Below are 119,091 nucleotides of genomic sequence, written 5' to 3'. Positions count from 1 at the left end.
GGAAAAGGAACAAAAGGGAAAAGTGAACAAATGAAAGAATAAATGAACTGCAAGTTATTTTTAAACTTAGGAATATGAATATCTCAATTTTATACCCCAAAGATTAAAATATGAAAGAATAATGAATGGAAGACCCTTAAGGAACATCATCTGAGGACAGGTTACAGGAGGGGATTCAAGGATGGGTATATAAAGTTACATGCTTAATATACCAGATTTATGGGAGATTTGGGGAATTTTCGGCTTTATCTTTCTTAGTATAACAAATTGACTTTAGATCCACACAGAAGTCCCTCAGCACCACAAAATAAGAGGCTACTCCATGGTTAACACACATAAGTCATTCAGAACAGTGTCTGACACATCATTAAATATGTTAGTTAAAATATAACAGGATAATAAAAGACATATTTCTGCTTTAATTTTAATTTTTATCCAAGTAGTACACATGGTATAGTTTAAGAACTCAAAAGTACAAGGTTTATTAAAACAACAAAAATCAGTCCTGGTCCACCCTACCCGCATCTTAGATTCTCATTTTCAAGGGGCAACCCACTCTTTTTTGTTACTTTTCTTGAAAATTTCCTCAAATCTTTAAGATGGCATTCTGTTTTTCTATTTATGCTGTTGTAGTTTTTTCTATTGTTCATTAATATTGTATTAAAGAAGAGAAAGGTGTTGGTCTCTTATATCGCTTCTCTTACACGTTTCCCCTTCTCTCAGCTTCTCAGTATAGTTTTAACCCATATTTTGGTTATGTCCATTCAGAGTGCTTTATTTTTAAATGACTTTAAAAACTGTTGTTGACTGTTGAGTCAAGTAGGGATGCCCTTTCCTCTCTGTAACATTTTTCTCCTGAGCTCCATCACCTCCTGTTATTAATTTACCTGGCATAGGACCCAGTTGCTCCATGCCTTCCATCTCCTTAATCCATTTTGCGGGTCACACTTTCATTGGCCACAATTGCCATCCTGGGATCCCCTCCTCTTCCTTTCTGTGTTGAGAAAGGAGGCATGGGAGATCCACATCTAAGAACTTCTGCTGTAACAATTAGTGCTTTTCACCAAATATTTCTGGCTGTGTTGTCCAAGGTAGGGTAACATGATCCTTCCATGACCCTTCCTGAGTAGATGGTATGTCACTTTCATGACAGAGCACTTCATTTCCAGTAGGTCACCCTCCAGAACACTTTTTTCTAATGTAATGATAGTTAATGTTCAGGACAGTGACTATGTTGTAAACCTGGATTATGCAAAAGGGAAACAAACTGCAGAATAAAATTTCCCCCTCTTACAAAAGTAAAAAGGATGTAGTATGAGCATGGAATAAACCTTTGTTGTTATAGGCCACAGAGATTTGGAGGTTTCTTGTTACTGCAGCATAACTTAACCTACCCTGCTGAATATGTACTTTATGTCTTTACTTTTATGATTGATGGATAGTTTCCATAATGACAGAATTCCTTTTGGAAATCATTTCCTTCACATGTTGGAAAGCATTGGCTCCATCCTCTGGTTGCTGTTACTGCTGGCTCCTCTTCCTCTTCTTCCTCTTTTTCCCCTCCTCCTCCTCATCCTCCTCATCCTCCTGTCTCTCCCTCCTCCTCCTTCTTTCTTTACACCTTCTCTCTCCTCTTCCTCCTCCTTCTTTCTTTACATCATCTGGCTTCCAGAAGTGCTAATGAGAAGTGTGACCCTATCCATATAACTATCCTTTTTACATGACCTTTCCTTTTTCCTCCCTTTGGAAATCTCTAGAAACTATCTTTATTCTCGTTATTATTTAGCTTTATTATGGTGTTACTAGTTGTAGAGTTCTTTATAATCACTGTATAGGTCACTTGATGGGATCTCTGAATCTAGAAATTCATATCCTTCTGAGAATTTTCTCATATAATTTCTTAAATAACTTATTCCTGACATTTTCCTGTGTGCTCTGCTTCTGGAACTTTGAGCATTTGAATCTTGCAGTTCATAAACTGGTCCTTCATTTTTATGTATTTCATCCATGAGTTAGCAGGTTTTGTTGCTGTGACAAAATACCTGAGAAAAACTACTTAAAAGAGAAAAGGTTTATTTTGGTTCACAGTTTCAGAGGTTTCAGTCCATGGTCTGTAGGCTTCAGGACTACGAGCCTGTGCTGATGGGGAGCATCATGGTGGAGAGGGTGTGGTAGAACAAAGCTACTCACCTCATGATGACCAGGAAGAAGAGAAAGAGGAGAAGGAGCCAAGGACACAATATACTATTCCAGAGCACATACTCCCACAGTGACCCAGTTCCTCAAACTAGGCCTCACATCACAGTTCTTACCACCTCCCCAAAATGTCATCAAATATGAATCCATCAATGGGTTAATCCACTGATGAGTTTAGGGTCCATGACCCAGTCATTTCCTAAATCTGCACCTCTGAGCATTGTTGTGTTGGGGGAAAACCTGCAACATATGAGCTTTCGGGCACATTCCAGATCCAAACCATAATACTCCCTCTTTTTAATGTTTTTTAGGGTTTGAATTCATAAGATATTTCTTTAATGTTACTTCATAAAGCTTCTAATATAGTCCTTCTTTCGTTTCTGATTACATATTTTTAATTCCCAAGAGCGCTTTCTGTCTAGATGTTCCTTTATACAATACATGGTTCCACTCATGGGAGCAATTATATACTTCTTCCCCCTGAAAATAAGAGTTATATATATTTTCTTTTGCTGAGGATTAAACTTGGTTCCCCATGTTCCCCCCTTTTATTGCTTGGGGGCACCAGGGATTGAACTCAGGGACACTCAACCACTGATCCACATCCCCAGCCTATTTTATATTTTATTTAGAGACAGGGTCTCACTGAGTTGCTTAGCACCTCACTTTTGCTGAGGCTAGCTTTGAACTCGAAATCTTCCTGCCTCAGCCTCCTGAGCCCAGATTACAGGCATGCATACGCTTTACATTTCAATATAAATTTATATATATTAAGCTTTAGATTTACCAAAAATATGTGAAAATAGTGCAGCGAGTTCCCATATACCCCACACTCAGTTTCTCCTAAAATTAACATCTTACATTCCTACAGCATATTTATTACAACAGACAAGCCAATACTTCCACATTTTTTATTCTTTATTTTGGTGTTGGTCTTTCATTTTAGATGCTTTCTCTCAACTCTGTGATGACTCTTAGATGACCATTTGTATTAAGAGCTAAGAAAAGACAGATATATAAAAGGGTTGAACTGTAATAAAATCTTTGTAGAGATTATAGTAAACTGTAACACTATGTGCAGATGACACAATTGGCATATTCAGTCTCTCTTAGTGAACAAGAGTCCAAGATGAGAACAAAATTCGAAAATTTAGAACTTAGAATGTTTTTTTACAAAAATATAACTAGAAAATGATATCTAACATGATCAACTAGAAATAATACCTGAAAAAATGTAATTCAGAGAGAAAGAAGACAATTTTAAAGTAAATATAAATAACATACCTAGAAAAGAGTACTCTGAGGTAGAATCTTTATCCCTCCTCTCTCCTGTACTTAGACCTTTGTAGACCATGAACTTATATCTCTATTCCCAACCTCTCCTCTGAACAGATGCAAACCCCCAGGTGCCTTTGGGATATCTCCACTGGGGTATCTAAGACTCACTCCTAAGCCTGCTCCTCATGTGGTCTTCCCATGTTAGTAGATTTTCATGCCATCTACTCAGGGGTGCAGGCCAAAGACCTTGGAGACATCATTGACGCCCCTTTTTCTCCCATTCTGAGGCAGCCAACCCAATATTCCCATGATGCCTCAGGTGTGATGGCTTCTGCCAGCACCCATCACTACCACCTGGGGTTGTCAGATCTGTGTAGAAATTTCACTCACCTGCCTCTAGCCACACTCACATCTTTGGTGTGTCCTGAACTTTGAAAGCATTTCCTCATATCGAAACATCTGCACCTCGTCTTTCTTCCAGATCACTCTTTCACTCAACATTCATAAACTTTATTCCCTTACTTTATCAATTGCTTTGTTCTCACAGTATCTCAAGAGGCCTTCCCTCTTGTGCTAATTCTTTATTCTCTTATGTTCTTTCCTTTTCTTCACAGCATCCCATGACATTAGATAATACGGTTAGTTCTTTATGTGTTTATTGTCTGTCTACCCACTAGAATGTAAGCTCCCAGGAAGACAGGCACTTTTGGGGGCATTTTTGTATCTCCAGTGCCTGAGGATGTAGGGGCTCTATAACACTGAATGAATGAATTAAGTGACATTAAGTACTAACTCAATCAACTCATAGGGTGAATAGACACAACTAAAAATTAAATTAGTGAACCAGAATATTGACATCAGGAACTCTGCCAAGATGAAACACAGGGGGTTAAAAACTGGAACATTTAGAAAGAATTTATATAAAAGGTAAATATACCAGATATGATATATATATATTAAGAAAATGGACTTTTTATTGCAAAATATATACATAACATGAAATTTACCATTTTGTCTGCTTTAAGTATATATCAAGCATATTTTCATTTCCTTTTTTGTAGTGTTTAAGGAAACGTCTACTCAAGTCCTTTGCTCACTTTTCAGCCGAATGACTTATTGTGGTGGTAACTGTTACTGTTACTTTCCATACATACTCTGGATGTCTATGCACTCTGGATATTTATTTCCATATACTCCTTAATAGATATAGGCTTTGCAAATAATTTCTCTCAGAAATAGTTTTCAAAAGAGAGATCAAAAATAATGAGAAATTATTCAAAGAAACACTTGACAACCCTGTTCTAGAACTGAGGAAAGATGCAGTCCTTCAGTTGGAAAGACCCTAACTAGTACTCAAGAAGAATGAATAAGAAATGTTTAACTTTGTTCCATATAATGCCTATGTGCATACAGTATATATATAGGTGCATGCCATAATGCTTTATAGGTTATATGCACTTAACATTTTTATGTAAATATATTTCATAAACATACCATGAATATATTCTGATAATATGCTTTTTCTATAAACACAGTGTCTCTGAGATTTATCCATGTTGATACATGTAAATAGTGGTTAAAATAAATGTTATGTATACTTTTCATATTATTGTAAAGTTTCAAGGGAGTGGACAATCCAACAAAAGGAAGTGCAGAGCTATAAACATCAAATAAACTAGAATCCAAGATCAGAACATTAAATAAAACAAGAGGGTTACTTAATTCTCATAAATTCTCATTTGGGGCGATGTCTGAGATAAAATATACAGCACTTGAAGAAAAATAAATAGGGAATCTGAAACATGATTAAGAACATATCTCCTCCAAAAGCAGCCTGAGGTGATCCATGAAGATGGTTGGCTATCTACTCGACTCAGAAAAGCTCCACAAAATTACACACATCAGGAGTCCAAGTAGGGCTGGACCCACGGGTTGATGGCCCACAGAGCTCTGAGCTTTTGTTATACAGGTCGAACTTAAGGGGTTTTTAAGAAATTATTATCTTTCTAATTGTACTTACTTAGGCAGTGCAGTGTGGTAATGTGATACCTGTACACAATGTGTGATGCTCTGATACAAGGGGTTAGGTGCAGATTCTCTGGTCATTGAGAACACCCAGGTGAACAAAGCTGGGTGTTCTGCTGACTACAGAACTCATGGTCAGATTAACCCCTGCATGAGCTCCCCCGCCACCTGGAGAGATGGCCCTTACTGAAGAGGGAAAATTGCCCTAACCCAGAATAGGAGGCTGTAGAGAAGAAAAAGATATCCACAAAGCAACTGAAGGAACAAAACTCATGGCATGGAATGAATTCAGCACAAAATAAATGAACATAAAGTTTTTTAAAGAAGATCCCATAACCCAAAATTATCAAGCATATGAGGAAAATCAACACCTACAAGGAATCTATTGCTTCCGTGAACAGTTAATAAGTCAAATACTTATAAACACTGACCTAAGTATAGTTGGTCCGTGTATCTGTGGACTCCCATGTCTGTGGATTCAGCCAATCTCAGATCACAAATAATTGTGAAAAAAATTTGCAAAGTTCTTCCTGTCACTGTTCTCTAAATAATACAGAATAACAGCTATTTATATTGTGTATAAATCAGTTTTCTGTCACTGTGACAAAATACTAAAGAGGAGGAAAGATTTATTCTGGCTCATGGTTTCAAAGGTTTCAGTCCATGGTCAGTTGGTCTCATTGCTATGGCCCTGTGGTGAGGCAGAACATCATGGTGGGCAGCACCTGGTAAGGAAGAGTTGTTGGGGTTGGGGATTTAGCTCAGTGGCAGAGTGCTTGCCTAGCACATGCAAGGCCCTGAGTTCGGTCCTCAGCCCTGAAAAAAAAAAAAAAAAAGAAGAGTTGTTCACCTCATGGTGGCCAGGAAGCAAAAAAAGAGAGAGAAGGGCCAGGGACAAGGTATCCCCTTCAAGGACACACCCCCAGTAACCTACTCCTTCGGCTAGGTTCCCCCTACTAAAGTTTCCATCACCTCTTTAGCACCAGCAGCTGAGAAACCAAGCCTTCACCACATGAAGCTTTTGGACATTCCAGGTCCAAACTATAACACATAGCATTTATGTCATATTAGGCAGAAGTAATCTAGAGATGATTTAATACCTATGAGTGGATGTGCATAGTTTAAATACAAATATTGTACCATTTTATGCAACAGGTTTGAGCATCTGTGGATTTTAGTATCTACAGGGGGATCTGGAACCAATGTCCAATGACACCAAGGGAAAGCGTTTGATTATATCCTCAAAGGGAGAGTGAAGCTGTTCAGACATACTACCTCCTGTTTTTCTGCAACCAACTCTGATCAACTTGCCTCCTATACCACTGCACTGGTCAAGATCATCAGCGATGGCTTCATTGGTAAAGTCAAGGTCACTTCTGGGCCTTTCAGCAGCATTCACCTAGACAGTCACTCTCACATTGGAAGCACTCTGGTTTTCCTCTGACCTTCCTGAGGCTCCAATTTCATCCCTTTTGCCAGCCTTGCCCTGGGTCTTGGACCTCTAGCTTCTTCTCTCCTCCATTCCTTAGGTGATGTTGGGAACCAGTTTACCCAGTGAGGTCCTCAATATCTCTCCTTGCAGGCTGCTGGATGAGCACCTGATGTGTCCTCCTCCTCCTGCTACCTTCCTCTCTGGTCATTGGCAAAACCATTCTTCCAGTTCTCAGGACACAACCTTGATGCCTCTGTCTTCTTCATACTCTTCATTTAATCCATCAGCAAATCAAAGTAAGTGCTTCAGGATGCCATCAATTCTCTATAGCCCCCTCTGCCTGTGTCTTGTGCCTAGGTTATTCAAATGGTATAAGTGTGACGCTTTAGGGTGCTGCCCACAAAGACAGCTCTCACACTCAGGACACAGAGGGCTGGTCCTTGCAGGTCTCATTTCCCTCCCTGTCTCTCCTCTTGGCTGGCTCTCAGGCACCCACCCAGAAGAGATTGAAAAGAGACAGGAGGTAACCTGGAAAACTCATGCTCACCACTGCCTTAAGCAAGGTCCCCAGCAGCAGTTTACTCAATTCAAGACTGCTTGCCCTCCAGAGTGGCCACCATCTGCAAGGCAGTTCAGGAAGACTCCTCTCCTCTGTGTCCTTCAAGTGGAAGACCAGCAAAGTCCTCCTGCTGATGTCTGGGTTGCCTCGCCATTCCTGAATCCCTTGTTGCTTCTGCCATTGCCTCTGCTAAAATCCCTCTGGCACCAGTTCTCTATAGTGTCCATCAATGGATGAATGGATTCAACAAAATATGGTCTGTATGCACAATGGAATATTATTCAGCCCTAAAGAAGAATAAAATCCTATCATTTGCAGTAACATGAGTGCATGAACCTAGAAAACATTAGGTTAAGTGAGATAAGACAGATACAGGAAGACATGTACCACATGATCTCATTGATGCGTGCAATCTATAATAACTGATCTCATGGACATTGAGAGTAAAATAATCAGAGGCTCAAGTTTGCGGGGAGAAGGGATTTGGGAAGTGTTGGATAGTGGGTACAAAATGACAGTTAGGAGGAATAAGTTCTGGTGTTTTATCCCACAGCAGTGTGACTACAGTTAACACCAACATATTGTATATTTCATAATAACAAAAGAGAGGATTTTGAAAGTTCTCACCACAAAGAAATGATAAATGGTGGAGGTGATGGATAAGCTAATTACCCTGATTTGGTCATTATACAATGAATACATGAAAGAAAATGTCACATTGTACCATCACTAGAAACGAACACTCTGAAATACCATTATTTAAAATACTGCAATTGTATAAGTATAGATGTCAGAACTGGCTCTCAGAATAAAAGAGACAGCATCACATATTGCAGAAAATCAATGGAAAGTTTACAGTCAATTTATTCATCAATCTCTGGTAGAAAAGTAGTTTGCTCATATGATGATTATATCTGTGATGGTCATGAACTCAGAAATAAAAGTGGGTTTCCTTCAGAGAGTGGAACCTATGATAAATAGGCCCAAAGCCCTAGACTTGATCAATCTGTAAAAACTGGAGACGGCTCGATTTAAGAGACAAGGTATTCCTGATTTTTATTTGCTTGTTTTGCAGTTTCTCCAGAAATGCAAGGCTTTTCTTGACTGAACAGTCTGTCCCACAGAAAGCAACACCTCCAAAAGGATTGTGCACTCAGACAGGTGGTTCTGGAATAAGCTCCCAGCGGAGAGAAGTGGAGGACAGGCTGAGTGAAAGAGGAAAGGAAGGGAAGTCAATACTTGAGTTTTGGTTTTCATTTTTTCAAGTTGAAAAGGGAGCAGGCAGTCCACCGGGTACCATTCTCTTGGGTGTCCTGGTTGCAGATGGACAAGCACCAGATGAGTACCAGCCCCATCCATCGCTGGCATTGGAGAGCCCCTGAGTCAGAAATGCAGGGGTGCCGTCACGATGCTGTCAGGGTGCCGGAGCAGAGCTGCTTGCTCAGGCTACTACTAGCATTCAAAGTGCCTAAAAATCTTGGGCAGCACCCCAGAGGGGCCCAGTGCCAACCTGACGTGCAGCAGGGCTGGGCTCATAGAAAAGTGCCAGTTTTGCTTTCTCAATACTCAAGTGGTTTTTATTTTCCTGGTTGGACCCTGGCTGATCCACTTTTAGAAGCGTTCCCATCAGGGAAATTTTCAACACAGCAGGCAGATCAATCCTAGAAAAATGCACATCAGACTGGCTTTGTGAAAGAAGAATGTCATTCCTCTGTTCAGAGACCCCAAGAGCCCTCACACCATTTGGGGAAAAGCAGGATCCTCAGGGTCACCCACAAGCCCGCAAAATGTGGTTTCCTGCTCACTCCTAACCTTACCCCCAACTCCACTCCCTCTAGTCCATTCTCACCCAGCACTGCTGAGCCTCCTCACTCTGCCTTACACATTTTGGGAATGTGCCAACCTCAGGGTCTTTGCATCACTATTCCTTCTACCTCGCAAAACCCATAAAAGATGAGAAATTCTTGTAGTATGCAGTACAAAAGGACAAAGAAAAGCAATAGATACCTGCAAAGCTAACTTAATCATTTCTATCCTGTCTTCAAATAAAGATCCAGCTTCTCAGAAAGCCTCCCCCATTTGTCCCATCCACAATCCCACACCCCTGCAATCCCACATCACTGCTTTATTTTCTCCCCTCTCTAGCATTTATCATGATCTAAAATACTCTACATTTTACTTATTTGTCTTCTTTCTGTCCAGTTGTTCCTCTAGTAGATCCATGAAGAAATATGTTTTTGATTGTGGTGTTCATTTATTTGTCCTGTAGACAAACTTACTCAGGAAATATTGGTTGGATGAGTGAATGAAGAGAAGTGGCCTTTGAAGGAAGAACTGGCTCTTACAAATAAGAGACACCAAGACATTTTCATAACAAAAATATAATACTCCAATAAAAAATTAGATAGTTAAATAACAGATTAAACATGACTAAAAAGTAAATTGTGGATGTTCTTGGAGTATTATGAATATTGGTGTTATGAACATTCTTGCAGGGTGTGGTGCAAAACAAGACAAGAAGAAGGGGAATGAGAGATGTGTAAGAGATTTGGAAGATCTGAAATTCACTAAACAGCAACAAAAGAAGAGATGAGAGGAAATATTCAAAGATAGCCCTCAGAGTAATTCAATGGAGGTGAAAGTTACATAAAAACTCCCACTGAAAGTACAAATCAGACACATTACAATAAAAAATAAATAACATAACTTAAAACTGAGGAAAGGATCTAAATAGACATTTCTTCAGAGAAAATATACAAATGGCCCACAAACACATGAAGATGCTCAACATCATCAGTTACAAGGGAAATGCAAATCAAAACCACAGGATGCCACCTCACACCCACCAGGATGGCTATGACCAATTAGACAGACATAAAAGATGTGATGAGGATGTACTTATGGACACAGGTAGGTTTATGTCATTCACACGCCCTGCAAAGATTATTCTAGGAAGTTACTTTAGAGATTGTTAACTGTGCTAACTCGATAAAGCTAAGTGTTTAACAAACTGTCAACTATTTAACAAAACGTTTAACTTACTGTGCTCAAGATCTTTCATACCATGGGGGTTGAAGGCTTGGTTGTGAAGAGCATTATTTCAATGCATGGCCCTAATGTATTGACTGAGGTGAAACACATGATATGTTCACCTTACATACACTGATGGGAATGTAAAATGGCCCAGCAGCTTTGAAAAATAGTTTGGCATTCCTCAAAATGCTAAATATAGAGTTACCATATAATCCAGAAATTCCACTCTTAGGTATAGAGCCAAGAGAAATAAAAACAGATGTCCACACAAAAACTTGTACATGAATGTTCGTAACATTAGTCATAATACTCCAAAAGTGGAAACAACCCAAATGTCTCAATAAATCATGACTATAATTACTTCTGGAAGATGGCCAAGAAATCTAAATATTTAGCTTTCCTTCCTTTATCGTAAAGGAAGACAAAGGAAATGGTGATTGAGAATGTGTTGAATGAGCCAAATGAATTGTTGAACTGCTGTATCCACAAAACTGAAGTGTATTAAAACAATATGGTGCATGATAGCCAAGGGGAGGAAGTAACCTAGATGTCCATCAACAGATGAATGAATAAAGAAAATGTGGTATATGCATCTAATGGAATTCAGCCTTAAAAAAGAAGGAAATCTTGTCATATGCTATGACATATTTGAGACTTGAGGACATTATGCTAAGTGAAATAAGTCAATTTTAAAAGATAGATACAACGTGATTCCACTTGTATGAGGTGTTTAAAATAGTCAAACTTCTAAAAACAATGTAGAATGGTGGTCACCAGAGATTGGGAGGAGGTGTTAAAGGGGATGTGTCCAATGGTTAGAGAGTTTAGTTTGCAAGATCAAAACGTTCTAGAGACCTGCTGCATGATAATGTATTACTACTACTGAACTTTCACTCAAAAATTATAAAGATACTGAATTTTATGTCATGCATTCAATGATTATGGTAAAAAAAAACATAAACCAGTACATTGAAAACTACTCATCTAAGATTGTTCAAAAAATACCATATACTGATAGATTATAAACAATAAAAATTTATTTCTCAAAGCTCTGGAGACTGGACAGTTCAAGATCAAAGCACCAGCACATTTGGTGCCTGGCGAGAACCCACTTCCAGGTTCATAGACAGCACCTTCTTGCTGTTATTGTATGGTAGAAGAGGTGCAGGAGCTCATGGGACTTTTTTATAGAAGTATTAATCCATTCATGAGGGCTCCACTCTCATGATCTCATGACCTCCCAAAGTCACGACATCCCAATCCCTAACAATACCTATCACAGTCCATTTTCTGCTGATACAGCAGAATACCACAAACTGGGTAATTTATTTAAAAAGAAAGAAAGAAAAAAGAACTTTATTTCTCATAGTTCTGAAGGTTGGGAAGTCCAATAACAAGGTGCCAGGAAATGGTGAGGACTCTCTTCGTGCATGATAACATGGTGGAGGGCATCACATGGTGAGAGAGCACACAAGAAAGAGCTGGCCTGTATAACGAAGCCCCTCCCATGACAACTAACCCACTCCCACCACGACCCATTCATAAGGATGGTGCCCTCATGGCCTAATCATTTCTTAAAAGTCCCACCTCTTGACATTAATCACAATGGCAATTAAACTTCAACAGGAGTTTTGGAGGGGATATTCAAACCACAGTGTCATCACATTCAAACCATAGCAGATGATTTTTTTAACACATGAATTTCAGGGGACACAAACATTTAATCCATGGCACCTCTTATCCCACAAAGGACTAGTATCTAGAATGTGGAAGGAACTTTCAAAACTGAAAAGTAAAGTGCAAATAATCCAATTGGAAAGTGGGCAAAAAGTCACATATAGACAATTTACCAAAGGAGATACATAGATATTTATCATGTTTATTTGGTGACAAATAAGCATATGGAAAGGTTTTAGCATTACTAACCAAGAAAAAATTAATATCAAAATTTCAATGAGATATAATTACACACCTATCAGAATAGCCAAAGTAAAAAAAAAAATCTTGATAAACCCTGGTGAGGATGCAGAAAAACGAGATCACATCTGTTGCTGGAGTGAATGAAAATGATACAACTACTCTGGAAACAAGTTTGGTCATTTTTTAGTAAAACTGCCACATGACTGTGAGCAAGTATCTCAAATAAATGCAAATTCATGTTCACACAAAAAATCTATACACAAATGTTCAGAGCGACTTTATTCATAATAGCCTAGAGGTGGAAATATACAAATGTCCTTCAACATGTGAACAGCTAAACAAATTGTGGTATAGCCATCCTACAGAACACTCCTCATCAGTAAAAAGGCACAAACTACCCATACATGCAACCTCCTGATCAATCTCCAGGGAGTTTGAGTCAATCTCAAAAGGTCTCCTATTGTATGATTCCATTTTATAATATTCTAGAACCCCAGTATTATAGAAATGAGTAACATATTAACAGGTGTCAGGCACAGGTCTAGGGAGTGGGAGAGGAAGATAAGTAGGTATAGCTATTTTAAAAAGCAATATGAGATCCTTGAGGAATTTGATTTGTATCTTGATTGTATCTATATCCTGGTTTTAATATTGCCTTTAGTTTTGCAAGATGTTAACACTGGGGAAAACTGGACACTGACAATATTGATGGCAAAGAGTATACGGGATACTTCTTTATTCTTACTTTGGTATAGGTAGAAACAAACAGATTAATGCAATCACACAGCAACTCCTAATATAAACCCTAAGATTTGTTTTCCCAGAAGCAGAACATGAAATAAGAATTTCTATGAAAGGGATTTATTAGTGAACACTGTAGGAAAAAATGAGAGAAGAGTAAGGAAAGAAGATCATAGTGGGCCGAGAGATGGACTCCAAAAAGACATGTGCACATCCTAATCCCTGTGTGATGATTAATTTTATATGTAAACTTGATTGGGATAAGGCATGCCCAGACAGCTGGTAAGACATTATTTGTAAGTGTGACTCTGAGGATGTTTCCAGAAGAAATTTGTATTTGAATCGAGAGACTGAATAAAGCAGATAATCCTCACCAATGTAGGTGGGTATTGTCTAATCTGTTGAAGGATTTTCAAGTTTTCCACCTTGCAGATGGTAATTATGAAATTTGTTGGCTTATAAAATCATGTGAGCCAAATCTGGCAATAAATCTTCTATGTGTCAACTATCTATCATCTATCTATCTATTCGTCCATCCCTCCATCATATTGATTGTTTCTCTGACGAACCCTGACCAACAAATCCTAGATCATGTGAATGTGACCTTATTTGGAAAAAAGGTTGTAACGAATGTAATTAATGATCTCAAGATGAAATAATTCTGGATTATCAAGGTGAGCCTTAAATCCAATGAGAAATGTCCTTATAAGAGACACAGAGAGAAGACACAAAGAAAGATAAAACCATGTAAAGATTAATGTACATGTTGGCATGGTGTAGCCACAATCCCAGGAAAGCCTGGAGCCACCAAAATCTGAAAGATCCAAGGAAAGATTCTCCTCTAGAGCCTTCACAGGGAGTATGACTTTGCCAACACCTTGAAGGTGGATTCTGCTCTCCAAAACTATGAGAAAATACATTTATCCTGTTTTAAGCCACCCAATTTATGGTTATTTGATATAGCATCTCTAGAAAACTACCTAAAGAATTGGAATTGGGTAATTGGTAGAGATTTGGAAGAATTCTGAAGGGCTTGGAAGAAAACTTCACAGACTTTTGTGAAGATATTATGAGTAGAAATATGGATTTTAAAGGTGATTTGCGGGGCTGAGCATATGGTTCAGTGGTAGAGCTCTTGTCTAGCATGTGTGAGGCCCTGGGTTCAATACTCTATACTATACACACCACACAAAAATGGTGATTCTGGTGAGGGCACAGAAGAAAGTGTAGATTTTGGTTGAGAAAGTTTCTTTCATCTTAGATAATGTACATTGTACCATGTGTAAAATATTAGTAGAAATATGGAGATTATGGTGTTCCTGTTGAAAATTCAGAAGTAAATGTGGAAAATGTTATTGAAAGAAGAGACTTGTGAAATAGTGGCAAAGAATATGTGTCCTGTACTATGTGGAAAGCAGAACTTTGAAGCAATGAATTCGATATTTAGCTGAGATTTCTAAGCGAAGTGTTGAAAGCGTGGCCTGGTTTCTTCTTGCTGCAAGGAGATGTTAAACACAAAAGAACAGCACTTGATGATTTGGGAATTTTGTGGCTGAGCCACATTGTAGAGTACTAAAATTAGTAAAACTGCTGCTGGAAAAGTCTGATATGGAGAAAGGGCTGAGGTGTGCTTAGATGATTTTTTTTCCCCTATGGAGATCTGGTAGGTGACAGATGGATCCACTAAATCATCTCAGAAGAGTCAGAAAATATATATATTATTATCAGGAAAAGATATGTAGGGAACACTTTTATCTAATAACATGGGTCTTCTGACATACATGGAGGACCTACAAGGTTTTTGAGATGGTCGTATCAGTAGAAACTGTCAGATTGACCTGAAGGGTCTGAGATAGGACAAAGTGAAAGAGGGCTGTCAGATTCCTAAAATTCTATAAGCCAAAAGTGAACTGATAGAGCTACTCAGCTATAAACATTTGATGTCCTTCAAATGAAAGGAAGAATGACTATGGGTAAAGTCATGGGCCTGAGGGGAAAGGCAGGAAGTGCAGGAGCAGAGACCTACTGAGCTGTTCTGGGCACTGAAGCCACTGGCCCATGTGCTGTTAGGGTTTGGATGTGAGGTGTCCTCCAAAAGCCCACATGTGAGACAATGCAAGGAGGTTCAGAGGAGAAATGATTGGATTGTAAAAGTCTTAACCCAATTAGTGATTTAATCCCCTGATAGGGATTGACTGAGTAGTAACTGAAGTGGTAGGGTGTGGCTGGAGGAGGTGGGAATCGGGGCATGGCTTTGGGTATAAATTTTATATTTGGAGAGTGGAGACTCTCTCTCTGCTTCCTGATGATGGGAGCTGCTTCCCTCTGCCACATGCTTCTGCCATGATGTTCAGTCTCACCACAAGCCCTAAGGAATGGAGCCAGCTGTGTGGATTGAGACCTCTGAAACCGTGAGCCCTCAAATAAACTCTTCCTTCTCTAAAATTGTGTTGGTCAGATTCTTTTAGTCACAACAGTGAAAAAGCTGACTAAAACAGACACTAAGGTTTGTTCTCAGGCTTTGAACCAAAGTGAAATTTGCCTTGCTGTATTTCTAACTTGCTTGGGACTGAATCTATTTTTTCCATTTTCTCCCCTTTGGAATTGGAATGTCTATCATACACCTGTTCCATCACTGTATCTGGAAAGCAGATAAATTGTTCTCTAGTTTCACAGGTAAATAGATGAAAAAAAGTTTTGCCCTGTAAGGATCATACCCTCTATCTGATTTCAATTACGTAGATGAGAGTTGAGTTTTTTGGGCTGTTAGGTTATTACATATAAGATAGACATGAATTTGGAAGGTCACGGGTTGAATGGTGGCAAAAGACGTGTCTATGTCTTAGTCCTAGGAACCTGCAGTAGTGGCTCTATTCAGAAAGAGGTTCTTTGCAGAGATAATTAAGTTAAGGTTCTGACTGGAAGAGTCAAGGAAAATTCTTCCCCAGAAACTCTGGTAGGAGCGCAGCCTTGTTAATACCCTGATTTTTGATATCTGGCCTCTAGAAACGTGAGAGAATACCCTGATTTTTGATATCTGGCCTCTAGAAACGTGAGAGAATAAATATCTATTGTGCCAAGGCGCCCAGTTTATGATCATTTGTCATGGCAACCCTAAGAAATCTAATGAAGAGGCCAAGAAAGTGTAAAAAGTCAAGCAAAGTCCCATGGGTATCTGCTCCATTTATCTACAATAGCAAAACAATTCCAAAACAATGGCTGAAGACAATAGCAATGATTTATTTTGCTCACAAATTGGGGTGTTGTCTGAATTTAGCAGGACATACTTCACTCAGGCTCCCTCTTCTGATTGTAATCAAATACCTGCCTGGCACCTGGACTGGTAAGACCCCCCTACCCCCAGCACCAAAGGACTGGAAGAGCTACACCCCTTGTGTGTTTCTTTCTCCCTCTATGTGTGTTCACATGATCTCTTTACATGGCAGGTGAATTCTATTTTAGAAGTCTTCCAGAACATAGGCCCAGCCACAAGGGATGGGCAGCACAGAGACTCCCCCTCTTAATGACTAATATGAAAGAACTTGACAACAATACCATTGACTCAGAACTTCACCGGAGTTGATGAAGTTTGCCCCAGATCATGATATTTACCTCATAGAAACAATCTCTATCTGTCCTCCATACTGTTAAGTACTGCCCAAAAGAAAATAAGATCTCAGATATTTCCAATTCCCCAATGAAACTAAATATAGAAATGCAAGAGAGGCCTGTTGGAACAAAAGTAGCTGGGGGAGGTAGGATATCAGGAGATGTGGGCAGAGCACTGATATTATGGGCTGCAAAGTGCCAAATGAGTGTGAAAGTATAATTCACCGACTGGTTCACTTCAAAGCACTGGGGAAAGTTGGGATTACACAAATAAGTGGAACTGGCATATCTATTATTCCTTCAGGGAAAAAAAAAAAACTAAGACCCAAACCTCTCATAAAACAGAAATATAATTTTCAGTGTAAAGAGATAACTGTAAACAACATCAAACTAGACAAAGCACAGCTGTGATGAAGGCCTTTCCAAACAAGATACAAACCCAGAGGCAATAAAGGAACAGACTGACACATTATATAAGATTTAAATGTAGGTATAATAAAAGACAACAAGAACAACTAGATAGAAAGAGGGCAGGGCTGGGGTTGTAGCTCAGTGGTAGAGCACTTGCCTAGCACATGTGAGGCACTAGGTTGGATCCTCAGCACCACATTAAAAAAAATAATAAATGTATTGTGTCCATCTACAACTAAAAAAAATTAAAGATACAAGCAAAATAATTCCCACATAGGAAATTGAAAAATAGGATATTCAGAACTTTTGTTCCTTCAAACCCACAAAAAAATTAAAAAATAACCAAGTAGGAAAATGCACAAAGAATTTGAAATATTGGTTTACAGAAGGTCTACTAATTCCAATAAATGTCAAGAGTTGCTCAACCTCAAGAGTAACAACAAATGGAAAATAAAGCTCATGGAGGTATCATTGAAGCTCCATTAAATTGGCCAAAAATATATTTTTAAAGATAGATAATACCCATCATGAGCTTGAGCATGAATACATTTCAAACAATTCTGGAGAGAGTATGGCAGCACTTACCAAAATCAGTAGCATTTTCTGACTAAATTTTCACCTTAAGGAAGCTAGTCAGAAATACTCTGCAATGCACACAAAGATAAATGCACATGGAATATTGCTATTTATGGCAGCATTGTTTGTAATAGGGGAAAAACTGGAAACAACTTAAGAATTCACCAATAGGGAAATGTTTGAATAAACTGGACCAAGGAATATGCATAAGAAATTATTCCAATAAATCATTTACCGCAATTAAAAATAACAGGAGTTAGATGAAATCTTAAGGTGGTTTTAAATTGCATTTCTCTAATTACTAAAGATTATGAGCACTTTTTCATATATTTGTTGATCACCTATATATCTTCTTCTGTGAAGTATCTGCCCAGTTCCTTAGTCCATTTATTGATTGGGTTCTTTGTATTTTTGGTGTAAAGTTTTGTAAGTTCTTTATAAATTTTGCAGAGTAGTGCTCTGTCTGAAGTGTGTGTGGAAAAGATTTTCTTCCACTCTATAGGCTCTCTTTTCACATTATTGATTGTTTCCTTTGCTGAGAAAAAGCTTTTTAGTTTGAATCCATCCCATTTACTGATTCTTGCTTTGATTTCTTACACTCTGGGTGTCTTTTTAAGGAAGTCAGGTCCTCAGCCAACATGATGAAGATTCGAGCCTACTTTTTCCTCTATTTGGTGAAGGGTCTCAGGTCTAATTCCTAGATCCTTGATACATTTTGAGTTGAGTTTTGTACAGAGTGAAAGATAGGATTTAATTTAATTTTATTGCATATGGATTTCAAGTTTTGCCAGCACCATTTGTTGAAGAGGCTATCTTTTCTCCATTGCATGTTTTTTGGCACCTTTGTCTAGTATGAGATAACCCTAAGATTTCATCTAACTCCAATTAGAATGGCTATTATCAAAAACACAAGCAATAATAAGTGTTGGTGTGAATGTGGTGAAAAAGGTACACTCATAGGTTGCAAATTGGTGCAGCCATTCCGGAAAGCAGTATGGAAATTCCTCAAAAAACTTGGAATGGACCCACCATTTGACCCAGCTATCCCACTCCTCCCCTTACACCCAACAGACTTAAAATCAGCATACTTCAGTGATTCAGCCACATCAATGTTCATAGCTGCTCAATCACAATAGGTAGATTGTGGAAACAACCTAGATCCCTTCAACTGATGAATGGATACAGAAACTGTGGTATATCTACACAATGGAATATTATTTAGTCATAAAAGATGAATAAAATTATGGCATTTGCAGGTAAACAGATGGAGTTGGAGAATATCATGTTAAGTGAAATAAACCAAGTCCAAAAAACCAAAGGCTGAATTTTTCTCTGATAAGTGGATGATGATACATAATGGGGGCCGGGGCAAGAGAAGATTGGAGAAACTTTGGATGGTGTAGAGGAAAATGGGGCGGGGAGGGGTGGGGGAAGGAATGATAGTAGACTGAGACATACAGTATTACCCTATGTATATGTATGATTACAAGATGTTGTGAATCTACATTGTGTACAACCATAGAAATGAAAAGTTGTATCCCATTTGTGTATAATAAATCAAAATGCAGTCTGTAAAAATAAAAATTAAAAAAAATCAAAAAAAAGCAGGAGAAAAGTAAACTGTAGGAAGATATTGTCCTATGAGCAGAATTACATTTAAGAAATCCAATCCATTATGTGCACGTGCATGCTCTTGGCATTCATTCAAAGAATCTGAAAGTCCCATATCAAACTCGTTTGGGAATTAATACCCTCAAAACGTTAGACCATGAGTGAAAGTTTTTGTATAGATTTCTGGGGTTTTTAAAAAATGATGACGCATTCCCGAAAACTTACGTAATTTAAAACTAAAGAGAATGCTGCGATCTCTCTCTGACTGTCAAGGGCAAGGGTGGTTCATTATTATTTTCTGGGCAGTGAATCCACTGCTGCTCCCACTCCAAGCTCAAGGTTTGGGAGGAACTTACCCGCCGCTTCGCCCCGCCCTCACCCATCCAAACCCCTCCCTCCTCCTCAGGCTCCTCCCCCTCCCGCCGGAGGCCCCTCTTCCTCCGCCCGCACCCCATCCTTTCGCTCCCCGCAGGCCTCCCTCGGCTCTGTGCGCAGCGCCAGGCGGTGCGGGGCGCAAGGACGTCACTAGGCCGCGACGCGCACTGTTTGACATACTTGTGACCCGCCTTCCGGAAGGAAGCTCAGCGGCTGACCATGGCGACCGCCGCGGAGCAGTGGGTCCTGGTGGAGATGGTACAGGCTCTCTATGAGGTGGGCTCCGCGGCCCGGGAGGCCCACGAACACCCCGGCCTTGGGGAGGGTGAGACGGCGCGTGTGGATCTGTGGTCGGAGGCCTCGACTGGGCTGACCCACGTCCCGACTTGGCGTTCCTGGCTGAAAGGGCTCCCGGAGTTCCCAGTCCCAGCTGCCGCGCGTAGGGTGTGGGGAGGGACCCGCCAGGGCGCGGACCCAAGGTCTGGATTTGAGCCGCACCTTTCCGGGTCCTTGGGGGCGCGGGAAAGGAGAACGCGCGAGGCGGCCCAAGGGAAACAAGGGGAGAGTTAGGACTAATGGATGAACCGAGTTGGTGAAAGTAAGAGTGGAAAATCACTGTCCGTGGGGGTCCGAGGGAAATGAAGTGCTTGAAAGTGTGGAGCACTTAACAGCAGAAAGCATTGTAAAAATTGGAGCCTGTTTTTGTCAGGGCCGGGAGGATGGATTAGAAAATAAGCATTATTTATGCATTGACTTGAAAGTTTATATATGAATTTCTCAGCAGTTTTCCAGTCTCCAAATTCTGGTGTATTTGTTCTTTAAATTATGTTGAATCATTGTCACTTTCTGTCTAATGCTTGAAGATAATTTGCTTAAATTTCTAAATGCCTTTTTTGAAATGATTTTTTCCAGTAACAACCCACTAAAGTATAGAACCCCATAACTAACTGATTGAGGGTTTAGTTAATATCTGGAATGTTCCACAGGAAAGTCAGCCTGGCCTGAAAATATACAGTGAAACAGAAGAACTGAGATAGATTATGGCAACTGGTTTCCACATAACTATTAGTTTCTCTTGGGGTAGATAGATGGAGGTGATAAAAGGCTTATTAAGCTGTGAAATGTTTTGTTAGTCATTTCCTACCAGTAAAAATTTAAATTAACCTGAAGGGTCTGATAGTTTGTAGTGTTTTTAATATTGGGGTTATGTGTCAGATTTTTAAAGTTTCATTTTTATTCGTAAAGAGATTTGAAAAATTGAAGCATTAGAGGTTTTTCATGGGGAGGAGAAATTGTCTACTGTTAGAAATTCGAAAAGGAAATTGATAGATGTTAAAAGACCTTTGAATTATGTTTTAAGAAGAAATAGATTAAAGTTCAAGAGAGGCAGTATGCTAAATGTTATGTACAGACTGTTGAAGTGTACATTGTATTTATTTTGTTTTTATTTTATACTCCTAGGCCCCTGCTTATCATCTCATTTTGGAAGGAATTCTAATACTCTGGATAATCAGACTTCTTTTCTCCAAAACTTACAAATTACAAGAACGATCTGATCTTACAATCAAGGTAAGAAATTAAATCTCTGGGGTATGATTGTAATTGGTACATCTGTCTAAAAAGGAATTGTGGTGATTCATCTACACAGGATATGTTAAAATGTTCTCTGAAATGTAAGGAAGTTAAGATGATTGAAAGATCATCATAGGCAAAATATTGGGAAAGCTTGGAATAAAGTCAGATTCCAATGGAATGTCACGTTGTAGTCCTGTATTTCCTGGGAGAAGGCAGTAGTCTGAAAACTATTGGATTTTAAGCTGAACTATTTCTGAACCCTGGGAGAAAGTTCTGCCTGTGATCTTCACAAAGAAGAGTCAGAGTTAAAATCCTACCTACCCCAATCTTGATGTGTTGTGTATGTTAAAGGAGAAAAAAAATCCTGATCATAGAAATGAAATTTTCTTAAATGTCAGTCATACATAGGAAGGAGTTAGGGCAAATACACAAAACTCAAAAATGATTCTGTTTTCATTCTATAGATAGGTAGGGTATTTCTAATAGGGTGTTCTTTATGATTTCCATTAAACCCATAGTTTGGTGGGGGAGGGTTTGTTTGTTGATATTGGTGATTGTACCAATGGGTTTTTAACCATTGAGCCACATCCCTAGCTCTTTTTACTTTTTCATTTTGAGGCAGCCTTGCCAAATTGCTCAGGGCCTCACTAGGTTGCTAAGGCTGGTCTCAAACTTGTAATCCTCCTGCTCAGCCTCCAGAATCACTGCAAAGAACAGCTGTGGTCTCCAGAGCCTGGCTACAACCCATAGTTTAGAGATTGCTGAAGACTATGAAATGGCTAGCACTGTGCTGTGTTGTAACCCATTTTCTCCTGTAGGAAAAGGAAGAATTGATTGAAGAGTGGCAACCAGAACCTCTTGTTTCTCCTGTTTCAAAAGACCATCCTGCCCTCAACTACAACATTGTTTCAGGGTAAATTGGTTTTGAAGAACTTGAATTTGGTTTCTCTAGTTACATTTGCTGAAGTGCATACTCTTAAATGTATGACTGAATAAAACATTAGAAATTTCTGGAGTAAATAACTGCTTTAGTTTCTGTAGAAAATTTCTGATTTTAGATCTATCATAGGTTACCCTCACAACTCTAGATATTAATAGTATTCAGACACTTTTGTTTCTTTTGATTCATTAACTATAGATTTCAGCTATTTTCCCCAGAATATGAAGTAGGAAACTTTAGCTATTTATGCCACTCCCCTCTCCTAGCTTCCAGTGTCTGATCTATTTTTATTTAGTTCTACTATTGCTTATCTTTATTGTATTTTTTTTTTTAATCAGGAAATATTTTCAGGCTGGGGATATAGCTCAGTGGTAAAGTACTTGCCTAGCATGTCGAGGTCCTGGATTTAATCCCTAGTATCACAAGAAAAAAGAGAGAAAACAGGGAAAGAGGGAGGAAAAGAAAAGAAAGAAGAAAAGAAGTACTTTAATATACAGAAAATATCAGATACCTATATACCCACCATTAATATTTTCTATCTTTATTTCAAATATATTTTTAGAAAGAAAGAAAACATTACAAATTCAGCTTGGGGAAATCCCATCTTGAGACCACTGTCTCAAAGGTGGTGGACATGCTTTGTTGCATTTTTACAATTTTACCATCTATGCTTGTGACCATGTAAAAGTTTAGCATTCTATTCAAAAATGTTATGCAAGGTATTCTCCTGAGTGAGTTTTGCTTCTGATCTAATCTAGGAGAGGCTTTTAGTTTTTACTTCTGTGGATTCTAGTTTAGTTCAGTTTGTTTTTAGTCTAGTTTAGTTCAGTTTGTTTATTTCCTGTTTTTGAGATGCATCGTACTCTGTTGGTCCTTAAACTGATGAGTTCAGCATCCTCATGCCTCAGCCTCCCAGATAGCTAGGACTAAAGGCATGTGCCACCTTGCCTGGCTTGTTCTTTAGTCTTATAAAAGCTTTACATATTCTAAAACCACACTTACCAATCTTATCTCATAGCTTGGTCTTTTAAAGTCCTAAAGAAACGCTGTTCTAACTCTAAAGGTCTAATTTGTTTTTCATGTGATAGTGGTCCCAGCATTATTAGTTGAATAGTCCATTCTTTACCTACGGATTATAAATTTTACTTCCTTGTATATGAAGTTCCCTTATTAGGGATCTTAGTTTTATTTCTATTTTTCAGTATATTTGTCTTTTTGGTGCCAGAGCCTCATTCAGAAATACCAATCACTGAGCTACATCCCCAACCTTTTTTTCATTTGAGACAGGGTCTTGATTAAATTACCCAAGCTGGCCTCTAGGTTGTAATCCTCCTGCCTTAGCCTCCTGAGTAGCTGGAATTACTAACTTGTACTATCACGTCTGGCTGTCAAGGGTTTTCTTTCATCTTTTATTCTTCACTGGAGTTTAAGTTTAGCTGATTGAATTTGATTTTTAAAAATGTATTTGAGGTGTTTTATTAGAAATTCTTGAATTATGGGTTGATTTGATATCTTGCTGATAGTAAATCTCACCACCCATGTGCATGATTTGTCATTTATATACTATGATTTTCTTCATAAAGACTTTCTTTGTCTTTCTTTGCTTCTACTTTTACTTTCAGATATTTGTAGTTCACATGCAATAAGAAAAAATATAGAGAGATCCTTGTGTTAGTAAGTTTTTCATTACCGTGACAGAATTTCTCTGATAAATACTTTAAAAGGAGGAAAAATTTATTTTGATTCATGTTTCATAGACTATGTCCGTGGTTACTTGGCCACCTTGCCTTGGTCCTGTGATGAGTATATTGTAGTAGAGAGCTCATGGTGGAGAAGGCTGCTCACCAGTGGGGCTCGGAAACAGAAGAGAGAAAGAAACCAGTGTCCCAGTTTCTTTCAAGGGTACATACGCAGTGACCTAACTTCTTCCACTAAGCCCTGCTTTCTAAAGGTTCTGTCACTTAGTGTGGGACCACATGCTGACAACCAAGCCTTTAGCATATGTGCTTTTGAGGTGCATTTAAGATCCAAACTACCTCACCCTTGTACCCTTTGCCCAGTTTCCCTCAATAGTGATGTCTTGCATAACTGCAGTAGAATACCACACCCAGGAACTGACATTGCATGTTACTCAGTAGATTCATCTCTAGGTACCCAGGAGTTTTCCTTTGTATCATGAGTAGCATCTTTTTCCTGTTTCTTTCTTAATGCATTAGCTAAGACTCTTAATAGTCATGCTGAATAGGAGTGGTGACAGTAGTATTCTTGTCCTGTGCCTGATGCTAAAACATAATCTATATCAAGTTATATATATTCCTTTCTTTTCCTAGTTTGCTAGGGAAGTTTATTAACTCATTAAATTTTATCAGCTATTTTCTTGCTATCTATTCAGATGAGCATGACTTCTCCTCTCATGAGCTATTAAGTTTACTGTTAAGTTCTCTTAACTTGTCATGCATATCCATTATTTAAACTTTTTTTAAAGAGGAAAACGGCAGTCTACCATTCTGCTTCACACCCCAGATTCCTACTTCTAGAAGGAATCACTTTCTATTTCTTCAGCTTTTTCTTGTATTTACCTCATTTTTCTAAGGAATTTGCTCATGCTGTTATTTCATGTTCTGTTTTTTTCTTTTATACCCATATTTATTATGTCCATTAACTGTGGGAGAGAAAGACTGGTTGTATAAAAACAGATTACTCTCCCCAGGCCTTTGTGTGGAAGAGAAAAAGGCAGCCTTCCTCTAGCAAGTACAGCAGTGGCCTTGGTTGTGGCGCAGTTCCCTGGGCGCCCTCAGCAGGTCGCCTGTTGCTCAGCTATACCCAGCAGCCACACACCCGACTTTTCCCTGGCAGAGTTCAGTTTTTAGTGTTTACATTTTTTTAATTTGTTCTAATTAGTTGTACATGACAGCAGAATGCATTTATACATTTTGATAGATCATACATAGAGTGTAATCTTCATTTTTCTGATTATACATATTGCAGGATCACATCGGTCATGCAATTGTGTTTATATTTTTATGACTACAGTAATATCATTCATTAGTAGGCCATTGTTATGTGACTGCATTTTTCTTTTTGTATACTTTGTTTTCCTTGTGTCAATCATTTCCTTGCTCACTTGTCTGGTTTTTTTATTATCTCTTAATTCATCTTCATTTTCCTCTAGTTGTCTAAATCTCCATTCAGAATGTTCACACACATTAGTTATCTCTTGGTTCGTTTTCTTTTTTCTTCCCAGAATACTCTTATCCTGCTCCAGTCCTGATTGTTTGTCCCGGGAACCTCAGGTCTCTGTTATCCCAGACTTTCTTCCTTTCTCCTGCATTGGCTGTTTGCTCTGTCTTCGGTTTTCACTCTTACATTAGTAGAATGTAGATAGATTCCTGGAAGGGTCTATGGAATATGAATTTTATACATTTTAAAATTGTTTTTTATTTTGCCTTTTTATACAATACAGATGGTTTTATCAGTTTTCAATGATTGTTAAAACACCTCAATTTCTGTGTTCCTTAGCATCCTTTCTTTTTAGTATGCAGAATATTTTGTAATCATAGTTATTATGTGAATTATTTGCAAAAACTACAAGAAAAAAATTGAAGGTTTTTTTGTTTATTGGTAAATCATGTCTTGCTTTTCAATTTTTGTGATAACTACATTCAATACTGACTTGACACAAAAATAAGTAAATTTTCTTTTCTTGAATTATTTTCTTTAGATAACAGCCTTATTGAGATAACCACATACCATAAAATTCTTATTTGGAGTATATGATTAAGTGGTTTGGGAGGATAGTTGGTCTTTTTGTTTGGCTGGTTGGTTGTATGGTACTGGGAATTGAACCAGGGTCACTCTGCCATTGAGCTGCATCCCCAGCCCTTTTGATTTTTTTGCTTTGAGACAGAATCTTGCTAAGTTGCCCATGCTGGCCTCAAACTTGTGATCCTCCTACCTCACCCTCCTGGGAGTAGGTGGAATTACCCAGCTCAGTTAGATGTTTTTTAATATATTCACAGAGTTATGTAACTCTCATCACTTCTAATTCCAGAACATTTTCATCACTTCCACAGAAATCCACAAACTACTAACAGTCACTCTCCAATCCTTCCTATCCTTCCCTCCATACCCAATCCTGGCAATCTTTCTGTATTATTTATTCTGGATATTCATATGAAAGGAATCATACATATGTGACATTTTCTGTCTAGCTCATTTTACTTATGTTTTCAAAGTTTATACTGTTTTGTAGCATGTATCAGGCTTCATTCATTTTATGACTAATGTTCTGTCATGTAGATCTAACCCTTTCTTTATACATTCATCGTCGATGGCATTTGGGTGGTTTCCCCTTGAGAGTTAACGAAAGGAGAAAAAATATATATATGTATATAAATAACCCTATGAATTTGTATACACATTTTAGTAAGTATAAAGGTTTTAATTCTTTTGGATATATATCTGGGTCATATGATAACTCCATTTAACATCTGAGTAACCACCAAACTGTTTTCCAAAGTGAATGTAGACGTGTTTCCAGTTTCTCTACTCTTTGCCAACACTTCTTATTATCTGTCTTTTTTCATTATAGCCTTGCTAGTAAGTGCAGATTTAATTGCATTCCATGATAACTAAATGATGTTGAGAATCTTTTCGTTTGCTGTTTGGCCATTTGTATATCTTTGGAGAAATATCTCTTTAAATTACTTGCCCATTTCTTAATGGGCTGTCTTTCTATCATTAAGTTATATATATTTTGGTTACCAGTGTCTTACAAGATACATAATTTACAATTACTTTTTCCCATTCTGTGAGGGTTTTATTTCACTTCTTTGATAGTGTTCTTTGAAGCACAAAATTTTTTAATTTTAATAAAGTCCATTTTTTGCCTTCTGTTGCTTATGCTTTTGGTCATATCTAAATAAGAAAACTTCTGTGTTTATATTTCATAATCCAAGTTTATGAAGATTGACTCCTTACTTTCCTTCTAAGAATATATAGCTTCCCCCTTACTTTAGAGTCATTTTGAGTTAATTTTTACATACTGTGTGGGCTTAGGTTCTAACTTCATTCTTTTATAGATGGACATGGCAGTTATCCTAGTGCTATTTGTTGAAAAGACAATTCTTTCCCCTATTGAATTAGCTTGTTGAAAATCAATTGGCCATTAATGTAAGGATTATGTGTTTTCAGGACTTAGACACTGAAATGCTCATTGGAAATCCTGTGTAAATGGTCCAGCCCTCTTTAATTTTTTTCAGTATAATTGGCATTTAATTGACCAAAAAAAAAGGTGTATATTCAAGATGTACAGTGTGATAAGTCGATATACATATACCTTTGAAATGATCACCACAATTAATTGACGCATCCATCACCACACTTAGTTTCCGTTTGCCTGTGCTCCTGGGCCTGTGTGTGTGGTAAGGGCTTCTTGAGTCAACTTCACTGCAGGCTGATCAGACAAGGACCTGTCTATTGAGAAGATCCCAAACTTAGTATTTATGGTTTTTATTCCGTTGGCTGTAAGTTTCCCAACAGGGGACTACTCCTGTGTGCTGCTTTGAGGTTATAAAGTAGTTTCCAACATTTGGGAGCTGAATAGGAGGAAGGAGGCTCACTGTTCATTGTGTAACTTTTACACTTCACTTTGGCCCTCACTTGTCCTTAGAACTTTTCGTACAGTCCAAGGCCAGTCTTTCTTCGGGGTGGAAGAGAGGACCTAAGGAAATGACTGCTCCATTGAAGAATCCCATTTAGTTTGGCACCCAAGCTCAGAACTGTTTTTCACAATTGCGTCTTTGGTTTTCACTGCCAGCCTCAGCTTAGCTTTCTCTTGCTTCTGGTTGACTTATCAAATACAACATGTCAGTTTGCTTTCCAGTTTCCAACATTTTGTCATCTCTTGTCCTGGTCTGGATAAGTTTTAGACCTCTTAAACTCTGGGCATTAAAGGTATCAGAGATTGAAGTGGTTTTTGTGTACCTGGTGTTAAGTGTAGGAAGAAACATAAAAGCAAGGTAAACAGAAAGAGAGACTTGCATGGTTGTGTGCTTTTTGTGTTCCTTTCCTCTGACTTCTGCTGTGTACCTCTACCATATTTTACTTAGCCCTTTGCCCTGTGGTGGATACCTAAGCTGCTTCTTACTGCTATTAGAAATCCTGTGATTGATAGTCCCTGTAGACCTATGTTAAAGTTTCTCTGGGGCTAGAGTCCAGGATGAAGAACAGAGAAATGCCTACCTAATGTCCTCATAGGACTTTTCTGCATCATTATCTTCCCCTGAGGTAGGGATTTTTTCATTCACATCCCTCTTCAGCAATATTGTATTTTTTATGTTGCTCTTAACAGTTTGAGCCTGTGAGCATCATTCATCAACATATTAGCTTGCTTGAGTTTTCCTTTTCTGTGAATGCCTCTTCATATCCTTATCTTTTTGTCATTGTTGTTGTTCTTTTTAGATCTACTGACAGAATGTATTTACATATTATGCATACATGGAGTATAACTTACTCTACTTAGGATCCCATTCTTGTGGTGTACATGATGTGGAGTTTCACTTGTCTTATATTCATATGTGAACAAAGGAAAGTTACGTCTTATTTATTTTATTATCTTTCCTAATCCCCTTTACTCTCTCTTCCCTTCATTCCCTTTTTATCTAATCCAATGAACTTTTGTTCTTCCCTCCCTCTCCCCTTATTGTGCGTTAGTATTGCATATCAGAGAGAACATCTGGCATTGGTTTTTGGCATTGGCTTATTTCACTTAGCATGATAGTCTCCAGTTGCATCCATTTACCAGCAAATGCCATAATTTCATTCTTCATGGCTAAGTAATGTTCTGTGTTGTGTATACATTCCACATTTCTTGATCCATTCATCTGTTGAACAGTACCTAGAATGGTACCATAGCTTAACTATAGTGAATTGAGCTCCTACAAACATTGATGTTACCACATCCCTATAGTAGGGTGATTTTTAAGCCCTTGAATATACACCGAGGAGTAGGATAACTGAGTCAAATGGTGGTTCCATTCCAAGTTTTCTGAAGAATCTCCATACTGCTTTCCAGAGTAGTTGCACCAGTTTGCAGTCACACAGTAGTGTATGAGTGTACCATTTCCTCCACATCTTCGCCAACATTTATTGTTACTTGTATTCTTTAATTGCCCTTCTGACTGGAGTGAGGTAGAATCTCAGTATAGTTTTAATTTGCATTTCTCTAATTGCTAGAGATGTTGAACTTTTCATATCTTTGTTGACCATTCACATTTCTTCTTTGGTGAAGTGCTGTTCAGTTCCTTTGTCCATTTATTGATTGGGTTATGTTTTTTTTTTGAGTTCTTTGGTATCCTGGAGATTAATGCTCTATCTGAGGTACATGTGGCAACGATTTTCTCCAGTTTGGAGGCTCTCTCTTCACACTCTTGTTTCCTTTGCTGTGAAGAAGCTTTTTAGTTTGATGCCATCCATTGATTAATTATTGATTTTACTTCTTTGCTTTAGGAGTCTGGTTGAAGAATTCAATTCCTAAGCTGACATGATGGAAAGTTGGACCTACATTTTCTTCTAGTAGGTGCAGGGTCTCAAATCTAATGTCTTCACCCACTTTGAGTTGAATTTTGTGCAGGGTGAGAGAGGGGTTCAGTTTCATTCTGCTACATATGGATTTCCAGTTTTTCCAGCACCATTTGTTGAAGAGGCTATCCTTTCTCTAATGTATAATTTTGGCACCTTTGTCCAGTATGAGATAACTATATTTATATGGGTTTGTCTCTCTGTCTTCTACTCAGTTCCACTGGTCTTCATGTCTGTTTTTTGGTGCCAATACCATGCTGATTTGTTCCTATAGCTCTGTAGTATAATTTAAGGTTTGATATGATGCCTCTTGCTTTGCTTTTCTCATTAAGGGTTGCTTCAGCTATTCTGGGCCTCTTGTTTTTCCAGATGCGTGTCATGAAGAACGTATTGGAATTTTAATGGTAATTGTATTAAATCTGTATAGTGCTTTTGGTAGTATGGCCATTTTGACGATATTAATTCTGCCTGTCCAAGAACATGAGCAATGTTTCCATCTTCTAAGGTCTTCTTCAACTTCTTTCTTTAGCGTCTGTAGTTTTCATTGTGAAAGTCTTTCACCTCTTTTCTTAGATTGATTCCCTTGATTAAGATCCTTTATACCTATTTCTCCTTCAGTTAATTCATCTCTGGTATACAGGAACACAGTTGATTTGTGCATTTTAATTTATATCCTGCTACTTTGCTGAATTTATTATGAGTTCTAGAAATTTTCTGGTGGAGCTTTTTGGGTCTTCTAAATATAGGATTATGTCGTTGGCAAATAGGGATAGTTTCAGCTCTTTTCCTAATCATATCCCTTTTATTTCATTCTTTTACCTAATTGCTCTGGCTAGAGATTAGAGGACTATTTGAAGAGGGAGTGGTAAAAGAGGGTATCCTTGTCTCGTTCCAGTTTTTAGAGGGAATGCTTTCAGTTTTCTCCATTTAGATTGTTGACCTTGGGCTTATCATATGTAGCTTTTACAATGTTGAGGTATGATTCTTTTGTTCCTATTTTTTCTAGTGTTTTAATCATGAATGGATCTAGAGATCCATCTACAGATAGAATCTGCATCTACAGATAATCATGTGAGTCTTTAAGTCTGTTGATGTGATGAATTTCATTTATTGATTTCCATATGTTGAACAACCTTGCCCACTGGGTCATGGAATTGTTTTAATATGTTTTCATATGTGATTTGCCAGTATTTTATTAAGAATTTTTGCATCTATGTTCATCAGGAATATATGTCTGAAGTTTTTCTTTCCTTGATGTGTCTTTGTCTGGTTTAATGTCAGGGAGGTACCATCTTCGTAGAATGAGGTTAGAAGGCTTCCTCCTTTTCTATTTCATGGAATAATTTGAGGAGGATTGGGTTAGTTCTTCTTTAAAGGTCAGGTAGAATTTGGTTGAGAATCTATTTGGTTCTGGTCCTTTCTTTGTTGGTAGGCTTTTGAGGGTGTCTTCAATTTCATTGCTTGAAATTCATCTGTTTAAATTTTCTATATCCTCCTGATTTAGTTTGGGTAGCACATATGTCTCTAGAATTTATTGATGTCTTCAAGATTTTCTTTTTATTGGAGTATAAATTTTCAAAATAGTTTCAGATTATCATCTCATTTTAGTAGTATCTATCATGATACTCCTTTTTCATCATGAATTTTAGTAATTTGAGTTTTCTGTCTTCACTAGCTTGACTAAGGGTTTATTTATTTTTCAAAGAACCAACTTTTTGTTTCATTGATTATTTGAATTGTTTTTGTTTGTTTCAATTTCATTGATTTTTGGCTCTCATTTTAATTATTTCCTGTCTTGGCTGCTTTTGGTGTTGATTTGTTCTTCTTTTCCTAGGGCTTTGAGGTATAATGCTAGTGGGGTTTTTTTTTTTGTTTGTTTGTTTGTTTTTGTGACTTTCTGTTCTTTTAATGAGTGAAACTTAATGCAATTTACTTTCCTCCTAGCACTGCCTTCATAGTGTCCCAGAGATTTTGATAAGTTGTGTCACTATCTCTTAACCTCTAAGAATTTTTTATTTCATCCTTGATCTTTTTTGCTCTCCATTATCATTCAGTAGCTTATTATTTAGTCTCCAGGTGTTAAAGTACCTTTTATTTTTTATTGTTGATTTCTAATTTCTTTCCATTATGATCTGCAAGGTACTATCTTTACTTTTTGTATTTGCTAAGAGTTGCTTTGTGGCCTAAGATATGGTCTATTTTAGAGAAGGACCCTTGTGCTACTGAGGATAGTGTTTTCAGTCATTGATGGATGAAATATTCTATATGTGTCTGTTGAGTCTAAATGATTAATTGTATTTTTTAGTTCCAAAACTTCTCTATCCAGTGATGAGAGAGTCATGTTAAGTCACCCAGTCTTATTGTGTGGTAGTCTGCTTGATACTTGAAAATTGAGAAGGATTTGTTTGATGTATGTAGATACTCCACTGTTCAGGGTATAAATATTTACAATCGTTATATCTTGTTGATGTATAATTCCCTTAAGCAGTTTGAAATGACATTCTTGGTCCCTTCTGATTAACTTTGGCTTGTAGTCTACTTTTCTGATGTGAGGATAGAAACCCCTGCTTGTTTATGAGACCTGTGTGAATGATACGTTTTTTCCCATTCTTTTACCTTCAGTCTGTGCATTTCTTTGCCTAAGAGATCAGTCTCTTGGAGACAGTATATTGTTGGGTCTTGGTTTTTAATCCACTTTGCCAGTCTGTCTTGCTTGGTGAGTTTACACCATTTACGTTCAGTGTTATTACTGAGAAATTATTTTTGTTCCTTGTCATTTTGATTATTTCTGGTTTTTATTTTGAACTACTTTCTCCTTTGATTGACTCTTCTTTTAGTGTAGTTCCTCCCTTTGCTGGTTTTCACTTTCCTTTTTCATTTCTTCTTCTTGAACTATCTTATTGAGTATTTTTGTTGTATAGGCTTTCTTGTGAGTTCTTTTAACTTTTGTTAATTGTGGAAGGTTTTTAATTTATCATCAATTCTGAAGCTTAATTTTGCTGGGTATAGTGTTCTTGGTTGGCATCCATTTTCTTTCAGAGCTTGGTATATTATTCTAAGACTCCTAGCTTTGAGGGTAATGGTTGTAAAATAAACTGAGATCTGGATTTCTTTCCCTCTAAATTTGACTTGTCATTTTTCTCTGGCAGCCCTTAAAATTCTATCCTTATTCTGTATATTGGGCATTTTCATAATAATGTGCCATGTAATGTGCCTGTTGTAATTTTGTGTATTTGTAGTCCTGTAACCTCCTGTATTAGATTTTCCATTTCATTCTTAAGGTTTGAAATTTTCTGATTTTATTTCATTGAAAAGATGGTACATTCTTTTGGTTTGTATCTCCGAGCCTTCATCTGTCCTAATAAATCTTAAATTTGGTCTTTTTACGTCATCCCATATTTCTCAGATGTTCTGTTCATTGTCTCTTAACATCTTTTCTCCATTGTCAACTTATTTCAATACTATATATTTTTTCTTCATTGCCTCAAACTGTCTTCCAAGTGGTCTAGTGTGTTGGTGATGCTTTCCATTGAATTTTTAATTTGGTTTAATTATTCCTATATTTGAGGATTTCTGACTGATTTTTCTCCAGATTTCTGTTTCCTTATTGATAAGATCTTTCGCTTCTTATATCTTGTCTCCATTTTCACTCCTTACGTCATCCTTTACCTCGCAGATCAGTTTAACCATGAATATTCTAAACTCCTTCTCTGACATTTCCTCCACTATGGTATCAGTGGATTCTGCTATTGAACTATCTTGGTTTGTTTGGGGCAGTTTGTTCCCTAACTTTTTCATGTTGTTTGTCTGTCTATTCATCTGACGGTATGAGTCTAAGGCTGTAGAGTTTCTACCCTTTGGACTTATAGTGTTCCTTGAAGGCTTTCAGTACCTCACTGTTTATGGGGAGACAAATAATAACAATTACCAAAACAGATAATATACAACATTAAACCAAATAATTCCTGCTATGACATATACAGTGCTTATTGTCACAATAACAAAATGATTTGGTCACTTATTGCCCACAGTAATAGCAGTAAGTTTGCAAAAGGGTTACAATTTCAAATGGTGGACAGGGAGAGAATAGAAATGATGTAGGATGTGATGATTATGGGGGAGAAGGAGGAAAGAAAATAGAAGTAAAAAATTCAAGAAAGAGTGAAAAGGATAACTATAGAATTTGGTTCTTAGCAGAAGAAAAGAGGAGAAACAGGTAATTGAGAAATATAAAGTAAAAATTTTTTTAATTAAAAATAAAAAGAATTCAAAACAAATATCCTAGTCAAACATCATAGTCCTCAAGTACTGAACAATGAAAAATAACTGGCTTTTAAAATACTAGAATAAGAATGAAAAACAAATATGAATATGTATAAGTGTCCATGAACCATTCAGGTCACAATTAAACAGAGAAAAGAAAAATTAAAATTGAAAAAAAAAGATCTTGATCAAAAGTTAAAATGTTGTTTCCTTTGGAATTCAGATGATTCTCATCTTCTCTTCTCAGCAGTGTTAGGTGGTTTGGCCTCTAGTGTGATGCTTGCTCCACCCTCAGGGTGGGGTTGCTAGAGTTTAAGAGGAAATCCCATAGGTGGAACTCCTGGAGGCAGGGTTTAGGCTTAGGTAGTCTACCTTTATGTTGAATGACGATTGGTCTGAAGATTTTAAATCTGTGTACCTCCAGGGCCTAGCAGTTGCTGTCCACACTGGAAGACTTTACTCTAGGAATCTTCCCTGGGTTCTACTAGTGCAGTGGAGGCACTAATTATTAATCCACTCCATCACCTGCAGACCCCACGTTTCCTAGTCTCTTGGGTTCAGTCTCCAAACTCAATCTCTCCTACCCCTGCCCTTTGAATTCCTGGCCAGGTGCTGGTTTCCACAATCAGTATTCCCCTGTGTAAACCCCTCTTCACATTTGATCACTTAGGCACTCTGTGTTGTGCAGTGTGGGTTTGCCAGGCCTCTATTTCCGACCAAACTTGGGTTTGCCAGGAATTGGTTCCCCCAACTGCCAGACCCTAAGCTGCAAAATGGTTCCTTCCCCTGTCCTGCACAGGCAACCCAGAGAGATTCAGTTTCTTTCTGAAACAAGGAAAGTTGTGTAGCACACCTTTCAGTTTAGTCGGGCAGTACCCAGACATACCTCAGCCCTCCTAAAAATGTGGGTTCCTTTAATTCCCTTTTCTCTCCACTTTGCTCATGGAGGAATCACTCTGTCTGGTGCCTCTAGCTGCAGCAGCAGTAGATATCCAACCTCCTGAGTCCCCAATCTGCTTTCCCAGTAAAATCCCCCTTTTTATATTTTTTTTCATCCACTTTGCTGAGAAGCTGCCTGTCTGCTTTCTTGGTTTCGCACCGTGGAGCAGCCAGGATAGTGACTTTCTCTATTCTGCCACCTTGAAAAACGGATTTGCCTCTTCATCTTTTACCTATTTTTTCTGCCGGTTTCCCCAGTTGGTTAGCAGACATTCCATATGTATATAGATTTTATTAGTTTTTGATGTAGTACTCTTTATTACATTGGTTCTAAGATGTTTTGATTTTTCCCCTTATTTTGAGCTCTCAGTTGCTGAGAGTCATTGATGAGTCATTGTCAGTCAGAGACATTTGTGATGAGGTTGTCATTGCATGTGTCTTGGCTGTCCTTACTGTCAGTGCTACAATGAAGTCACATGAACTGCCAGTCAGTAAGGCAACCTATGGCAGGAGAAATGGCCTGACAACACTAAGCAGATGAAGAGAAGATGCTGTGACTAAAACATGGCTTAAACATCAGTTTGTCAGACTACCTGTTGCCTTTGGACAGTAGTAACTATCTTTCTAGAAACATGTGATTTGATTGGGGGAAAGATGACACTATGAGATGATTCCAGTAGAAAAATTTTAGCATCAGAACTTGAGAATGAGGAACAATAACATTTTAGGTAGTTTCAGAGATGCTTTAAAAATGCTGAATTACTCCTGATAACATGGAGAAGAACACGGATACCTGTGATTGAACAGAAGAGAAGGACCCCTGGGTAAAGAGGTTTAGTGATGTTTTGATGAATCTTTTATTCTTTGTATTTTCCTTTCCATAAATACAAAAGCATTATGATAAAAGTCTGTGTCTAAGAATGACTAGTAGACCTTTTCATTAAAAATAAACTAAAAAGTTCTGTATGACAAGAATATATTCTTATATTTTAATTGGCACTGTTTACTTCCATAATGATAGTTAAAAAGCAATTAATTGATGACCTGTTAGATTCAGGGGAAGACAGTCTCTGTCACCCATCTATTAATTTTGGTAGCAAGAAAACAAATTCCTTAATTTTGACGTAGAACGTAGTCAAATGTATCCATTTTGGCATTGTTTGTTATTTGGAGGCTTACATGCTTAAGAAATCATTTCCTGTTCCAAAGTCACAAAATAGTCTTATACTTTTCTCCTGTTATCTTTTAAAAAATATATTTCAGATTCTTTAGAGTCCAGAGTTCATCTTTGTACATGGTTGCTCAACTTCCTTCATAGAGATAAATTTTTGTGTAACCTCGTAATTTGTGGGGCACCTGCTCTCATTTTCAAGCATTATATATACACAGTTCCCTGCATTCCATGTTCTTACTGGTCTCTTTGCCTACCTGCTCCAGTGCCAACCTAACTCTAGCAGGGTCCGAAATATTTGCTGCTTCTTTCTATGAAATACTTTCTTCAGCTTTTTTTTTTTTTTTTTTTTTTCTTTCCTCCTTCTTTGGACAGTACTAGGAATTCTAACCAGGTTATTATACATGATAGGCAAGCACTCTACCTCTGAAGTACATTCTGGACTCTTTTTAAATTTTATATTGAGGCAGGATTCTGTTTAGGATCTTGTCTTTTATTTTAAGACAGGATCCTGCATGGCCTCAAACTTGCAATCCTTCTGCCTCTCTTCAGAGGCATTTGGGATTACTAGTACACGCCACCTTCTTCCCTCTAAATTCAGTTAGCTGTTTGTGTATCTTTATCCTTACATGTTATTTTGAAGTTGTTGAGCTACTATTTGGAGCCTTACGTACTGGTATGGCCTTTAATAATATAATGAGCAGTAAAAAGATACCAACCATTCTTGTTTTGTTCCTTTTGTTATAGGACATTTCTCCATTAGTTCCCACTTAATATTATAGATTTGGGGTATATATTGTCTTCTCAGTTTGAGAACAAATCTTTCTGATCTTAGTTTTCTAAAAATTTTAATTTATAAATAGATGTTGGACTTTATCAATTGTCATTTCTGTATCTATCAAGATCCTTCTGGATTTTCTTATTTTGTTATATCTCATGTATTTTTTCAAATTGAATGATGCTTCCTGGTATTTACTTTCTTCTACATCTTTTAGATTCACTCTGTTCTTTTTCTAATGTAGTTGAACACTCAATATATATTTTTAACTTTTTCTAGTACTAATTCAGTCTCTTTTCCAAAATCTTTAGAGTGAAGAATTCAGAATTATTTAGGTATTGAAATATAATGAAGTACTTATTCCTTATTACAGAACCCACTTTTCATGAAGCCTAGGGCAGCATCCTTTGTGAATATTTCCACACAGTGGGATAAGTAAAAGCAATAAAATAATTCATCATCAGTTTAGGACAGGTTTTACTGCCAAATGAATTTTGCAAATTTTAAAACTCTTCTATCTGTGTTGAGGGCTGTAAGTTCCCTTCCAAATACTATTCCAGAGATAACCTGTACTTTTAATATGTGTTATTCAGATCTAAGTATTTTCTAATTTTCCTTTTGATTTTTTTCCTTTAACCAAAGCATAATGTTTTCCTTGAACTTTGTTCTTCTCAGTGATTTAAAATTTATGACATATGATCATAATCATGTTCTGGGTAGTATCCTTTCTAAATGATACTAGTGCTTTTGTTGAGATTAACTTTGTCTTTATTGAGAGTTTTTGCAAATGTTACATTTATGTTGTATGTTATATGCAGATCTTTACTTACAAGTTTGCTTTATTCAGGGTGTCATGGGTCCATTGCCTCAGGCATTTAATTATTGTTCAGATTGTTCACAGTCTCAACTGTTTTTCTCTCTTCTTGATATCCAAATGAGAAAGACAATAGACTGCTCAGTATTATCATGTGGAATCATTCTCTGTTTAAATTATTTAGTTTGAAAGTATGTTGCTAGGTGTATTGGGACAATACCTTTTAAAGTCTGTGTGATAGCACTTTAGCTATACCCCCTTTCATTTAGTTAGTAAGTAATTAATAATTATTCTTTCTCTTCTGTTTTCAACTTTATTCTGTTTACCTTGTACATAATTGGATTTTAAAAGCTCAATCAGTATCTTCATCTTTTAACTGAGGGGTTTGTTTACATTTATTGTGATTACTAACTTATTTGTATAATAAACATTAATACTGCTGAAGTATGAGGTAATTCATAATTTTCCTAGGAAAATTTAAGGCAGTTTTTGGCCACTTTGATATGTAAAACTAAATGGATATATAAGAAATAGCCAAAAGTAATCTGTTTAACTTAATCACACATATATTAAATCTCATCGTGCAAATAATATTATTTAAAAATAATATTACCCCTTACCTCATGCAATAATTTTATTCTAATTCTTTACAGACATCTTGGATACCATATTTATCATTTGAATCACTTCAAATATTATTTTTCAAGGTGTCACTTTCACATCTTTGTTAATACTTGAGATACATAATTGCTTAAATCTGTGTATTTTGCCCAAGTCTCAAATACCTATTCACCTGTGATTCCTACACTTGACCCCTGTGTTAAAGCTTTTTGTTACTGTCTTTTTTAAAAAGCTTTATTTACTTGATTGTTTAGTACTTTCAATTTGAAGTCTCATTTCCTAGGAATATGTGATTCAGCTGGGAATATACACTATATTTTTGTCAAATTATTTTACCTCTCTGTAAGAAGGGAAGAGGGAGAGAGAAGGAAAGAGGTAGTAGAAAGAAGAAATTATTTCTTTAGACTACCCAAAGGTAGAACTGATAGAGATCATTTCTGACAGTAGTTAGGATTAGGCTCTCCTCCATATAATAGGAAACCCAGACTTCCATGGTTTAAGCAAGGTAGCTGTTAATTTCCCCTCACCTATAGGCGAAAGAGGGACAGCTACACAAATATTCAGAGACCCAGGTTCCCATCCTGCTCTTCTACCCTTGAGGTATGTGACTTCTATTGATAAGTCACCTTAAGACAAGGTGGTAGGCCAATCTGATCACGTTATGCACATGTACAAATATGGTGTACCAAATCCCACTGTTGTATATAATTATAAGGCACCAATGAAATCTTTAAAAAATAAAAAGAACCCAAGAATTTTTTGAACTGGAAACTAGTTAATATAGTATCTGGGGGAAAAAGCCCAGAAGAACAAGAACAACCATTCTTGTTATTCTATTTTAATTAAAAATCCTAAAAATAATAATTATTATTTAAAAAACAAAGAGGTCCTTTTCTGCTTTGTCAGCTTGGCAGCACTGATCACACCTAGTTGCAGAACAACTGGAAAATGCCTCTCTTATTCCAGGTGGCAGGGAAGGAACAAGAGAATACATGTTGGGCTGGCTTCTGCTGCTCCTGTTGCACAAATACCTGATGTAATTGCAGGAGTGCCCAGTGATGTGAGAGATTGAGGGCTCACCTGTGTGGCTACTCCCTGTTACCGCAGGATAAAACCAGGAGGAAATGACTTGTAGACTCTTCGAGCATCATCTTTTCTAAATGCCATGCTTTTATTGGTTTCCTTTCTCTTTTCCCTTGCATTCTGTCTTCCTGATCTCATTTTCTCAATTAAGTTTTCTTCATTTCTTTCTTGACCCTCATGTTTAACATAAGCATCTCCTATCTAACTTTCAATCAGTATTTCTCTTCTCCTTACTGAGCAGGACTGGGATGTTCTCTGCTCTCTACTTCAGTTATTCCCCACTCCCACCTGCCTCAGTTCCCCCCATTTTACACCCCCTCAGATTATCATTTATAAGAATCACCACTGTTTACCAGTTTCTTTGCTGATCTTTGAGTATTTATTGCTTTATCCATCCTACTTCTTTGAACTTAAAATTTTTTTTTTCCTAAAACATTGTTAGATCCTTCAGTAGGGATTTGTAGAAGATAATCTCTATCTCTTATTGAAAAATGTTTTCATTTTACCTTTTTGAGTGACTGTGGGAAATGAGTTCTGGGTGGGTATTTTCCCTGCAGCCCTTGGAAAATTCTCTCATCATATTCTGGTCACTGTTTTGATGAGGCTAATATCAGTGTAATTGGTGCCCATCTTTTGTTTTACCTAGAGACTTTAACAATTGTTCTCTTTATTGGTAGAATTTTGCAGTTTGACTATATTTTTTTTTATTTTATTTTTATTTTTACAGAATGCATTTTGATTCATTGTACACAAATGTGGTACAACTTTTCACACCATTAATGTGATCATACATGTACATAGGGTAACTATATTTGTCTCATTCCACTCTCTTTCCTTTCCCCTCACCCTCCCCTTTGCCTTACCCTCTACATAATCCAGTGCTCCTCCATTCTTTCCTTACTCCTCCCCACCCCACTCTCCATTGTATATCATCATCCACTTATCAGAGAAAACATTTGGTCTTTGGTTTTTTGGGGTTGGCTTATCTCACTTAGTATGATATTCTCTAATCCATTTACCTGCAAATGCCATAATTTTATTTTTTATGGCTGAGTAATATTCCATTGTGCATATATAATCACAGTTTCTTTATTCGTTCATTTATTGAAGGGCACCTAGGTTGGTTCCACAATCTAGCAGTTGTCAGTTGAGCTACATTGATGTGGCTACCTTATTTTGTAGTATGCTGACTTTAAGTCCTTTGGATATAAACTGAGAAGTGAGATAACTGGGTCGAATGGTGGGTCCATTCCAGGTTTTCTGAGAAATCACCCTTTTGCTTTCCAGAGTGGCTACACCAGTTTGCAACTCCACCAGCAATGTATGAGTGTGCCTTTTTCTCCACATCCTCGTCAACACTTATTATTGCTTGTATTCTTGATACTAGCCATTCTAATTGGAGTGAGATGAAATCTTGGGGTGGTTTTGATTTTCATTTCTCTAATTACTAGAGATGTTAAACACCTTTTCATATATTTGTTGATTGCTTGTATATCTTCTGTGAAGTGTCTCCCCAGTTTCTTAGCCCATTTATTGATTGGGTTCTTTGTATTTTTGGTGTAAAGTTTTGTAAGTTGTATAAATTTTGCAGAGTAGTGCTCTGTCTGAAGTGTGTGTGGAAAAGATTTTCTTCCACTCTATAGGCTCTCTTTTCACGTTATTGTTTGTTTCCTTTGCTGAGAAAAAGCTTTTTAGTTTGAATCCATCCCTTTTATTGATTCTTGCTTTCATTTCTTGCACTCTAGGAGTCTCATTAAGGAAGTCAGGTCCTAAGCCAACATGATGAAGATTCAGGCCTACTTTTTCTTTTATTTGGTGCAGTCTCTGGTCTAATTCCTAGATCCTTGATCCATTTTGAGTTGAGTTTTGTACAGGGGAGAGATAGGGGTTTAATTTCATTTTACTGCATATGGATTTCCATTTTTGCCAGCACCATTTTTTGAAGAAGCTATCTTTTCTCCATTGTGTTTTTGGCACCTTTGTCTAGTATGAGATAAAACTGTATTTATGTGGGTTTGTCTCTGTGTCCTCTGTTCTGTACCATTGGTCTACCTGTCTATTTTGGTACCAATACCACGCTGTTTTTGTTACTCTTGTTCTGTAGTATAGTTTAAGGTCTGGTATCATGATACTTCTTGCATCACTCTTCCTAAGGATTGCTTTGTCTATCATGGGTCTCCTATTCTTCCAAATGAATTTTATGATTTCTTTCTCTATTTCTATGAGGTACATCATTCGGATTTTGATTGGAATTGTGTTGAATCTGTATAGCACTTTTGGTAGTATGGCCATTTTGACAATATTCTGCCTATCCAAGAATATGTGAGGTCTTTCCATCTTCTAAGGTTTTCTTTAACTTCTTTCTTTAGTGTTCTGTAGTTTTCATTGTAGAGGTCTTTCCCCTTTTTTGTTAGATTGATTCCCAAGTGTTTTATTTTCTTTGAGGCTATTGTGAATGGAATAGTTTTCCTAATTTCTCTTTCAGAGAATTCATCACTTATGAATAGAAATGCATTAGATTTATGCATGTTGATTTTGTATCCTGCTACTTTGCTAAATTCATTTATGAGTTCTAGAAGTTTTCTGGTGGAGTTTTTTGGATCCTCTAAGTATAGAATCAGATCACTGGCAAATAGTGATAGTTTGAGTTCTTCTTTTCGTATTCATATTCCTTTAATTTTTTTCGTCTAATTGCTCTGACTAGTGTTTCAAGGACAGTGTTGAAAAAAAGTGGTGTAGAGGGCATCCCTGTCTTGTTCCAGTTTTTAGAGGGAATGCTTTCAGTTTTTCTCCATTTAGAATGATGTTGGTCATGGTGTTTTGTTTGTCATAGATAGCCTTTCCAATGTTGAGGTATGTTCTTACTATTCCTATTTTTCCCAGTGTTTTGAGAATGAAGGGGTGCTATATTTTATCAAATGCTTTTTCTGCATCTATTGAAATGATCATATGATTCTTAACTTTAAGTATATTGATGTGACGAATTACATTTATTAATTTCCAGATGTTGAACCTACCTTGCATCCCTGTGATGAACCCCACTTGAAATGGTGCACTATCTTTTATCTTTAATATGTTTTTTGTATGCAGTTTGCCAGAATTTTGTTAAGGAATTTTGCATCTAGGTTCACCAGGGATATTGGTCTGAAGTTTACTTTCCTGGATGTGTCTTTGTCTCGTTTTGGTATCAGGTTGATACTGGCTTCATAGAATGAGTTTGGAAGGGTTCCCTCCTTTTCTATTTCATGGAATACTTTGAGGAGTATTGGTATTAGTTCTTCTTTGAATGTCTTGTAGAACTCGGCTGAGAATCCATCTGGTCCTGGGCTTTTCTTGGTTGGTAGACTTTTTTTTCCCCCCAACTTTTAAAGTATTTTTTAGATGTTGATTAATGTTTATTTTATTCATTTATTTTCATGTGGTGCTGAGAATCAAACCCAGTGCCTCACACATGCTAGGCAAATGCTCTACCACTGAGCCACAGCCCTGGCCCATGGTTGATAGGTTTTTGATGGCTTCTTCTATTTCTTTGCTTGAAATTGATCCTGATTCAGTTTGGGAGGATCATCTGTCTCTAGAAATTTGTCAGTTTCTTCAAGATTTTCAAAATAGTTTTGTCTTTCATGCAGTTTGACTATAATGTGTCTTTCTGTAATTTATTCTTATCCTATTGAGATGTATTTTTCCTTTTCAGTCTGATTCCAGTCTTACATGACTTCTGACAACTTTTAGTTGTTATCTATTTAAATGTTATTTCTTGTCCTTTTTTCTCCATTGTTCCCTTCTGGAACTTCTTTCCTTCATGTTCAGTATGTGCTCATTCATATTTTTTAGATTTCTTTATATTTTCTCGACTTTATCTTTCATTTTTCCACGGTGTCTGGGTATTTAATCTGTATCTTAGATTTCTAATTTTATTGACACTTAGTTTTTATTTCTGGAAGTAACATATGCTTATTTTACATCTGCCCATCCTTTTATTCACAGTGCCTCAACCTTTGCTTCTGTTTAGGCTTTTGGTCCTTAACATCTTGTTCTGGCACCTCAAGTTCCCAGGTAATGGTCCCTCTGTATCTCTTTTGCCTGCTGACTCTCACTCATGGGAGGGTTGTGGTTGTCTTTGGGAAGGGTTTTCTCTTCCCTCCTTTGAGTCTTCTGAAATCTGGATTGTGAAGTCATCTTTGGTTTGATTTGCTTCTGCAAGGTACCCTGTAGTGTTTTAGACCCCAGGATCTAGTTTTAGACCCAGTATTTAGTACCTTGTATGACACTTTTTCCTGGTAGCCTGTGTAGAAGACGCAGTAGGTAGGAGACTTCATTTTGCACTGGATGCTGATTTCCTTCCCTGCTCCAAGTGCTGGACCAAAATACCATCCTTATATCATGTCAGTCTGTCCTCTGGCAGCTTAGGGTTGTGGTCTGGAGCTGTGGATGTACTTATTTTTGAAAGTTTATTTTCTTTTTGTTTTACTGTTTTCATAGAATGGTCTCAATTCTCAGAGCAGCAACCTCTAGTTCAGGTTTGTCTACCCAGGTGTTTTGTTTGTCTTTTTGTGATTGCCAGCACCTCCATGATCAGAGACTATTTGGGGATACTCAAAGAAACCCTGATGAATAGGAAAGTAAATAACACTGTGATTCTGAATCACAGCGTTTGAGGAGGTAGGTGACACTAGATTTGAAAGAAGCTCTCAAAGGCCCAAGGAAGAATGGAGATGTTTAGAGAATTGTCTTTTATGGACCATGCACTTTTATAATGACAGTTACCCTGAGAGATTCTTCCCCCACTTTACAGATGACGATACTGATCATGGAACCCAGGTGACATCCCCAAAGCATCCAATAATGTCAGTAGCCAAATACAGATGGTGTCTATCTCTACAGTCCATTTTCTTTTCACCGAGTCGTCTTGCCTTTGCATGAGTCAGTCTGCTTTTGTGAATTTACTTCAAACTGTCTTTTCCTTCCCTGGTTTTCCAGTATTTTTGTGTTGCTTTTCTCATGAAATTACCAATTCTGTTTAAAAGTATCCACAAGAGCCACAGTTCTCAGTCTTTTGTAGCTGCATTGCATTTTATAGAGTGACCCAGTTCACAAGCTAACACAGAAACAAAACTGAAATCAGAGTCCGGTGGCATGGTCCTTTCCCTCACCCTGTGCTATGGCTTGTGTATCTTCTTTTCTTATTGTTTCCTTTAGTCAAAATAGGCTGGTTGTAACTAACATGGTCTCACAGCCTTTGAATAAATGATTCATGACCCATAGTTTGACCCCATATTTTTGAAGCATGGTTTATACTTCAGTGTATGTCAGCAGAGGGCTTAGCAGGGTGTCCTCAAGAACCCATCCTTCTGTCTGAGCCATGCTCAGATCAGTTTCCTACATAGCTGGTCACCCTAATTTGGGTGTAGATGGTGGGGAGATGGAGGGGAATCCCAGTTAGATAATGTTGATTTTTAAACCACTTAACTATGTAAGATCATAATCACTCTGCCTGTTCTTGCTTTTGATCTTGATCATTTTAGGTTTCCTGCCTGTTTGTGTAATTCTAGATTTTTGTGAGAAAATTTATTTAGCTACTTCTTTCTTAAACAAGGTTTAAAACGAAGCAAAAGATTTGCCATTAATCCTTCTTGGAATTCTAGCTCATTCTCCTTTTTTTTATTTAAGTAGTACATGGTAGCTTACTAAGAATAGAATTTGTGGAAAGGTATCTGGTTTTCACTTTAATTTTACTTCTTAAAAATAAAAGAGAAGATTGGTGTGCAAGTAAGGCAGAATGACCACACTATTGTGTTGTGCCTACCACCAGGGTAATATGTGACATGAATGTGTGTTGAAGTGTATCACTTTCCATTTCTTTTTCCTAGCCCTCCAAGCCACAACATTGTGGTGAATGGAAAAGAATGTGTAAACTTTGCCTCCTTTAATTTTCTTGGATTGCTGGATAATCCTAGGGTTAAGGTGAGTAGCACATAATGCTGAAGTGGACAGATAACATTACTGACTTAAGAAACAGAACATAAAATAAAAGATAAATGTAGACCTCTGAAGGGATTGTGTAAGCATTTCCCATTACACTTCATCCGACAGACTCATAACTTGGATTTAGACAAAGGGAACCAAGAATGTCTAATAGAGTTTAATGTGGGTGGCAGCCAAGAACCAAGTGAGCCAGACCTGAGTTAGTCAGAAAAAAGTGCTAGGTATTTGCTCCATTTACTTCTGGGATTGTGAACTAGCAAACATTTTTCAGGATGGACTTAGGCCCACAAATGCAAAAAGTATAAAGGCATTCAGTTAACCAGGTTTTGAAAGTCAAGCTAATGTAACTTTCATGTTTTAAGTCACGTACCTCAATCTTTACACCTGTGGTTTTCTTATGTCCTAGAATTGTCTTAGCTCTGGGCGAGGATTGTGGCTCCATGGTAGAGTGCTTGCCTAGCATGTGTTCAATTCTTAGCATTGCATATAAATAAATAAAATAAAGGTCCATCAACAACTTAAAAAAATTTTTAAAAGAATTGTTTTAGTTCTAAGAAAGGAAGAAAAGTAGATGTGTGGGTTAAAGAACAGAAAGTTTGAAAGTGTTGGTTTTATACTCTTTCAGATAAATTATTAAAATAGAAATTTTTGCTAAAATACAGGCAGCAGCTTTAGCTTCTCTAAAGAAGTATGGAGTGGGAACCTGTGGCCCTAGAGGATTTTATGGCACATTTGGTAAGTTGTTGGACTCTTTTTTACACTGCTACTTTTAACAGTTAAATTTGATTGATTTCAGAGCTCACTGGAATATATGATCAGTTTGGGTGTTAAGCTGGTATGTGTAATATCTTACCTAATTCTCATTTTGTGGTTTGGAACCATTGTTGGAAAGTGCACTGATCTGGGATTGAAAGTACCCTGTGGAGAAGAGAGCTGTAGGTACCTTAGAACGTGCTGTGTCAGGCTGGTGTTCCTAAATGCCCCAGGACACAGCGGTGTGGAGAATACTGTTTGCATCGTGCGTGCCAGCTGTTAGGTGAAAGGCCCAGTTGCAGGTGGTGCTGTTCTTCATAGCTGTGCAAGAAACCAGGTCTTCCCCATCTCATTACTCTAGTGTCTGAAGATACTGGCCTGCTCTGTGTGGTGGACACAGGTCAGTGTGCGGCAACAGAAGTGTAGGACAGCTCTTCAGGAGAGGTGGCCTTGCACATCATTTCTACCCACTGTCCTCTGGTAAGCACTAACTGCAGGCCATGCCTCACCACAGAGGGAGCTGAGAAAGAACTCTAGCTGATCACCATGCTCCAGGGAGAAAGGCAACAACAGGTTTGCTGGGGGTGGAGTTAAAAACTTTTTTCTTTTTGGAATGAAGATGAAGGATCTTTGACTTCCTTGTGTGAGTATGACCCTGGGACAGGCTAACTAAATTTTCCGGTGAGTATATATCAAATGTCATAAGCTTCCTAACTCAGTCTTCAAAGAAGATCTTGGCATTTTATGGCTGTTTTTATTTAAGTGTACATTGATTTTCTTGTGAAAATGTCATTAACAGTTCAAATGACATATTGCTGAAAATAGCATTCTGGTTTACCCAGTGTCCAAATGTGGGGAAAGCAGACCAAGGGAGATATCGTCTATCTCCTATCCTCATTTGCATATCTGAATCTTTTGGGTTTTTTTGTTTTGTTTTTAATTTTTTTTATTGCTTATTCTATTTAGATGTACATGACAGCAGAATGCATTTTGATTCATTGTAGGCGAATGGAGTACAACTTTTCTATACATGATGTAGAGTCACACCATTCGTGTAATCATACATGCACATAGGCTAATGATGTTTGTCTCATTCCATTGTCTTTCCTTCCCCCCGCCCCTTTTCTCCCCTCATTTCCCTCTACACAATTCAACATTCCTCCATTCTTTCCTTTTCTGCAACCTCCTTATGAATCAGCATCCACGTATCAGAGAAAACATTCAGACTTTGGTTTTTGGGGATTGGCTTATTTTACTTAGCATGATATTCTCAAACTCCATCCATTTACCTGCAAATGTTTTGTTTTTAATTTTAACAGTTAATGTGATTTTATGTATGAACATCTTTCTTTATTCTGTAGTTTGGTAGTTACATTATTTATGTTGGAAACAGAGAATTAGTGTTCAAGAATCCAGCAACATAATGAATCTCTAAAAATCTTGATTCTATCATCCCAACTACTTAGAAGAGGAAGAGAAAGCCCAGCAAAGTTAAGCATCTTCCTTATAGTCACACAGCTCATTAATTTCAATCCTAAAATTAGACCCAGTGTCCTGACTTCCAGTCTTAATGGCAGATCAAAGGACTGAGTTTAGATCAGAGCCTCCCACTTTCCTCTAGTCTTAAGACAAACATGGGTTGTCTGCTTGGTTTTTATTGGTAGGGAATTATTTCCTTAACAATGTACTAGAAAAGGCATTTTTTTATGAGGTTGTTGGTTGTCATCTGATTAACGAGGCTTTCTTTCTGTGACTGTTGGCTGGGATAAAGAAATTGCTTTCTTAAAAGCTTCTCTTTATAGTGGATTTTATTTGCATGTGTAGCCTTGACCCCTGCTTAGAAGATAATGTGGGAAGACAGATGAGAAATTTATTGCCAAATCAAATTGTGAGAAAAAGAAGTTTCAAATCTTTAAAACCAGTTTTCTCAAAGCTATCAAATACATTGTTAAAATAGTCCAGTTAACTTTCCATTTGGATCACCTGCATGAGAGTATCCTGGGGCCTTTCAAACATGGAGTTGTTAGATTAATGGCCGTTAAATTAATTTTCTTGACTGGGTAATTCAGTACAGGATGTAAACATCAAAACACATGACAGAAATAGACATTAGAAGTCTTTTAACCTCTGCCCTGTCTTCTCCACCACCATTCCATCTCCCACCAAAAACAAGCTTCCATTAGTAGTTTCTTTTTAATTTTTCTAGAGTTTTTCTTTTTTTTTTTTTTCTCCAAAGTATGTTTTGGAGAGTATGCAAACTTCTTCCATACATATGTTTTTGCCCACTTTTGGAAAAATAGTTATATACAATATTTATTGTTCTGTACCCTAGTATTTAAATGAATGTATTTGCTTATTTGTTTTTTTGTGGTGCTGGAAATGGAACTAGGGCCTCTCACAGTTATGCAAGCTCTGTACCACTGGGATCCAGTCCCCAAATTAATGAGTTTTAAATTAAATTGGATTTGCTCTTTCAGGTATCTGAATGAGCCACCCCAGGCAGTATAGTGAATACATAGTTGTGTATTGAGTCCTCTGTAAGCTACTTTATTGGTCACTGATTTATCCTTATCCTGAAACTGTAGTTGAAAGTTCAAAAAGACTTTGGGATCTGGACCAAAGTTGCAAGTTAATTTGCAGTGGGATAGTTTTATAATGAGACACAGGTGGAAATAATCTGTCCTGTTTTTTGTATTGTCCTTCATCTTAACAGTTGCACATGTTCTTATGTCATGTTTATTCCTTCCTTTATATATAAAATGCCCATATTTATACTTTTTTTGGTTTTCCAGCAGGACTTTTTGTTTTTCCTTACCCTGGAAGTAATCATTTGAATATTTCTAGTTATATTAGCTCACCTTGAAATTTTTAACATTCAGCAATATCACTAACTGTTTGAGGTCATCACAATCTAAATTTTAAATCTCTGAAATGCACTGAATAATTAAGTTATTCTAAATATTTAGGGCACATTTTCCCTTTGCACTAAGCGCAGAAACAGTTATGAGAACTCGTTTCCTCTTGTGTATAGACTTGTGTTCCTAAAGAGTTTAGGTCAAGGCTTAGGATCTCTTTTATCCTTGGGTACCAAAAAGATAGCTTTAATTTTGTCTTCCTTTTGTTCTTTCCTGGAGTTATCACATTCAGGCATCTGTTCTCAAAACCCATTCCCTCTTAGTTCTTTTTTTTTTTTTTTCAACTTTTCAGATGCTGAACATAAATCACATGTGGTACAAGTAAATTTCCTTAATGAAATATTCCCTTTATACTGTTTTACAATAACATATAAGTTAGATGATTAATACAGAAAAAGGAAATATAGCAATGACTGGGTTCAAATTTCATCTATGTTTTTAGGCTAAATGTTCTCCTGCCTCCTAGAGGCACAGCAGGTAGAGCTCAACAAGTTCTTACAGAGGTGACCAGAATGTCTCCTTACCTTCTGAGGGAGTTTTGTAATGAGCCTTTTCTTCCTCCAAGGCCATCCAGTCCCTGTGCACCCGAAGGGTGTCTGCCGATGAACTCCTTTGTTTCTTTTGTTTTGTTCTTCTTTGTTTTGTTTTTAATATACTTAAACCTGTATTTACCTGTGATTTTTCTCCCTAGTACCCTGGGATCTGTTTTCCATATGTAATTCCTGCTTGACTCTTTGGCCGCACCAAATGGAAAAACAGTTGTGTGGTAGGGGTTGATGGCATTTTATTCTGTTTTAGAGCCAGTAGTAAACAGTTGTTCATTTGGGTGTTTTTTTAAAAACAAACAAACAAAACACAACTTTGTTTTAGTCCACTGAACCATGATTGCATATTCTAGTGGGAAGAACATTAGTCATTAAATTCCTAGATGTGCCACTTTTTTCCTGCCAATCATGTTGATTGTGGTTGGCTCAGGTGGGAATAGTTCCTGCTTGCACAGCTTTTAAAAGTTTGCTAAGAGTCTTATCATGTGACAATATTTTGAAAAACATCTTGCACTACAATTTTTACTTTTAGGAAAAATTGTTTGTCTTGGGTCTTTTTAAAGAGTAGTATATATGCAAAAATATGAAGCTCTTAAGAGAAAACATAGTAGGTGAAATGTTTCTAAAGTGTGATATAGTTGACTATTTTTTGGTCTTTCCTCCAGAAAGTAGCCAAGAAGGCTGTAACATAATCTCATTTAAGTAAGAAGCTAAACAAGTAGCTCTTAATAGAAGATTTTTTAATTATTGGAAATTCAGATAATTATTAAGATAGCAAACTGTAACTGGCCTTTCCCTTTTAAAAGAAAACCTTTTCTTCTCCAGGTACAGGATTAATTGAGCAAAGTTTTACATAGCATACTGCTTGTTCCATGCCAGATACTATTCTGGGTGTTCACTGGCATTAACCCATAGGATTCTGACAACCCTTTGAGGAAGGGCTAGGTATTATCCCCATATGGCAGAGGAGGCCCTGAGAGGGACAGAGCAGTTTTAGGCTTTTCCAGCTGCACACCAGGTGATGGGGGACCCCAGATCTCAACCCCTGAGGCCTGTCTGTAGTCCGAGCTTCATGGTGACCTTGGTTAGCAGACCCTCCTGTCTCAGCTTCTGATGAGGGAGGCAGACCTGAAGATAAGCAAGTGTGAGAAAGTGCCCCCAGTGCTTTGAGGCTTGGAGAGACTCTAAAGCACCTTCTGCAGTGGCCTCTGCTGCTGTGACTTTGAGAATGCTGTGCTTGAGTTTTGTTCCATGCAGAGCTGCAGTACCAGTTACTGAAATGTATTTGCACACAAAAGGTGTGAATATCAGAAGTCAAAGAACAGCACCCTGCCAGTTTTCCTCCTTCCTGTCTCCCCTCCCTTGGGTTGAGAGTTTCCTCATTGCACCAAGTAGCATCAAGAGAAACCAGTTCTGCAGTCACCCTGTCACAGAACCTGCTTTGCAAGGCCGATATCTGCTAAACCCAGGATCTTTAGATAAAAGGAAAGCCCAGTCTTTCTGAAACTTTCATACTAAGCATTGATTTCTAGTTTGAAGGTTTTTTTTGCTACTGTACAGCAACTGTGTGTAAACAGTTGAGTGCTCATAATGATGGGGTAGTCCTAACATGCCGGTTTTCATCAACTTACTCACGCTGAAGCCCTGAAACAAAACGATGTTCAGTTTTACAGCCTCATCACTCATCAGTCAGGAGTCATTTAGAGCTAAGAAGTCTATAGAATGGTTTAAATCCCTTTTATAATTAGCAAAAATAGGGTGTCTGTGTTCATAGCATGATTTTCTTTTTGAAATCGGTATGTCAAATGAAAGCAGTTCACTGTGGTCCAGGCAGTCCATTTACTGGCTACTTGGGAAGGTTTGTGGTAGATTCTCCCAGTCAGAGACAGTACTGTAATTGAAGGCGGCCTCCTACCTGGGGCCTGCTTGGTGGCAAAGTGAGAAATGGCTGGGTGATGGTCCTCAGGTAACACGAGAGGACGGGAAGGATGACCTGCCTGATACTAACCCATGCTCAGCTGCTTGGACTCATAAGTCCTCCACTGCTCTTTGCTCTCTAGCCAGGTTTTGCCTGAAACCTTTTACTAATAACATCTCTCCTTAGAAGGTGCTTGGTCAGATGCCCTGGGCTTGATGTGGTGTTAATGTCACATATCCAGTACTTGGCTCAACCGGGATTCAGTCCTCTAAACTTAGTGTTGTTGTAAAATCCCGCATTTATTTAATGTTGACATAAGGAAAAGTATCCAGTCTGAAAAAATAACTATATTGGTAAAAAATAATAATAATAATAACTATATTGGTAATGGAAATTGAATATTTCATGTGTCTATGTGTTGAAACTAAGAAATGGGGAGAAGCATGCTTTATGTTTAATCACTACTTAATTGGAGTGGGATAAATCCTTTATAATTTTGTAACATTGTTTTAAGAAGTCTATAAGTAGAATGGGCTCTGCCAACTATCAGCACTCTCCACCACTTGGAAATGTCTCTTATGTGGAAATGTCCTGACCTCTGCCATTGCCCCTAGTTAGGAGTTCCCCTCAGTGAACATACCACAGCTTCCTCTTCCACCACCTCAAAATCTATCTCTGAGACCTCTGATTGCCCCCTCCGTTCTCCCTCAGAGCTGGCGGGACCTGACTTCTTCCTTTCTGTATCAGAATTGCTCCTTGCACAGAGCAGATGGGAAAACTGTGATCTAGAGCTCCAGATGTGGGTCCTGCTACAGTTAAAAGGGCTAAAGGAATGTTTAAAAATTCATTTCTCTCCTTGATAATCTCTCATTGTAAAACTGCTTTGAAGTTCTAAGGATCAAAGGCAGTTGGTAGACTGTTCACTCTGAGCATTGCTGCCCTTCATCCCAGGGCATGAAGCCTCCTGGCGCAGCCTAAAGGTGAAAGGCTGTAAGGCACAATGATTTAAGAGGGAAATAAAAACATGTCATTTTAATAATTATAAATTATCTCATCATTACATCAACATTCTTCATAAGCTGCTTCTATAAAAGTATCCTGTTTCTTTTGGTGCAATAAATTTGAATTTCCCAGTATACTCTTTAAGAAATTCAGGTAGAAGCCCAGTCCTACCAAGGAATGGCAGGTGCCATGGAGTACTAACACAGACTGTTAAAGAGGTCACTGGATACACGTTACATCTTCATAGAGAGTTTACAGGTCGTTTCTCTAAAATGCAAACAGTCAGTACATTAAGGTAGCCTCAGCAATTTTGGTCAAGGAAGTTAAAGCCAGGTAGTCAGAAGATCTGGAATTCCTATAGTAGAGTGGTATCAAAGCAAAAATGCTTCTGTAACTCATTTTACAGATAGGAGGGTAGTTGATATTAAATTTATTTATTTCAGAAGTGCTTCTGGCCTAGAATTATTTTAATGTCTTTTATGGTTTATTATTTAAAAAATAGGTACATTTTACCCATAAGGTGAAAGTGTTAATAATCAAGTCATTATGTTCCTTTCCTTATTCTTTAGTGTAAAGGAAGAATCATAAGACAATTTTAACTATTTAGCTTTTTTGTTGAAATAGATGTTCATTTGGATTTGGAAGAGCGCCTGGCAAAATTTATGAAGACCGAAGAAGCCATTATATACTCATATGGATTTTCCACCATAGCCAGTGCGATCCCTGCTTATTCTAAGAGAGGAGACATTGTATTTGTGTAAGTTTTACTTGTACTTCCAGTGAGAATTTGTTCTGTCTTAGAGAATTCTTCCATTGGAAGTTTTCCACATATAATAATGTAAAGTTTTCTTTTTGTTTGTAAAGAAAGGTACAGAGGGTATGAGACCTTTACTCAAGGATGCTTAAAGGTTTCAGTTGTTGCTTATCTGCTATTATGATTTTATTTATTTACATTCAGATGAGGCTTCCCATCTGCCTTCCCTGTTCAGTTCTGTGGTCTTGTGGTATCCTCCTGAGTCCTTGGTTACGGTCTCACATTGCTCACTTTGCCTGGCAGTCACTCATCATCACCTGTCCATCCCAAACTCAGATCTCTGCTCATTTTGGTTCATAGTTTATTTAAGGACATAGGAGCCATAAATTGAAAACGTCTTTACTGCTCATAGCAGATCCTGGATGCGTGGTACTGCTATCATTGGAAATGCAAGGGCTGGCAAGGAGAAGATCTAAACTACCTTTTTGGGTTCTCTTTTTTTTTTTTTTTTCTTTCTTTTACCATTCCCCCCCAGGCATTTGAGCTGTGGCCTCACTAGCCTTATATACTAGTTTCCTCTCACCTCAGGGCCTTTGTACATGCAGTCCCAATCTATGCCTAGAATACTGTTCCCTCCTTTTGTCCCCTACTTATTTCCTGCTCATTATACTCATAATATCACCTCTGCTGGGAAGCCTTGCTCAACCTTTCAGAGCAGGTCAAGACTCCTGCTGGAAAGAATTTGATATCCTCATGAATGAGTTCATGCCCACACTGACATTCCCACTGCCTGTCCTTCCTGCCTCTCAAGCATGAAGAGACCCTCTGTCTCCACTCTACTCTCTTGCCTCAGACTCATTATATACTCTTCTTTTATAGTACTTGTAACAGTTGATAATTTTATATCTGTGAACATTTGCTTCTATTCCTTGCTAAAAGCCCTTTGCTTAGGATCACAGGTATCATTTAGTAGTATTCATTAAATATTAGTTCAGTAAATGAATGAACAGAAGCTGAGACTCAAAAGAGGGGCCCTGCTCTGTCCTATTACCTACCACTCCCCATTGGAGGTTCTGCTTGTGCAGTGACAGAACCTTCCATAGCACCCACTGCAGAGCTGACAGACACTACCTGGAGGTTTTCAAGGCACATGTGACCCACTCCTCACCAAAACCCTTCAACCTGGCAGCACCAAGGAAGGCTTGGACCTTTTAATTAGAATTAAATACTATGAAAGACTCATCACCAATTTGAAAGCCATTGATTTAAATAGTGTTTGTTTTCCATAAAAGCAAAATTAGAAATAACTGCAGTGTCATCTACTTACCACTTATACAGGAACCCACTATTAATTCCTTTTTGTTTAAGTTCAGAAAAAGTGAACGCGTACCTGCCTTTATCAGATTTAATAAATACTGTGTTTTGAGTTTTAACTGGTGGGAAACCTAAGCTAAATCTACTTCCATTCACTATACCTAGTGTCATTTTTTTGTTTCCAGGGAGTCATTAGATAATTTATTTTCTTCTACATAATTTTAGTTTATTTAAATTTATTTTTAAATAGAAATATAAATAGTACATATCGATGGGATATTGTGATATCTCAATATATGTATACATTGTGTAATGTATAAATCAATTTAAACTTTTCTGTTCCCTCAAGCACCTATCATTTCTTTATGGCAGAGACTTAATATGCTTTCTTCTTGCTGTTGTTTTGAAATATACTGTGCATAATTACTATCTATAATCACCCTTCTGTATGTTAGCATGCCAGAACTTCTTGCTTCTGTCCAACTGTAACTTAGTATTCATTGATTAAACATCCCCCCTCTCCCTCCCTACTGTTCTTCCTAGCCTCTTGTAGTTGCCATTCTACCCTGAACTTCTATGACTCCCAACAGTTTTAGAGTCCACATGTGAGTAAGATCATACAGTATTTGTCTTTCTCTGCCTGGCTCATTTCATCTAAAATAATTATCTCCATTTCTATCTAGATTGTCAAAAATGACAGGATTTCTTTTTTTTTTTTTTTAATAACTGAATAGTATCCTGTTTTCTGTGTGTCACATTTTCTTTTCTTTTCTTTCCTTATTGTAGTACTAAGGAGCAAACCCTGGGCCCCACACATACCAGGCAAGTACTTTGCCACTGAGCTACACCACCAACCCTTTTTAATTTTTTTTTCAGATAGTTGCCCAGACTTACTTTAAACTTGGAATCTTCCTTCCTCAGCCTGCCAGGTAGCTGGAATCAACCATGCCCAGCTTTACCACATTTTAAAAATCCATTTATCAGCTGTTGGACAGCTATTGTTGTTGTTTTTGTTTCTCTTTCTTAGCTGTTACGAATTGTGCTGCAAGTGGACATGGGAGGGCAGGTGTCTCTTCGACGTACTGATTTCCTTTCATACCCAGGAGCAGGATTGCTAGAGCAGGTCTGTTTTTAGGTTTCTGAGGAAACCCTCAAGCAACTGCTTTCTGTAATAGCTGTACTAATTTGCATTCCCACCAGTAGTGTACAGGGCTTCCCTTTTCTCCACATGCTCACCAACTTGCTGTTTTTATTCTTTTTGATAATAATTGTGTTGAGGTGAGGTGTTATCTCATTGTGGTTTTGATTTACATTTCCCTAATTATTAGTGATATCAAACATTTTATTATGTACCTGTTAGCCATTTGTATATCTTCTTTTAAGAAATGTTCATTTAGGTCTAGTGACCATTTTTTCATCAGGTTATTTGGGTTTTGTTATTAAGTATTTGAAGTTCCTTATATATTCTAGATACCAACTCCTTGTCAGATATTAGTTCACATATATTTTCTCCCATTCTGTAGGTTGTCTCTTTACTTTCTTATTTTCCTTTGCTGTGCAGAAGCTTTTAGTTTGATGTGATCTTGTTTATCCATTCTTGCTTATGTTTTCTGTGCTTTTGAGGCCTTATCCAAAAAGTGTTTAACCATTCAACTATCCTAAAGCATATTCCCTGTTTTGTTCTAATAGTTTCACAATCTCAGGTGTTTAAATCCTTAATCCATTTTGACTTGGCTTTTGTAACTGGTGAGAGATGGGGTTCATCTGCATGTGGATATCCACTTTTCCTAGCACCATTCATTGAAAAGACTGTCCTTTCTCTGATGTGTGTTCTTAGCACCTTTGTCAAATCATTTGGCCCTAGAAGCATGGGTTTACCTATAGGGTCTTCATTATGTTCCACTGGTCTAATATATCTGCTTATATGCCAAATACAGTGCTATTTTAGTTCCTATAGCTTTGTAGTATTATTTTGAAGTTAAATAGTATGCCTTGTTCTTTTTGCTCAAGATGGTTTTGTCCATTCAGGAATTTTTGTGGTTCCATATAAATATTTTTTCTTGTCTTTGAAGAATGTCTTTGTATTTTGATAGGGATTGCAATGAATCTAAAGATGATTTTGGATGGCAGGCCATTTTAACAATATTGATTTTTTTTTTTTTTCCAGTCCTTGAAAATGGGATGTCTTTCTACTTTCTTGTGTCCCCTTTAATTTCAGTCACCGTTGTTTTATAGTAGAGATCTTTTACCTCTTTGGTTGTTTTGGTTTGTAGCTATTATAAATGTGATGACTTCCTTGATTGCTATTTCAGATAATCTGTTACTGGCATATAGTATAATGCTATAGAGTTTTGTATGTCAACTTTGTTGAATTTATTTAGTAGTTCTAATAGTTTTTGGTGTAGTTTTTGGAGTTTCCTAAATATAATATTTCATCATTGACAAACAGTGATGATTGTTCCCTTTCTCAGCTTGGATACCCTTTCTTTCTTTCTCTTGACTGGTTGCTCTGGCTAGAGCTTCCAGCATTGTATTGAATAAAAGTGATGAAAAAGTACATCGTTGTGTTGTTTCAGATCTTAGAAAACTTTCAGCTTTTCCCCATTTAGTATGGTGTTAGCTGTTGGATTATTATAAATGGACTTTGTTATGTTGAGGTATGATCCTTCTGTACCTAATTTGTTCACTTTTATCATGAAGAGACATTGAATTTTATCAAATGCCTTTTCTGCACCTATTGCTAAGATCATATGTCTCTTGTCCATTCTATTTATGTGGTGTGTCATGTTTATTTCCATGGGATGAATCCTACTTGATTATGATAAATAGTCTTTTTTAATGTTTTAATGTGCTGTTGAATTACGTTTACTGGCCCCAGGGGGTTTTTTAATGGGAAATTTTTTTTTATTATCATTATGGATTCAGTTTCATTACTTGTTATTGTTCTATATAGGTTTTCTAAATTTTTATGATACAGTCTTGTCAAAGTGTATATGGTCAGAAATTTGTTCATTTCTTCTTGGTTATCAAATTGATTTATATAACTTATTCATAATATAATCTCTCATGATTTTTTGTATTTCTGTGATGTTGGTTTTGCTATCTCCCTTTTTGTCTGTTATTTTTATTTGAGTCTTTTTGTAGCTAAGGGTTTGTCTACTTATCGTTTCAAAGAGCCACCTATGTGTTAAATTGGTTGTATTTGTGTGTGTGTGTGTGTGTGTGTTGTGTGTGTGCACGCGTGCGTGCATGTACACATGTGTGTTTGAGCCATAAGGACCTACACAGTCTTAAGGACATACCAGGACTTCAGTGTGTCTTTTCATTCATACAAGTCTATATGACCAGGACGTCCTTCTGTGCCTGGTGCCTGGGCAGATCTGGAGTGCCGTCTGTGAGCACTAGCCTAGCAATAGCTATACTACCCAAAATTGAAGAAGGGGTGGTAAGGTAGTTCTTTAGACGCCAAGGCTGATACTGAGCTGAATCACACCAAAGTCTCACAGCTGCAGGGACCTACATAATCTGGGAGTGAGGATAATGTGCCCCAAGCCCACTTCAAGACTGGTGATGATGCAGGCCAAAACTTTAGCCCATCCTACTAGCACATGGATCTCCACCTGAGGCAGAAGCGGGTCTCAGTTTTTCATCTGCAAGCTCTGGCCTATGAATGGAGTCTTTGGTTTCTACCCAGTATCAAGTCTCATCATGGCAGGCGTGGCACTCCAGCTCCTAGACAGTTCCATGCCAGCTTTCATACCCTACTCCTCAGGGGGCAGAGTCTTGCTGCAAGCCCTGCTACCCCAGCTTGGAGGAGAGGTGGTGGAGGTAGGCTCTTTGCTACCGGACTAACGCAGTATCATTGGTTCAGTTCAAGGGTTTTGCTCCTGTGGTAACAGTCATCGGGCTCTTTCTGGCACCGGGTTTCATCATGGTGGGTCCTGGTAACTGGGTTTCAAGTCTAAGGCCTAAACTTAATTCCCTCTCTCTCCTGCAAGCAGGAAGTGTCTCTCTGATTGGAGCTGGGGAAGGGGGTGATTATAACTCCTTCCTTCTTGCTTTCTTCAGTGTCTTCATTTTGTCATACTAAAAGTAAGCACTGTTGTCTCTCACCTGGCTTCCTTAGTTCCTAGTTCTTGGTGATAGTAGTTTAGTATAGGAAGAGCTGTTAAATTCAAAATCTGTGGGGACTCAATCACTGGAAGATCTTACTTAGAGGATCTTGCCATGTTGCTCTACCTCCTGTTCGGCATAATTTTAAATATAATACTTTTGCCTGAAATTCAACTGAGTGCAGGAATACTAAAGGTAAAAATGGTGTTTGGGAATTTGGTCTTGACAAATCAATCAGGCGTGGTACTTCAGTGGATAGTGATGTTTTACACATCGTAGATTTCAGCACAATGGTTGTTCGTGAGCCTAAGTCTGTCCCTTCACTCTACTGTGTTGGCTTATTTATTTCTTATTTCTGTTTTTAGATACACTTCCTTATATTGAGGTCATTGCAGGTTTATAAGCACTGAAGAGAAATACAGAGGTTCTATGCACTCTACCAAGTCTGTTTTCTCTGGCTGCTTTCAGATTTTTTTCTTGATCATTTGTTTTCAGAAATTGGACTGTGATGTGTTTTGACATCTAGTTATTTGGGTTTACTGTTTGAGCTTTGCTCAGCTTCTTTAGTCTGTAGGTTTAAGCCATTTGTCTAGTTTGGGGAGTTTTGAGCCATTATTTCTTTGAGCATTATTTTTAGTCCCACCCCTTTTCTTTTTTCCTTCTACAACTCCAATGACACAAATGTTCCATTGTTTATTAAACTCCCACAGATCCCTAAGCTCTGCTCGTTTCTTTCTAGCCTATTTTCTTTCTGTTGTATACAGTGAATCATTTCTATTATTATGTATTCCCATTCACTGAATCTTTCCTTTCCTGCCCATTCAATAAAGACTCTCATTTTGTTTTTAGTACTAATATCTTCTTAGGATTCTTCACTGTGGCTTCTCTTTCTTTACTGAGTCTTCCTATTATTTCACTTGTTGCGGTCTTGTAAATAATTGCTCATTGAAACATTTTTATCATGGATTTTCTGAGGTAATTGTCAGATTATCTTGGTAACTCTGTCACCTCAGTATTGACATTTGTTTTCCTTCATTCTGTGTGAGCACTTCTGATTCTTAGTGTAAGTAATATTTAAATGGAACCTGAGCATGTCATATTATGCTACTGTAGTGTGTACCTTCTTTAAACCAACTCTTTCAGTTGGCTTTCTCTGACACTATTCTTACAACTGAAGGAGTGGAGGACTGCCTCCTGATTACTGCTGGTAGGGTGTTCCATTTCAGGTTCCTACTTGGCTTCCATTAACATGTGAGGTGAAAGTTTCTTCATTGCTGCTGGGCGAGATGAGAGTACTAATTTTTCCTTAGATGATCTCTGGCACCCCCCAAGCAGAAACCAGGAGGATGTCCCAATACTGGGATGGAATTTTATGTACCCCATGTGATCTCTGCCAATACCACAGTGGGGAAGATAGGGTCCTCTTGTTACCAGCTAACAGGGATGAATGTCCCTACTCACTTCTTGGCCTTCTCTGCATCACCCTGGGAGGGGTGTGGGATACTTTGTTATAGTCTTTCCAAGGGTTAAGTCTAGATTCCCTTTTCAGCTTCTTCTGTGGGTGTGGTTGAGGGTGTGGGTGAGGTTGGAGCTATGGTTTTTTTCTATAATGTTTGTCCATAGTTAAGTAGTTATTGTCCAGAATCCTCTGTCCAGCTGGGATGCCACTATTCCTTCTCATGAAAAATTATAGCAGAATAACAGTCAAACCAGAGATGCCACTGATGGTCAGTTGCACCAACATGTTGTATTTCTTAGAAAAAGCAAGTATGTGAGTCATTTGATATGCTGTCCATAGTAAGATGCATCCTGATCTCAGAGAGGTTAGAATTTGGCATGCATGTGCTGCTTGGAGTAGATTAAATCTGGTAATTGTGTGAAAAGGACTTGCAGAGTGAAGAGCAAACAGTGACGTATAAATGCTTAAACATGTTTTATTTGCTGTGTTCCCGTTAACAATTGGAGATTGGTTAACTCACAAAAGCAAGCATTCCTTTCCTGAGAATGTTGACAAGGCCCTTTAACCCCAATTTAGTGCGCCTCTCTCCCTTGCAGAGATAGAGCTGCCTGCTTTGCTATTCAGAAAGGATTACAGGCATCACGTAGTGACATTAAGTTATTTAAGCATAATGATGTGGCTGACCTAGAGCGACTACTAAAAGAACAAGAGATCGAAGATCAAAAGGTATGATTCTTTTGAAGAAAATTATACAGTTCTTTTGTACTTTCTAACCAGCTAAATTATATATGAAATGGTAATTTGTCATTGAAAACTTGCCTGCGGATCACATTTGGATATTAAGTGTTTTCCTGCTTATTAAATACATTTCGTGTTGGAGAGCCAAAACTGATTCTAATTGCTTTGTCAATGCCAAAATTATATGTAGCAAAATTGGGGAGTTGATGGGCAGTGTGCACTGAGTGAGTGAGATTCACACTCCCAACTCTGTATAGTACCATCAAAACTCATTAGGGCTTTACCAAATGTATCTAGTGAATTCAAATAGGCTTATTATATTAGAATAAATCACGTGCCATTTATGGAGGAAAGAATGCCAGCAGATCTTAGTTTATTAATGAACCAAGTAAGACCCGTTCTCCCTACCCTGCCCTTATCCTGGAGCGCTGAGCAGCTGCTCCCTATGGGAAAGAACTGCCCTGCACATGGTCTGCCTATATCCTGCAGCCCTGTTTTCAGTCCTTTGTCCCAGGAACATGAATAGCCCCTGGTGGTGGTAGTTTGAATTTGCCCCTTTGGTTTCTAATTAGAGAATGGCACAGAGGAAGTAAGTTCAAAGCATTAAGATTATCATTTCTTTTTCCCCTGATGACAAGATTGGAAAAGGTAGTTCTGGCCTGTGGAAAAGGGTTTCATTGCATTTTGGTATATGAGGGAAATCAGTTTGTAATTTTTTTTTTTTTATAACTTTTGATTATGGAAAAATTGCCCATGCACACAAAAGGAAACACAGCAGTGCAGCTCCCATTCCTTCTCCCAACATTGTTACCTACAGTCTGCCATTCTTATAACATCTATACCTCCCCCTACATCATGATGATGCTATTCATCATCATCTTCATTACAGTTCTTTTCCTTATAGGCAAAAATTAAAGACACTGAAATGCACAAATCCTAGCCATATGATTTGATCAGAAGTTTTTAACCCATGTAGCCCAGGAATTAGTGCTTCATCATGATATAAAACATTCTCAGATTTCCCCAGAGAGTTTCCTTGAGTCCTATCCCAGTCACTCTGGATTTGGAGGGTTTCCTTTATGCTTTAACATAGTCCAAGTGCTTTAAGTGTATGTAAGGTCACCTGGTCTGTCCTGCGAATGAAAAACATGTCTGAGAGAAGAGACTGTTGGTTTTTCCCACTGTTATTCATCTGAAAATAACAGGATCTCAGACATTGAGCTATAAATTCATTCAGACCATTTTTATTTTATGAATAAATTTTGTGAGGTGAAATTTCTAGGGAGTATTTAACAGATTTTTATTTGGAGTTACTGAAATATAAGATGTCTGGTTCTTTTTATTTTTTTAAGAATCCTCGTAAGGCTCGTGTAACTCGACGTTTCATTGTAGTGGAAGGATTATATATGAATACTGGAACTATTTGTCCTCTTCCAGAATTGGTAAGTAACCATTTTTATTCATTCTTTTAGTATGAACTATGTGGCAAATACGCCTTTTGCTTATGACCACATTCAATGTGTGACGTCTGCAACTGCTTTGCACAGTAGGTATTATAGGGATATTTTGATCATATCAGGAGAGCAGATTAACATTAAATGCTAACACTGGCCTTTAAAGAGTAATCAAAATTTAACTTTTATATAGCAAATATATTGCCAGTTGCAATGTTGCACACCTGTAATCCCAGCTATTCATGTGACTGAGGCAGGAGGATCACAAGTTCCAGGCCAGCAACTTAGTGAGGCCAAGTCTCAAAATAAAATTTTAAAAGGACTGGGGATGTAACCCAGTGGACTAGAGCATGTGTCTAACATGAACAAGGTATCAGGTTCAGTCCATAGTACCATAGCAACAATTTAAAAAAAAAAAAAAAAGGAGATTGTTCTTTCTTTAAACAATGTTATTGAGGCACAGTTGATACGTAAAATACACCAACTCTAAGTCTATAGTGTGATGTTTTGACAGATTTATATACCTCATCGCCACCACAGTCAAGATACAGAACATTTCTGTCATTCCAGAAAGTTCTGTCATGCCTCTTTGTAGTCAGTATCTGTTTCTGGCCCCATACAACCATTGATGTGCTTTTCATTCCTATAAATTAGTTTGATCTTTATTGAATTTCATACAGATTAAATAATATGTATGTTGTAAGTCTCAACTTTATAATCCTGAAAGGAGTGTACTGTTGTTAGAAACGATGATCATTGAGATTTTCTGTATCGAAGTAAAATTCACATAACACAAAACTGGCTTTTTAAAGTATACAGGTCCAGCTTGGAATGTGACTCAGTGGTAGAGCTCTTGCCTGACATGCATGAGGCCCTTGGTTTGACCACCAGCACCACAATTTAAATTAATAAATAAATAAGCAAGACTGCAAGTCAGTGTACTCACCTTGTTATGCAACCATCAACTTCATCTAGTTTCAAAACAAATCCATTCCTATCAAGCAGTCTCTCCATTCCTCTCCCCTTAACTCCTGGCAACCATCAATCTGCTTTCTGTCACTATGGATTTTCCTATTCAGGGTACTTCTATAAGTGGCATCATACAATGTGAGACCTTTTGTATCTGACTGACTTCATTCACTACTGTAATGTTTTCAAGGTTCATGTACATTTTACTACTATGTTTCAACCCTTCATTCCTTTATAATGCTAATCTGTCTGTTCATCTTTGATGACTGTAGGGGTTTTTTTCCATCTTTTGTCTATTGTGAGTAGGATCTTATGATAAACTGTGTTTAACTCACCGAGGAACTGTCACACCATTTTTCACAGTGACTGCACCATTTTACATTCCCATCAGCAGTGTTCTAATTTCTCCACATTTTTACCACCGCTTAGTTTCTGTTTCTCTTTTTAGAAGAAATGTCTGTGTAAGGGCTTTGCCCATTTTTTTGTTTGGGTTGTATTTTTGTTAGTAAGTTATAAGAGCTCTTTTATGTTCTGGATACTAGCCCTTATCATATATATTATTAACAAATATCTTCTCCCATTATACAGGGTTTTGTTTCACTTTTTTTATGTTGTCTTTGATGCACAAGATTTTTAATTTTGATGTGGTCCAAGTTATCCATTTTGTTGTTGGTTGTACTTTTGTTATATCTAAAAATTTTTGTCTAATCAAAAGCCATGAAGGTTTATTCCTTTTTTCCTTTTAAGCATTTATAGTTTTCACTTTTATATTTAGACCTGTGATTTATTTTGTTAATTTTTTATAGGCTATGCATAGTGATTCAGCATCATTTCTTTGCATGTGGTCATCAGTTATTTGCATTTTTGTTGAAGACTGTAGTTGTTTCCCCATGAAATAGTCTTGGCATTTTTGTAAAAATCAGTAGTTACATGGGTTTTTTTATACACCGTCAATTTTATTACTTTCATCAGTATGTCTTATTCTTATACCAGTACCACACTATCTCAGCTATTGTAGATTTATAATAAGTTTTGAAAGATTGTTTTAGCTATTCAGTGCCCCTTGAAATTCCATTTGAACTTTAGGATAAGCTTTTCCGTTTCTGTACAGTGATGCCATTGGGATTTTGATAGGGATTGCATGAATTTCCATTTATTTAGATCTTTTATAATTTGATTAATGTTTTGTAGTTTTCAGTGTGTAAGCCTTGCACAACTCTTTCATTAATTTTTTTTTTTGGTATGGGGGATTGAACCTCAGGGATGCTCAACCACTGAACCACATCCCTAGTCCTATTTTGTATTTTATTTAGAGATGGAGCCTCACAGAGTTGCTTGGCACTTTGCTTTTGCTAAGAATGGCTTTCAACTCAAGATCCTCCTGCCTTAGCCTGTGATTACAGGTGTGCACCAACACACCCGGCTCCTTCATTAAATTTATCATTGAGTATTTGATTCTTTTTGATTCTATTATAAATGTGACGTTTTGGGTTACTTACTGCTGGTTTGTGGAAATACAACTGATTTTTATGTATTTGTTATGAATTTAATTGATAAAAATTGTAAAATATTTCAGTACATGTGTGCATTGCATGTTTTTGTTTTGTGGATCTTATTCTATCTGTAAGATGTCATCTTTGAGGAGAGAGAGTTTTATTTCTTCAGTTTGTATGCCCCTGCTTTTTTTCCCTTGTGGATTGCTCTGGCTGGAATTGCCACCACGACATTGACCGCAAGTGTTAAAAGTGGCACCCTTGTTTTGTTCCTAATCTTGAAGGAGAGGCTTTCACTCTTTGAGTCTGATGTTAGCTGTTTTTCATAAGTACCCTTCATCAGGTTGAGGGAGTTCCTTTCTTTTCCTAATTTGTTGAGTGTGTTTATCATGAGAAGTTGTTGGATTTTGTCAAATGCTTTTTCTGCATTGTCACCTGGTTTTTTCCTGAATTCTGATATTGTGGTGTATTACATTGATTAATTTCCACTCTTACATTTGAACTCAAAATAAAGGTTTTATGTTTTATTTATATATTATTTTTATTACTTCTGAGACTATAGCTCACTGCTGTGCTGCAGAGCACAAGAAATGCATTTTTCTTCTTCTCCCATTTTGTAAGAATGTCAAAGACTGATAGAATAATGTGGGGGAGGTGATAGACCAAAAGGTACTAAAGCTATGTTATATGGGCACAATCATAAAGTATTGCTGATGAACAAATAGTGAAACAAAAATGTGGGAACAGACCAAGTATATGCGAGTATTTATCATTACATAATACAAATTAGTGTTTGACCCTGAGTTTCCTTTTTGTTTGGCTGATTTGTCTGTTTCTGTGCCAACACTGGTATATTAAATGTTTTCTAAAATGTGATTTTTAGAAACTATATAATACCTCATTCATATTAAGAAATGGCGAAAGAGCCAGTGTTGAGAGGATACAATTTTCCCCAAATTAGTTTATTCATTGTTGATGGAAACCCACCCCTTCAAACCCTGCTCCCCCGTTTAACACTGATTAGCAAGAATAGCCAGTAAAATTCCAATAATGAAAAACAAATTATCAGAAACTAGTGATTATTGGGCACCAAAACATCTATGTATTCTATGGATTATTTCTGTAGCTTCAGCAGAAAAATGGTTTTAGTAATTAAACTAAAAATAATTAAAAATGTGATTGTGACACCAAGTAAAGATAAATAAATCAGAGGAAGACTTGAGAACTACTTTTCATGTCATTTACATAAAAATGTAGTAGCTGATTATTGTATTCAATTCAGTCATGAAACTGATTATGTTCAAATTATATGGGCAAATTAATTACACACTAGAGAAAAAAAAATACCTGTAGACAAATATGCATATGTCAGCTTCTAATGGGTTATTGGATTGTGTTCTTTTAAAAAAGTGAAATAATTAGAAAAACATACAGATTAATACCCACCTAAACCCTTAATGGGAAAGATCTTTCTTATAAGCCTGGAAACAAAGAGAAAAACAGATTAATAAATCATAATAATAACAACATAATAATAAAAACAAGAATCCAAATCAAAACAGAGCCATCGAGGGAGGAATATCTACATTTCCCTGGGATTTTGTAGGTACATTCAGACCAGTGTATAACAGGTAGGTTACATGTCTATATGTATAAATATTTTAACATTTCCTTTTTTAAAAACTCATATCGTGCTGTCTCTTTAATTGAGTTAAATTGGATCATTTTAGAGGTCTAAAGTACAGTCAGTTCTCATTATTCAACATAGTTACATTCTACCAAGTGTTGCTTCACACTGACATAGAAAATGATGAGCTATTGCTACTGAGGCACATAAGGTTTAGGATTAGGTTTCTGTGAACTTCTAGTCACATTTTTGTCAGCTGTTCAATAGATAACTTGTTTTATGTGTGTTTCTGTGTAAATCCACCTCGTTTAATACATATCGTTGATTCATTCATACTGAACCTATGGCCAACAGTCCTTAAAACTCATGCCTGAATGAAACTTCTCTAACACACGTTTTCTCAAGGTACTTCACAGTCTTCCTGCACTTCAACCCTACAGCTGGGAGCCATTTTAAATAGCAAGATCACCAACAAAAAGCACCAAAACATGAAAAACATGGCAATAAATAATGTCCATGAAAGGGGTACTTGTTTACAGCATCTGAGCTGAAACAATGGCTTATTCAACCTCAGCTAAGAACAAGGGTGTCAGGTAACTTGAATTCTTCACCACACTACACATGCATGTCTTCTGACACTGTCTAAAGTAGAGAGAGAGTCGTTGGTTTGGGGATTTCAAATAAATTTTAACAGGTGAATTTACAAATATAGAATTCATAAATATTGAGGGTCAACTGTGCATACATTTTCAGATTTAATTTTTTTCATTGAAATAGACTGTATATTAATCATTAGTATTTTAAAGTTGGATTTTATTTAATACCTAGGTTAAATTAAAATATAAATACAAAGCAAGAATCTTTTTGGAAGAAAGCCTTTCATTTGGAGTCCTTGGAGAGCATGGCCGAGGAGTCACTGAACACTATGGAATCAGTGTAAGTTCTCCATTGGGGAAAACTTCCCCCTCTATAGGAAACGGATGGTTCTATTCTGCTGGATTTTCATAGATATAATACAGTGCTGCTTATCCATGTGGAGGGATGAAACTGGGGTAGTCTGTCTTGTCACTGAGCTCAGAGTGGGTTTGGTCATTCTGACCAGGAGACCCCATCTTCCCTCTGGAATTTGTATTCTATTTTCATGAGAGGGTGTGATCTTGATTTTTTCATGTCTCTGCTAGAAACAGTTCAAGTTTGCAATACATTTATCAAAATCATTAAAAATTGCCTTAGAAGTTCTTTTAAAAGTTTATGATAGTAGTAAAAGGATTTCTAATATATTTTAAATTCTGTATTCTGTGTAGCATGTGTGTGCACATAAATCTATCTATGTGTGCACTGTAGATACCTATATGTAGTGTGAGAAATGCCACTGGCATGGATTCGGCAGAGCCCCTGAAGGTTCCTAACAATCAAAATGTGTTTTCCTTTCTCCTTTTGCTGGATGGAAATGGACCTAGATTGCCCAGGTGTTTAGTGGATTGTGCCTTAGGACAGAGTAAAACTGGCCAGTCTTGGGCACCTCACTTTATGGAATGCAGAAAGGTACAGGATACTTTTCCTGCAAAATAGGTGCACTAAAATCTTTACAAACTGTATTGCAAGGTTGAACTCTAAAATATAAAATCACCGTAGATTATCTGCATCTCAGTACCCATACTGTCTTTGAAAAAAATTTAGTCAATACCACATAAAGTTAGATGGGAGGATACTCATCTAAGACAGACTGACATTCAGCAATTACATGTACGAGGAACATAATGATGAATGGAAATGTACATTTAGGTAAATTTAGCAGTACTGTAGAGCCATTTTTATGACATGAAGGGTTCTAAAAAGGAAAAAAAAGAACTTCACTGTTCTATTTAGTTTTCTAAATACTTTGAGCAGTTGTCACTGATAATGTTTACAAGGGGCTAAGAGTAAGAGTGTGGCAGGTACAGACCTTATTTAGATCCTGTTTCAGACAAATGCTGTTAAAACACAAACTTTGTGAGACTACCAGAGATATTTGAACATGAATATTTGATATTAAGAAATTGTTGACTTTTTAGGTGATAATAGTTTCATGATTTTTTTTTTTTTTTTGAGAGTCCAAACTTTTAAAAATACAAACTGAAATCTGTATATACATGGAACTCTGTGAACTGGACAAGTTGCAAAGAAATGATGAGGATAGGCCACGGGGGCTTGAGTTGGTAATGACTAAATCTGAGTGATTTGCATTCTTTATTCTATTTTTATATATGCTTGAAACTTTTCGTAATAAAAGGTTAACAATTGCTTTTTTTAAAAAAGAGCAAAATTACAGAGGTTTAGCAAGAGTATAGATCTTTATTGCTTCTGTGAATCACTTAAAAACACACCAGTTGTGAACTGATTATCAAATTCATTATCACAGTCCTCAAGAAGTACTTACTGAGTATGCCATGTACTGCGGTACACACCTGTAATTCCAACTGCTCAGGAGACTGAGGCAAGACGAACGCAAGTTCAAGACCAGCCTCAGCAACCTAACAAGATCCTGACTCAAGAAGGACTAGGGATGCAGCTCAGTGGTAGAGTGCCCTTGGGTTCAGTTCCCAGTACCACAAAAAATATATTAAAAAAAGAAGTATTTAATTGAACTCCTGCTGTGTACCCAAAACGGAACTTGATGCTAGGAGCTGGAGCAAAAGAATAGAACCAAAGTACAGAATCAGAAGATACAGGAACCTAGAGGCCCACAGGGTAGTTAGGGTTATCACTGTCCTGTTGGTTCACTTTAATAAAATTCTATTGCCGTGATATTTAGAGTTTTGGAATAATTTTTCAAAAAAAAAATTGGTAGACTTAGTTTTTTCTGGAGTGAAGGCCAGCTAACACCCACTGTTTTAGCAAGGAAAAAAAACTTATTTTGTGACTGCATTTTTTTTTTTTTTTTTTTTTTTACGTTTACATAGGGTAATGATGTTTCTTTTTTTTCCCTTCCCCCCCACCCCTCCCACCCTTTTCCCTTTATACAGTCCTTCTTTCCTTCATTCTTACCGCTCTCCTTAGCCTAACCCTAAACCTAATGCTAACCCCTCCCACCCCCATTATATGTCCTCATCCGCTTATCAGCGAGATCATTCGTCCTTTAGTTTTTTGAGATTGGCTTATCTCACTTAGCATGATATTCTCCAATTTCGACCATTTGCCTACAAATGCCATAATTTTATCATTCTTCATTGCGGAGTAATATTCCATTGTATAAATATGCCACAGTTTCTTTATCCATTCATCAACTGAAGGGCATCTAGGTTGGTTCCACAATCTGGCTATGGTGAATTGAGCAGCAATGAACATTGATGTGACTGTATCTCTGTAGTATGCTGATTTTAAGTCCTTTGGGTATAGACCAAGGAGTGGGATAGCTGGGTCAAATGGTGTTTCCATTCCAAGCTTTCTGAGGAATCTCCACACTGCTTTCCAGAGTGGCTGCACTAATTTGCAACCCCACCAGCAATGTATGAGTGTTCCTTTTTCACCACATCCTCGCCAACACCTATTGTTGCTTGTGTTCTTGATAATCGCCATTCTAATTGGGGTGAGATGAAATCTTAGGGTAGTTTTGATTTGCATTTCTCTTATTACTAGGGATGTTGAACATTTTTTCATATATCTGTTGATTACTTGTATATCTTCTTCTGTGAAGTGTCTGTTCATTTCCTTAGCCCATTTGTTGATTGGATTATTTGTATTCTTCGTGTAGAGTTTTTTGAGTTCTTTATAGATTCTGGAAATTAGCGCTCTATCTGAGGTATGGTTGGCAAAAATATTCTCCCACTCTGTAGGCTCTCTCTTCACATTTCTGATAGTTTCCTTTGCTGAGAGAAAGCTTTTTAGTATGAATCTATCCCAGTTGTTGATTCCTGCTTTTATTTCTTGTGCTATGGGAGTCCTGTTAAGGAAGTCTGATCCTAAGCCAACAAGTTGAAGATTTGTACCTACTTTTTCTTCTATAAGATGCAGGGTCTCTGGTCTGATTCCAAGGTCCTTGATCCATTTTGAGTTGAGTTTTGTGTAGGGTGAGAGATAGGGGTTTAATTTCATTCTATTGCATATGGTTTTCCAGTTTTCCCAGCACCATTTGTTGAAGAGACTATCTTTTCTCCATTGCATATTGTTGGAACCTTTGTCTAGTATGAGAAAATTGTATTTATTTGGGTTTGTGTCCATGTCCTCTATTCTGTACCATTGATCTACCTGTCTATTTTGGTACCAATACCATGCCGTTTTTGTTACTATTGCTTTGTAGTAGAGTTGAAGATCTGGTATTGCAATACCCCCTGCTTCGCTCTTGCTACTGAGGATTGCTTTAGCTATTCTAGGTTTTTTATTCTTCCAGATGAATTTCATAATTGCTTGCTCTATTTCTGCAAGGTACATCATTGGGATTTTAATTGGAATTGCATTGAATCTGTATAGCACTTTAGGTAGTATAACCATTTTGACGATATTAATTCTGCCTATCCAGGAACATGGGAGATCTTTCCATCTTCTAAGGTTTTCTTGAATTTCTTTCTTTAGTGTTCTGTAGTTCTCATTGTAGAGGTCTTTCACCTCTTTTGTGAGATTGATTCCCAAGTATTTTATTTTTTTTGAGGCTATTGTGAATGGGGTAGTTTTCCTAATTTCTCTTTCTGAAGATTCATCACTTATGTATAAAAATGCATTGGATTTATGAGCATTGATCTTGTAACCTGCTACTTTACTGAATTCACTTATGAGTTCTGAAAGTTTTCTGGTGGAATTTCCAGGTTCCTCTAAATATATAATCATGTCATCAGCGAACAGGGATAGTTTGAGTTCTTCTTTTCCTATTCGTATCCCTTTAATTTCTTTGGTTTGTCTGATTGCTCTGGCTAGAGTCTCAAGGACGATGTTGAATAGAAGTGGTGAAAGAGGGCATCCCTGCCTTGTTCCAGTTTTTAGGGGGAACGCTTTCAGTTTTTCACCATTTAGAATGATATTAGCCATGGGCTTAGCGTAGATTGCCTTTATAATGTTTAGGAATGTTCCCACTACCCCAATTTTTTCTAGTGTTTTGAGCATGAAGGGATGCTGTATTTTATCGAATGCTTTTTCTGCATCTATTGAAATAATCATGTGATTCTTAACTTTAAGTCTGTTGATATGGTGAATGACATTTATTGATTTCCGAATGTTGAACCAACCTTGCATCCCTGGGATAAAACCCACTTGATCGTGGTGCACTATCTTTTTAATATATATTTGTATGCGATTTGCTAAAATTTTGTTGAGAATTTTTGCATCGATGTTCATTAAGGATATTGGTCTGAAATTTTCCTTCCTCGATGTGTCTCTGTCTGGTTTAGGTATCAGGGTGATATTGGCTTCATAGAACGAGTTTGGGAGGGTTCCCTCCTCTTCTATTTCATGGAATAGTTTGAGGAGTATTGGAATGAGCTCTTCTTTAAAGGTTTTGTAGAACTCGGCTGAGAACCCATCTGGTCCTGGACTTTTCTTTGTTGGTAGGCTTTTGATGACCTCTTCTATTTCATTGCTTGAAATTGGTTTATTTAGGTTGTGTATGTCCTCCTCGTTCAGTTTAGGTAATTCATATGTCTCTAGAAATTTGTTGATGTCTTCGAGGTTTTCTGTTTTGTTGAAGTATAGATTTTCGAAATAGCTTCTAATTATGTTTTGTATTTCACTCGTGTCTGTTGTGATGTTTCCTTGTTCGTTCCGAATTTTAGTAATTTGAGTTTTCTCCCTCTTTCTCTTTGTTAGTGTGGCTAAGGGTTTATCAATTTTATTTATTTTTTCAAAGAACCAACTATTTATTTTGTTAATTTTTCCAATTGTTTCTTTTGTTTCGATTTCGTTGATTTCGGCTCTGATTTTAACTATTTCCTGTCTTCTACTACTTTTGGTATTGGTCTGCTCTTCTTTTTCTAGGGCTTTGAGCTGTAGTGTTAAGTCGTTTATTTGTTGATTTCTACTTCTTTTTTTGAATGCACCCCATGAAATAAATCTTCCTCTAAGTACTGCTTTCATAGTGTCCCAGAGATTTTGATATGATGTGTCTTTGTTCTCGTTTACTTCTAAGAATTTTTTTATTTCCCTCCTGATGTCTTCTGTTATCCATTCATCGTATAATAGTGTATTATTTAGTCTCCAAGTATTGGAGAAGTTTCTGTTTTTTATTCTGTCATTTATTTCTAATTTCAATCCATTATGATCTGATAGAGTACAAGGTAGTATCTCTATCTTCTTGTATTTGCTAACAGTAGCTTTGTGGCATAAAATATGGTCTATTTTAGAGAAGGATCCATGTGCTGTTGAGAAGAAAGTGTATTCATTCTTTGTTGGATGGTATATTCTATATATGTCCGTTAAGTCTAAATTGCTGATTGTGTTGTTGAGATCTATAGTTTCTTTATTCAATTTTTGTTTGGACGATCTATCCAGTGGTGAGAGAGGTGTGTTAAAATCGCCTAGTATGATTGTGTTGTGGTCTATTTGATTTCTGTAATTGAGAAGGATTTGTTTGACGTACGTGGATGAGCCAATGTTCGGGGCATAGATATTTATGATTGTTATGTCTTGCTGATTTATGCTTCCCTTAAGCAGCATGTAATGTCCTTCTTTATCCCTTCTGACTAGTTTTGGTTTGAAGTCCACATTATCTGAGATGAGGATGGATACTCCAGCTTTTTTGCTGTGTCCGTGTGCATGGTATGTTTTTCCCCATCCTTTCACCTTTAGTCTATGGGTGTCTCTTTCTATGAGGTGAGTCTCTTGCAGGCAGCATATTGTTGGATTTTTCTTTTTAATCCAATCTGCCAGTCTGTGTCTTTTGATTGATGAATTCAGGCCATTAACATTCAGGGTTATTATTGTGATATGATTTGTATTCCCAGTCAATTGACTCATATTTGTTTTTGGCATGATTTGGTTTCTCCTTTATTTGGCTATTCCTTTAGGCTAGCGCCTCCTGTTGCTGATTTGCATCGTTGTTTTTCATCTCTTCCTCATGGAATATTTTGCTGAAAATGTTCTGTAATGCTGGCTTTCTTTTTGTAAATTCCTTTAGCTTTTGTTTATCATGGAAGGATCTTATTTCATCGTCAAATTTGAAGGTAAGTTTTGCTGGGTATAAGATTCTTGGTTGGCATCCGTTTTCTTTCAGGGCTTGGTAAATGTTGTTCCAGGCCCTTCTGGCTTTTAGGGTCTGGATTGAAAAATCTGCTGATATTCTTATTGGTTTCCCTCTGAATGTAATTTGATTCTTTTCTCTCACGGCCTTTAATATTCTGTCTTTATTTTGTATGTTAGGTATTTTCATAATAATGTGCCTTGGTGTGGGTCTGTTGTAATTTTGTATGTTTGGAGTTCTATAAGCCTCTTGTATTTGGTTTTCCATTTCATTCTTCAGATTTGGGAAATTTTCTGATATTATTTCATTGAATAGGTTGTTCATTCCTTTGGTTTGTTTCTCTAAGCCTTCCTCAATCCCAATAATTCTTAAATTTGGCCTTTTCATGATATCCCATAATTCTTGTAGATTCTGTTCATGATTTCTTACCATCTTTTCTGTTTGGCCAACTTTGCTTTCAAGATTAAATAATTTGTCTTCAATGTCTGAGGTTCTGTCTTCCAGGTGCTCCATTCTATTGGTTATGCTTTCTATGGAGTTTTTAACTTGGCTTATTGTTTCCTTCATTTCAAGTATTTCAGTTTGGTTTTTTTTCAGTATCTCTAACTCTTTATTGAAATGATCTCTTGCTTCCGTATTTGGTCTTTTAACTGTTGATTGGTGCGATCATTTAATGCCTGCATTTGCTCTTTCATCTCCTCCTTCAATGCCTGCATTTGCTCTTTCATCTCCTCATTTGCTTCCCTGATCGTTTTAATTACGTACATTCTGAACTCCCTTTCTGACATTTCTTCTGCTGTGCTGTCATTGGGTTTTATTGATGTAGTATCTAGGTTTGTTTGGGACATTTTCTTCCCTTGTTTTCTCATATTGGTCAGTTGTCAGTGGGACCCTGAGATATTGCAGTTTTCCACTATTGGCTTATAGTGTCCCAGTAGATTTCCAGTGTATCACCTCCCAGCCTTCAGTAGCCTGATGTCTTGGAGGAATCTGATAAAGCAGCGTATCCGAAGAAAACTGCCCCTAGCCCCCTACTGGTTCCACGATTTGGAACTGGCTCTGTGCGGAAATGCTCTCACTGTGGGCCTGCACCGTGCAGCTGGCCGTGTGGGAGGAGCTCACTGCCGGAGTGTGGAAGGCTACCTTGGGAAGACTCTAGCTGCCCTGCCTGGCTCCGATAAGCCACCTCTATCTGGGCCTGCCCCCCGGGCCGAGCTTTACCCAGTGGGCAGACTCACCCGTGGCTCTATTTCAGTCCCAGTCTCTCAATGCCTCCCCTTCTTAACTCCTGGGTTCTGGAGCGACAGGGGGTGCAGTCTCCCTCTAGGCCGCCATCTTGGATCGCCCCGAGAAGAGAGCCTGCAGCCGGAGTGGGCGGAGCCGCCTGAAGAGGTGTCTGGCTGCCCTGCCCTGATCCCAGAGGCTGTTTGCGGATCGAGGCTCTCCGTTGGTTCGGGGGCTTGTGGCTGGTTCTATGTAGAAAGTCTCTCACTGGGCGGTCAGCTCCGAGAGGCTAGCCTTGAACGGCACCTCCCACCGCAGGGGTCCAGACTACTTGGGGAAGTCTCTGGCTGCCCTGTCTGGACCCTGAATCTGCTTGCGTGCTAGAGTACGCTGAGCTGCACTGGCTCCGGGACTCGGAGCTTGTTCTGGTCAGACAGGCTCTCACCAGCGGGCCAGTTCCGTTCCGAGAACCTGGAGAAGCTGACTGTGTGGGCGGGGCCCACCGCCGGAGTGCGCAGGGCTGCCTGTGGATGACTCTAGCTGCCCTGCCCGGCTCCGATAAGCCACCTCTATCTGGGCCTGCCCCCCGGGCCGAGCTTTACCCAGTGGGCAGACTCACCCGTGGCTCTATTTCAGTCCCAGTCTCTCAATGCCTCCCCTTCTTAACTCCTGGGTTCTGGAGCGACGGGGGTGCAGTCTCCCTCTAGGCCGCCATCTTGGATCCTATTTATAGTTTTGCAGGAATGCTGGTAAGTCTCAATGAACAACTTCAGAAAAATACCACCTGTTTGAGGAGCTTCTTAAAGAAATGCAGAAGGTACAGGCCAGCTGTGATCTCAAGGGTCAGCTTGCCAGTTTACCCGGCCTCAGCTCGGCGTCTCAGGCTCGGAGCCCGCAGCCTTCCCCAAGCAGGGGCTTTCCGTTACGCCTCCTCGCTGCCACCTCTCTCCTGCATTTTTAACATTAAACAGATTCAGATTTCATCTCCTTTTAATTTATTTTTCCAGTGCGAGTTAAGTGTCAATGCATGACAAAATAGCAGGAAGGTCTAAAATGAGGCACTTAAATGAGGCACTTCAGAAATGGGCCACAAAATGGTGATCCTCATAGCAATTGATTTAATAGATATTTTATGTTTTTCTCTTTATTTTCAGATAGGTAGCTTGTTTGAATCCATATGTTTACAGGCATGATTAATGTTGAAATTTTGGGTCTAGATTTGATGTTGGCTTTTCTTTTTCCCCTTTAGAGGAATAACTTGTCACTCTCCCACTTTTCTGGCAGATTGATGATATTGATCTTATTAGTGCCAACATGGAGAACGCACTTGCTTCCATTGGAGGTTTCTGCTGTGGCAGATCATTTGTAATTGACCATCAGGTAGGCCGTTTTTAAAAACAACAGCAAAATCTGACATTGGTTGCTTCATTGTCCCCTCAAAATGGAATATAACTTCAAGCCTACAGAATTTACTCTCAGTTTATCACAGTTTTTATTTAAAAGCCAATTTTTAAGAATCTCCCAATACATTATCTTTAGGAATTATCTCCCTTTTAACAAAAAGTCTTGTTTTTGTTACATATGTATTTATTCTTGGCTGACTCTTACCCTTTCACCACATGTGGACACTGTTCAGTAGATAGTGTCAAAATCTATAGCTTTCAAATATTTACCCAAAGAAAATGTGTGTATATGCTGTGTGTGATGCTTCTGACTTGTTTCTTCTCAGCGACTCTCTGGCCAGGGATACTGCTTTTCAGCTTCATTACCTCCTTTGTTGGCTGCTGCTGCCATTGAAGCCCTCAACATCATGGAAGAGAATCCAGGTACAACCTTTTAAGTTCATGTTATTTTAACTATGTTACTGGCTTGCATTTTGGAGGAATTAGCTAGAGGAAATTATTTACCAAGACAAATTTTAGGCTCTGAATTATATTACAGGTTGAATATCCTTACTCTGAAAATATGAACTCCAAATCCATTATTTTTTGAGCATAGATAGGCATATCTCAGATTTTAGATTTTTAGATTAGGGAATCTCAATCAATAAGGTTTATGTAAATATTACAAAATTCAAAAAACTCTTGAAATCTGAAATGTGACCGATCTCAGGTATTTTGAATGATGGGTTACTCATATCTGTCAAGAATGGCAGTGAAGAAGTTGTCCCTGCCTCAAAGGCATGGACCAGAGCTTCTGTCCTAGGTTTGGAGATGGAGCCAAAGCATGGCTGGCTGCTCTACTTACTGGAGATGCCTAAAGGAAGAGGGCTACATCTGTGCTGGCCTAGACGTTGCCGTTCATGTAAATTTTCCAGTCATTGTTTGGTTTATAGTTTTTAAAGAAGTTTCCAAAATGTGCTGCTCTTTGGTATTTCTAACTATTGTTAGTTTCCTCCCTCAACCTTTGAATCATTATCTAATCCTGAGTAAGCCTGGTTTACCAGTAACCCACTTAGTGAGCAAAATAAAAGTCAACTGAGAATTTAAAAGGTGGTAATAGTACCACCTTACCAAAGCTAAACAAAAGGAGAAGCAGGCCTTACCTGGCATGCCTGAATTTTCAGTGTTGATGTTAGTTCAGAGAATCAGCAGATGTGAGTACATTTGTGTTTACATTCAGAAGTTCACATATGAGGTGGCCTGACTGTCCTGCTTACTTTTGTTTTTTAATTTTCCTTAAATTAAAAAAAAAAAATGTTTTGAATATTATGGTTGATTTTTTTTTTTTTTTTTTACCAAATCATTTAGAATCAGAAAATAAGTGGTAGATTTGTGCACTTTTATTCTTAGCCATGTTATCTGTAGAATCTTGAAAGAACAAGAGTAATTGTTTTGCTCAGAAACCATCATTCCAGATTTTGCTGAAAGTGGGGCTTCTGAGTGAGATGAGGTAATGGGTGTTAAAGACAAAGTTCAGGCTTTCAGAGGCATGCTAGTACTGGCTCTCTGATAGTAATTAAGAAGACCTGCAGCATTTTAAATTGATGAACTTGAACTGAGCCTTTAAAAATATTCTTAGGTTACTACTACCAAATGTACTTTTTTCATTTAGGTATTTTTGCAGTGTTGAAGAAAAAGTGCCAGCAAATACATAAAGCTTTACAAGGGTAAGTGATACAGTTTTCAACCAACATAAAGTTTATCTGTTCCACACTTAAACAGTGAATGAAAAGTTTAAAATTTGATGGACTTGGGTCACTCTGACCACATTGCAACAGAGAAACCAAAAACTCAGCTCCCTCAACTCTGTTTATTGGTATAAAACTGGAGAAGCTTTCCTGTCATTGTTTTAAAGAATCATACCTTTGTTTTTCTAAACAACTTATTAATATTATAGCAATACAGAGGTAAAAGTAGCAATCCAGCATCTTGCCACAAGAAAACACTATAATGTCTCTCTCAGTCTCCACCGAAAAAGGGGTTTATGTGTATTGTCACTGAATAGCACTAGATTGCTCCTGCCCATGTTACTTTTTAGTAAATTAAGTTTTATTTTAAATTAAAACATGAAAAGGAAATGAAATTGCAGTGAATATTACTAGTGTTTTCTTTTTATAAAAAGTAAAAACTGCAAAAGAACAGTTCTTTAAGTTTCCTATTGAGTTGGGAAAAGATGAAGGTTGGTGACATCTTCATGCTGATTTCTGCTCTCGTAGGAAATGACTCCTGTGGAAAAGTGCCTCTTCAGGTGTGGAAGTCCTCTGTTGCACCATATGGAAACTAGGGACAATTGAAAGAAAAGGGTAGTCAATAAAGGAGTAGATTGTAGCTGTTCCAGATAAAGTGGGGCAGAGACAATTACAGTTCAGGGTGTGTCTTTGTGATAGTAGCATGATTTATGCTGGAGGGATATTACTTGTATTGGTTCCCGTTGCCTTGGTTCCTGAAATATTAATATGCCAGCACAGTGCAGGACATTGGAAACCCTGTACACTCATCAACCCCAGCCTCAGATGTCCTTCACTGTGTTCCTTCCAGACTCCAGTCCTCCACCTCCCCCAGCTCTGACCTGCCTTTTGTTCTTTCTGAAGTTCCTTTCAGTGGGCAGCCTAACCTCATTGCTATCACTTGGAATCTTCCCCATTTTCCAGCCTCCCCTCTATTATAGACAAACCATTGCAGGCCCCTTTTCTTTCTTAAAGACTAGCACATTTGGTTGTCCCTCTACCCTGTCCTCAGTCCCTCCCCTTTCCTGGGTCATTTCGGTGGCATTCAAGTCCTCTCCACCCTCTGTTGTTAATTCCCCTTACTCATTGCCCCACATTTCCCTCCAGCAACTACCCCATTTCTTGGCTTCTCTTTGGAGCTGATCTCAAATTTTGTCTGTATCTTCTCTACAGCCTCATCGCTCACTTTGACTACTACTGAGATCTGGATTCAACTCTTATACTTCACCCAACTGTCCTGTGGGGGTCCCCACTGACTGTTACTGTGGTACTGTCTTCAGAGCTTGTCTTATTTATGCCTCCATAGTTTTCACAAGTGACCACTCTTTGCTTCTTGAGACTGCTACACCACATTTGTGGGTTTCCTTCTACAGCTTTGAATTGTTTTGTCTTTGTCTTTTTTAAAGGCTTTCTTCAAAACCCTGCTCTTCAGGACTTATTTGCTGACCCTCTTTTCTTTCATTACCTTCTTAGGGTTTTGCCTTCCTCTATACCTGAAACTTTATACTTTATCCATGTGTGGACAAATCACAATTTTGTTTCTCTGTGCCATACTTTGTGGCTCCAGGTTTCACATCTTCTCGCTTACTCTTAGAGAATATCCCAAGCACCTCATGCTAAACACATGCTGGGGGATAGGTGGAAGGGAGGGAACAACAAATGAAACAGCAAGGAAGCCGCATGAGAAGAGGGGAGAAATAGGGGAAGCTAGTGGAAGGTGGGGACCAGGTAATAGGGCTTGTAGCCATGGCAAGAGCCTTAGTTCAGGCTTGACGGCATGGCCTGGTTTTGCATGAAAGAGTGGTATGGCACAACTAGATTTATGTCATAACAAAATTACTCTTGTGTAGGGTGAAATAATGTATCATACTGCAGTAAGAACAGAAACAAGGGGACTAGGTAAGATATCCATGCAGGCAAAAGGTGGAGATAAGTTTTACCTCCATAGGAGCAGTTAAGAGTTTTGAGTTATGGATGTATTTTGAAGGGGAGCATGCTATGTCTGCCAGATGTTCAGATGCAGGGTGAGCAAGAAAGCAGATTCAATGTTGATCTTAAGGTTTTTGATCTGAGCAACAAAATGGAGTAACTGATAATGAATGCATAGAACTGGGGATGAAATAAGTGGTGAGAAAGTTCAATGTTGAATATGTTAAGCTTAACATGCCAATCAGACATCCAATAGAGAACAACACTGGGATATGGATACACCAGTTTAAGTTGAGAATAAGTCTTAAGCTTAGAGCCGTTAGCATAGAGATAGTATTCAAGACATTTCAGTGTGAAGAAGTCAGAAACCAGCCAAGGAGATCAAGGAGTAGTCAGCAAGGAAGAGACAGAGCAGGAGAGTCCAGGGTCCCAGAAGCCAATTTAAGAGGGTGGTTTTGTAGGTCAGCATGCAGCATACTGCTGCTGACAAGGCCAAGCCAGGTAACTGAGCACTGATTCTTTAATTTCATCATGTGGAGCTGCCTGTGACAATGAGCCCTGCTAGTGGAGCAGTAGTAGTGGAATGCCTGGTGGCAGGAGGCTCTTGAGAAACTGGGAAGAGAGGAATTGGACTCAAAGTAGATGACAGTTTTTATGAGTTTTCTATAAAAGGGAACAGAAAAATGGGACAGTGGCCACAGGGAGAAACTGGGGTCAAGAGAATATGAGTGAGGACAGTTTCTGAATAACATCCAAGCACCACATGCTTTCTTCTAGTGATTTATAGGGCTGTCATCGTCATACACATTTCCCATGTGTACAAAGGTCTGCTTTTGATCCTTCTCTGCCATTTATTGGTTCATTTGCTCAATTCCCAGACTCTGTTTTTGTTACTATATTTGCTTTTTTCACTATCTTAGTCTGAAATACAGGTTCCTCTAAAATTATTGCCAGAATTTTAATTAGAATTGTATTACATTTTCTCAGTAATGTCAAGGGAATTGTTATTCATGAACATCATCTATTTATTTGAATCTTCCTTTTTTGTTCTTTAGTGGAATTTAAATTTTTTCCTCCATAAAGCCCTTTGTATCTTTATGAGACCTTTAAAGAAGAAAATGTCTAGACGTCCTGTAGATTTTTATTGCTATTGTGAATGGGTTTGTGTGTTGTATTTGCTACTTGATGATCACTGATTTATAAGAATATTTTTTTTAAACTGATGTTTTGTCCAGTGGATTGTTTCATTGTGTTGTAATGATGTGCATAGAAGTCCTGTTATCTGCAATGGTGGTTTTCTGTCTTTCTTTCTCAACTCTTATACATCTGAGTTCTTCTTTTATTAGATTGGTCTGGTTTCTAATAGTATATTGAGCAGTGGCAGTAATTGCAGATCCTCCTCTTATTCCCAGTGTAGAAGCATTTTCACTTTTTTTTTTTTTTTTTTAATGAAGAAATCTGCTATAAACATTTTTTTTTAAATTTTTACAGACTGCATTTTGATTCATGGTACACAAATGGGGTACAACTTTTTGTTTCTGTGGTTGTACACAATGTAGATTCACATCATTCGTGAGCATTTTCACTCTTGCTCAGAAGAGCTGCCTGGAGCCACTGAGAAGAAAAGGCTCCAAGGTTTGTTTCTTCAGAGTTGGGCAGCCCCCATCCTTCAAGGATATCTAGACCTGGGACTCCTTGTGTTGGGGAGAGTCTGTGGTTATCTCTCTCATGTCTATAGTAGTTCCCCTTTTCATTTTGTATTTCTATTTTTCCATTCTCATAATAATCTTCCCACAATTTTCCCTAGAGCCAAGTGTTTTTGGGTTCTATGTATTTTTATTATAGTTAGTTTCTTTCATTAACTTCTTCCTTTTTATCACTCATTTCATTAGGATGTCTTTGACTTACTGCTTTTATTTTTTTATTTTCCAATAAACAAAAGTAAAAGTATTTTCAGGGGTAGTATCTCCAATGTTTTCAGGTTTGGGGTTTGATTTATTGTTTTTTTTTTTTTTTTTTTTTTTTTTTTTTGCTTTTAATTTCCTCCAATTGACTCACTCCTGTCACCTCTGAGATTGAGTTGGGGAGGATTCAGCAGCCTGCGCAGGTTTGCGTTCGTGTCAGAAACTTGTAGGTTCCTCGTCTCCCAATGAAGACAGTGATCAGTGTCCAGCTTTCTCCCTAGCAAAGAAGCATGCCATGGGGCCAGAGCTGCCTTGTTGATTACTCTGAGCCTGAACCTAGCCCAGGGCATGGGGTTTACCTACTTGGATAAAGTGAAACGTTTGCCAAACTTTCTTTTTAAAGCCTGTATAATATGCTGTGAAAACTACTCAGTTTCTGAGCTTGAGCTACACTCTGTGTCCATTTGGCTTTAGTTAAACTTGCATGGGGCTTCCTTATCTAGCAGCAGAGATGGCCATGCTATTTCCTTTCTTCTTCCACCAGTCCACCTCACCCACCACAGGAACTGAGCACATCTGGTCAAAGTACAAAATGGATTTGGGCTTTAGGTGCCTTGTATATGTTGAGCAAAGGCCAGGCTATTTGATTTGATTTACGAGAAATATTATTTGAAAAGTAATTTTTAAAGTTCTCCTCTAAGAAAACATGACCAAGAAAATTGATACTTCTTGGTGTACCCAATGAAAATTCACATAGGAAGTAGATTGAAAGCATATTGCTAAATTTTTGCATTAGTATAAGAACTAATCTAGAAGGTTTCCCCACATTTCAGATCCCCTAGATGCTAAAATTCCATGAATTCAACCTGCTTTATTGAGAGGTCCTGGTATGACATATTACATTTAAAGAAAGGAGACACAAATTAGTAATGTTCAAGGGTGGATTGAAAGCCAGGTGAAATTAACTTCCAGCATCTCATATGATTCCTACAACATGTGAGCTGTTTTATAGCTTCCCATTACTACAATAAAATACCTAAGACAAATTAAAAAGAGAGGAGGTTTATTATGGCCCACAGTTTTAGATTTCTAGTCAGTGATCAATAGCCCCATTCTTTGGGCCTCTGGAGAAGCAGTTTGCATGGCAGAGCAAATGACTCACTTCATCAGCCAAGTAACAGAGGAAGAGGAAGAGACCTGGATCCCCTCCAGGCCCCACCTCCTAAAGGTCCACAACAGCTCCCAGTAGTGCTTCCCTGGGCCCCAGGCCATTAACACATGGACCTTTGGGGAGACTTTATCCACACAATAGCAGTAGTTCCAAACTCAGAAAATTCAACTGTACCACTGAGTGCTTTTTATGATTTTTTTTATTGAAAGGGAAAAAATTAATCTAAGTAAAACAAACTAAATTAAAGCAACCTCAAATATTTGGCCTAATTTCTGATAAACATGTATCATCAAAACTCAAACAATGTTTTTTATTATATATAGGATAAAATAGACTTTAAGTGAACCTAACTAAATAATAGGGCATAGAGTTCTCATGACAATCTGTCATAATCATTTTAAAATACAGGATTTTATCCCCTCAGAATTGTCTGTGCTGTTAATCCCAAGAAAGAATAAAATCTTAATCCAAGTAAATTTTTAAAACAAATCATGCACATAAGGAAATTCTTAATCTAAATGTAGTCAAAATATGTTTATTAATGTTAGAAATCATTTTTATAATTTATGAGAGAAGATACATGCTAAAGACTTAGATAATAAGCAAGGAAGCATCACATAATAAATTGTAGTAAGTCCAAGAAGTAGTCAAACAGGACAAGTAGAAAATGGTAGAATGGACCTTTCCCTAAAGTGGGTGCTGAGGGAGACAGACCCCCCCTACGGAGACGACACTGGCGCTGGGCAGGCACAGTGTAGTGGGAGCAAGAGAGCAGAGTGATTGGGTAAGGAGATGATGGGACCACGGCCACGGCACCTGTGAGCTGTCTGGACAGGCAGGGCGCATGAACACATGAGCATCCCACTGGGAGACCAGAAATAGATGAGAGGCCACTGTGTCCTCTCAGAGTCAGGGAGCTTTTCTCACAGTCCTGGCTCGCAGAACTGACTTTGTGAGCACTGGGAAGCACTGCCCAGAACTCAGGTTCACACCACATAGTGCTTCCATCAGAGTCATAAATTCTATTCTGTTCATCGGGCCTTGACAATGGACTTTTAAAATTATTTATGTATGAGAAAGCTTTGAGCCTAGAAGGGATTAATGGATGTGTGTGCATGTTTGCCTCTTCAGCATTTCTGGATTAAAAGTAGTAGGGGAGTCCTTCTCTCCAGCATTTCACCTACAACTGGAAGAGAGCACTGGGTCTCGAGAGAAAGATGTGAAACTGCTTCAGGAAATCGTAAATCAGGTACGTATTCACTTGCTCAAGTGAACCTCCCCCTCTTCCACCCTCACCCCTAGCAGTTCTTTATGTCATTTTTCAGAAAGATCTCCTTGCCCCAAGAGACAGGGTATAGCAGAACCTGCTGGTCACCATACTCGGTGTGTGAATAGTTCTGATATTCCTGGTCCTTCCCAGCTGATTTCCTTCTTCACAGTGTGCCTACTGTAGGGACAGACCACAGGCCTTCCCTCCCATTGGGTTAATTCAGCTCCCACTAAAGTTGGGCATTCAATGCCACATTGTATTTAAATATATTCAATTTCTCCTTTGAATTATTAGCCTTATGGAAAGCTCTCACAAGACTGGCAGACCTTCAGGTTGGAAGGCATTATGTGCAATTCCTAAACATTCTGGGACAGCTGCTGACATGGGGCGAACACCACACACACACTCCCCTTCCCCCTCTCCCCCCACCTTCATGTAGCTGGAAGATAGCCCATCAATGTCATCCTGAAATCATAATTCTCCCCCAATCAGAAAGGAAGGCAGGTGTCCTCTGTAATACTCCTAATTTGGGAGATATATTTAAATTAATCTCCTAAAAGTCATTTTACTCCTGATTACAACTTAGAGGTTGAGTAAGCAGCCACTTAGGAAAGCTGCTTGCCTTGTTCTGCCTGCAGTGCTGCCTCTCCTAAGTCGTCCGCCTCCTCACTGTCCTTGTGGCTGTCCTCTTCTTTGTAAAGACCCAAACAAGGGCCCATAGCACCATGAGGATATGCCCCCCCCCCCCCCCGGCAACACTGGCCTTCAGTTGTACCCTTAAGAATGAAAACGGGCGTCACTCCATGTCTTAGCCCTAGCAACGATTCCTTTCAGAGGCTCCTGCCCTAAGGAGCCAGGCATCTTGGGGTGCTAATGATGGCTGCCACCTGTCCCCTAGAAAAGACCTGTCCCCATACCAGCTTCCTCCATCCATATAGCATCTCAGGCAAAGGTTTTTTAGTCATTGGCTAGTCCATTTGTAGCCCGGATGCGAAGGCCACCTCTGGCTGCACAGAGGTACCTCAGCTGCCTCTGTCCTGTAATGTTTGAACTGCGTCTATGGAGGACTGCATGCAATATACAGCCCTCTAGGATCACTTGACAAAACCCAGAATCTGAGATTCCCAATTAAGGAAATGTGTGAACAATCAGGCTGGAGTGAGTGATGGCCTTGATGGTTCAGGAAATGTCACCTATGTTCCCTCAGGAACTGTTAAATATGTACAGACACAAAAGTAAGTGTGATTGGAGTTCTTAGACAAAAGTAAGACCAAAACAAATTTATAAATTTAATACAAACTGCATGGATAAGTCAGTACAATTAAAATGTATTAAATTACCTTCATGTGACAGCTGAGTTGGGGGTTTTCAGCAGTCACTCTCAGTGCTGTCTGAGCCTGATGGCCACGGAGCAGGTCCTTGTAAGCTGTGTGTACCTGTGTTGAACCCTGTGGTAGGATTGTTTTCTCCCTCAGTCTCCCCTTGAACTACCTCAGGACAGTGGTCTGCACACACTTGTGTGGTGGTACACTGACCATTAGATGTCAGCATGTGTACTCCATACTAAGTCCCCTCTGTTCTTTTTGTTTTTCATTAGATAGCAGTAGTTAGACTACTTTCGTCCGGAGAGAAATGGGGGACTCATGTACCTGAAATAACCAAACTATGCTTCCATGGATTATCCTCATAATAAAATGAGAAGGTGAAATTCTATGGAAGCTCACAGACCCCAGACTTCTCTCTGTGAGCTCCTATTCGATGCTGGCTCTCTCAGGACATCATCTCGGGAGATGAGTGAGGAGAGAACAGCCCGGGTCAGGGAACAAAACACTATCTGGAAACTTCATTTATACAACAAAAACAGAAAGTGTTTACAGCTTCTTCGCCTAATCACAATCGCCATCTTAAAAATCCTCATAATCTTTGTCCCACTCCCCTGTTTTTCTTCTCATATTTGAAGAGAGAAAAGAAGCATGACAGTGACTCTTGCTACAATTTGTAGAACTGAGAACTCTTGCCAAGTTTATGTTGAGTTGCTCACCAGGACTCTGTTTTCACACACTGAGCTATGCTTTATATTGCCTTTTACCCGGCCAGGACCAGAGTCAGGCCAGATGTTTTCAAGGGGCCTTCCCGCTTCCAAGTTCTCTTCCTGACTCTGGAATCAGTAAGAGGCTGATTTTCCCACTCCTTCCTTCCAACTTACAACACGATCCCTCTTTGGACAGATAGATTCACTGCCAGGCATTGTTCTTTTATGTCATCCCCTTCCTCTGTTGTTTATTTTTATATATTTTATATATGTTTGTATTTGTTTATACATATAATTCACATATAGTTCAGTGGTTTTAATATATTCACAAGGTTCTACAACTATTCCTATCTTTAATTCTGAAACATTTTCATCACCTATAACCTTGTTTCTAGTTTTTTATGTTTGCTTTATTTTAGAAGAGAATATATTAATTTATAAGAAAAAAATGTTGACAGGTAACTAATATATAGGAAAGATATGCAGGAAACTTAACACCAGACTCTTTGGTGGCATCTTGTCCAAATGGAACACATACAAATTATTGTTATTGCTCACGGTTGAATTGAAGCAATTTTTCTCTGACTTGGTCCTGCTGATGTTGTACAGTCCAGCTCATGGGCTTTGCTCATACTTTGTCCCTATGTTTTAGCTCTGCTTTGCCTGATCTGTCAGGCAAAATAAATGGCTGAATAAATTCAAACCAAGTAAAAATAAAGTACAGTTAGAAACATAGTCTCTCTGTGGCACAGCCATTTCTCCAGATGCTCAGGAGTCACATGGTCACGGCGCCCGACCCAGACACTGCAGCGTGAACATACCCATCATTGCAGAAAGTTCTGTGGAGTGAGTGCTGTTCAAAATTATGTCGTGGTATTTTAGTTTTGTCTGTTAGCAGTTATAACTGGAAGAGTAAATTAAAACTACTGTTGGGGTTTTCACTGTACCTTCCTGTTTTAATTATCAGTGTCTAAAGTCCAGGCTGCTGATGTATTCCTTTTTCTTCCTACAGTGCATGAGCAGAAGTATTGCATTAACTCAGGCCCGCTACTTGGAGAAAGAAGAGAAGTGCCTCCCTCCTCCAAGGTTGGTTGATATTAAAATATGACCTCACTTTTCTTTCCTATTTAAACTCTGTATGAAATATACTATGTTTTGAATTTTTTTGAATGAGTATCACAGAATGTGGAAGAATATCTGCCCTTAAATACAATATATCACCTGTTTTTTTCCTTAAACTAGAAGTTTTTAAATATTAACTGAAAAGCTCTTCAGGAGTGAGTATCCTCCTAGTTAACTCAAAAAAAAAAAATGTCTGGGATCCCAGAAATGAACAGGGGCAAACACGTTGCAGTCAGCTGCCATCTGCCATGTCCTAAGGGCAGCAATTTCTGTAGAGCAGTTTCTGCCATGAGGACAGTCCTGCAGGGAACTCTTAGCTGCAGTTGTCCTGCTGCCCATGCTGGCCAGAGTGCTATGTGCTTCATCAGCAGACACTGAAGCAAAGGCACAAGCACACAAACAATTGAAGATGAAAAGGGAGACTGAATTCTGTCCTCAGAGTGCTTGTAACTATAGTCAGAGGAGAGGGGGACACCCCAACCACAGCCCTCTTCAGGAAGTCACAGAAGAAAGCATGGTCAGTTCTGTCCTGGGATGATGTTAAGGCTTCTGAGAGCAGGTGACACCCTGAGCCAGAAGCACTGAGCACAGACTGTCCCCAGTTTGCAGGTCTTCAGCTAAATATTTGCAACTTTACACAGTGTGAAAGTGTATCCTCAATTCTGTTTTTCACTTTCAGTATGATATTCAATAACTTCCATGAGATATTCTGCACCTTTTTTAAAAATAGGCTTTGTGTGGGTTGGTTTTCCCAACTGTTGGCTAACCTAAGTGTTCAAAGCACTTTTAAAGTAGGCCAAACTCAGTGAGGAGGTTCAGCAGGTTTGGTGTATTGCTGTATGGTGGGTATACAGTGGGTTTATCAGGATGTGATCCCATCAGAGTTGAGGAGCATTCGCATGTGTTCCTCAAGCAGCCGGTGGGCATTGTGGCCTTCCTGTAGATAAGGTGGGTATGAGCTTTACTCATTGTAGCTTGGAGACCATCTTCAGGCATGGAGTATAAGCTGCAGAAGTCCATGTTCAGGCATGGAGTATAAGCTGCAGAAGGGCCAGGGGTGTGTAGGATAAAACCTTAAGAGTGTGAATGTTTCGTACTTGCAGAGCCACCCTGGGACTTGTGGAAATCATTTAGGCAGCAGCTGAAAAGCACTGTTAAGCTCCATTCTTGTTTTCATTGTGCCCATCCATTATGGAGTCTACTCGTTGTTAGGAAGAACACCTATGAAGGAGGACCAGTGCCATGCTTGCTTTGTGCCCTTGATGCTCCATGCCCAAACAGCACAGCTCAATAAATAAGTGTGCAGAGGATGAAGCAGATATTTGCAAAGGAGAGTGAAGTGTACAGGGGTGTCTGGTGGTCCTGTCCCATTAAGTTCATATTTCCAGTGCTTGATTTTTTTTTTTTTTTTCCTCTTTTTTGGTGTGATTCTGGGGATTGAACCCAATCCTTGCACACACTAGGCAAGTTCTACCACTGAGCTACATTCCCAGCCCAGAGGTCATATTTCTTTAATTTCCCAAGAACTTGAAAATTTCTGCCTTGCCTCAAGTATTATAAAATATCCACATTGCTTTTTGAATTATAAATACAAACAACCAGATGATAACATTGACGTGAGAAATGTTGAATTCCAGAGTTGTGCCTGGGTTGTCATCATCCTGCTGCCAGCATGGAGCAATAGATCAGGGAGAAGACAGTTTTCCAGCCTCCACAGCAGGCCCCACAGCAGAAACACACCAGTGGTATATAGGCTCGGAGGCAAAGCTTCAGCCAGTGGCCAGATAGCAAATACGTTAGATTTGCAGGCCAGACTCCCTGTCACAGTCGCTCCTCCACTATGGTAATGGGAAAGCATCTGTAGACAGGACGTAAACTGTGAGCAAGTGAAGTCCAGCCGAACTTGGCTGACAAAAAAAATAGCAGCTAGATTTGGCTCTCTGGCCATAGACGACTGGCCCTTGGTGTAGACTGACTCAGTAATTTCTGATAATCCTAAATTTCTCAGCATTCGGGTCGTGGTCACAGTAGAACAGACAGAGGAGGAACTGGAGAGAGCTGCGTCCACCATCAAGGAGGTGGCCCAAGCTGTCCTGCTCTAGGTGGAGTCCAGCACCCAGTGGCTCCTGCCACAGACATGCAGACAGGACTTCTCGGAGACCTCTTGCTGACTAGGGGTGACCTAAAGAGAACTCGAGGACGTCTATAGGATTGCTTCCAAATGGCATGAATATGGACCAAATGTGTGACCATGAGAAGGATGAATGCTTCTGATTTTTAAAAGAAAACACATCTAAAGCCCAGGAACTGATTTTCTAAGAGAAAGACTAATGATGATGTGTAACTAGTATTTAAATTGTGCTATTTAGTGCTGTTTAAATGTTCTGTTATACTAGTATTTTATATTCTTTGTTGTTATCGTCTTGTAAAACCAGAACTTCAGTTTCTCTTCTCCCTTCTGTAGTAATGACTCTGTAAGCACTCCTTAATATTTCATTGAAAAATGACTTTGCAACTTAATTAAAGCTAAGAGGAATACTTCATATGTGAACTTACTACTGAAGAGTTAATTCAACCATATCTTTTCTAGTTTTCATCATATAAAGCTAAATCATGTCTAATATGCAAAGAAATACTTTTTTTGTGATTATCATAAATTTCATTATAATATATTTGAATCCTAGAATTTTATATATACTAAATATTGGTGTTATACCATTTCTAATTTGAGCATCTATCCCTAACCAGAGAATATTCATTCTACTTACTAAGCGAGCAATAATTTAAATAAAACACTATTTTATTTTAATATAATTGACCTTTAAGTTTATTCTGTGTTGATTTCTAATCTTCTTTAGGAAGAAGGTTGTTTTGTTGACCCTCAAATTCAAATCATGTCCTTGATATTTTAGACTATCTCAAATGTTCTTTATTTTGTAGTAGGTTTGCCTAGGGACATAAAATGACAGGCTTTTTCTAGGGTAAGAAAAAAATGAGAACTTTTTCTTTTCATCTTATGGATTCCAGATATCTAAGGAAGATGTGAAAGCACTAAAAATAAAATATTAAGCTGTACTGTAGCTATTTTTTTCTTTAGCAAGTGAAGTTAAACGGTGTAAAGGTTTCTGATATGTGCTACAAGATAGCACACAAGCATTACACCATTATTCCTTCTTTTATTAAAAAATAAAGAAAATTGTAAAAGATAATGTCATTTTTGTAACCTGTGTTAATGTTAACAAGTAGTCTTCAACATCTTTTTAAATGACACATAATTTTTTAATGTTGTTTCTGTTTTGCTTGAGGTATTTCATACATATGTGCCTTGTGATTGCTGCTGCTTTAAAGGATACAGTACTGTCCAGGGGATGAATCTTGCTTAGTTTTTTTAATGAAATAAATGGACATTCCTGATGATTGGTCTGTTTGCATACATATTGTATTCAAAAGAAGAGTCTTAATTTTAACCTTTTTACAAATCTAAAGCAGTGTTCTTTTTGCATGAGATTTTTGTTTTGTTTTGTTTCAAAAAATAATTTCTTACTCCCTTTCTTTAATACTCAACCAAAGAGTATATAATATCTCAAATGTCCTAGTTTTTGCTGACTTAAAGCATTGGTGACTAAGGACTACAAAATACCAATGACATTACTTTCTATAAAAAAGATAAGATTAGTAACTTTTCAGCTATTTTATAACACTTTCTAAGTCAAAATAACATCTAGGTGTTTCATACTACTTATTAAAAATGCATGGTGGAAGTTTCTGGGAAAGATGATGGAACAATACACATAAATCAACTTCAGTTTTTGAAAAACACTAACCTATAAATCAAACAGAACCAAAGATAGTGTTTTTATATTAAACTGTAGAGTGACCACAATCCATTAATATTCACCACAAAAAATATATATGTTAGAAACAGTAAAATTTGTATCACACTGAGGCAAAAATACTAAGAAAGGACAGTCATCTCAAATGTGAAGCAAGTTACAAATGCCTTTTCCAAAGAGTGAGGCAACTCCAAAGAGCTCTGTCAGTGCATTTAATAAGACAGAGGCTTGGTTGAACAGCATGGAAACATTGGGAACCTATTTCTACCCAACGTGGTTGGCCACTGGGGAGGAGGAAACCACAGCTGCTTCCTTCTCATCAACTACAGCTAGATTCCAACTCAGGAGAAGTGGGGCTTTGATAAAATTTGGGACAGAGAAGATAGCAGTATTTCATCAAATTCAGAACTCCACTAATTGTACCACATGTATTGATTTGTATGTTCCACTATAAAGAAACCACTTTGCTCTCTACAATGTCAACAGTTGTGAGATATATTCAAAAATCAGATAAATTATATTAAAATCTAGAAATAAGGCAATAGATGGTCTCATGTGTGAACCCAACACCATCCTTCCTAGTGGACATAAACCTTGGGCAATATATTTTGAAAATACAGCAGAACAACTGAGTTCAGACCAAACATCAACCATGCCAGTTAATATGCATGCACCTAATGTCTACTCCAAGAAAAGGTTTTCACACTGGTTCACAGCAGAATGCAGCTCAGTTATTTACAGTACAAGAGGCACACATAGACTCAGTGACTCAGAAGAAATGAAACAAAAGAAAACAGTAGTTCTGATGTCAGACAAGGTAGAATTCAGGCCAGCAGACATTAAGCTTGTGATGCTAAAGGACTCAATTCCATATAATGATGAAATAGTTATGAATATTTTTGCATTAAATACCACTGCCTACACTCAGAGAACATTACAGGAAATTCAGGGGAAAACAGAAACACTTGAAAACTTGAACTTCTAGTCCTAGAAAAAAAGTCAAGTGGGCAAAACAACTAGGGCTATGGATGACCTAGATCATATGACAATGTAGCAAACTACATGTTATATACATTATATATACATGTACACATATGCTCCCATAAAGGTATATATGTAGGATGTTATAAATAATACCAATGGAAAGTAATATCTTAGAATGTACTGGGTTTTTTTGGGTTTTTGCTTTTAGTACTGGGGATTGAACACAGGGCCTCATGCATGTTAGGCAAGAATTCTGCCCCTGAATTACATCTCCAACCTTATACTTTGAAAATATAACATTTTCAAACATAATTGCTCATATATTAGAAAACATGGATTAGCTTCATAAGATTTTCAAAGAACTGAAAAAGTTCAACCCATATTTAGAAGGAAAAAAGTCAAAAGCTATTTCTAACAGCTCGGTGGTAGAGCACTTGCCTGATGCAAGACCCCATGTTCAGTTAATCCCACTGCCACCCAAAAGGAAGCTATCTTCTTTATCACCAGGTATTGGATTTAGCAGACAGTTTCAAAATAAATGCTATTACAGATAAGTTCAAAACCTACAGGAAATCATGTTAATAAATTTGAAGAAAAGTAAGACAATAACAATCTCAGCAAAAAAGATAAAAGTCGGGTTGAAAAGTAAAAGAACTTAAAAAAACTAAAAACAGTACTACTTCAGGAAACTTGAAGATAGGTCAATAGTAAATAACCCATCCAAAGAAGAAGGCACAGAGATTGAAGAAACATGAATAGAGCGTCTGAGAGCTGCCGACCAGGACCAGGCGTGCCATTACATCTGTGATGGGAAGGATGGGCAAGAAGGAATGATGAAGGGAAAGGGGCAGACAAATTTTTAAAGAAATAATAACCAAAACCTTCCCAAATTTGAGTTATTGTTTATCTTTTGACCACAGGAATTGAACCCAGGGGTGCTTAACCCCTGAGTCACATCCCCAGCCCTTTTTTATTTTTCTTATTTTGAGACACAGTCTCACTAAATTGCAGAAGTTCTCACTAAGTTGCTGAGGCCAGCTTTGATCTCGTGATCCTCCTACCTCAGCCTCCGGAGTCACTGGGATTACAGGTGTCCACCACTGTGCCTGGCTAAATTTGAGTTTTTTAAATCAACTCATAAGTTTGAAAACCCAGCAAACTAGAGTAAATGCAAAAAAAGATTTACACCTAGACACATCATTGTCAAAATGTTGAAATAAAGATGGAAAATCAAACCAGCAAGAGGAAAGTGACTCATCATACATTAACGAACAACATAAGAGATTAACAATAATAAAATAGGGCAGTCATAACAATAGATGGTAATAAAAGTTATATGGATATGGCCTCTCTCAAAATGGCTTCGCTCTACTGTGAGGCTGATGTCCAGTGATGAATACTTCCATGATGAGATGAAGTGAGGTGAAGGTTAGTATTGCTACTACCTAAGAGCTGCCTGAACACAAGCACTGTGTAACTTGGTTACTGAGACAGCTCCTAAGTGACTAAGGGCAGCTAGAACACAGTGCTGATGTATTAGACAAGGGGATAATTTACCTGCAGGATGGTGTGAGATTTCATCACACTACTCAGAACACAGAATTCAAAACTAACAAATTGTTATGACATTTTGGAATTCTCCATTTAATGACTGAACTGTGATGGACTGTGAATTAACGACTGCTGTATCACACATTGTGAGTGTATGATGGTGGAAATACAGAGTTGCTTAAAAATGGAGGCACACTCCATTTGTGAGGTGATTTCATCATTATGCAAACAAAATGTTCTACCAAACCCAAGATGGCTAGGATGTCACCAGGCAACATCATCTTGTAGGACCACTGTCCTATGTATGATCCATTGTTGACCAAAATGTCATGCCTCACATGACTACATTCATAGCATGCCAGTTTTTGTTAACTGGGTAACCCACTCTGCAGCCTTGAAAGCAAGCCATGTGCAGGTTTCCAGTCTCATTACTCAACTGGGGTCATTTTAGAACTAAACAGTCTATGGAATGATTTAAAACCCCATTTGGAGTTTGCAATAGTAATTTCTGTCCATAACGTGTATAAAGGGCAACTACTGCACTGAGGAAATTTCTTCAGCCTGGAAGGAAGCGACACTGGCGACATTGTCTGTAGGAAGAACAGAAATGGTAAATATGGGACTAAGTTTTTTTTCTGTAGTGCTAAGAATTGAAACCAGGGACTTGTGCATGTTAGATAACCTGAGCCACATCCCCAGCTCCAGAGTAAAATTTTTAAAAACTATAAAAGTATTTTGCATTTTTCATTTTTACTCTTTTAAAAGATAGGAGTGTGCACAGAAATAATTACAGCTGCTTTGGGGGGATTATAACAGATGTACATGGCAATAGCACAAAACTATTAATAGAGAGTAAACAAAAGTTTGATATTTTATTGGAATTGTTACTCTGATATGTATTATCATAAAATGCAAATTATAATCACTAGAGAAAACAGGAACTCAAAAAAAGTATAACAAAAAAATTAACGGAAATTGGTGAGGTGAGAAATATGTTAGCTTTTACTAATGAATCTTTTTTGACAATGTATACATAGATCAAAACATCACATTGTACACCATAAAATACATGATTTTTGTCAATTAAAAGGATAGTAAAAATTAGAGGAATTACAATAGTAAATTTTTTAAAAGTGTTTAACACAAAAGAAAGCAGTAAAGGAGGAATAGAAGTACAAAAATGATAGAAAACAGGGAAATTCCAACCTGTGCTGTCAGCTTTTCATCACTGTGACAAATATCTGGGAAAAACAACTTTGAGGAGAAAAGACTTCTTTTGGTTCATAGTTTCAGAGGTTACGGTTAATGGTCGGCATGCTCCAGCGCAGAAACATCATGGCAGAAGGGCATGGTGGAGGAAAGTTGAGGAGCTCATGACATCCCAGAATCGGAGAGAGCAAGGAAGGGTCTGGGGGCAAGGTATAATCCCAAGGTCACACCCTCAGGGACCTTCCTCCAACCATACCCCAACTGCTCAGTTTCCGCCACCACCCAGTAGCCCAAATTAGTAATCTATCAAATGGGTTAATCCACTAGTGAATTTAGAGTCCTCATGATCCAGTGAGTTCCCAAAAGTCCCAATTCTGGATATTTCTGCGTTGGGGACCAAGTCTTCCAACACATGAGTCTTTCTGGAACACTTCATATCCAAACCATAACATAATCATACCAAAAATTCCATTAATGTGAATGGACTAAACCTTCAAAGGGCTGAGACTGACAAACTAAATAAAAAATAAAAGACCCAACTCTGATCCACAGGAGACATAATTTAGATTCAAACACAAATCGGGAGAAAAGTAAAAAGTGAAAAATAACAGGCCATGCGAAAAGAAGCCATGAAAAAGCTGAAGAATCCTGTATTGGTATTAGAAAAGTCATGGTGGGCTAGAGAAGAAATAGAGGTACTTTAGGTAAAGGGGATCAAAGGGAGGGGCAGGGGTATGGGGGTAGGAAGGATAGGAGAATGAATTAGACATTATTACCCTGTGTACAGGGTATGACCAGAGGGATTCTACATCATGTATAACCAGAAGAAGGAGAAATTATACTCCATTATATATGATATATTGATGTGCATTCTACTGTCATGGGTAACTAAGTAAAACAAATTTTAAAATTTTAAAAGAAATAGAAACATGACTACAAACACAAGTCTGTATATACTTATAAAAATAGACTCCTAAAATGTCTAAAACAAAACTGACATAGTTGAAAGTAGATAATTTAACAGTAATAGCTGGAGATTTGACTAGCCCATTCTAAATAATCAATAGAACAACCAGAAAAAAAATTAGTAAGGATAGGGAAGATCTGAACACTATCTACCAACTTGAACACATTTAACGAGAGATTCCAGAATACATAATCTTTTCAAGTGCACATGAAACATTCTCCAAGATATTACACCTGCTGGGCCATAAAACAAGTCTCAATAAAATTTAAAAGATTGAAATCATGAAAAGTGTGCTCTCTGGCCATGATACAATGACAGCAGAGATCCACATTAGAGAGAAAACTGGAAACCCCCCAAATATCTGGTAATTAACCAACATACTTCCAAATAACCCATGGATCAAGAAGATACCCACGGGAAGTTTTTTAATATTATGAACTGAATGAAATTAAATCCAATACAGCAAAATTTATGTGACACAGCTAAAGCAGTAGTTAAGGGGAAACTTACACAGGCTATAAATGCCTGTGTCAGGGAAAAAGAAAGGTTTCCAATCAATAATCAAGCTTCCACTTTAAGAAACTAGAAAAAGGAGAGCAAATTAAACCTAAAGGAAGTAGAAGGAAGGAAAAAAGCTAGAAAGGGAATCAGAAAAATAATTGAAAAAATTAATGAAATCAAATAAAGTCAAAAGTCTTTCTTTAAAAATATCAACAAAATTTCCCAATCCTTAGCTGAAATAGCCAAAAACAGAGAAGACTCAAATTACCAAAATCAGGACCTGAAGAAACAACATCACTACAAATTTTACAAATTGTAATAGAATATTATATGTCTGTGTGTTTATACCAACAAATAAGACAACTTAAATGATATGAACATGTTTCAAGAAAAAAATAAATTATCAAAGCAATAAGATTTTCTAGAAGAAATAAAATCTTCATAGATCTATAAGAAGAATTCGTCATTTAAAATCTTCCCACAAAAAAGTCCAAATCCAGACAGCTTCACTAGTGAATTCTATCAAATGTTTACAGAAATAATACCAATAGCTCATAAATTTCCTTCAGAAAAAAGAGGTGGGAACATTTTCCAATTCCATCTTAGCAAGACCCTGACTCAAAATAGATTAACAGGGCTGGAGGTCTAGCTCAGTGGTAGAGCACTTGCCTCACATGTTTGAGACCCTGGGTTCAATTCCCAGCACTGCCCAAATCAAGAAGGAAAGGAATGGGGAAGGAAGAAGGGAAGGAAGAAAGAAAACAAAGAGGTCCTGCAGTAGCCAAAACAATGTTTAAAAAAAACAAAATTGGAGAACTTATAGGATTTCATAACTTACTATTGTTAGCAAGACTGCATGTTACTGATATAATACTACATGAATAGAACAAAATTAAGAGTCCAGAAATGAACGCTCATGTTTTAACAAAGTGCCAAGACAATTCCGTGGGGAAAAGATCATATAGTTGATACTGAGGATTGAAGCCAGAAGTGCTCTACCACGGGGCTACCTCTCCAAGTTCTTTTTATTTTTTATTTGGGGACAAGGTCTCACGTCATTTCTAGAAGCCTCACTAATTTACTGAGGCTGGCCTTGAACTTGGGATCCTCCTGACTTAACCTCCCAAGTCACAGAGATTATAGGCATGTGCCAATATGCCCAACAAGATAAATCTTTTCAACAAGTGTTGCTGGGAACATTGGTTAATGTGGGTCACCCAAGGAATCAAGACCCAATCCTTGGAATTTGCCATTGTTACCTTGTCTGCAATAAGGCATCTGTGCAGGTGTGATTAGCTTAAGGCTGTGAGAGGAGATTAGCCTGCATTATCCCAGTGGGCATGGAATGCCACAAGTGTTCCTCTAAGGCAGAAACGGAAGGAGAGGGCACACTGAGGAGCAGGCAGTGTGAAGATTGAGGCTGAGAGCCATCGGAGTGGTGCAGCTGAAGCTGAGGATGGCCAACAGCCACCAGAAGAGGCGGGGAGTGTCCCCAGAGCCTTCAGAGGGAGGGCAGTGCTGGAACCACTCTTGATTTTCGACTCAGAACAGTGAGAAAGAAGTTCTGCTGTCCTAAGCCACTGATGTGTGCTAAGTTGTCACAGAAGCCCTTGGAACCTAATACAGGATCCATTTACCAACAAACCAACTTAGACCCTGCTATATAGGTCACACTAATACAAAAATTAACTTGAGCAGTGCATGCCTGTAATCCCAGAGGCTCGGGAGGCTGAGACAGGAGGATCACGAGCTCCAAGCCAACCTTAGCACCTTAGCTAGGTTTAGAACAGCCCTAGCAACTCAGCGAGACCCTGTCTCTAAATAAAATATAAAAAGGACTGGGGGTGTGGCTCAGTGGTTAAGGGTTCCTGGGTTCAATACCCGCTACAAAAAAAAAAAAAAAAAATTAACTTGAGGTTGACTGTAGTCTTAAATGTAAGAGCTAAAACTATAAAACTTCTAGGAGAAAACCTTTCAAATCTTGGGTTTGGGAAAGAATTCTCATAACACCAAAGGCATGAGACATAAAAGAAAAGACGCTATGAAGGAAATGAAAACAAGCCACAGACTGCAAGAAATACATGCAGATCATGTATCTAATAAAGGATGTGTATCCAGACACATAAAAAAGTATTTAATTCTAAGATTAAAAACCCAGTTTACAAATGGGCGAAAGATGTAGCATTTCAACAAAAGAGCCATATTAATGGTAATAAGCACAAGAAAGAATATTCAACATCACTATGAGAAAAAAGGCAAACTAAAACTACAAAGAGACATTGCTGCACACCCACCGGCGTGGCTGTCCTCAAAAAGAGAGCTAATACCAATATTGGCAAGGCCTTGAAAACTGGAGGCCTTGTACTCTGCCATTGGAAGTGGAAAATGGTGCGATCACTTTATAAAACAATAGGCAATACCTTTCTGGGTGACAGTGTAGAGGCTCCTTTCTTGCTCACACCAGCCAATGTCCTATTTTATGGAAGCCCATGAGACAGAAAGCTTTAAATGTTGGATGGTCCACTGAGAAACCCAAAGATCCTGGCAGCCAATTCTCAAGCACCCCCCTGCTCCCACAGAATGGCTGATACAAAACTGAGGGACCAGGTGGTTTCGCCCAGGGTTCCTGCGGAGGGAATTTGACTCCTGAAAGAGAATCTGACTCGTGGTTCAGGTTGTCACCAGCACGGAGCATGGTATCTTGTTCCACTATGGCCTCGTGCACCCTGCGGGGACGCCCCTACAAATGCAGGAGGCGGGCAGGACCGCTGCGTGTTGCTGGTGCCCCCAGGTGTCTTCGGGTCGCCAAGATTTGCCTTGGCACCTCGGCCCTTTCTCAGCCCAATTCGAGGGACGTCTGAGGTCAGGTCCTGAGACCTGCCTGCCGAGGTCCCTGCATGCAGACCACTGGGGTCCCTCGCGCTGCAGGAAGTCCAGCGGGATCTACATGCACATCTCTACCTGGCAAACGGGCAAACAAGAGGTTTTTGAGTTAGAGCAGGACTGCGCTGTTGTCGCACCTCGCTGCCTTGGGCATTCGCTGCTCAGGATCTTTGAGTGGTAAGTAGTTGAAATGCTTGTCACATCTGCCTTTTCAAAAGTCTTGGTTCTGTTGTTCCAGCAAAAAATGAAATCTTCATTTAGCCCTGGTGCTGACTACCTGTGCTCTCTGGTTGGAGCTGAGCTGGACGAGGAACCTGTGCCTGTTGTCACTGTTCCCAAAGGTCTGTTTGTTGTCACCCCGTGCGGGTGTGGCCCCTCTGGCTCTGGACCCATGCTTCATCTGCCTCTAGCTGACCACACACGTGAGGTCCCTTAGTTGTCATTCCCAGAGATGAGAAGTCATGCTTTTTCCTTGTTCACATTTTTTAAATTACACAAGTGATGTGCATTCATATCAAACAGCCAAAGAGGAGACATGAGGAATAAAACTTGAACATCAGTTTCACTCCCTCCCCAGAGGTGACTGTCAACACTGTATGGGCTATCCCAAGAACAGGTGGGCTATCCCAAGAAAGGCTTCCAAACACTTACATATCCACTTACAGTCAGATGGTTTTTCAAACAGTGTAAAAAGAGCAATTTCATTGTTTTGACCCCAAGCAGGAGTTTATTCACACCAGTACTTTGTTCTTTCTAATCCATGCAGCAAGTCCTGTAGTACAATTTATTTGACCAATTTTCTCTTTGTAAACATTTAACTTTCTTTCTCTTTCTTTCTTTCTTTCTCTCTTTTTTTCTCTTACAGGCAAGGCTGAAATGAACATCCTTGAATATACAACTTCATGTGCATCTGCGGGAATTTCTGTGATGTAGATTCCCAGAACTGAAATCACTCTATGATCTGCAAAATCTATGATAGATACCAGCAAATATTTTATGTTATTCCTACTACAAATATATGGTTTCTTATTTCTGTTGTTGAGTGTGTTGTTTCTGTTGTGGGTTTGTTGTCTTTTTCCGCACACCTGTCACTTTTACCTTGACAAATCTGCCAGTATGTTAGTGTAGATTTCTGATATATTTTTGCATCTGGTAGGACCAGTTTCCTTTCTTTCTCAAAATATTGTCAGCCGTTCTTCTTCTTTATTTGTACTAGGGATTGAGCCCAGGAGCACTTTACCACTGAGCTACATCCCCAGTCCTTTTTTATTTTTTATTTTGAGGCAAGGTCTCACTAAGTTGTTTAAGATCTTGCTAAGTTGCTGAGGCTGGCCAGGAACTTGTGATCCTCCTGCCTCAGTCTCCCATGCCACTGGATTATAGGTGTGTGCCACCGCGCCCAGCTCTGCAGTTCTTATGTTTATATTTCTCTCTTCCAGAAGAACTCTAAAATCAGTTTATCAAGTTTTAAAATTGGCCTGGTTATGTCTACAGCCACCCTTCCTTCCAATATGTTGTCAGACATTAATTCTATTAGTTACAAACTACCTGGTGAGATCAAAATGCTCTGACCACTTGTGCTGAAGGAAACCTCTTCTAAATCCATTCGGCAAGAAAGTCCTCAGAAAGGGACAATCCTGTACTCATCTTGTCCCCCCAGCACAGTCCCAAACATACTTGATAATCATTTATTTAACAAATAGACAAGGGCAATGGGCTCTTGGTATAGATCCAGACTTTGCTCTTTCTTATAACAACTGTATGATCTTAAGCAAGGGCGTCACCCCTGTGCCAACTGGCTTTCTCATTGGTGACACATCCACAGTCATGCAGGCCTGCCTAGCTCATGGTTGACTCCGGCACCAGATGATGCAGTTGGTGCTCTGGGGTAGCAGAGTTTGGGGGAAATGTACTAGAGTGAAACTCGTGCATAATGGAATAAAGAGGAGCAGGTGGAAAGAGACACAAAAGCCAACAAAGAAATTAAAATGTTCTCCCCCAGCTGTCTACCATACATTCCCACCCACCCACAGGAGGCAAGAGACCTCCTGTTCACAGGACACCTGGAAGTAGCCCTGGAACCCCAGGAATAGTAGACCCCACCTTCCAGCCCCCGCAAATAAACCGACGGGTAAACCTCTGCTCAGACCATCTGACATCACCAAAGAGGGTGCCCAGCCCAGACTCAGAACAGAGTCCCCTCCTGGTCCTCCTAGTGCCTTCTGACTACCAGAAATTGGCCAAAAGACAGTGTTTCTAGACAGAGGCTTACCAGGTACCAGACACTGTCCTGGGCACTATATGTTAACTGACTCAGTCCTCAAGGAAACCTTGGGGAGAAGGTGCTATTGACATCATATTTTTTGACTGAGGACATCAAAGCACAGAGAGGTGAGGTGATTCACCCAGGGTAACATAGACAGTAAGAGGTAGAATCTGAATAGAGCCCAAGTCAATTTGCTCCAGGGTCTGTGCCAAGTCACACTGCTTTCTTCTTTGTTTTTTTTTTTTTTGTTTGTTTGTTTGTTTGTTTGTTTGTTTTTTTTCAGTGCTGGAGATTGAACCCAGGGCCTTGAACTTGCAAGGCAAGCACTCTATCAACTGAGCTATATCCCCAACCATGTCACACTGCTTTCTTAAGAAAGATCACGTTTCCATGATGTTTTTTCTTTTTGTTGAGTACACCCATAAGTGTGCATGCACACACATGCACACGCACACACACACAGAGTAGATCCTCCATATCCAGGGGCTTTATATCTGTAGGTTTAGTCAACTGAAGATCAAAAACATTCTGGAAAAAAATCGCATTTATACTGAACATCTACTGGATTTTAATTGGGGAGGGGTTCATTATCCCCTGAATAATACAACTGTTTTGAAAAACTATTGACATATCATTACATCATAGGAGGTATTGCAAGTGATCTAGACAGGATTGAAAGTATACAGGAGGATGTGTGTAGTTATGTGCAAATACTACACCATTTTCTATAAGAAATTTGAGCATCTGCAGATTCTGGTATCCACAAGGGGATCCTGGAACTGATTCCCTCCAGATATGGAGGGACACCTGGACATGCAAGAATCCTGAGAATGTTAGATGTTTATCTATGTTAGTTATATATGTATCCAAAGTAAAGTGTCTGCAAGACTTTAAGCTAATGTTAATGGTGCTTGTTTCTACATGTTATAATGTTGAGAAATACTAGCTTCTTTGTAATTATCTGGCTTTACCTGAAACAGCCAACAATTTTAAGAAAAGAAATCCATATTAAAAAAGGAAAACATAAAGTACTTTAGAAATAAAAATTCATGGTTTATTTATTTTATTCTCAAGCCAATTTTTTTCTGTTTAATGTTATATTCTTGTAACCCTCTAAAAATGTTGTGCCAAGTAAAGTTGGGGTGTATATAATTATAGTAAAAGATTTATTTTTTTGTTTTTTATTTTGTCAAATAAAAACATACCTACTTGAATCCTTCTATATCATTTTTGGAACTGTATTTAAATTTTTTAATTATTATGTAACTTTTTATATTATTTAGGTGAATCTTAAGTGAGATATTCTCTTCAACTTATGAAAGATACAGAGGCAGGTTGACATAAACTTTTTTCTTTAACAATAACAGCAGAATAATACTTGCACATGGTTAAAAAAATCAAACTATGTTGAAGAATTTCCACCCCAGCTGTTATGTTACCACCTTGTTATGGTTTGGATATGAGGTATGCCCCAAAAGCTCATGTGTGAGACAATGTAAGAGGGGAAATGATTGGGTATGAGAGCCTTAACCCCATCAGTGTATTAATACCCTGATGGTGTTAATTGAGTGGTGTGGTAGGAGGAGGCAGGCGTTGGGGGCGTGGCTTTGGGGTACATATTTTGTAGCTGGTGAGTGGAGTCTCTCTGCTTCTGATCACCATGTGTGTGACTTCCCTCTGTCACGCTCCTCTACCATGATGTTCAGCTTCACCTCTATGGCCTGAGATTTCTGAAACCATGAGCCCTACAATATAATTTTCCTCCTTAAAATTGTTCTTGTCGGGTCTTTCAGTCACAGCAGCAAAAAAACTGACTAAAACACACCTTCAGCCATGTTCTCAAGACAGCCCCTTAAACCCTGTTTTCTTTTTCTTATGAAGAACCAAACATTTGCCTAATATTATGCCCCTATTTTCTTTTTTTTAAATACATTATTTAGCTTTATTTAACCATTCCAAAATATATACATATATCAAAACGTCATTTTGCACACCATAAGTATACACAATATTTGTGAATTAAAAAATAAATAATTTGGCTAGTCTCTGTGGTACATGCCTGTAATCCCAAAGACTGAAGCCAGTTTGACACCCCTATTTTCTGATTTTCAACCTTCAGTAGTAATTAGAATCTCCTGCTTTATGGCTCTTTTGTACATATCCTTTCCCCGTTTTTAAATTCTAATTACTGCCTTTTATTTGTTCATTCTTATTAGGAGTTCCTGCTTTATGCAAATGCACTGTCAAATATCTATCACCTATTTATTATCTGTGTCATTGAACATCCTGAATTTTGAGGTAATGAAAGCCATCGATTATTTTTCTTTCAGTTTGTGCTTTTATAGTTGTACAGACCTCTTTGGCCCCCTTAGTTCTTTATTAATGGCTCATCTTTGTCTTTCACACTTGGCTCTTTAATCAGTCCAGAATCTACCTGTGTAGGTGGTATTAGGAAGTGATCCAACTTTATTTGTATTCTTCTTCACATAGGGAGATTGTTTCCCCAAATCATTCACTGTGTGATCTCGTTTACCCATTAATTGATTTTTATACTTTTCTCTTTTATTACATCTCGTACAAACAAGGATGAGTTACTCAGGTATCATGTTCCCTTAATCTATTCATCTGTTCTTGGTTTTCTAGGTTGAATTACTATCTGGCAACACACCCACAGTTTTGATTTCTCTAAAATTTGCTAGCTATTCACATATTTCTATTCTTTCATATGTATATTTGAATAAACAGTGCAGCTCTTCAAAAAACACCCAACTGAGGAAGGAAATAAGATCAGAGCTGAAGTGAAGATTTGGTTCTTTTTGTTTGTTTTTTAAGAATAGGTTCTTTAAAAATATAAACAAGATTAAAAAGCCCTTAGCCAAACTAACCAAAAGAAAAAGAAGATCCAAATTAATAAAATTGGAGATTAGAAAGGAGAAATCACCACAAAATCACTGAAATGCAGAGAATTATTAAGGACTCTTGAAAATTTAAATTGAAAAATCTAGATGAAACAGATACATTTCTAGACACATATGATCTGTCAAAATTGAACCAAGAGAACACAGAAAACCTAAACAGACCAATAACTAACAACAACATAGAAACAATAATAAAAAGTCCTTCAGGAAAAATCCAGGACCCAATGATTTTCAGTTGATTTCTACTAAACCATTAAAGAAGAATGAATGCCAATGCTCCTCAAATTATGCCATAAAATAGAAAGGGAGGGAACACTCCCCAATTCATTCTTTAAGCCAATATCACACTCATAACAAGATCAACCAAATAAGGACATACCAAGGGAAGAAAGCTACAGACAAATATCACTGATGAATTTAGATGCAAAAATTCTCAATAAAATATTGCAAATCATATTCAAAAGTACATCAAGGTTGTATATCATGACCAAGTTGGATTCATTCCAAGAATACAAGGATGGTCCAACATGTGCAAATCAATAAATGTAATTTACCACAAAATAGAATGAAGGACAATGAAAATCACACAGTCATCTCAATAGATACAGAGAAAGCCTTTGACAAAAATCAGCAACCATTTATGATAAAAACACAGAAGAAGTTTGGGATAGAAGAACATAATATCAACATTAAAAGGCTATATATGACCAACCCCAAACCAACATAATGAACAGGGAAAATATCGCGTTCCCTCTGCCCGCAGAGAGAGACACGACAAACGTCTGAAGCTTTGGAAGTATATTGCGTACAGTCTTCCTTTCTTTCCTTCTTATCTATCCCTTTCTCTCGCTCTCTTTCCCTCTCCTGCACTTCACTCTTCTCCCGCTCGGCTCACGCCCGCTTGCACGCCTCTACTCCCAGCTCCTACTCCTACTCTCAGTTTCTTCTCTCTTTTCTTTCTCTTGCTCTCTTTCCCTCCGCTTAACTCTCGCCTGCTCCAGTCGTCCCGCTTCTCCCACTGGGCTCACGCCTGCCCGCACTCTTCTTCCTCCCTTCTACCCCCCTCTCTCAGCTTCTTCTTCTCTGCTTCTTCTGCTACTTTACTCTCAGCTTCTTCTGCTACTTTACTCTCAGCTTCTTCTGCGACTCTACTCTCAGCTTCTGCCCTCAGCTTCTGCTCCTACTCCCAGCTTCTTCTTACTCTCAGCTTCAGCTTCCTGCCCTCAGCTTCTGCTCTCAGCTTCTGCCCCCAGCTTCTGCTCTCAGCTTCTGCTCCTACTCCCAGCTTCTTCTGCTACTCCCCCGCCCATCAAGCTTATATACACTTCAACCAATCAGGGGAGAGCACACGAGGTAAACGCGCGGACAGCTGCAGGTATAGAATAGGTAAACGAGGGGGGCATGCTCTAATCACATCGTTAACTAGCCAATCATTGGAATTCGCTGGTTGTTTACTGTATAGCTGGCCGCTTTTGGCTCAGCGTCAGGCGCCATCTTGACCGTGCTCAAGGCTGGGGGTCCCGGAAACCCCAACAGAAAAACTCTAAAATCTGGAACAAGATAAAGAGGGCCACTCTCACCATTCCTTTTAAATACAATTCTTGAAACTCTAGACAGAGCAATCAGGCAAGAAAAGGAACGAAAGTCAAATTATTGCTGTTTCTACATGATATAATCCTATTCTTAGAAGATCCAAAAGCTTCACCATAAGACTTCTGGAGTTAATAAAGTCAGAAAAATAGAAGGATGAAAAACAATCAACATGCAAAATCCAATAGCTTTCCTATTCACCAAGAATGAATTTGCTGAAAAAGAAATCAGGAAAACAATTCCAGTTTAAAAAAAAAAAAAATACCTAGGAGTAAATCTAACCAAGGAGATAAAAGACCTCTACAATGAAAAACACTGAAGAAAAAAATTGAGGAAGACTCTAGAAGATAGCAAGACCTCCCATGTTTCATGGATAGACAGAATTAATATAGTTAAAATGGCCACATTACCAAAATTGATACACAACTTCAATCCAATCCCATCAAAATACCAATGTCATTCTTCACAGAACTAGGAAAAGTACTCCTAAAATTCATGTGGAAGAACAAAAGATTCAGAATTGCTAAGGCAATTCTAAGTCATATAAACAGTGCTAGAGACATCACAATATTGGATCTCAAATTATTCTGCAGAACTATAGTAACAAAAGCTGCATAGCATTGGCATAAACACAGACACACAGACCAGTGGATCAGAATAGGAGACACAGAGACAAATTCACATAGATATAGCCATCTGATCCTGGAGAAAAGATCCCAAAACATATATTGAAGGGAAAAAAAAAAAGCTTTTTTAACAAATAGAGCTGGAGAAACTGGATATCAGTATGTAGGAGAATTAAACCAGATCCCTCTCTCTCACCCTGCATACAAGTCGACCCAAAACTGTTCAAAGACTAGAAATGAAATTTGTCAACAACTAGAAGAAAACAGGGTCAATACTCCAACATAGAGATACAGGCAATGACTTCCTTAATAGGACTCTTAAAGCTCAGGAAATTATGCCAAGAGTTAAATAAAGAAGATGGCATCAAATTTAAAAGTTTCTGCACAGTAAAGGAATCAAGAGTACGTTTGCTAGCTACTCTTCTGACAGAGGATTACTTCCGGAATATATAAAGAACTCAAAATACTTAACACCAAAAATCAAATAACCCCATGAATAAATGAACAAATGAATGAAATAGATACTTCTCAAAGAAATATGAATGACCAACAAATACACGAAAAATGTTCAACATGTTTAGCAATTAGGGAAATGCAAATCAAAACTATACTGACATTTCATCTCACTCCAGTTGAAATGACAGCCATCAAGAGTACAAATAACAACAAAAGTTGAAGATATGGGGGGAAAGGAACACTTTTACACTGTTGTGGGATTGTAAATTAGTACAACCACTATGAAAATCAGTATGGAGATCCTCAAAAGACTAAGAACAGAACCACAATACGACCCAGCTATAATACTCCTTGGTATTTATCCTAAAGAATTGAAGTCATCAAACTGTAGAGATATATGCATACCCATGTTTCTCGCTGCACAATTCACAAGAACCAAATTCTGGAACAACCTAAGTGCCTATCAGTAAATGAATGAATAAAGTAAATGTGGATTTATATGCCATGAAGTTCATTCAGTAATAAAGAGGACTGATATCATGTAATTTGCAGATAAATGGATAGAACTGGAGAATATCATGCTAAGTGAAATAAGCCAAAGTCAGAAAGCAAAGGGTTGCATGTTTACTCTCATATGTAGAAGCTATTGAGATAAAAAGGGGAAAAAATGTGTAAAGAGTGGGACCTTATGAAAGTAGAAGGGAGACAGTAAAGTAAGGGGAAAGGTGGAGAGGAGAGAAAGAGGAGGGTATGGGGAAGGACTAGGGAATGAAATCAACCAAATTATTATGCTATATTGTAAATCAACCAAATTATCATGCTATATTGTGAGCATGCCTGAATATGTAACAATAAATCTCACTGTATATGATCATAATGCACCAATAGAACAGAAAAAATTGTCCAGCTGACATTTTGACTATAATTATATTTTATTCATAGATTAATTTCTGTACTAAATCTAAACATGTGGGGTTCTTTGAGTTTATTCAGATAGTCTACCTGCTTTATTAGAATTTTAAATTTCTCCTAAGGATAAAATTTTTACTCTTGGATAACTCCTAGATATTTTATATTTTTGGTTATTGTGATTTTGTATTTTGGTTTAGAGAAAGGCCACAGAGTTTTTTAAGTTGATCTGGAAACTTGATTAACTCTTACATGTGTTCAAATAGTTTGTTGGTTCTTTTGTTTTTTCCTATTAGATGCTCATTACACCTCTCATTTCTTTTTCTTTTGTCATGGCATTGTCTAGAATCCCTAGAACAGTATTAAAAGGTGGCAGCAGTCGCTCCGTAACTCGGGTTTCAAGCAGAGGATATCTGTTTCTTGGTGAGGCAGTTTTTGCTGCTTATCGATCCCCTGCTGTTTACCCCCATTTGTCTGCTGTGATGACCTGCAGTCTGCCAGCATATCAACGCCTTTTTTGAGTGCAGATTGCTCACTGTCAGGCACCTATCATCCACCATTTGCTTGCCTCTCGCCTGTCCATCGCCTGCCTTACACCTATCCATCACCCACCTTACACCTATCCATCACCCACCGCCCAAGATTCACCTCCCGATCATCCTACAACAGTCAGCAAGTTGATCGCTGACCGCCAGTGGAGCACCAGCTCCCCGCTGTTGCCTGGAAGTTCACTGTTACAGTACCTGCAGGTTTGATTACACGTGGCTGCCGCCATTTTGAGACAACAACCCGTAGGACCCCTGGCCGGACTGACTGAGCCCCATCTCCAGGATCCCTCAGCCCAACCATCACTCCCTGCCTCTGGGGCCCTCACATCGACTGACTGCGTCCTGCCACCAGGACCCCAACCGACTGATTGCACCCGGCATCCAGGATCCCACAACCACACCAAACACACCTGACCTCCAGGACCTCCTGCTGACCACGGCCACACCCTGAGCTGCAGCTCCCCATTTGCCAACACATTTCAAAGCCAGAGCAGCCATCTTGGATAATCCTGGAAGCCATAGCTCCGTTCTTCAGGTGGGACAAATCCCATCCTGAGATGCCTGCTGGAGGCTTGAAGCTCATTGTCGGGTACCTCTCATGCATCAGGCTACTGAACACTGGGAGGTTTCATTACTATATGACTGTTACACTGTAGATTTTCATTTTTCTCCTTATTGAAAAATTTTAAGTTTTTATTTCTTTACTTTTCTTGCTCTCTTTTCCTTGGTTTACCTGTTCCCTCAGAGTCTCTTTCTCCCTTTTTTGCATGCTAACATCCAATTTCTTTTGATTATACTCTCACCCTTTCTATTATCTAGAACTTCCATATATTCTTTTCTTATCCCATTAACAGCCACATTCTACATCCCTCTGCATCCTCTTTGTCCTCCATTAGAAACTGCAGACCTTATTGCAAATCTGTTTGTTTTACTGAAGATAATATTTGAACTCATTCTGTTTATTATGACAATTTTGTTATTGTCCTCATAGAGGCTATTTGGTCTAGGATTGCATAGTGTCTGAATTGGGCGCTGTTGATATTGATCTCCCCTTAAAGAAAGGGTTTTGTAACCTATTGGGTCACTATAAGCGTATAGGGGGGAATCTGCAATACCCCAAATCTGCACTGCTAGAGGGGAAAATACATGAACAACTTGAAAAAACAAGGGAAGAAAATGATCCAAACAAATCTAGATTCTATATTAATAGAATCCAATGACAGTATGTTAGAAGAAATGTCAGAAAAAGACTTCAGATTATAAATGATTAAGATGATTCGTGAAGCAAAGGTTGAGATAAGAGAGCAAATGCAGGCAAAGAATGATAATACCAATAAGCTGAAAGAGCAACTGCAGGAAGCAAAAGATCATTTCAACAAAGAGATAGAGATTCTAAAAAAAACAAAAAACAAAAAACAAACGTAAATCCTTGAAATGAAGGAAACAATAAACCAAATAAAAAACTCAATGGAAAGCATCACCAAAAGACGAGACCACTTGGAAGACAGAACCTCAGACAGTGAAGACAAAATATTTAATCTTGCCCAAACAGAGAAGATGGTAAGAAATCATGAACAGAGTCTCCAAGAACTATGGGATATCATAAAAAGACCAAATTTAAGAATTATTGGGATTGAGGAAAGCACAGAGATACAAACCAAAGGAATGAACAACCTATTCAATGAAATAATATCAGAAAATTTCCTAAATCTGAAGAATGAAATGGAAAATCAAATACAAGAGGCTTACAGAACACCAAATGCACAAAATCACAACAGGTCCACACCAAGGCACATTATAATGAAAATGCCTAACATTCAAAATAAAGACAGGAAGGATTTTGAAGGCCACGAGAGAAAAGCATCAGATTACATATAGGGGGAGACCAATGCGGATAGCAGCCGACTTCTCAACCCAGACTCTAAAAACTAGAAGGGCCTGGAACAACATATTTCAAGCTCTGAAAGAACATGGTTGCCAACCAAGAATCCTATACCCAGCAAAACTAACCTTCAGATTTGAAGATGAAATAAAATCCTTCCATGATAAACAAAAGTTAAAAGAATTTACAAATAGAAAGCCTGCACGACAGAATGTTCTCAACAAAATATTCCATGAGGAGGAAATGAAAAACAACAATGTAGGTCAGCAAAGGGAGGAACTACCTTAGAGAAAAACCACTCAAAGGAGAAACCAAGCCAACTTAAAAATCAAAAATAAGCCAAATGACTGGGAATACAAATCATATCTCAATAATAACCCTGAATGTTAATGGCCTAAACTCATCAATCAAAAGACATAGACTGGCAGAATGGATTAAAAAGAAAGACCCAACAATATGCTGCCTGCAAGAGACTCATCTCATAGAAAAAGACATCCACAGACTAAAGGGGAAAGGATGGGAAAAAACTTACCACGCACATGGACTCAGTAAAAGAGCACGGGTTTCTATCCTTATATCAGATAAAGTGAACTTCAAGTCAAAGTTAGTCAGAAGGGATAAAGAAGGACATTTCATACTGCTTAAGGGAACCATAAATCAGGAAGACATAATGATAGTAAATAGTTATGCCCCAAACAATGGTGCATTCCTGTACACCAAATAAATCCTTCTCAATTTCAGGAATCACATAAACCACAACACAATAATTCTGGGTGACTTTAATGCACCACTGTCAGCACTAGATAGATCTTCCAAACAAAATCCAACCAAAGAAACCATATAACTCAATAACAAAATCAATAACCTAACTTAATAGACATATATAGAATATTCCATCCATCAATGAGTGGATTCACTTTCTTCTCAGCAGCACATGGAACCTTCTTGAAAATAGACCATATGTTATGCCACAAAGCAGCCCTTAGGAAATGCAAAAAAATAGAGATACTGCCTTGTGTTCTATCAGATCATAAGGGACTGAGAGTAGAAATCAATGACAAATAAAAAAGAGAAATTACTCCAACACCTGGTGACTAAATAATATGCTATTGAATGAAACATGTATAACAGAAAACATCAGGGAGGAGATAAAATATTCTTAGAGGTCAATGAGAACAATGATACAACATTTCAAAATCTCTGGGACTCTATGAAAGCGGTACTAAGAGAAAAATTCATTGCATGGCGCGCATTCCAGAAAAGAATGAAAAATCAACAACTAAATGACCTAACATTACAGCTCAAAGCCCTAGAAAAAGAACAGAATAACAGCAAAAGTAGTAGGAGACAGGAAATAATGAAAATCAGAGCTGAAATCAATGAAATTGAAACAAAAGAAATAATTCAAAATTTGACAAAACAAAAAGTTGGTTCTTTGAGAAAGTAAACAAAATAGACAAACCCTTAGTCATACTAACAAAGAGGAGAAAGAAAACTCAAATTACTAAAATTTGTGATGAAAAATGAAATATCACGACAGACACCACTGAGATACATAACAAATGAGAAGCTACTTCAAAAATCTGTAATCCAACAAAATAGAAACTACTGAAGACATTGACAAATTTCTAGAGACATATGCTCCTCCCAAACTGAACCAGGAGGACATACACACTTTAAACAGATCAATATCAAGCAATGAAATAGAAGAAGCCATTAAAAATCTACCATCCAAGAAAAGCCCATGACCAGACGGATTCTCAACCGAGTTCTACAAGACCTTCAAAGAAGAACTCATTCCAATACTTCTCAAAGTATTCAGGAAATAGAAAAGGAGGGTACCCTACCGAACTCATTCTATGAAGCTAATATCACCCTCATACCCAAACCAGGCAAAGACACATCAAGGAAAGAAAATTTTAGACCAATACCCTTGATGAACATAGATGCAAGATCCTTAACAAAATATTGGCAAACCGTATCCAAAAGCATATTAAGAAAATCGTGCACCACAATCAAGTGGGGGTCATCCCTGGAATGCAAGGATGGTTTAACATCCGTAAATCAATAAATGTAATCCATCAGGTCAATAGACAAGAATCATATAGTTATTTCAATTGATGCAGAACAAGCGTTTGACAAAATACAACACCCCTTCATGCTCAAGACACTAGAAAAAATAGGGATAGTAGGAACAATGATACAACATTGATACCTGAACATTGTAAAGGATATTTGTGCTAAGCCCATGGCCAACATCATTCTTAATGGAGAAAAACTGAAATCAGTCCCCTTTAAAAATGGGAACAAGACAGGGATGTCCTCTTTCACCACTTCTATTCAACATTGTCCTCGAAACTCTAGCCAGAGCAATTAGGAAGACTAAAAAATTAAAAGGATACAAATAGGAAAAGAGGAACTTAAGCTGTGCCTATTTGCTGATGACATGATTCTATATTTAGAGGATCTAAAACCCTCCTCCAGAAAACTTCTAGACCTCATCAATGAATTCAGCAAAATAGCAGGCTATAAAATCAACATGCATAAATCTAAAGCATTTTTATATGCAAGCAACGAAACAGCTGAAAGGGAAATGAGGAAAACAACTCCATTTGCAATAGCCTCAAAAGAAATAAAGTACTTGGGCATCGATCTCACAAAAGAGGTAAAAGATCTCTACAATGAAAACTTCAAAACATTGAAGAAAGAAATTGAGGAAGACCTTAGAAGATGGAAAGATCTCCCATGTTCTTGGATAGGCAGAATTAATATTGTCAAAATGGCCATACTACCAAAAGTCTATACAGATTCAATGTAATTACAATTAAAATCCCAATGATGTACCTTACAGAAATAGAGCAAGCAATCATGAAATTCATCTGGAAGAATAAGAAAACCCAGAATAGCTAAAGCAATCCTTAGCAGGAAGAATGAAACAGGAGGTATCGCAATACCAGAACTTCAACTATACTACACAGCAATAGTAACAAAAACGGCATTGTATTGGCACCAAAATAGACAGGAAGATCAAGGGTACAGAATAGAGGACACGGACACAAACCAAATAAATATAATTTTCTCATACTAGACAAAGGGGCCAAAAATATGCAATGGAGAAAAGATAGCCTCTTTAACAAATGGTGCTGGGAAAACTGGAAATCCATATGCAACAGAATGAAACTAAACCCCTATCTCTCACCCGCACAAAAATCAACTCATAATGCATCAAGGACCTTGAAATCAGACCAGAGACCCTGCATCTTATAGAAGAAAAAGTAGGTCCAAATCTTCAACTTGTTGGCTTAGGATCAGACTTCCTTAACAGGACTCCTATAGCACAAGAAATAAAAGCAAGAATCAATAACTGGGATAGATTCAAACTAAACAGCTTTCTCTCAGCAAAGGAAACTATCAGCAATGCGAAGAGAGAGCCTACAGAGTGGGAGAAAATCTTTGCCACTCATACTTCAGATAGAGCACTAATTTCCAGAATATATAAAGAACTCAAAAAACTCTACACTAAGAATACAAATAACCCAATCAACAAATGTGCTAGGAAATGAACAGACACTTCACAGAAGAAGATCTACAAGCAATCAACAAACAGATGAAAAAATGTTCACCATCTTAGTAATAAGAGAAATGCAAATCAAAACTACACTAAGATTCCATCTCACCCCAATTAGAATGGCGATCATCAAGAACACAAGCAACAATAGGTGATGGAGAGGATGTGGGGAAAAAGGTACACTCATACATTGCTGGTGGGGCTGCAAATTAGTGCAGCCACTCTGGAAAGCAGTGTGGAGATTCCTTAGAAAACTTGGAATGGACCCACCATTTGACCCAGCTATCCCACTCCTTGGCCTATACCCAAAGGACTTAAAATCAGCATACTACAGAGATGCAGTCACATCAATGTTCATAGCTGCTCAATTCACAATAGCCCAGGTTGTGGAACCAACCTAGATGCCCTTCAAATGATGAATGGATAAAGAAACTGTGATATATATATATATATATATATATATATATATATATATATACACACACACACCAATGGAATATTACTCAGCTATAAAGAATAATAAAATTATGGCATTTGCAGGCAAATGGGTGAAATTGGGGAATATCATGCTAAGTGAGATAAGCCAATCTCAAAAAACCAAAGGATGAATGAACTCGCTGATAAGTAGATGATGACACATAATGGGGGGTGTGAGGGGGGCAAGACTTGGAGGAAGGAGGGACTGTATGGAGGGAAAGAGGGGTGGGAGGGGTGGGGGGGAAGGAAAAATGACAGAATGAATCAAACATCATTACCCTATGTAAATTTATGATTACGCAAATTGTATGCTGTTACTCCATGTACAAACAGAAACAACATGTATCCCATTTATTTACTATCAAAATAAATGAAAATTAAAAGAAAAGGTGGCAGCAGTCATTTACGATTTAACTTGTAATTAATCATAAAAAAATTCATCTGAAGTGTTTCTATTAAATTTCTCTAATTAAGGTGCTATAGAGTTTGTAGAATATGAACCGTACCAAATTAATGAAGCTCAGATCCTCTGGACACCAAATGCTAGACAAAAATAGACATATAAGGGATGTAGTCAATTGATATAGTTAATGACATTAATTGAGTTTTGAACCATCCTGGTATCCCTGGAATAAAGTCCGCTTGGTCATAATAGGTAATTCTTTCAATACATTACTGAATCAGTGTCCTAATATTGTTGAGGATTTTTGCAAGTAAGTTCATGAGGGATATTTGTCTATAGTTTCCTTTCATGTACTGTCTTTCCTGTTTTTGATATCAAGGTACTAGTGACCTCATATAATGAGTTAGGAAGTATTCTCTACTCTTCTCTTTAGTGGACTTTGAAAAATCTATGTAATTTTTTTTTAATATTTCTGGAAATTTTCTATTTGAAAACATCTGGCGCCTGGAGAGTTCTTTTTTAAAGAACTTTTAAATACAAATTCTATTTATTTGATGATTGCAGAACTATGTATGTTATTTATTACTTTTGGTATTTTGTCAGTTTTGAGGAATTGGCCAATTTTTTCCTAAGTTGCCATGTTCACAAGCATGGAGTTGTTTATTATTTTAATGGCTGCAGGATTTGTGTCTTCTTCCTTTCTATTATGTACTAATATTACTAAAGCCTAATTAATTTTATTAATTCTTTTAGACAAAGGAGATTTCCTCTTTCATTAACTTTCTCTCACTTTCATTGATTTCTGCTCGTTGTTGTTTCATTCTTTCTGGTTGTTTTATTTTTCTTCTTTTTCCAGTCTCTTGAGCTAGGAACTTTGGCTAATGATTGATATATTTTTGCCTTGCTTCTCCCCCGACTCCCCACAGTGCTGGGGATTGAACCTGGACCTTCTGCATGTGAGGCAAGCACTCTACCAACTAAGCTATATCCCCAGCCCCCTATTTTTGCTTTTCTAATGCAAGCATTTAATGCTATACATTTCCCTCTCAATACTACCTTAGCTGAAAACCACACAGCTGGATATGTTTTTTCTTTAATTTAAAATTATGTCAATTTTATTTTTATTTTAAATTTTCTTTGGTTTGTCATCTTTGATCCAGGCATCACTTAGAATATGTTGTTTAATAACAATAAATGCTGGCAAGGATGTGGGGGGAAAGGAACTCCTACATATTGTTGGTGGTGAGGTAAATTAATATAGTCACTATGGAAATTAGTATAGAGGTTCCTCAAAAAATTAAAAATAGAACTACCATATGCTCCAGCTATACCACTAGGAGGTAGTTATCAAAAGAATGAACATCAGCATACATTAGAGATGTATAGGTACCATGTTTAGAGCGGCACAATTCACAACATCCAAGCTATGGAATCAGCCCAGGTGCCCAACAACAGATGAATGAATTAAGAAAATGGGGGACCTGACCACAGTGGCAGCTAGACATGGCGTCTTCCTTTCTTGCCGGTGAGGCGATTGGTACGCGCTTTGGGTCCCGGCGGGGAACTGGAACCAGAGCAGTTGCCTGGGAAGCTGCAAGCTTGAGGCCACCCTGGGGAAGAAGCATGATGGCCCTAGTGGCCCCTGACGCTTGGTTTCCTCCCATCTAATCGGGATCTGCACCAGCACCTACGAGAAAGGGATTCCACACTATACCTTCATGAGCTCCTGGAAGGCAGTGAAATCTATCTCCCAAAAGTTGTGAAGCCTCCTTGGAACCCAGAGCTAGTGCCCCGCTTGAGAAGATTAAGATACAACTGGCCAATGAGGAGTATAAGCGGATCACTCATAAAGTCACCTGTCAGGATTCACGGCATGGTGGGCCTCTCAGTGACCTGGGGAAAACAAGTGAGGTCAGTGAAGGCTCTGGTTCATCACATCTTCAACTTCCTTGTCACTGGTGGCAGCTGCCCTTTGTCTGCACTTACCTTGGAAGCCAGTATATCTTCACAGAAATGGCCTCACGTGCCCTGGTTGCATTGATCGTTGCTTCAGGGGTGGGGTCTAGCCAAGCTGTGGGTAATGGAAGATGAACTGGGAGAACTGTCAATGCTGCTTCATCATCAAAGTCTGGAGAAGATTTGGGAGATCCCAGGCTCCCAACTGCTGAAACCAACTCAATCAATCTATGAAGCTCTTTGTACTCAGCTTGAGCTAGTCAGAGGAGCAGGCTAGGCCACCTCCTGTTCTTGCAGGAAGCACTGTCTTCTGTGAATTTTCCAGAGGGAGCATTGGAGGAGATTCAGACAACACCACTTCTTTAAAAGGAAAAGAACTGACCTCTCAGTACCTTTTCTCCTGAACCCAGTGCCCGTTTGCCTTCTCAGCTCATTCTGGGCACTGCTGGGACTGGGGTGGTTTTCCATCAGGAGTACATGGAATCCAGGCCTTCCCGAAAGTAGACCATACTGCCTTGAACTTGTCTAGGTGCACAAATCCATCACTATTCTTCATCCGTTCATCTTTGGTGCAGGCCTATAATTGAGAGCAGAAGACTCCAAAAAAGCAGAAAGGCTCCCTCTCTCAGTTTATGCTGGAAAAGGAACAGTCAGAGGACAGACTATCAAATAAGAGAAAGATAGGTTGGTATGGGATGGTTGAACCTGGATGCCAGGCAGCTATCTTTTTGGAAAAGGAAGTGGTATTAGGCCCCTTTTCCGGAAGGCAAAGCAGACTGAGACCAAATGGCCAGCCTGTGGTCTTTCCTCTGTTAAATGGAAGCCAAAGATCCTATGTTTTCCTGAGTCTCTGTCTAATGTGAAACTTCTGAGAACTTAGGTGGTGTGATAATAGAATCTATATATGGGGACTTGAAAGGGTATCACCTTAAGTTATTTATCCAATTAATATTTATTGTGGGGAAAAAAAAAAAGAAAATGGGGTATATACACACAATGGAGTTTTATTCAGTCAAAAAGAATGAAATTTTATCATTTGCAGGAAAGTGGATGGAACTGGAGGTCCTAATTTTGAATGAAAAAAATCAGACTTAAAAAGAAAGTGTATTTTTCTCTTATATATGAAAGTTAAGGGGAAAAAAAACCCTAGACATCAGGAAAGGAGAAGATCGACCTGGTACAGTGGCACATGCTTGTAATCCCAGGGATTTGAGAAGCTGAGGCAGGAGGGTCCTAAATTCAAGGCCAGCCTCAACAAATAGCAACTTACAGAGACTCCGTCTCAAATAAAAAATGGAAAGGGCTGGGATGTGGTTCAGTGGTAAAATGACCCTGGGTTCAATCATCAGTACCTCCCCCAGCCTCCCACAGAGAGAGAGGAGAGAGGAGAGAGAGAGAGAGAGAGGAGAGAGAGAGAGAAAGTGAAAACATTAGAGTAGAGTAAGGAGATGGGAGAAGGAGGAGGGGGAGCCCAAGAGGTAAGAGGAGTGAAATTGATCTGATCACATTATGTTTTTATGTAGGTATGAATATGCCTCAGTGAAATCCACTATTCTGTATAATTAATATGCACCATTAAAAAAGTACAGTGCTTAATTTGCATGTGCTTGGAGGTTTTTCAGTTGTCTTCAGTTATTGATTTTTCACTTGATTCCATTGTAGTAGGAGAACTTACTCTGCATGATTTCAATCCTTTTAAATTGGCTGAGGTTTGCTGAATGACCGAGATATGGTCTTTATGGAGAATGCTCCATGAACACTTGAATAGTGTGTTCTGCTATTTTTGTGTGGCATAATCTAGGGTTGGCAGTTAAGTCCAGTTGGTTAACAGTGTATGCTTGCTAATTTTATCCCTAGATGCTCCATCAATTGCTGCACGTCCAACTTTGAAGTTCCAACTGTAATTGTGAATCTGCCTGTTTTCTCTTTTCATTTCCACCTGGTTTTGCTTCATTTACTTTGAAATTCTGTTGTGTGCCACCTCCGTGGTTGTGGTGGCTGTATCTTGGTGGACTGATTCTTGATTATT

At 38.1% G+C, this 119,091-nt stretch overlaps 1 protein-coding gene and 1 pseudogene across 1 annotated transcript; both read left to right on the top strand.

Annotated features, from left to right (window-relative positions):
- The first annotated feature begins 19,862 nt into the window (after window positions 1-19,862).
- On the top strand, window positions 19,863-90,952 carry Sptlc1 (serine palmitoyltransferase long chain base subunit 1). The gene is made up of 15 exons (XM_047526798.1): window positions 19,863-20,042; window positions 21,228-21,335; window positions 22,160-22,254; window positions 45,402-45,495; window positions 46,179-46,251; window positions 53,274-53,406; window positions 60,886-61,015; window positions 62,380-62,469; window positions 67,399-67,506; window positions 76,223-76,318; window positions 76,668-76,764; window positions 77,993-78,047; window positions 84,243-84,360; window positions 87,426-87,499; window positions 89,544-90,952. Exons 1-15 carry the CDS (start codon window positions 19,986-19,988, stop codon window positions 89,635-89,637), a joined length of 1,422 nt encoding a protein of 473 aa, XP_047382754.1. The 5' UTR covers window positions 19,863-19,985; the 3' UTR covers window positions 89,638-90,952.
- Window positions 90,953-116,609: 25,657 nt separating this feature from the next.
- On the top strand, window positions 116,610-117,339 carry LOC124965771 (transmembrane protein 199-like; annotated as a pseudogene).
- The last annotated feature ends 1,752 nt before the right edge of the window (window positions 117,340-119,091 follow it).

Source organism: Sciurus carolinensis, chromosome 15 (assembly GCF_902686445.1).
Source record: "Sciurus carolinensis chromosome 15, mSciCar1.2, whole genome shotgun sequence".
NCBI lineage: Eukaryota > Metazoa > Chordata > Mammalia > Rodentia > Sciuridae > Sciurus > Sciurus carolinensis.
This window is presented reverse-complemented; position numbering and strand designations above follow the sequence as displayed.

What these genes read in the sequence shown, in the direction of transcription:
- Sptlc1 (XM_047526798.1), top strand. Translation starts at nt 19,986, where the DNA reads ATGGCGACCGCCGCGGAGCAGTGGGTCCTGGTGGAGATGGTACAGGCT. An exon ending in AGGATTTTATGGCACATTTG is followed by an intron (nt 46,252 to 53,273) that starts GTAAGTTGTTGG and finishes TTGTTGAAATAG; the next exon opens with ATGTTCATTTGGATTTGGAA. An exon ending in TTCAGGAAATCGTAAATCAG is followed by an intron (nt 84,361 to 87,425) that starts GTACGTATTCAC and finishes TTCTTCCTACAG; the next exon opens with TGCATGAGCAGAAGTATTGC.